The sequence below is a fragment of the Myxine glutinosa genome, chromosome 5 (genome assembly GCF_964187855.1).
Source record: "Myxine glutinosa chromosome 5, kmMyxGlut1.1, whole genome shotgun sequence".
NCBI classification, from domain to species: domain Eukaryota; kingdom Metazoa; phylum Chordata; class Myxini; order Myxiniformes; family Myxinidae; genus Myxine; species Myxine glutinosa.
In genome coordinates, this window is record NC_136265.1 from 126,793,706 (window position 1) to 126,937,884 (window position 144,179).

The 144,179-nt window shown below is 45.7% G+C and overlaps 2 protein-coding genes across 3 annotated transcripts in view; both read left to right on the plus strand.

Moving 5' to 3' along the window:
* Nucleotides 1-5,456: 5,456 nt before the first annotated feature.
* On the plus strand, nucleotides 5,457-64,635 carry LOC137427121 (terminal nucleotidyltransferase 4B). Of its 2 annotated transcripts, none has more exons than XM_068116305.2 (13): nucleotides 5,457-5,880; nucleotides 21,645-21,768; nucleotides 23,532-23,578; nucleotides 23,734-23,854; nucleotides 23,963-24,070; nucleotides 39,083-39,211; nucleotides 48,412-48,622; nucleotides 48,852-48,978; nucleotides 49,841-49,941; nucleotides 50,158-50,351; nucleotides 52,647-52,784; nucleotides 54,499-54,681; nucleotides 62,078-64,635. In XM_068116305.2, exons 1-13 carry the CDS (start codon nucleotides 5,570-5,572, stop codon nucleotides 62,321-62,323), a joined length of 2,040 nt encoding a protein of 679 aa, XP_067972406.1. In that variant the 5' UTR covers nucleotides 5,457-5,569; the 3' UTR covers nucleotides 62,324-64,635. The 2 variants fall into 2 exon arrangements, with proteins under 2 accessions (XP_067972406.1, XP_067972407.1); XM_068116306.2 differs by having other exon boundaries at nucleotides 5,480-5,880; nucleotides 54,502-54,681.
* Nucleotides 64,636-83,812: 19,177 nt separating this feature from the next.
* Nucleotides 83,813-144,179, plus strand: part of LOC137427127 (solute carrier family 12 member 5-like) — a 369,173-nt gene continuing 308,806 nt past the window's right edge. The window contains exon 1 of the mRNA XM_068116316.2: nucleotides 83,813-83,925. Coding sequence (XP_067972417.2) covers nucleotides 83,823-83,925 — 103 coding nt within the window. The 5' untranslated portion in view covers nucleotides 83,813-83,822. The remainder of the gene's footprint in view (nucleotides 83,926-144,179) is intronic.

The window sequence follows — 144,179 nt, forward strand, 5'->3', positions numbered from 1 at the left end:
GGTGGCGTCTGGTCAAATCTGTTTCTGGTGTTTGTTCCCCCTCCATCCCCTCCCTCACCTCAAACGGCTTAACGGCTGACTCCGCACGTGAAAAAGCTGAATGCCTCAACTCTGTGTTTGCCTCTAAATCTTGTGTCCCAAACCCATCCCTCTCTGCACCCACCATACCCAGTCATACCCAGCTGCTCCTGGACTCTGTGTCCTTTCCTCCTGACAAGGTGGAAAAGTTTTTGTCAACCCTCGACTCTGATTCTGCAACTGGTCCTGACGGCATCAGCCCACGGGTCCTAAAATCCTGTTCTTCCGCTCTTTCACTCCCTCTTTCTGTTCTCTTCACCCTCTCTTTTGCTCAAGGTCATCTGCCATCTGCTTGGAGATCAGCCAACATCACCGCTTTGCACAAAAAGGTGCAAAAACAGATCCTAGCAACTACAGACCAATCAGCCTTCTCCAAATTATCAGCAAAGTCATGGAATCCATCATTGCTTCAGATATGAAATCTTTCCTCTTCTCCAATGGCTTGATCTCTGATCATCAATTTGGTTTCAGACCTGGTCACTCTACTCTGGACATGCTGCTTCTGCTTTCTCAACAATGGATGGAGGTCCTCAACGCCAAACAGGAAATTAGAGCTGTCTCCCTTGACATTTCACGTGCCTTCGATACGGTCTGGCACCCTGCTCTGCTCACCAAACCCTCCTCCTTTGGTATCCATGGAAATCTCCACGCATGGCTGGCAGACTTCCTCTCTGGTCGTAGTCAACGTGTGGCCCTGAATGGGTTTCTCTCATCTCCTCTTCCTGTTCAGGCTGGAGTTCCCCAAGGTAGTGTTCTGGGCCCTGTGCTTTTTCTGGTCTTCATCAATGATCTCTCTGACTCTCTTGAAAATCCTCTCTATCTCTTTGCTGACGACTCTACTCTCTGTCGCTCCATTCCTCATCCCTCAGATCGGCAGTCTGCAGCCTCCTCACTCTCTGCAGACCTGGACAAAATCACAGACTGGGCAAACAAATGGAACATGTCTTTCAATCCTGATAAATCTCACACTCTTACGATGTCTCTCCGAAAAGACCGACTGGACAACCCTCCCATCCACTTTCTGAATAATCCTCTCCAAGAAGTTCTGTCACTCAAGCTTTTGGGTCTCACTATTTGCCATGATCTTTCCTGGGAAAACCACATTTCAAATCTGGCCTCCAAAGCCAGTCGCTGACTGGGCATCCTCCGTCGTGCGAAGTCCTTCCTTGGCACACCTGAGCTCCTCACCACATACAAGGCTTTCATCCGCAGCTCGATGGAATACTGCTCTCCCCTCTGGTCTGGTGCTCCTGCTTCACACCTCGCTCGTCTTCACGCTGTTGAAACCAAAGCGTTCAGAATCATTGGAATCTCCCGCGATGAAGCTAACTCCAAGGGCCTTTCACTCACTCACCGCAGGCAGGTTGGTGGTCTTTCCATCTTCTATCGACTCCTCTCTGGCCTTTCCCCCCCAGCTCTCTCTGGGCTCTGCCCCCCAAATATTCCTACAGGTCGCACAAGATCTGCCTGTAACCCTCTTATGGTTAAACTGCCAAAATCAAGACTTTCTGCTCACCTTCACTCCTTCATTCCTCTTTTCTCCCGCCTCTGGAACAAACTCCCTCACTCTCTTCAATCCCACTCCACCCTCCAGGTCTTTAAAACAGCTGTTCACCACCATCTCTTATCCTCCCCCATCCAAAACCTTGATCTTTTCTGCCCCCGCTAATTTCGGTCCCCTTGTGTTTTATACCTCTCCCCCCCCCCCCCCCCCTCCCCCCTTCACACGCCTCCTCCCCCCAAGCCCTCTCCCTCCCACACTTCTCCCTGCTCTCAAATGTTGTGGTTGTGTGCTTCCCCTTCTCTCCCCATCTTGTCTTCCGCTCCCTCTTTTTGTATATTTTGTTTGGTTGATTTGTTTGTGAAATAAATGTTAGCTCTTTCACGAGCCTCGATTCAGTATACAAAAAAAAAAAGAAAAAAAAGATGAGGATGAGCAGAATGAGGATGAACCAGAATGAGGATGAACCAGAATGAGGATGAACCAGAATGCACCAGAACACCACAATCACCACCAGAAACCAGTAGAGGATGACCAGAATGAGGATGAACCAGAATGCACCAGATCACCACAATCACCACCAGAAACCAGATGAGGATGAGGATGACCAGAATGAGGATGAACCACCAGAAACGCACCAGAACACCACAATCACCACCAGAAACCAGATGAGGATGACCAGAATGAGGATGAACCAGAATGCACCAGATCACCACAATCACCACCAGAAACCAGATGAGGATGAGGATGATGACTAGAATGAGGATGAACCAGAATGCACCAGATCACCACAATCACCACCAGAAACCAGATGAGGATGAGGATGACCATAATGAGGATGAACCACCAGAAACGCACCAGAACACCACAATCACCACCAGAAACCAGATGAGGATGACCAGAATGAGGATGAACCAGAATGCACCAGATCACCACAATCACCACCAGAAACCAGATGAGGATGAGGATGATGACCAGAATGAGGATGAACCAGAATGCACCAGATCACCACAATCACCACCAGAAACCAGATGAGGATGAGGATGATGACTAGAATGAGGATGAACCACCAGAAATGCACCAGAACACCACAATCACCACCAGAAACTAGATGAGGATGACCAGAATGAGGATGAACCAGAATGCACCAGATCACCACAATCACCACCAGAAACCAGATGAGGATGAGGATGATGACTAGAATGAGGATGAACCAGAATGCACCAGATCACCACAATCACCACCAGAAACCAGATGAGGATGAGGATGACCAGAATGAGGATGAACCACCAGAAACGCACCAGAACACCACAATCACCACCAGAAACCAGATGAGGATGACCAGAATGAGGATGAACCAGAATGCACCAGATCACCACAATCACCACCAGAAACCAGATGAGGATGAGGATGATGACCAGAATGAGGATGAACCAGAATGCACCAGATCACCACAATCACCACCAGAAACCAGATGAGGATGAGGATGATGACGAATGAGGATGAACCACCAGAAATGCACCAGAACACCACAATCACCACCAGAAACTAGATGAGGATGACCAGAATGAGGATGAACCAGAATGAGGATGAACCAGAACACACCAGAAACGCACCAGAACGCCTTTGAAAACGCACCAGATCACCACAATCATTGAGATCTCAATCACCCATCACTTCTTGAAGAAAACCGTTACATGTTCACAAATGGAGTGTCTAGAGGTGGCCTGTTTGGTGAGGACACTGAGCTAGTATCTTAGAGGTCAGGGTAGAGGTAAATCCAGGTAAAGGTGGTGCTATTAGGCATTTGGATTGTAATCTTTTTATCAGGAAGCTAAGCGCGTCTCAGGACAACTGTCATTCCGTTAGTGTATTGTGAGTAAAAGCCCAGCTGGCTCTATAATGACCTTCAGGGTAGAGTAACATACCTGCTATCCCCTGGTCTGGTCTACATGTGATCTTGGTCCACTCGTTGTGGTTGACCCTGATTCCCTTCCCTCCGACAGGAGTCTGTTCCGATACCTGTGGATCTGATCCTTCTCCTCTACTTTCCACTTCATAATGAGCAAACTCCTTAAATGTCCGAATGGTCTTCTCCTTGGAAAGGTCCATTGTGCACCATCCTCCCGACCATTGCGGAAAGGTCCATTGTGCACCATCCTCCCGACCATTGCGGAAAGGTCCATTGTGCACCATCCTCCCGACCATTGCGGAAAGGTCCATTGTGCACCATCCTCCCGACCAGTGCGGAAAGGTCCATTGTGCACCATCCTCCCGACCATTGCGGAAAGGTCCATTGTGCACCATCTTCCCCGACCATTGCTATTTGGTGATCTACTTTGTTAAATGACCATGAACCTACCCTCGGACGTCAGTTCAATATTGTTATAAACGGAGCTCGTCCATTGGTTCAAGTTCAGCACCTTTTTTCTTTCTCCATGGGTTGCTACATTTCCTTGACTTGGAATCCCCGTCAATTGGTGCTTGTGAAGCAGGTGCATACTTTACATTGTTCACATGTGTATACTTCACATTGTTCACAGGTGTATACTTTACATTGTTCACATGTGTTTACTTCACATTGTTCACAGGTGTATTAGTCACAGACGCATTCCTCACATTGTTCACAGGGGGATACTTCACATTGTTCACAGGTGTATACTTTACATTGTTCACAGATGTATAATTCACATTGTTCACAGGTGTATTCGTCACAGACCCATTCCTCACATTGTTCACAGGTGTATACTTTACATTGTTCACAGGTGTATACTTCACATTGTTCACAGATGTATACTTCACATTGTTCACAGGTGTATTCGTCACAGACGCATTCCTCACATTGTTCACAGGGGGATACTTCAAATTGTTCACAGGTGTATACTTTACATTGTTCACAGGTGTATACTTTACATTGTTCGCAGGTGTATACTTTACATTGTTCACAGGTGTATACTTCACATTGTTCACAGATGTATACTTCACATTGTTCACAGGTATATACTTCACATTGTTCACAGGTATAAACTTCACATTGTTCACAGGTATATGGTTGCATTATTCGAGCATTGCTCTCACCTACGAGTGGTCAGATCTGGTTCTCAGAGCCGTGCGCACCTTTCAAACTTGTATTAAACGATTCTTCTTCTTCCCTTCTTGACACGCCCGGACAATACACCACGCAAACTCGGTCTCATGACCCTGGTACAGTGGGTGACGTCCTTTGTTTGCAATACACCTTTGCAGGTGTGAGCTTGAAAGCTTCGGTGATGTTTGCGGTGCCCCATTACCTTCGTCTCCTCTCATACCGTAACAGGAGGTACCTTTGACGTCTCGTTTGTGCCTATCTATTTATTATGTACGTAAATATGGCAGAAATTGAACCTCCCAGCTCGATTGACAGGTAATTAATAGGTAGACTCCTCACCCAGTCCCTTACCTGTTATCTCGTTTACATGACCATGCTGACATTTACACCCATAGTTTGAAACAATGTTTAGTTATACAGGTAAACAATATTTTTTTTAACTGAAAAACGGTAAGAATAAGAGTGACGATCTTTTTACTCTGATGAAGCAATGAAGGGTGAATGGTCGAAACGTGAAGCGCTCACCTCTTCTCATGACTTTGTTGATTAATATCTACGAGTACGTATTTTATAGACGTTTACGGATACTGGAGTCAAAGGCATTTGTTTTCTGTTGAAGAGTTAATTTCGGTTTCGTGCTTACATTGGCCCCGCCCATTCCCTTCCTGCAAATCCGACGTCACGTTAAAGACGCGAAGTCGGGAAAGCGCGTCGGTTGGTGACGCAGGGACGCGGGCGGTTTCCTATTGGTCGGCGCCCCGTTCAAACGTACCGCGCATGCGCAGTACACGATTTTTCGCGCCGTGGGCGCCACCATTTTGGCTCGTCCCCGTCGGAACTCGGTGGAACGCTCGGCATTCGCGACCACGCTGGGTGCGGTCGAGCTCTACGGACCGCTTTGCATGGATCCTCGGCTCGCGTGGCTGCAGCCTGAGCAACTGGGCCCCGCGAACGCTCTGTGGATGCAAGTGTGGGAAACGACGCAGGGAGTCGGGGGTTTGAACCTGTACCTGCAGACGGGCGCCATGCGGCGACACGACGATTTCCTCGCTCTGCAGGCCGCCGCCTCGGAGGGCCCGGCCGAGGTCCGAGCAGGCCTGGGGAAGCGCAAGCGGGATACTCGGGCCTGTACGAACGGCGTGCACTTGGCTTTGCTCACCGTGGCTGGAGGGATGCCCTGGAAAGTGCGACGTTACGTGGATGGAGTGCTCGGGTGAGTGCATACGGTCAATGTGATTCCCGTCGGGTGGGGGGTGCGTGTGGGTGGGTGTTGGACCGAAGTATTTTGGGGTCTCGTTTTCCGTAGGCCCAGGTATAGAATGTCACCAATAAGGTGGATTCGTACATCGTTGGGTTGTTCCACGTGATGTTTTGGACCAATGAGCATCGTGCTTTGAGATCTTCTCAGGAAACTTTTCTTTTCCATGCGATTTAAGTGATCGGTTTTCCTTTTCCCGAGTTTGAGCGGGTTTGTCCGTCGGCGTTCCCATCTGAACCCTTGACTGGCGACGCCGGCAGCCCCGGTTCCGGTGCTCCACACGTGACGCCACATGTTTTATCCATCGTGTTACTCAAGTCCCGTGATTGATGTCCGTGTGGGAGCGTCTCCATGACACCGAGATCGCGAGCACAGGGTGCAGGAGGGACGCCATTGGGCTCATCGAAGCGTGCGCAATGGTTGCCAACCTATGGTTTTCGTCCGTGCTTTTTGTAAAATGCTCAGCGTCAAGGTACGACGCAGCACGTAGCATTTATTTATTTTAGTTGGTCGTTTTTGTTGTGACTCGTCCTGGATTCGAACCTCCGACATTCCCGCACTGAGCAGATGTCGAGGGCCAAAAAAAAGTAATTGAATTGCACAAAAACAAACAAACATTAATCGCTTCGGCGGAGATATCTGGAGTAACCAAATGGCGATTGTGTTTCTCGTGACGTAACAAGGCGGGAAACTGCTGATTGGCTGTGCGAGACGAGCTTCTCGTGACGTGGTGACAAGGCGGAAACTGCTGATTGGCTGTGCGAGACGAGCTTCTCGTGACGTGGAAACAAGGCGGGAAACTGCTGATTGGCTGTGCGAGACGAGCTTCTCGTGACGTGGTAACAAGGTGGGAAACTGCTGATTGGCTGTGCGAGACGAGCTTCTCGTGACGTGGTAACAAGGCGGGAAACTGCTGATTGGCTGTGCGAGACGAGCTTGTCGTGACGTGGTAACAAGGTGGGAAACTGCTGATTGGCTGTGCGAGACGAGCTTCTCGTGACGTGGTAACAAGGCGGGAAACTGCTAATTGGCTGTGCGAGACGAGCTTCTCGTGACGTGGTAACAAGGCGGGAAACTGCTAATTGGCTGTGCGAGACGAGCTTCTCGTGACGTGGTGACAAGGCGGGAAACTGCTGATTGGCTGTGCGAGACGAGCTTGTCGTGACGTGGTGACAAGGCGGGAAACTGCTGATTGGCTGTGCGAGACGAGCTTGTCGTGACGTGGTAACAAGGTGGGAAACTGCTGATTGGCTGTGCGAGACGAGCTTCTCGTGACGTGGTAACAAGGTGGGAAACTGCTGATTGGCTGTGCGAGATGAGCATGTTGTGACGTAACAAGGCGGGAAACTGCTGATTGGCTGTGCGAGACGAGCTTGTCGTGACGTGGTAACAAGGTGGGAAACTGCTGATTGGCTGTGCGAGACGAGCTTCTCGTGATGTGGTAACAAGGCGGGAAACTGCTGATTGGCTGTGCGAGATGAGCATGTTGTGACGTAACAAGGCGGAAAACTGCTGATTGGCTGTGCGAGACGAGCTTTATTACGTGTTTTATGGCTGTGAGGTGTTTTCAATTTTGTGATAGTGAGGTGTTTTTATTACGTGTTTTATGGTGGAGAGGTGTTTTCAATTTCGTGGTGGTGAGGTGTTTTTATTACGTGTTTTATGGTGGTGAGGTGTTTTGAATTATGTGGTGGTGAGGTGTAATCGTCCCAAACTTCCAGTCTGCACCTACCCATCGTGTGTGTGTGTGTGTGTGTGTGTGTGTGTGTGTGTGTGTGTGTGTGTGTGTGTGTGTGTGTGTGTGTGTGTGTGTGTGTGTGTGTGTGTGTGTGTGTGTGTGTGTGTGTGTGTGTGTGTGTGTGTGTGTGTGTGTGTGTGTGTGTGTGTGTGTGTGTGTGTGTGTGTGTGTGTGTGTGTGTGTGTGTGTGTGTGTGTTTAGTATATATATATTTAGTATATATATATTTAGTACTAGCTGAGGTGCCCGGGTTGAATAAGAATAATACAAATATATGATGAAAAGAACATGTATATTTTACAGCAATATCACAGTACATTTCCTACATGACGTTTTGTCAATTTTCAATTTCTCAAACCTCTTGGTATACAACATTTCTGGTTTTCTTACGTGGTGCCAAGACATAAAGATTGCTTGGTTTTCCAACCCTTGAGCAGCCCACGCACAGCTGGCCATGGAAGTACCCGGCACTGCCGGGCGGGGGAAGCGAGGGGAAGCGAGGGGAGGAGGAAGGGGGAAGGGGAGGGGAGGGAAACTGGGGGGGGGAGGGGAGCGGAGGGGAGGGGAGGGAGGAGAGGGGAACGGGGGGGGGGGGGAGGAGAGGGTGGGGAGGGGAGAAGAGGAGGGGGGAGAAGAGGAGGGAGGGAGGGGGAGGAGGAGGAGAGGGGAGGGGGGAGTGGAGGGGGAGTGAGAGGGGGAGGGGAGGGGGGAGGAGGAGTGGAGGTGGAGGGGGGGGGAGGTGAGGGGGAGTGGAGGGGGAGGAGGGAGGGGAAGGGGGGAGAGGAGAGTGAGGGAGGGGAGGGGGGAACGGCTAGCTTGGCAAGCGATAGCAGGCTTTTTATTTTTACCTCAATGAGGGCTATATATATAGTCCGTGCTTGGAGCCTTCAAGTTCAACATAGTTTTTTTAATGAAAAATAATGCAGATGTATAACAATCCACCAATGCAAGTTCAGAAATGAATGCAGATCCTTTACTTTGCGATACAAACGCAATTCCCGCCATTTCCACTCATGATCGAGGCCTCCACAGTGACCGCGCCTCTTCCTCCTCCTACAACTTCGTCTCACTTCTTTCATTCAAAATGCACGAAATTCTGCCGCATGAAATTATGTAGAGGCCTCGTCGGGGGGGGGGGGGGGATATAAGGTAGATAAGGAAGGCGTTGTAACAGAAGAATCAAAATAAAAGTGGAAGAACATAAGGAAATGGGAGCTATTCTGGACCCACAGCCAAACCCGACAAACCATTGCAATACACCCCGAACGTCTAGCGCCGCCACAAACTACACCATGGAATTGCAGCTGGCGCGGTTTTTTAAACCATTGATATTAAAATAAAACGTAGCCTAAAACCACCAGGATTTTATGCTGATTCCGAATCTGTGTCTAAAACTTTTCTCCGATGTGTAGTTCTTGAGTTATAAGCGGACATACAGACAGACAGACACACACACACACACACACACACACACAGACCTTTATATATAGAGATATATATATATATATTTAGTATATATATATATATTTAGTATATATATATATATTTAGTATATATATATATATTTAGTATATATATATATTTAGTATATATATATATATTTAGTATATATATATATTTAGTATATATATATTTAGTGTATATATATATATATATTTAGTATATATATATTTAGTATATATATATATATATATATATATTTAGTATATATATATATATATTTAGTATATATATATATATATTTAGTATATATATATATATATATATTTAGTATATATATATATATATATATTTAGTATATATTATATATATATATATATATTTAGTATATATATATATATATATATATATTTAGTATATATATATATATATATATATATTTAGTATATATATATATATATATATTTAGTATATATATATATATATATATTTAGTATATATATATATATATATATTTAGTATATATATATATATATATATTTAGTATATATATATATATATATATATTTAGTATATATATATATATATATATTTAGTATATATATATATATATATTTAGTATATATATATATATATTTAGTATATATATATATATTTAGTATATATATATATATATTTAGTATATATATATATATATATATATTTAGTATATATATATATTTAGTATATATATATATATATTTAGTATATATATATATATATTTAGTATATATATATATATATATTAGCATATATGTATACTAGCAGAAGTACCCGGCGTTGCCAGGCAGGGGAGGAGGGGGAGGGGAGGAGGGGAGGGAAGGGGGGGTGAGGTGTCGGAGGGAGGTGGGGAGGGGAGATGAGGAGGGGAGGGGGGAGGGGGGAGGCAGGGGAAGGGAGGGGGTTCATATATATGCTGGTGGGTGAATGTGGCGTTCATCACGTTTCCGAGGTAAGTGTGATGCTGATCAGGAAGAAGAAGAAGCCGTACCACCAACTTTGTACACTTCCAGAATTTTGATTTATTTGTATTCAAATGTCTGGTGATTTTTTGTTTTTTTATGCGAATGTGTACTTGTATATATCTTTCATTAATTAAAAAAGGCTTAGTCACTATCCAGCGATTTATTTATTTAAAAAAAGAAAAACTGCAAAAAGACTTTTTTTTTTTCTTTTTTTTTTTGGTGTAAAACACTCCCAGGCAATCACTGATGAACCTCTGAAAATTTGCCGACGATCCGTTTGGCCATCTCTGAGGAAAAATGGCGACACAGACACAGACAGACAATCTCTCTTATATAGTACAGCTTTCTTATATAGGGCTTCGCTGGGTCCTCCCGGACACAATGCCCCTCGGACAGGAACCAAGCCCTGCATAATAATTTAAGAAGGGCGATGTTTACATAAAATGATAGTTTCAAAAATGTATTAATGTACACATAACATCAGAATCTATATTCTCACAATCGCAACACACCAGACATGCAGTCTTCCATGTGTGAACTCGTAGACAAATTCAATTTTTTTAATGTTTATACATGGTAACCTGACTCGCTCGCTAGCCAGATGAAGATCCTGAACGACTCTGCAATCAAACAAACGACGTCTTGCTAATGCCACGGCGTGGGCATGGCCAACGTGGCCTCATCCTCCCAGGTGATTGGCTAACTTGCTCGCGAGCCTGACGAAGATCCTGAGCGAGCCATAAAAGGTAACCGATAACATTCAAATTGATGGCGCAGGCAGTGATGTGTATAGGTGGTTGGGGCCTAGTGCCCTCTTCCTTGCAAACTTGAAAATTGTCACGTGATCGCTCTGAGCTGTGGCAGAGGCAGCGGCTGTAATGTTCAGAACCCAATCGGAAATGCGCTAAGTTATGGCTAGCAATATGGATCTAAAGATGAAAGAAAAAAAAAACAAGGCCTCGGACAAACTTTGGACAGACCCCCCTCCCTCCCCCCCCCTCCCCCCCCCCACCCCCCCACACACAGGAGCCTCGACCCCCGTACATTCGCAGAGAGTGTAAACAGGCAGGGTATCGGGCAACTTGAACTTGGCAGCCTGGCCTGGCTCATACGTCCAAACTTCATTCTTCAGACGCTGGTGACCAGGCTGCCGCTGATAATCCCCACATAATCCCAATGCAGCCTGCGTGGAAGTGTAGCCACTGATCTATAGTTTAGCAGGCAGCGTGGAGTCTGGTGGCGAGGATGGAACATCACGTGATCGCTCTGAGCGAATCGGCGAGCTGCTCTGGCACAGGCTGAGATCAGTGTATAATTTTCTTCGCTGAAATGCGCTAAGTTAAATATGAATAAAAAATATGGATGTCGTCATCGGAGGTCATTTTTAGGTCGGCCATGTACTTCCCAGGCCCAATGGCCATGTCTATGCCAAAAATCAAGTACGTGAGCCTCTCCGTTTAGGAGTCTATAGGTAACACACACGCACACACACGCACACACACGCACACACACTCACTCACTCACTCACTCACACACTTTTATTTTTATAGATGTATATTAGCATATATGCATATATATAAGCATATATGTATATATAATTGTATATATATATAATAGCTCGATACATGTTTGTTTGTTTACATATTTTTAAGTGTTTTTTTTTTTTTTTACAGCTGAATCGTAGCATCTGGAGGTCCCAAGTTTTGGGTGCCGGTACTTCAGTATCTGTGAGAAATAATTATAAGCTACCACACGTTGGCCTTGATGTCCGTTTTGGCCACCAAAGGTCGCTATAATTGTGATGGGATGTGGGGCCAGGCGGTGCTGCTGTCGGCTCGCAGGCAAATTGGCCCTTGAGGCCAATAACCCCATAGCTTTTCAGTGTCCATAACCATATCTGAGGGTGGGAGAAGAACCCATTTATCTCTGTAAATGTGTGTTGTATCCGGCACGACAAATCATCATCTTTTGTCAGGAAAGATTGAAAAACTTGATAACATGCATTGCGTCGATGTTGAAATCTGAATCGGAATAATTCGAAATTTTCAAAATGTTTAATGTCGCTCATTTTAAGCGGCAGTTCAAACCAAAGACTCCAACACGGAGCTTCAAAGAGAAGCGGGAGTGTTTTTTATTTTATTTTAATTTTTCCTCGTGATGTGAATAAGCAGCAAGGATGGTTGATAAAGGTGATGTTAGCTACTTCCAAACATATGATGGAAGATGACCTCGGGCAAAGTATTGGGCGAATAGAGCAGAATGTTTGAAGTACAACATACTTTTGCTTTAGATTTAAATCAGTCAGTGAAGCGAAGGGGTCTTTTGCTTTAGATTAAGTCAGTCAGCGAAGCGAAGGGGACTTTTGCTTTGGATTAAATCAGTCGGTGAAGCGAAGGGGACTATTGCTTTAGCTTAAATCAGTCAGCGAAGCGAAGGGCACTTTTGCTTTAGCTTAAATCAGTCAGTGAAGCGAAGGGGACTTTTGCTTTAGATTAGATCAGTCAGCGAATCGAAGGGGTCTTTTGCTTTAGATTAAATCAGTCAGCGAAGTGAAGGGGACTTTTGTTTCAGCTTAAATCAGTCAGCGAATCGAAGGGGACTTTTGCTTTAGATTAAATCAGTCAGCAAATCGAAGGGGACTTTTGCTTTAGCTTAAATCAGTCAGCGAAGCGAAGGGGACTTTTGCTTTAGCTTAAATCAGTCAGCGAAGCGAAGGGGACTTTTGCTTTAGATTAAATCAGTCAGCGAATCGAAGGGGACTATTGCTTTAGCTTAAATCAGTCGGTGAAGCGAAGGGGACTTTTGCTTTAGCTTAAATCAGTCGGCGAAGCGAAGGGGACTTTTGCTCTAGATTAAACCCGTCAGCGAAATGAAGGGGACTTTTGCTCTGGATTAAATCAGTCAGCAAATCGAAGGGGACTTTTGCTTTAGCTTAAAGCAGTCAGCGAATCGAAGGGGACTTTTGCTCTAGATTAAACCCGTCAGCGAGACGAAGGGTACTTTTGCTCTGGATTAAATCAGTCAGCGAAGCGAAGGGGATTTTTGCTTTAGATTAAATGTAAGCGAAGCGAAGGGGACTTTTGCCTTAGATTAAATGAGTCGGCGAATCGAAGGGGACTTTTGCTTTAGATTAAATCATTCAGTGAAGCGAAGGGGACTTTTGCTTTAGATTAAATCATTCAGCGAAGCGATGGGACCTTTTGCTCGAGATTAAATGTCAGCGAAGCGAAGGGGACTTTTGCTGCTAATACTATAATTTTAGACGGGTATGTTTGTCTTTGCGACTTGACTGGTTTGCCCCACTCCTGGACTGAATGAGGTTAAAAACTGGTATTTGTACTCGAGGTGGTTAAAAAAAAAAAGCATCAATAGTATTGTGTGTTAATTGTGGAGGGTTTCTTTCTGTGTAAATACCTGTACAGTCATGGCCAAAAATATTGGCACCCTTGCACTTATTTCAAATAACTCGCAATTCTTTCTAAAAATAGGTTGAAATTGACGAAAGTATTTGGTCCCCACAATTCTTTATTTCACTGTTAATATTACAGAACCTTTGTTTTTCATTCAGAACTTAATGTATCCTTTTAAATCAGAAAATAAAAAAATGGCATTGACAAAATTATTGACACCCGAGAATTAATATTTGGTAGCACAGAATTTGGACAAAATAACTGCAGTCAAGCGCTTCCCATAGCCATGAATGAGATTCCTCCACCTTTCTACTTGCACTTTGGCCTACTCTTCTTGTGCAAACTGCTCTAGTTCTCCCAGATTTGAAGGGTGCGTTCTCCCAACTGCTATTTTCAGATCTCCCCACAGGTGTTCAATGGGATTTAGATCTGGACTCATTTCTGGCCACTTCAGAACAGTCTAACGTTTTGTCTTGAACCATTCCTGGTTGCTTCTTGAAGTGTTTGAGGTCATTGTCCTGCTGAAAGACCCAGGAACTTCGACTGAGACCCACCTTTTTGACACTGGGTTGAACATTGCGCTCCAAAATGCCTTTGTAATCTCCTTATTTCATTATACCATGCACACATTCAAGGCACCCAGTGCCAGAGGTAGCACAGCAACCCCAAAACATCACTGCACCTCCTCCATGTTTGACTGTAGGGAAGGTGTTCTTTTCTTTGAAGTCTTCATTTTGTTTTCTGTAAACATGGAGATGAAGTGCTTTCACAAAAAAACGCTAATTTGGTCTCATCTGTCCACATGACATTCTCTCAGAAGGATTTTGGCTTGTTCAGGTGTGTTTTGGCAAACTCCAGTCGGGCTTTCTTATGTTTTTCTCAGCAGTGGGGTCCTCCTGGGTCTCCTACCATAGAACCCCCTTTCATTGAGTTGGTGATGGATGGTGCAAGTTTAAACTGTCGTACCTTGTGTCTGAAGGTCAGCTTGAATCTGTCTGGGAGTTGATTGAGGTGCTTTCTCCACCATTCGAAACAATCCTTCGCTGCAATTTTCGATCAAGTTTTCTCTTTCGGCCACGTCCAGGGAGGTTGGCTATAGTGCAATGGGCCTTAAACTTCCGGATAACATTGCGTACCGTGGACACAGGAACATCAAGGTCTCTGGAGATGGACTTGTAGCCTTGAGATTGTCCATGCTTGGCTACAATCTTGTGTTTAACCTCCTCAGATAATTCTCTGGTTTTCTTTTCTCCATGCTCATTGCAGTACACACAGTGACACTAAACAGCAGAATGACTCCTTTTCTCCATTCAAACTGGTTGAATGAGTGATTTTTATATTGCAGGTGAGTTCAATTCCAAAGTGAAGGAGAATCACCTGCTTGAAATCTAATTATTTCGAACAACTTCTAAAAGGTGCCGAAAATATTATCCTGCCAATTTTCGGATTTCTATGTGGAATAAGCTAAGATTTAGTAATTTTTTCAGCTTTTTTTGTTTTGTTCCACTGCAAACCAAAGAAATACATATGTGGATACGAAAATATTGTTACGGTTCTCTCGCCGGCCTTCTCCCCTTATCAAGGGGGGATTAATCCCCTTGTCTTTACTGGGCCTAGCGGAACCGGGGCTTGCGACGTCCCTTCTGGACAGCGCAAAATAGGGTTTCGGGACCAAATTCTCGCTCGTACCTAAGTACTCGCTCTGCCCTGGAAGCAAGGAAACAAGCCTTGCACGAACCACGTGAGGTTGGAGTACGCCGAGCGGTTTGCGTACACGTGAGCCGCGCTGTCTTAATTAATGGAACCCGATTGGAGCGATCTTATTCGTGCCACGCTTAGCCAAATGGAGAAATCACGGGAATGATCGAATTCAGAAGAAAGGAAGAACAGATAGGTTTAATTACACGTATATACAGTTCAGGACGAAGAGACACAGAGCAATCCTTATACAGTCTTAATTACCCCAGAGACAACGGGCCCGTCTCACTCACACTCACATGGGGTATTGCAGACGGGCAGGTGTTCCCCAGCACGGCCAAGGATGGTCCTCGTCCAGCTCTCCACGGTCCCCGGCACGTCCGCGAAGATGATCAGCGAAGGCAGGGCCACGTGGCGTGTCTCTCGAGCAAAGGCGATATATCGGGGCGAACGGTAGGGAGGACTTTTACGGCAAAGGGCAGGACGGCTTTTACGGCGAAGGGCGGTTACTCAGCCTCGTTCACTCGCTTGGCTGAAATGCGCAAGTTCGTTATAAACGCGCCTGGCTGCGCCCGCGTATATCTAGCGACCGACTCTTCTTCCTCACTTCACTGGGTGTTGGCTAGCGCGCGCGTTCTTATGCGATGGTCAAGTTCATCAAGCGGTGCAATGCGAGTTCTCTCATCACAAGCTCCCCGATGCCAGTCCTCCGCTTTAGTCCTCTCTTCCCTCTGCAAGTCCTGTTGAGGGCTTTGCGCATCGGGTAAAATAGGCCCGCACCACGAACCTTCTGGAACTCACCAGACTCTTCTCACCACGCCCTCTGACGCAACCACCTCTGAGCTCTGATTGGTGGCTCATGCTTACCCTCATCGCCTCCGCCGCCCCCGCCCCCGACCTCAACGCCGCCCCCACCTTTTTAGGCTTACCTCGTGTTAACTCGACTAGTGAGCAAGCAAAGGGCAGCGAAATGGATCACGCCTGCAGAGGTAGAATGGTTTGCAGAAGTGGGGTCTATTCTCCTGTCTTTACACAACGCAGAATTAACACTGGAAAGGGCCTACTCTCACACATACTAAGAAATAACTATACTACAAATGAGGCTACATGTTGCTTGTGTGATTATTATATCTATGGGGGGCAACCTTTAACCTTTATTGAGCTCACTGTACACATCTCAAAACCGTAGCAATATTTTTTTATTTCAGCAATTTTCTGGAAGAAATGATGCATTATTTGAAAAAAGTGCAACGGTGCCAATTTTTTTGACCACGACTATGTATGTACTTTTGGCATAGCATCGCTCCCAGTGGGAGGAGGTATTTGTGTACATTTGTACTTTATGTGAGGTTAAGGTGTTTTCTCATGGTATTGACATCAATCCAAGGTGATCACTGTAAAAGGGAGGTAAGGAATGGACACCTTCACTCTTTCAGCTGTTTAGTCCATGGCAAAGGGAGAAACTGCTCCCAATTCATTATTACGATCTTTACAGACATTGATAGTTCACTTTTTCTCCTCTTTTCCGTGAGGTATTTGACGCTCGGCCTTTGGGTTTTGGCCAATGTACGGTCCAGGCCGAGGTTGTTGAGCATTTTGTTTGTCCACCCATGTCCATCGATTCTTCATATTTTCTTCCTTGTTGTCGCCGCCACTGAAGGTCGACCGTGTTTGTTTTCAAACCTGTTTGTCTCTGTTTGGCTGTGAACGGGATATCTCAAAAAGTTGTGGACTGATTCGGATAATATTTGGTGGGTGTGTTGGTTAGGTGACAAGAACAAGCCGGTTAGACTTTGGCTCAGGTGCGAATCCTGATCCGGCCTATCGGTGGGATACAAAATGTAAACTGTTCAGCCTGGCGGAGGGAGGTATGTGCTCTACGGAGCGCCGTTCTCATTCTGTATTGTAATTGTACAATTTCTGGATGTATCGATTGTTAATATAGTAATTCCATATTAAAATGAAGGATCTCCCAAGGCTACTGCTATTTGGTGATGCTACAATAACATCCCGACCCAATTATTCCCACCTCGTGGTGTCAGCCAAGGACTGGAACACTGCAACAAGTGTTTTGACAGATCTCAATTTTGCATTTTTACAAATTATTTTCAAATCCAGCACCAATGGTGACCAAGCTGATCATCCTTCATTTTGGCTCCACTGAGATTTAGCATTTATAATGAGCTTGCATGTTTGCATTGATGTAACTTAAGTGCGAAGTGCTCGATCTCTGGTGTCCTCATGTTGATCTCTTTACTTGTTTTGATCAAAATTATCTCATTTTTTTTATTTTTAAAAGTAAGTGCTTGTCCTTGTTGCATCGTTTGCCGAAAGTTGTTTGGTCGCTATGATGAAATTGTAAGGCCTGACCAGCTGGTTCGTGAAAGATTTGGGCCAACTTCCCCTGGCCATACCTACAAGTGGGAATCATAGTGGCCATTAAAGAAGAAGAATGTACTGTGCCGATTTGCGTGTCTTCAAACATTATAACCACCTTGTCATTCCTCTATGACTAAAAGGAGACGCATCCGTCTGTCTGTCACATTTTATTCTAACGGGTTCCTACTCTTTTAGAATAACAAAAATGCTGCCGTTGGAAAGCTAACGATTTATTTCCTTGTTTGGAAAAGTAGTAAACTATTTGGAGCAAAACTTTGTGTCCGTTTCGTCATACGAATGCCTGTTTTGAAATCTCTCCTTTCCGGGAGGGAAGAGGAAGAAGCAGGACCTTGAGCTTTAATGTTGTGATTCCAATCATACGACGGCAGGAACCCTTTAGAAATAGTTTGGCGGACGTGTAAGGAGCACGAAAAATTATAGATGGTTATACAAATCAAAACTATAGGGAAATATACAAACGACAACAGGCATTTTATGGCCATTTTCCCTGCCAGAGCGGGGGTTAGCCTTGTGGGCCCCATGACGATCTTCTCCATTTTGCCCTATTTTCTGCATTTTCCCTCGTTAACCCCTTTGCCCGCATTTCTTCTTCCACCACATTTAGCCAAGTCTTTCTCGGTCTTCCTCATCCTCTACTTCTACATTCATTTCCATCATTCTTCTCAACCAGACACTTTCATCCTTCCTCAACACATCACCAAACGATCTCAACCTGTTTCTCTTCACAGCATCCATCACAGGCCCTATTCCCATCATTTTTCACAATTCATCATTTGTCTTCCTCTCTCTCTCAACGATACTCCGCACATCCACCGCCGAACCATTTGCCTTTCCAGCCTTCGTTGCTGCTCTATGTTCATTACCCATGTCTCGCTCCCATAAATCATAACACTTCTCACACATGCAGCATACACCTTTCCCTTCAGCTTCAACGACACTCCCCTCCTCGTCAGCACGCCACTCAGTTCCCGAAACTTCTTCCATGCACATCTCACTCTAGCAACCGTTGCCGAGTCTGATCCACCTTCTTCATTCATCACGTCTCCGAGGGAGCAAAATGTTTTCACACCTTCCAGCTTCACGCCGTCTCCATGATCCAACTCAACATTTCCTCCATCTGCAGCTCCCTTTGTGCACACCTTACACCTGAATGTAGCTGCCACACTGGTTAATGACCCTCTCAGACCACTACATTTTTGATGAACCCACTCAGCGCACATTGTGCATTAAATGGAGTTCACTCCGACACCCGTCCTGCACACAGCACAGGGCCACTTCCCAGTTCTTTCCACCTTACCACATGCTTTACCACTTGCCATCACCTTCGTTTTTCCGATATTCACTTTCAGACCTTTTGTCTCCATACATTCCTTCCACTTGTTCATCTTCTCCTTCAGTCCATCCATACTTTCCGCAATCAACACCAGATCATCTGCATACAACAACTCCCACGGTAAACCCTCCTTTACATTCCGAGCCAGCACCTCAATCACAGCTACAAATAGTAGTGGACTTGGTACCGACCCCTGATGCACTTCCACCTTCACCTCAAACTCACCACTGTTCCCGTCCTTCGTCCTTACAGCTGTGCGCGCTCTCGTACATTGCCATCACTACTGTGATCAACCATTCCTCCACTCCTAACTTCCTCAATGCCCATGTCTCTACTTCGCATGGAACCCTATCAAATGCTTGCTCCATATCAACAAACCCAATAAACAACTTCTTCCTCTTCTTCATATACTTCTCCTGCAACTGCCTTACAATAAAAAGCGAGTTTGTCGTTCCTCTTCCTGGCATAATTCCAAACTGCATTTTGTCGATTTTCACTTTCTTCCTTATCCTCTTCTCCAACACCCTTGCCAATACCTTCATTCCATGCTCCAATAACTTTGTCGCTCGATACGAGCCGAAGTCCAGAGGGTCACCTTTCCCCTTGTATAGAGGGACGAGGGTACTCAGTTCCCAATCCACTGGAATGCGGCCTTCTTTCACCACCAGATTACAGATCTCTGGCATTCTCTTCATACCCCAACTTCCCGCTGCCTTCAACATATCTCCCACAACTCCCTTCGGCCCTCCCGCTTTTATACTCTTCATTGCTTTTATCGCTTCCTCAAATTCATTCTCGGTTATCTTCTCTGCCGGTCCTAACACTGGGTTACTCTCGATGTTGCCGTCACATTAATTCTCTGCATTCAACAGCATTTCCATATCTCTTCCATCTTCCTTTAATTCCATCTAGGCCCACAACGATTTGTCCCAATTCATCCTTCATGCAACTCACCCCCATCACATCACACCTCTCTTTTGCTATCTGCTTTGCAATCCTGAATACCGCTCTCTGACCCTCTTCCGATCCAAGCGTTCTCCGAACATCTTCCTGCATGCATCCTGTGCCTTTGCTACGTCTTTCTTAGCTGCCTTATAACTTTCATGCTATGCCTCTTCTGCCCCCGTACCATTCACCTTCTGCCACTCCTTGAACTTCTTCCTCTTCTCGCCAATCCTCTTTCCAACTTCATCATCCCACCACCATGTTTCTGAGTGCCACGGTGGTCCTTTTGTCCATCCACATACCTCACCAACGTCTCCCAACAGAACTATCTTTCATTGACATCCAACCACTTTCAAGCTCAACCACATCATCCTCTGCCATACTCAGCCTCTCTTTTAATGCCTCCCTCACTGTCACCTCTTTCAACCTCCACACCTTCATTCTCGGTTGGTACTTCACCCGCCGAGCTCTCCTCGCACCTTTAACCCTTATGTTGCAGACAACCAAGTGGTGCTGTGAAACAGCCTCCTCCCCCGGGATCACCTTTGTGTCCCGGAGGTACCCCCTATCTCGCCTACACACCATCAGGTAGTCGACGGTTGTCGTCGCCCCACCTGACGTGTATGTAACAAGCTTATTATCCTCTTTCTGGAACTGAGTATTACAAATCAACAAATCAGCTCCATCAGCAAACTCCAAAATCCTTTCACCTTCTCCATTTCTCACACCATATCCGTCACCCCCATGAACTCCCTCAAAACCATCTATAATCCTTCCCACATGTCCATTTAGGTCTTCTCCTACCACAACATGCATTTTAAGCCATTTTTCCTGCTAGAGCGGGGGTTATCCTTGCGGTCCCCATGACAATCTTCTCCATTTTGCCCTATTTTCTGCATCTCTCCTTGTTAACCCCCTTGCCCGCATTTCTTCTTCCACCATCTTTAGCCAAGTCTTTCTCGGTCTTCCCCGTCCTCGACTTCCTTCTACATTCATTTCCATCACTCTTCTCAACCAGTCACTTTCATCCTTCCTCAACACATGACCAAACCATCTCAACCTGTTTCTCTTCACAGCATCCATCACAGGCTCTATTCCCATCATTTTTCGCAATTCATCATTTGTCTTCCTCTCTCTCAACGATACTCCGCACATCCACCGAACCATTCGCATTTCCACCCTTTCCAACCTTCATTGCTCTCATTACCCACACAGCGATACGGTGTACCTATTCTAAACCGGGGTGCACACCCGATGGAAATATAATGGAAATGGAATAGATGGAAATAACAGGAAAAACGATGGAGCACAACGATGGTGACGGTAACAGCTGCAACAACTACGTGTTGTAAAAGATACATTTTCCGTGTTTCACTTCATTTTTCCTCCTCATTGAGAATCTCGGATAAATATGCAATGTGTTTTGATTAAAGCCGTCGGCGAAGTGATGGGTCAGCACGGCTGGTTAATGTGAAATGAAAAGTACATTAACGTCTCCGAATGTCCTTGTCCTGCATCTGTTGCATACTAACTGCGCCATGACCCTTGTTCTCAGTTTGTATGAACCTGAACCTCTTGGTTTTGTGAATAGAAAGCTATGCAGTGGTTGTTTCCACAACACATTTGTTGCCACCACTATGAGAAATCATGGATATAGCCTTCCACCAATCACACCAATGGTACTTATTGTGCACGGTGGCATACGACCCCTCAACTCATTTAACTCCCCGCTATTTCTCTTTCCCACGCAGCCTGCACGACGAGATGATAGATTTTTACAAGTACATGTCTCCGAGGCCCGCCGAGCACGCCATGCGTACGGAGGTGGTGGATCGCATCCGACAGGTCATCAAGGAGCTGTGGCCAAGTGCGGATGTGAGTGCCCGTTGTGGAATCGTTGCCAGTGGCTCTGGTCACGTGTTTTGACCGCTGTCCCCCGCATTATACTACTGTGTTCAAAAAGTATCCGACCTTTATTTTTCGTGCGTAAAAAAAAAGAAGCTAGGGAGGCGTTGATTGGTGCACGTATGTAGGCGATCCTAATGCACACGCGTGAATTTTTTCACACCTGCAGAAGCTGTCATTCGACGGCAGACCGCCGATGAGTGAGGACATGTAAGTGAGCGCCGTCGGTTTTTCGTTTTTGACAAAATGACGGAAAAACTTGAACAACGCTACTGCATCAAATTTTGTGTAAAGCTTGGCGATTCCCAAGTGGAAACGATCCGCAAGATTCAACACCGTTCATTCCATTATGAAGGAGGATTTGGGCTTCAGGAGAATCTCAGCGAAGTTCGTACCAAAGCTGCTAACGATTGAGCAGAAGCAACTCCGTTTGGAGATCGCACAGGACATGCTGGAGACTGTGAACAGCGATCCCAGCTTACTCAACACAGTGATCACTGGCGAGGAGTCCTGGGTTTATGGGTACGACCCAGAAACCAAGTTGTAGTTTTGGTGCAAGTTTGATGAAACACAAAATTTGATGCAGTAGCGTTGTTCAAGTTTTTCCGTCATTTTGTCAAAAACGAAAATCTGACGGCGCTCACTTACACTTCCTCATTCATCGGCGGTCTGCTGTTGAATGACAGCTTCTGCAGGTGTGAAAAAATTCACGCGTGTGGATTAGGATCGCCTACATCCATGCACCAATCAACGCCTCCCTAGCTTCTTTTTTTTTTACGCACGAAAAATAAAGGTCGGATACTTTTTGAACACACTACGTACGTTGATCTTGTTTTGTGCACTGACTTATAGGTTCTCAGAAGTTTTTGAAGTCAATTTTATTTTGTTTTAAACGTTCACACGATTATTCCGGCTTGGAGACAGTTGATTTGTTGCACCGGTGCATATGTGGAATTTTTCATCCTCCCCATACCTCATTCCACCCCAACCCCTCCCCATCCAGACTGATCATTGCAGCTTCACTTCCTTCACTTTTATTCCAAACCCATTCCTTCCACACCTCCAACCACCTTTTCTTCCTCCTGTCATCAGCCATTCTCTTCCCTTTCCTCATTTTGATTTTCTCCCTGTGCATCTACATACTCTTTAATACTTCTGTTTTCACATCGTCCATGAAAGAATCTTTGCAGGGATTTTTTTTTTCATGCATCCGCAGTCAAAGGCCGAATGCATTGTGTTTTCGGGTTGGACTTCCAGCTGTTCGTGCATCCGTCCGTTATCGGAGGGGGTGGGGAGCGATTGTTACCACGGAAGGGATTTCATCCAGATGCGGTGCACATGTGGACTAATAGGAAGACGAACTGATATGTTAGGTCGAAAGAGTCATAGGTTGAAGGTCATGTGACCAATTTAAAATATTTGTTGCCATGATAACTTGTGAACCACAGGAGGAATTTCAACCAAACTTGGCACCATGTGAGGAATCGAATACAGAGAGAATTTGATTAAATTTTTGTTTCGTAAGAGCAAACCACAACTCCAGTCAGAAGCGTCTTTCGTGGTCTCTTGTTCTCTCTCGTGTGACGTTTAATTGAGATCACACAACTGTGGGTTAACGTCCAATGTGGGTGGACGCATATCCATTGGCGCGTTCGCATGGCATCATCTTTTCTCATTTATGACCTGATATATTCTGGTGGTGTATGTGAGAAAGATCCCCTTTTGTCTTGCAGGTTCAGGTATTTGGAAGCTTTCGTACTGGTCTATACCTTCCTACCAGGTATGTTCCATCCACCTCTGTACCTATTACCTACTTGTTAGTTCCTGCTTTGCTTTGTACTTTTGAGAGGTTGGACGGTCGGGGTTGTGACCGTTTTGGCGGAGGACATCATCTACTCACCTACACAATTTCTCATGCAACGATCGTGTTTTCAGTGATATTGACTTGGTGGTATTTGGAAAGTGGGATTCATTACCACTGTGGACCCTCGAAGAGGCACTGCGTCGGCGTGGCATCGCCGCTCCAAACTCCATCAAAGTCTTGGACAAGGCCACGGTGAGTTAGATTGGCAAACGCTAAGCTTGCCAAGGTAGTTTTGTTCGCTCAGATTGGTCGTTACCAGCATCGTGTCTTCACTCGTGCGCTGTGCTCGTTGATGCGCAGGTACCCATCATCAAACTGACTGACGCAGAGTCGGATGTCAAGGTGGACATCAGCTTCAACGTGGAAAACGGAGTGAAATCGGCAGAACTCATCCGGGAGTTTGTCCAGGTGATACTTTTGTTGTCTCTTCCTTATTTGTTTGAGAGCTTGCGGTTTGCCAGCTTCGTGGAGGAGCTCGAAGGGTGTTGTCTCTGTTTGGTGAGGACATCAATTGGAGTTGCATTTTTGGGGTTACATGAGGTTTCTGGAAAGTGAATTGGAAATTAGACTGCTTGTGTTGAAAGATTGGGTGTCTAAATGACCCAAATGTGGAATTGACACCTCCTCCAAAACATATTTGTTTGTTTCTATTATACATGACATGAAAAAGGTGGCCTTCTGAGTCCAAAGAAGCCCTTCCAAAAAAGTTTCCCGAGTTGTCTTTAAAAACTTTTCGCCAATCTGTCAATCATTGCAGTGATTCTTGGTCCTCGGAGAGCACCTGAAAGAAAAAAGAACCACCTTTTGAGGCCATCCTCGGATAGCACCTAGTCTCGTTATAATTTGTTTAATCTTCCTTGGTCCTCAGCAGCTGGTTGAGTTATAATTGGTTTCAGCTTCCTTGGTGTTCAGGTAGTTCCTGGTTGAGTTATAATTGGTTTAACCCTCTGGTCCTCGAGTAGTAGCTGGTTGAGTTATAATTGGTTTAACCTTCCTTGGTCCTCGACTCGTACTTGGTTGAGTTATAATTGGTTTAATCTTCCTTGGTCCTCGACTCATACTTGGTTGAGTTGTAATTGGTTTCAGCTTCCTTGGTGTTCAGGTAGTTCCTGGTTGAGTTATAATTGGTTTAACCTTCCTTGGTCTTTGACTAGTTCCTGGTTGAGTTATAATTGGTTTAATCCTCCTTGGTCCTCGAGTAGTAGCTGGTTGAGTTATAATTGGTTTAACCTTCCTTGGTCCTCGACTCGTACTTGGTTGAGTTATAATTGGTTTAATCTTCCTTGGTCCTCGACTCGTACTTGGTTGAGTTATAATTGGTTTAACCTTCCTTGGCCCTTTGTTGGTACTTTGTTGAGTTATTATTTGTAAGACTAGTTAAACGCACGATTTTGGCTCTTCTTTGCGCCTCTGTTTTAGTATTACTTATCTTTAATTGCATCGATAATTTAACAAGGGTCCAGAGTAGCTTGTACATTACTTGCTGATGTGGTTAAAATGTTTCTTAAAGGTAGGTGCGTGTGATGACTCGGGGAGCACAATATTATTTATTTAAACATTTACTCGTCAATTTTTGTTGCTTTAAACTCATCTGAACTTTATTTCAAAAACTGATTTGAATCCTCTAAGTACTGGTCCGTCGGACAGCCGGCTTCTTAACCACCCGAAATCTGCAGTTGAAATTCCTTATTTTGGTGTCGGATGGTGCTGAGGTGCTATACACACTGAGGTTAATCGAGTGTGATGGTGGAGGAAGGGGAAGTATGACTGTGAAGAATAATGTTGGTTGTATCGTACTGGAATAATTTCCCTCGGTCGAGACGGGGTGTTCAAGACTGTCGAAAAAGGTTCTAGCAAACGTGGACCCCATGAAAAGGAAGTGTGTTTCCAGCATTGACAATGGGGTGTGAAGCATTGAGAGTTAAAGGATCAACATTGGAAATATGGTCCTGGCTTTGCCAATCCCTCTCCTCCTCTCCTCCTCTCCTCCTCTCCTCCTCTCCTCTCCTCCTCTCTTCCTGTCCTCTCCTCTCTTCCTGTCCTCTCCTCGCTTCCTTTCCTATCCTCCCTTCCTTTCTTCCTATCCTCCTCTCCTCTCTTCCTATCCTCTCTTCCTATCCTCTCTTCCTATCCTCCTCTCCTCTCTTCCTATCCTCCTATCCTCTCTTCCTATCCTCCTCTCCTCTCTTCCTATCCTCCTCTCCTCTCTTCCTATCCTCCTCTCCTCTCTTCCTATCCTCCTCTCCTCTCTTCCTATCCTCTCATCCTATCCTCCTCTCCTCTCTTCCTATACTCTCTTCCTATCGTCCTCTCATCTCTTCCTCTCCTCTTCCTATCCTCTCTTCCTATCTTCTCTTCCTATCCTCTCCTCCTCTTCCTATCCTCCTCTTCCTATCCTCCTCTCTTCCTACCCTCACTCTCCTCTTTCCTCCTCTCCCTTCCCTCTTTCCTGCGTCCTTGCTCCCCCATCCCTGCTTCCTGACTCCCCTGTCCCTCCATTCTTACTCATCTATCTCTTTCTCCTCTTTCTCTCTCTCCTGTCTCTCATCCTCTGTCTCTCCCTTCTTCCTCCCCCTGTCTCTCCCTTCTTCCTCTCCAGTTCTGTTAAGGCTAAGAGTTTGTTTTCAACGATACCTCCCGTCTTTACTTTCAAGGCAGACTATAAAATTGCTCTCTGGTACAGAGGTATTAATTTTTCTTTTTTTTTGAGAAATGTATGTGGTTTGGTACCGGTGTGTACTCTGGTTTAGAATAGGTACACCGTATCCCTGCGTGTCGTAAGACGACTAAAAGGATTGGCGTCAGAAAGGGCATCCGGCTAGAAAAACATTGCCTCAAAAAGGGAACCATGACAATTACAATTATTCAGGATTGCAAAGCAGATAGCGGAAGAGAGGTGCGATGTGATGGGGGTGAGTTGCTTGAAGGATGAAGTGGGACAAATCGTTGTGGACCCAGATGGAATTAAAGGAAGATGGAAAAGATATATGGAAATGCTGTTGAATGCAGAGAATGAATAGGATGGCAACATAAAGAGTAACCCAGTTTTCGGACCGGCAGAGAAGATAACTGAGAAGGAAGTTGAGGAAGCGATAAAAGCAATGAAGAGTAGAAAAGCGGGAGGGCCGACGGGAGTTGTGGGAGATATGTTGAAGGTAGTAGGAAGTTGGGGTGTGAAGAGAATGACAGAGATCTGTAATCTGGTGGTGAAAGAAGGCCGCATTCCAGTGGATTGGGAACTGAGTACCCTTGTCCCTCTATACAAGGGGAAAGGTCCGGAAAGGTTCTCTATACAAGGAGCTTCCGGTCCGGTCTGGAGAGGACGCTGGCGTTACTTGATCGCCGCTTTTCCGACTGGGTCATTGTATATAGTCTGCTTTTCTGGTGGTCGTGGCGGCTTTTTGGCCGTTGGGTTTGCCCTCTGCTCGGTCCCGGCTCTGCTCCTCGCTTCGCCTGCCCGGCTCTTCCACTGTTTCCTCAGGCCCGCTCCCGTTGTTTGTGGCCGTTGTTTGCGGCTGTGGCTGTTTGCCGCTGTGGTCTTGGTTTGCGGCTGTGGCTGTTTGCCGCTGCGGTCTTGGTTTGCGGCTGTGGCTGTTTGCCGCTGCGGTCTTCGTTTGCTTGATTAGCGGCTGCGGGCGTTTGCCGCTGCGGCCTTTGCTGTCTTGAATAGCCGCTGCGGCAAGGCCTACTCGGCCTCCTCAACCTTGGCCTCTTACTCGTCCCTTCGCTCCTGCCTGGCATGGCTCTAAGGTACTCCGCCGCAAGGCTTCTTCTGCTCAATACTCACTCCACCCCATCATGCATCTCTGCAATCAAATCCCACGGACTCCTGCGACGACCCAGATACATTCATAGAGGCTCGGGTCGTAAGTTTGTTTATTTACAAACAGGTCACTTCATTCCCGTACTCTGGTCGGCTCAGCGCACTCCCACTCATCGTCCAAGCGCACCTGGTCACAGCAACGCACACGATCGCACCTCCTGTCTGCAAACCCTGGCTAAATCACCTGAGTTCATCCCCACCGTACAAAGCAACATCAAGCTCACCCTGTTCAATACCCGGTCCCTCAACAACAAAAGCCTCATCCTGAATGACTACATTCTGGAAAATAAACTGGACTTTCTCTGTCTCACTGAAACCTGGCAACAACCTCTGGACTACTTCTCACTCAACCTCACTACACCCAATGGATATTCTTACATCAATAAACCACGCTCGGAGGGCCGAGGTGGTGGAATTGCCGTAATTCACCGACAGGACATCAAGACCAGCCTCATCTCCATCGCATCTGCTCCATCATTTGAACACCTGGCTTTTAAACTCTCTGGTCACACACAGTCATGGCTGTCATCTACCGCCCTCCCAAACCACACCCATCATTCCTGTCTGACTTCTCCTACTTTCTGACCCAGCTCTGTTCCCTCTCCCCCTCAATCCTCCTCCTCGGTGATTTCAATATCCACATGGACTCCACTGACTCCACAATAACCACCGACTTCACTGATTTACTCACCTGCCTTAACCTCACTCAACATGTCAACTTTCCTACCCATAACCGTGGCCACATTCTGGACCTTGTCTGCTCCACTGGATTAATTTTGCACCATCTCTCTGGCTCCAACCTCACCCTCTCTGACCACTTAGCCATCACTATGACCATCAACATCCCCACCCCAGCACCAAGGCATGATTGCACTATCAACTTCCGTAAGCTAAACGCTCTTTCACCTACCTCATTCTCATCCACCCTCTCTGAAAAAATGTCCACTTCTCCCTTCGTTGACCTCCACACCCCTTCTGACCTCACTGACTACTACAACCACACTCTCTCCTGCCTTGACCAGCTTGCGCCTATAAAAACCAAAACGGTTGCTTTCACCCATTCTGCTCCCTGGTTTACCCCTGAACTCTGCCTGATGAAAACTCGTGCTCGCCAACTTGAAAGACTCCGCAATAAAACAGGTCTCACAAATCACTCCCAAGCCTACAAGGACCACCTACAACACAACAAAGATGCCCTCTCCCGTGCCCGCTCCGCCTACTACTCTCAAATTATCCACTCTGGCTCTGGAAACCCAAAAGCACTCTTCTCTACAATAAACAAACTCCTCAGCCCCCTGGGCACCACCACCCAGTCATTCACAGTAGACAACTGCATCTCCTTCCTTTCATTCTTCCAAAGCAAAATTGACAACATCTACAGCAGCTTAACCACCACCGCACCTGCTCCCCCTCAAACCTCCCTTATCCTGCCAACCCCTGTCTCAGTTCTCCCCAGTCTCCCCTACTGACCTCTCTGAACTCATAGGAATGAAAACTGCCACCTGCACTCTTGACCCCATCCCCTCCAGCTTTGTCAAGGCCTCCCTGCTCTCTCTCCACTTATCACTGCAACAATAAACTCCTCCCTGTCTACAGGCATCGTCCCACCATCCCTCAAAATTTCTGCTGTTACCCCCATTCTGAAAAAACCTGGACTCAACCCTGACACCCTAAACAACTTCAGACCCATCTCCAACCTACCCTTTCTGTCAAAAGTTTTGGAACGCGCTGTAGCCACTCAACTTAAACATCACCTCTCTGCCAATAACCTGTATGAAACATTCCAATCCGGATTCCGCTCCAACCACAGTACTGAAACTCCTCTCCTCAAAATCACCAACGACCTTCTCCTCTCCTCTGACGCTGGCAACCTCAACATTCTCATCCTCCTCGACCTCAGCCCCACCTTTGACACCATCGATCACACCATCCTCCTCACCCGACTTGAAACCACCTTTAACATTACCGGCACTGCCCTCTCTTGAATCAAATCATACCTCTCCGACAGACGCCAGTTCATCTCCATCAATAACTGCAAATCCCCCACTGCTCCCCTCCCCCAAGGTGTCCCCGAAGGTTCAGTTCTTGGCCCCCTCCTCTTCATCCTGTACCTGTCCCCCCTTGGTCACTTGATCCGCCGTCATGGTCTCCAATTCCACTGCTTCACCGATGACATCCAGCTTTTCATCTCCACCAAGTCCATCTCCACCGCCACCCACTCTATCCTGACAAACTGCATCACTGAAATAAAATCCTGGCTTCAAATCAACTTCCTCAAACTTAACTATGATAAATCTGAAATAATCATCATTGGCCCAAAAACGCTCACCAAATCCACCCATAACTTTGCCCTCAACATCGACGGTTTCCCAGTATCCACCTCCCCTCACATCCGGAATCTTGGCGTCATCTTTGACCAAACCCTCTCCTTCGACAAATACACCAAACAGATCACAAAGACAGCCTTCTTTCACCTGAAAAACATCGCCCGTCTCCGTCAATCCCTCTCCTCCACGGCTGCAGAAACCCTCATCCACGCCTTCATCACCTCCCGTCTGGACTACTGCAACAGCCTCCTCTCTGGTTCACCCTCAATAATCATCAATAAACTCCAATACATTCAGAACTCCGCTGCCCGTCTACTCACCCATTCCCGGACCCGTGACCACATCACCCCCGTCCTTTACAAGCTTCACTGGCTCCCCATCCCCCAGAGAATCCAGTACAAAATCCTCCTCTTGACCTACAAAGCCCTCCATAAACTGGCCCCATCCTACCTGACTGACCTCCTCTCCAGACACACTCCCACCCGCAACCTCCGCTCTGCTGGTACCAACCTCCTGACCCCCCCCCCCCCTCCATGCGGACCAAATTCAGATCCTGGGGGGACAGGGCCTTCTCCATCGCTGCTCCCACCCTCTGGAACTCTCTACCTCACACCATCAGAGACTCCTCACTCACCACATTCATAACATCACTCAAGACCCACCTGTTCAACACTGCATTCAACATTTAACCCACAGCATTTAACCCCTGACTATCTCTTCTTCTCCTCCTTCCTCTTGCTTTGATTATTTACCTGTTGATTTTTGTCTTTTTGCACTTGTTTTTTTGTACTGTGTCAAAGCGTCTTTGGGCTTCTTGAAAAGCGCTATATAAAATAAATGTATTATTATTATTATTATTATTATTAAAGGTGACTCTCTGGACTGTGGCTCGTATCGAGCGATAAAGTTATTGGAGCATGGAATGATGGTATTGGAAAGGGTGTTGGAGAGGAGGATAAGGAAGAAGGTGAAGATCGACGAAATGCTGTTTGGATTTATGCCAGGAAGAGGAACGACAGACACTTTTTATTGTAAGGCAGTTGCAGGAGAAGTACATGGAGAAGAGGAAGAAGTTGTTTCTTGGGTTTGTTGATCTGGCGAAAGCATTTGATAGGGTTCCACGCGAAGTAGTGACATGAGCATTGAGGAAGTTAGGAGTGGAGGAATGGTTGATCAGAGTAGTGATGGCAATGTACGAAAGAGCGCGCACCGCTGGAAGGACGAAGGACGGGAACAGTGGTGAGTTTGAGGTGAAGGTGGGAGTGCATCAGGGGTCGGTACTAAGTCCACTACTATTTGTAGCTGTGATGGAGGTGCTGGCTCGGAACATAAAGGAGAGTTTACCGTGGGAGTTGTATGCAGATGATCTGGTGTTGATTGCGGAAAGTATGGATGGACTGAAGGAGAAGATAAACAAGTGGAAGGAATGTATGGAGATAAAAGGTCTGAAGGTGAATATCGGAAAAACGAAGGTGATGGCAAGTGGTAAAGCATGTGGTGAGGTGGAAAGACCTGGGAAGTGGCCATGTGCTGTGTGCAGGAAGGGTGTTGGAGTGAACTCCATTCGATGTACAATGTGCGCTGAGTGGGTTCATCAAAAATGTAGTCGTTTGAGAGGGTCATTAACCAGTGTGGCAGCTACATTCAAGTGTAAGGTGTGTACAGAGGGAGGTGCCGTTGGAGGAAATGTTGAGTTGGATGTTGGAGACGGTGTGAAGCTGGAAGGTGTGAAAACATTTTGCTACCTCGGAGACGTGTTGAATGGAGAAGGAGGATCAGACTCAGCAACGGTTGCTCGAGTGAGATGTGCATGGAAGAAGTTTCGGGAACTGAGTGGCGTGCTGATGAGGAGGGGAGTGTCGTTGAAGCTGTAGGGAAAGGTGCATGCTGCATGTGTGAGAAGTGTTATGATTTATGGGAGCGAGACATGGGTAATGAACGTAGAGCAGCAACGAAGGCTGGAAAGGGTTGAAATGCGAATGGTTCGGTGGATGTGCGGAGTATCGTTGAGAGAGAGGACGAATTGCGAAAGAATTGCGAAAATGATGAATTGCGAAAGATGATGGGAATAGAGCCTGTGATTGATGCTGTGAAGAGAAACAGGGTGAGATGGTTTGGTCATGTGTTGAGGAAGGATGAAAGTGACTGGTTGAGAAGAGTGATGGAAATTAATGTCGAAGGAAGTAGAGGACGGGGAAGACAGAGAAAGACTTGGCTAAAGGTGGTGGAAGAAGAAGTGCGGATAAGGGGGTTAACAAGGGGAGATACAGAAAATAGAGCAAAATGGAGAAGATTGTCAAGGCTAACCCCCGCTATAGCAGGGAAAATTGCCTTTAAAATGCATGTTGTTGTTGTTGTTGTTGTTGTTGTTGTTGTTGTATGTATGTGGATTGGTAGTTCTTTTCATGCAGTTCTGAGTCTGTTTACTTCCGCTGCTGTACTTTCAGCTGCTTTTCGGTTGGTTTTTATTTCCATAAAAGTCCATTCCACCAGCTGACGAACAGGCATGGATCTCTCTCCCTTTAAACAACCCTAACCCTCCCTTTTCCCCTCCACTCTTCGTTCCGGCTGGATTTGCATTCCAGAGCTGCTTGCTTGCATTGGGTTGAGGATTTTGGATTTTCCTTTTTCTTTTCATTGGAATGGACTCCTAACATTTTAAAGGCCTGTATGTGCATTAGTGCTGCACTTTGTTGTATTATTTGTTTTTCTCTGCACCTCTTAAGAGTAGAGCAGCATCCACAAGATTGGTTTTCTTGTTAACCCACCATAAACAGATGCTTTGCTTATGAGCTTGGTAAAGTAGTGCTGCGGATTCTGGATGCCACCCAGATGCTGCTTCCTCGCTCGGATGCTGCACGTGCACATTGCTGGATTGGAACCTCGTCTGCTTTGGTGCAATGTCGCTGCATATCATGGTGGAGTGAGGAGGCTCCCTGGTTGGAATATGAATTTGATTCCATCGTGACTGTCGGGGTGTGCTCTTGTCTTGTGCTGCCCATTTCCTCTTGCTGAATGCAAATGTATTGGAGATGTTGGCATTGGGTGTGCTTTTTGGTGTGGGTGCATGTGATGCCAATGGAAAATCAAGGTGGCCTTCCCTAAAAGGCACAGGGTCGCGATGGAGATGGGTGCACGCGGCACGTGCATTTCTGCCGTACCTTTGCACTGTTGGTTGAGTGCTCCGCTGTTTTGTTGTCGTACAACTCTAGTCTGTCTTGTGTGGTGACCCGATGCTACACCTCACGTAAAAAAGCGTACAAATGTATGAGCGTGTCGACTCTGCTGCCACGGCATCATCTGCTTTGGGGCTTTGTTCACCAAGAGGCAATTCGTATAACTATTTGGTGCATGACCAAGTGCTTTTTTTATTTTATTTTTCGGAGCCTCGACAGCTCAAAGTAGTCATTAGGCAGGGAATATCAGTGTTTGTGACTGCTCTTCATCGTGGCGGTTGGGGATGGAGTTTGGTCAAGTTTCCGGCACATTATGTGATCTTAAGCGTCCACGGGTCAATGTGTTATTTTTAAGAACAGATGGGACTTCTGGCTTAACGTTCCAACGGAGGATGGTTTACTCGATAATGCAACGCCCTGCCTCTGAGACACCAGTGTGACAGTATGAAGTCGGGATAGGACTTTAACCCTTTTGAGACAGGCCAAGGTGAATGCACTACCTTTTGAGCTTTCGGTTAACAAAAATGGCTTCAAACTCTTTCTTTTAAAAAAATCTCCTAATTGGATGGAATTATTAACCATTATCAAAATATATTGACCTTGCCCAATGATGCTCAACCCCCCAGCCACATTAAGGGGGGAGCACCCCATGAGAGCCATCAAATGCAAGATATACCACATTTGGTGTCTCTAATTTTCACGGAGCCAACAAGACAGCTTCATTGTTCTACGTGAAGGGCCGCACAAGCTCTGATTCTTGGCACAGCACAAAACGTTGGTTTAATGTCAATTTGAGCAGAACCAAACACTTTGTAGTGATGTCCGACACCATGTATCAGTGCAGTGGTATCACGTTAAAGCTACTAGCTTGCTTTCCCAGACATTTAGGGTTCAAATCCAACTGAAAACGTCACATTTTGACTCGGAAGCGTCAGGTTACTTAAAACATTATTTTTTGTTTCTGATCAACCTGATCAATCAACCCCGATTTCGAATAGGTACACCATATCCCTGCGCATTGTAAGAGGCGACTCAGGGTTGGCGTCAGGAAGGGCATCAGGCCATAAAAACATTGCCTCAAACAGGGAACCATGATTGTCAAGGGGCCCGCAAGGCTAACCCCCGCTCTAGCGGGGAAAATGGCCTTAAAACGATCATTCATTCATTCATTCATCAACCTCCATTTGGCCAGGTTTAACGCGTCAAGAAAAACCGAGCCGGTTTACTTACTTTTGGGGAAGTGGTGTTGTGCGATGCTCGGCAATTAACTCGTAAATGGCCTCAAGGCAACGAAACTGGTGCTGGGTTCTCACTTCTCGGAAAATATCTCACTAATGTCGTCATTTTTTAAAACTTGTTTCATTTTGAAATGGACATTGAGCTCTGCATCGCATCCGTTTGCAATTCGGCGTGCTTGTGCATCTACACACCCTGCCACGACATTCTTCAGCTTAAAATGTTAAATTCCTGGCAATTTTGAAATAGCTGCCATCGCACGGTCTTTGGAGCATCATGTCCCCTGGATTTTACCTGCTCGGAGGTCGGCTTTTGTTTTATTTTGAACTCTTTGAGACTTTAAGTGAAACATAAATTGTTCTTCCTTGCAAGCAAATCCCTTTGTGCTTTTGGACGGTAAAAAAAAAAAAAAAACAAACAAAAAAAACGTATATATATATATATACTGTATATATATATATATATCGACTTTTTTTATGACCACAGGGTTGAAGGTAAACCTTTATCAACCTTATAAGTTATTGCTTGTTTCATTTTCTTGGAATGATCATCAGCAGCACCGTTTCCTCCCTGCGGCTTTGCACCGTTTTGAACTTCCGGTTCCTCGGGCGAGTGAAGCGTACTTCGAGCTCTCCACGGCATCGAAGTTTAAGTGTTTTCCCATTCTTGTCTTTGTCAAATTTCCACTGGTTATTTTGCTGTGTACGTGTTATTGTGTGTTTCTGGTTGGTATTGGTTTGTAATTCGTACAAACTTGTGTGTAACTGTAATTAATCGTTTTCTGGGTCGAACCTCGTGTGCGGCCTGGTAACTTGGGGCTTTCCTCCCCCCGTCGGTGTTTTGTCGATTTGGGTTCTTTCCTTCGCTGTATTGCTTGTTTCTTTTATTTTGTTTTCTCCCCCTCACCTCACCTCCCTAGACAAATAATTATATATTGATTCTTTCTCTCCTCCCGGACACGTGCTTGTACGCTCTCCTCCTCGTCTCGACTTGTGCCCCGCTCCCTGTATCTCGTTTTTCTTCCGCCTCTGCTCCTTCTTTCTCAAATCCACGTTCTCGCTTGGAGACTTTTCCCAGATTGTTTTTCATGGTTGTCATGGTTCTGTTTGGATATTGTTGGAATATGTTTAAACCGCAGCCGTGATGCTGACGCCGCCCCTCCCCCCCCCCCCCCTCCCCCGAATTTCCATGTTTTAAACGTTTCCCAGTGTGTACCCTGGTAAGAATAGGTACACCGTATCCCTACGTGTCGTAAGAGACGACAAAGAGGGTTGGCGTCAGGAAGGGCATCCGGCCATAAAAACATTGCCTCAAAAAGAGAACCATGACAATTACAAGTACATATGGGCAGGGTGCAGCCCGAAGTGGAGATCGGTTTCTGAGGTTTGGGACATGGAATGTAGGGACAATGACAGGGAGATCAGGAGAAGTGGTGGAAGTATTGGTCAGAAGAAGAGTGGACATATGTTGTGTGCAAGAGACGAGATGGAAGGGAAGTGGTGTGAGAATGGTGAAGGGTAGGCAGGAACAGAAATACAAGTTTGTGTGGCAAGGGTGCCCGGAGGGCGTGAATGGTGTTGGTGTCCTGTTTTCTGAGGAGTTTGTCGACAGTGTGGTGAGTGTGACTAGAGTGAGTGATAGGTTGATGATGGTGAAAATGATGATTGGAATACTCTTGGTGAACGTCATCTCGGGATATGCTCCGCAGGTTGGTCGAAGCAATGAAGAGAAGGACAAGTTCTCGTGTGCGATAGAGAAGCTGATGGAAAACGTGAAAGATGAGGAAGTTGTTGTGGTGGGAGGAGACCTGAATGGACATGTGGGAAGGAGTATGGACGGTTTTGAGGGAGTTCATGGGGGTTACGGATATGGTGTGAGAAATGGAGAAGGTGAAAGGATTTTGGAGTTTGCTGATGGAGCTGATTTGTTGATTTCTAATATTCGGTTCCAGAAAGAGGATAATAAGCTTGTTACATACACGTCAGGTGGGTCGACGACAACCGTTGACTACCTGATGGTGCGTAGGCGAGATCGGGGGCACCTCCGGGACACAAAGGTGATCCCGGGGGAGGAGGCTGTTTCACAGCACCACTTGGTTGTCTGCGACATAAGGGTGAAAGGTGCGAGGAGAGCTCGGCGGGTGAAGTACCAACCAAGAATGAAGGTGTGGAGGTTGAAAGAGGTGACATTAAGGGAGGCATTAAAAGAGAGGCTGAGTAGGTTAGAGGATGATGTGGTTGAGCTTGAAAGTGGTTGGATGTCAATGAAAGCTAGTCTGTTGGGAGCCGTTGGTGAGGTATGTGGATGGACAAAAGGACCACCGAGGCACTCGGAAACATGGTGGTGGGATGATGAAGTTGGAAAGAGGATTGACGAGAAGAGGAAGAAGTTCAAGGAGTTGCAGAAGGCGAAGGGTACGGGAGCAGAAACGGCAGAGCATGAAAGTTATAAGGCAGCCAGGAAGACTGCAAAGAAAGAGGTAGCAAAGGCGCAGGAGGCATGTAGGAAAATGTTCTGAGAACGCTTGGATTCGGAAGAGGGTCAGAAAGCAGTATTCAGGATTGGAAAGCACATAGCGAAAGAGGTGTGATGTGATGGGGGTGAGTTGCTTGAAGGATGAAGTGGGACAAATCGTTGTCGACCCAGATGGAATTAAAGGAAGATTGAAAAGATATATGGAAATGCTGTTTAATACAGAGAATGAATGGGATGGCAACATCGAGAGTAACCCAGTTTTAGGACCGGCAGAGAAGATAACTGAGAAGGAAGTTGAGGAAGCGATAAAAGCAATGAAGAGTAGAAAAGCGGGAGGGCCGACGGGAGTTGTGGGAGATATGTTGAAGGCAGCAGGAAGTTGGGGTGTGAAGAGAATGACAGAGATCTGTAATCTGGTGGTGAAAGAAGGCCGCATTCCAGTGGATTGGGAACTGAGTTCCCTCGTCCCTCTTTTCAAGGGGAAAGGTGACCCTCTGGAGTGTGGCTCGTACCGAGCGATAAAGTTATTGGAGCATGGAATGAAGGTATTTGAAAGGGTGTTGGAGAGGAGGATAAGGAAGAAAGTGAAGATCGACGAAATGCAGTTTGGATTTATGCCAGGAAGAGGAACGACAGATGTGCTTTTCATTGTGAGGCAGTTGCAGGAGAAGTACATGGAGAAGAGGAAGAAGTTGTTTTTTGTGTTTGTTGATCTGGAGAAAGCATTCAATAGGGTTCCACGCAAAGTATTGACATGGGCATTGAGGAAGTTAGGAGTGGAGGAATGGTTGATCAGAGTTGTGATGGCAATGTACAAAAGAGCGCACACAGCTGTAAGGACGAAGGATGGGAACAGTGGTGAGTTTGAGGTGAAGGTGGGAGTGCATCAGGGGTCGGTACTAAGTCCACTACTATTTGTAGCTGTGATGGAGGTGCTGGCTCAGAACGTAAAGGAGGGTTTACCGTGGGAGTTGTTGTATGCAGATGATCTGGTGTTGATTGCGGAAAGTATGGATGGACTGAAGGAAAAGATGAACAAGTGGAAGGAATGTATGGAGACAAAAGGTCTGAAGGTGAATATCGGAAAGACGAGGGTGATGGCAAGTGGTAAAGCATGTGGTGAGGTGGAAAGAACTGGGAAGTGGCCGTGTGCTGTGTGCAGGAAGGGTGTTGGAGTGAACTCCATTCAATGTACTATGTGTGCTGAGTGGGTTCATCAAAAATGTAGTGGTCTGAGAGGGTCATTTACCAGTGTGGCAGCTACATTCAAATGTAAGGTGTGCACAGAGGGAGCTGCAGATGGAGTAAATGTTGAGTTGGATCTTGGAGACGGTGTGAAGCTGGAAGGTGTGAAAACATTTTGCTACCTCGGAGACATGCTGAATGGAGAAGGTGGATCAGACTCGGCAACGGTTGCTCGAGTGAGATGTGCATGGAAGAAGTTTCGGGAACTGAGTGGCGTGCTGATGAGGAGAGTGTCGCTGAAGCTGAAGGGAAAGGTGTATGCTGCATGTGTGAGAAGTGCTATGATTTATGGGAGCGAGACATGGGTAATGAACGTAGAGCAGCAACGAAGGCTGGAAAGGGTGGAAATGCGAATGGTTCGATGGATGTGCGGAGTATCGTTGAGAGAGAGGAAGACAAATGATGAATTGCGAAAGATGATGGGAATATTGCCTGTGATTGATGCTGTGAAGAGGAACAGGTTGAGATGGTTTGGTCATGTGTTGAGGAAGGATGAAGTGACTGGTTGAGAAGAGTGATGGAAATTAATGTAGAAGGAAGTAGAGGACGGGGAAGACCGAGAAAGACTTGGTTGAAGATGGTGGAAGAAGAAATGTGGGCAAGGGGGTTAACAAGGAGAGATGCAGAAAATAGGGCAAAATGGAGAAGATTGTCATGGGGACCGCAAGGCTAACCCCCGCTCTAGCAGGGAAAATGGCCTTAAAATGCATGTTGTTGTTTGCACCGTTTATTATTCCATTAAGTGTTGGCTTGGAAATGCAAATTTTGACTGCCTTTCAAAATCTACTTTTCAGAAATTTGTTTCTGGTTGCCCAGTGGGGATGCCAGCTCAGGTTTTGTTTTGTCGTCTCGACAAAGTATGGCTGAATCTCTCAAGCTCGTGGGATTTCCACTATCTCGCTCCTTTATGCCAAGGAAATGCCAAGATTATTTGATATCCTCCATTTTGGACCGTGTGGGTTTATTTTGGCTTTGATAACTGCACCTTTGCAAGTGTTAGTTTTGTTTGTTTCGATCACAGAGCATCGGTGTTGGCCTTTGGGTTGCGGAGAGTGTTATGGAGTCGACGAGTGGGCGTGTGGTGTGTGGTCGGTGTGTCGTTTGCTTTATTGAAAGGTGCCATCCTTTTCTTCTGCAGATGTATCCGTTGCTGCCTCACCTGGTGCTCGTCTTGAAACAGTTCCTGCTGCAACGAGATCTCAACGAGGTGTTTACCGGTGGCATAAGTTCCTACAGCCTTATCCTGATGATCGTGAGCTTCCTACAGGTATGGGGTTGGTGTAGATGGTTACTGATAAGCCTCCCCACTGTGTACGGCATCCTTTTTGTGAGTTAAAAACTTCAGATGGCTCTGCGTCACATTTGAGGCCATTTCATTTGATTGCCATGCATCTCTGATCATCTTTCATAAAAAATCCATATTGGATCATCCTCCATCCAAAACCACCATCTCAGATCATCCCACATTCAAAACCACCATCTCGGATCATCCTCCATCCAAAACCACCATCTCAGATCATCCCACATTCAAAACCACCATCTCAGATCATCCTCCATCCAAAACCACCATCTCAGATCATCCCGCATCCACAACCACCATCTCGGATCATCCCGCATCCACAACCACCATCTCGGATCATCCACCCAAAACCACCATCTCAGATCATCCTCCACCCAAAACCACCATCTCAGATCATCCTCCTCCCAAAACCACCATCTCGGATCATCCACCCAAAACCACCATCTCAGATCATCCTCCATCCAAAACCACCATCTCAGATCATCCTCCTCCCAAAACCACCATCTCAGATCATCCTCCATCCAAAACCACCATCTCAGATCATCCCGCATCCACAACCACCATCTCGGATCATCCACCCAAAACCACCATCTCAGATCATCCTCCACCCAAAACCACCATCTCAGATCATCCTCCTCCCAAAACCACCACCTCAGATTATCTTTCACTAAAAACTGCCATCGTTTCTACCTAAGTAAATCTCCTCAAAAACCCCTCTTTCCAAATTTCCAGTTTTCTTCCCTGAGAGTTTGCTTCTGTGTCCATATTTTCCACCCTTTATATCCTCCCCTTCGTCTTCATTATTTCCACATCCCTTATCTTCAAACTTTCCCTCTTTTATATCTTATTTCATTTTTTTTTTTGTCACTGTTGTATGTTTCCCCCTGTACTTCTGCTATTTGCTTTGTTTTGTTACGTCCTGATCTGTTAGATGTTCTCGCTCTTCCATGAGCCTTGACTTTTTGTGTGTATAAATAAATAAGCTAAGGAAAGGGTATCTATCGATCCAATCTACCAAGATCTGACTTTGTGCGAGTTTCTGTTGGCAATAAAAACTGTCTTGCTCGTGTACGTCTGCTTGCAAACAAGGTGGTTTTGTACGCAGGCGGAGTTTTTGGCCTGCGTGCGGACGGAAAACTAATCGAGTAGCGAGCTTGCTGGTCACGTTTCCTTCATGCACTTGTTGCTTTGGCAGCGGTCCAACCTCTGTAGGCTTGTCGTTTGTTGATTCCTACGATTGTTCCACCACATGGGCTTTCCCCAGGGAAGTGTTTATGCATCTTTAGAACTGTTTTAAATGGTATATTGTGGTGCATAGTGTTCGCTCACCATGAGACTTTCCTTCCCAGACGTTGTAAATCGAGCCATTTATGGTGACTGCAGAATTTTTTTGGATGTTTATTTATTTAACATCAAGTACATGAGAAGGGGAACACCCATAGTCATTAAATTAAGAATATAAGGGAAGGGAAGGGAATCTGAATTAGAGTTGACTGTAATGAGTGGGCACGTGGACCAGACTGGGTGTGGCAGGCATATCATCCCCACCCTAAAGTTTATCAATGAGCCAGTTTGGTTTTTTTACGCGTAATTCAATCATGCCATGGCAGTTGTCCTTAAAATATCCCTAACTGAAGCTGCAAATCCAAATCCACTCATGCTGCTGCATCCGGTAGATTTTAAACCCACGACCTTTGGGATGTTACACCGGTGTCCTCCCCACAAGCAATCGTTATACCCACAAAAGGTGTGCCAAATTATTTTTGTATACAGTTGAGGCTCATGGAAGAGCTCGACCTGGAATTGATCAGGACGTAACAAAACAAAGGAACATTTACATTCAAATACGAGCAGATGTTGAAAGGAAGTTAAATTGCATTGTCCGAACGAGCAGAGTACCCGCCCTATGGGCACTCCTGTTCCAAGCGTGCAACGCGTTCTTCTGACGCATCCCTTTAATCGGAAGTTGTATCGGCAACTGATAGCTGCCCCAATCACGTCCAAAAAAACATGGGTTACATGCATGAAGCATAAACGTGCTTGCTGTTTATAATTCAAAACACCTCCCTGGACTGGAATGGAAAGCGTGGGAACAGGAATACTGGACTGTAAAGGGTGTAGACTTGTAATGCCCTCTCACACTTTGAAGCGGAGCTTCACGATACACATTTACATCGATAATTCCCTCCCCCACTCCCTCTAAGACCTCCGGCAAAGATAAAAACACTCCTATGCATGCACTAATTGGTGTCATGCTGATCCTATGTTGCAGGTCTGGATGTAATCGGGCCAGAACTGTAGGGGGAGAAACGTGACAAGCAAACACATACCGATCCGTGAATTATAGTAAGGATAGTTTTCCTCGTTTTCCCTTTATAAGGGGGTGAGGTCCGATGGCACCAAGCTTTGCCCTGCCTTGATCCCGATACGCCTCCTCCCCCCTCTGTTCTCAGCCTACGCCCTCCACTCTCCAACTACGTTCACCTGACTGATATCCCTCTTCACACAATCTTCCAATCTCGACCGTGGTCTTCTTCTTTTCCTCCTACCTTGTTCCTTCAACTTGTCCGCTCTTTGCCATTCTCTCTTCTCCCATCCGCCCCAAATGTCCAGCCCATCTCTGCCGGCATGTCATCAATCTCCTCGTCAAGCTCACCTGCACACCAATCTCCTCCCTCAGTTCATCCATTCTCCTTCTATCCACCCTCTTCACTCCCGCAATCCTCCTGACCCAGTTGTTCTCGCAAACCTGCAGCCTCTGTTGTCTGTCAGTGCCACTGTCAAAAGTAGGATGCACGAACCACCTTTAGAGGCCATTTTTACCCACAGAGCAGGGGTTGGCCTTTTTTGGGTACCATGGCCCCTTTTTGAAGCAATGTTTTATGGCCGGATGCCCTTCCTGCTGCCAACCCTGTTAGTCGCCCCTTGCGACACACAGGGAATTACCAGTGAACTGGTCCTCAATTTGCCGACCTCGGAAGGATGACAGGCTGAGTCAACCCCCCTGGCGTTAATTCAGCGATCGACCGGGATTCGAACCCAGGATCCTAGGATCCCAAGCCGGCAGCCTAACCACTAAGCTAACACCAGGCTGTATTGGGAGGGAGAGGTGAAGAATAATTAATTGATTAATTAATTGCATAATTAAAATCAAGAAACAATAATGATGAATTTTTTAAAAATCAATTGGCTAATAGCACACCTAAACCACCACTGCTTCATCCGAAGCTGTAACTTTTTGAAAATTAATTAAATAAGTCATTATCGTAAAAGTTAAAGAATTAATTGATTGGAGTAAAAATATTCATCTTGTGCGCAAGCCTACATGCTCCTACTTTTAGCTCCGACATGCGCCTCAATCTTGTATATTAAAAAAAAAATAAAAAGCTGAAGATTCTCACAGACCTTTTGTATGGTTTGTTGCTTTATTGTGTTTTTTGTTTGTTTGTGTATTTGCTTGTTGTTTTTTTTTGCTGGTAAGCTCGTCAAGAAAATGTGCTTTGTGTACGTTATGCGTTATTTTTGTAAGGGAGGAGGGGGTTAGAGATTACCTTGGAACAGATAGAACTGCATGGAGAAGTATGATCCGTGTAAGAGCGTTAGCCAGTCTCATGTCATAAGCAGGGACACATCAGCTTGAGGATTGTCTGTTGAAATGTGCACCATATGAAGGGTGGTGCATTGTATTAAATAGCGATGGTTTAAAGTTAAGAAAACGTACATCTCGCCATTACACTTGCCACGGCCGAGCTATTGATCCCTTCCCCCCCCCCCCCCCCCACCCTTCCACGTAACAATATCCATGTACAGTAGTGGCCAAAAATATTGGCACCCTTGCACTTTTTTCAAATAATTCACCATTTCTTCCAGAAAATTGTTGAAATTAAAAAATCTTTTGGTATCCACATTTGTATTTCTTTGGTTTGCAGTGGAACAAAACAAAAAAAGCTGAAAAAAATCACTAAATCTTAGCATATTCCACAAAGAAATCCTAAAATGGCTTGGACAATATTATTGGCACCTTTTAGAAGTTGTTAGAAATAATTAGATTTCAAGCAGGTGATTCTCCTTTACCTTGGAATTGAACTCACCTGTGGTGAGTTGCAGGTGCCTGCAATATAAAAATCACTCATTCAACCTGTTTGAATAGAGAAAATAAGTCATTCCGCTGTTTTGTGTCACTGTGTGTACTGCAATGAGCATGGAGAAAAAGAAAACCAGAGAATTGTCTGAAGAGTTTAGACACAAGATTTTACCCACACATAGACAATCTCAAGGCTACAAGTCCATCTCCAGAGACCTTTATGTTCCTGTGTCCATCGTACGCAATGTTATCAGGAAGTTTATGGCACTGTGGCCAACCTCCCTGCTCACTGCTTGGAGAAGACTGCTTTGTGCATGGCTGGTGAAAGATGGGTTTTATATATGTGTCAAGCGCGTGGTTCATGAAAAAAACAAAAGCATTTTGCACCCACGAAAAACCACGAATACATGGAACATAGGGCCACGAATAGAGAAGCAGGTCGCAAATTTAGCAACTGCAAATAGCGGAACTGTGAATAGCGCTGTCAGACTAGTGCTAAGATGCTCCAGTACCACCAGTGGAGTCTACACTTGTGGTCCATGATGGGAATGCTTACTTACACTACATGAAGGAGATACGATACCAGAAAATTCCAGTATGATTTGCTGCAAGATTTTAAAAACATGATATCAAAGACAACAGATGCGTTGTTCAATCTCCTCTGTGAAGTATGGAGTCGTCCGTCTTCCGTCATATGTCAACAAGCTCCTGGGAGGAAATGTCGTCCTGATCTGTGTAGGGGTTGCATATCGTTGCATTCCAGTTGACATTTGGAGATGGGATGACCACGAAGAAGATGGAAATTGGAACTGATCAACATCACTGAGCTCGCAGAGGGCTACACACAGCAGCACTGCACAGCACTCATGTCTCCACGTGTACACTGGATGTGACACGAGCAGTGCCTTAAAGGGACTCGGGAAGTTCAGGTTTGGTGGAGTTGGTGGAGACAGCGCTGATGGTGATCAAGATTGACAATGTTCACCAGTGAATGAACTCGGCCTGTTCATTATATTGAATACATCACCCAGTATATCTTTCTTGGTGGTAGCTTGTTCATTTGTTTATGTGCATACATTGTCAGTCTAGTTTCACCCTTCATCATATTCGTAATCTTTATGATCATGTTACATCAGACACATAAAATATAGACTTGGTACATGAGTTGCTGTATTGAATCCCATGAATGTATTGCTCGCTGCTTTGCTTTCTTCGATTAATGAGTGCCATTTGTGAACTTGTTATAACTTTGCCAGTTTCTGTCATCGAATCATAGTTGTGGTATCAAATTTTAGGTATATGGACACAGTTTATTTTAATTGTTTTGACTTGGATGAATAAATTCTCACACATTCACTACAAACAAAAAGTAAACGTTGAAATTTGATCATTTTTGTGACGCGCTGGATATGTACGCACGGTGCGGGCATATGTCGTCCAATAACACATGAAGTATTTCTGAAATATGATAATATTGATTTCAGAAGGACCTGCAGATGTCTAGCTGCATTGATTCAAACTCCATTCGGATTTTTTCATTGCCTTCAGCTCAACAACGTCATCTTTCATTATATCACTATCCATGGAATACAGGTTCAAAATAAATGGATCCCGTATCCATCTCTGTGCAATAGAAACCTTTCCATGGTGAAAGTATCCTTGAAATGACTGCATCAGCACCTGCAAATGTTCTTTCACTTCAGTCACGATGGATAGTTATTTTTTCCGCATTAGCAGCCTCATCAAGTTCAGGAAAGTTTGCAAAATTTCCATTCTCAATGCGCTGCATCCAAATTAGAAGTTTTTGGGTGAAGGCAGACACCTTTTCCCTGGCAGTGATCATGTTCATCCCTGTTCCTTGGATGTAGATGCTCAAATCGTTGAGGTGTGTAAATATATCTGCCAGGTATGCCAGGGACAAAATTAACTCCCTATTTTCAAAGTGGTCAGCAACGTCACCGTCTTGCTTTCTAAGAAACTGCTTGATTTCTTCGTGCAGTTAGAAGACACGAGTAAGCACCTGACCACGGCAAAGCCATCTCACTTCCGTGTAGAAAAGAAGAACACGATGTTCAGCTCCAATTTCTTCACAAAAAAAACTTTGAAGAGACGGTGATTCAGGGCTCGTCCTCTGATTAAAATTTACTGCACGCACATCAATTGACAAAACATTATTCAGTTGTTCTGGCAGCCTCTTCGTGGCACGTGCATGACTATGCAACACAGTGCCCTCGTTAAGAACCTACGCTCTCGGGCATCAGAAAAAGTGTCAGAGGTTTGTGGTGTAGGTGGGGTTGGGGTGGAGGGCCAGTTCCACCAGCAGCTATACTAGCCCGTGGCATGTTTATTCCAGCATACGTGCTCCCCTGGGAAACAGCAAAAACGGAGGCCTGGCTTATCTAAATGGCATTTACTGCAACCATATGCACAATAAGTCTCGGACATCGTAAATAATAGTTTTGTGCAAACAAAAGAAGAAAAATAATGATTTAAAAAACCTGCACCACGAAAGAGAGGATGAGTATGGTAGAGGATGATGTGGTTGAGCTTCAAAGTGGTTGGATGTCAATGAAAGTCTGTTGGGAGCCGTTGGTGAGGTATGTGGATGGACAAAAGGACCACCGAGGCACTCAAACATGGTGGTGGGATGATGAAGTTGGAAAGAGGATTGACGAGAAGAGGAAGAAGTTCAAGGAGTGGCTGAAGGCAAATGGTACGGAGGCAGAAGAGGCAGAGCAAGAAAGTTAGAAGGCTGCAAAGAAAGTGTTAGCAAAGGTGCAGGAGGCATATAGGAAAATGTTTGGAGAACGCTTGGATTCATAAGAGGGTCAGAGAGCGGTATTCAGGATTGCAAAGCAGATAGCGGAAGAGAGGTGCGATGTGATGGGGGTGAGTTGCTTGAAGGATGAAGTGGGACAAATCGTTGTGGACCCAGATGGAATTAAAGGAAGATGGAAGAGATATATGGAAATGCTGTTGAATGCAGAGAATGAATGGGATGGCAACTTCGAGAGTAACCCAGTTTTAGGACCGGCAGAGAAGATAACTGAGAAGGAAGTTGAGAAAGTGATAAAAGTAATGAAGAGTAGAAGAGCGGGAGGGCCGACGGGAGTTGTGGGAGATATGTTGAAGGCAGCAGGAAGTTGGGGTGTGAAGAGAATGACAGAGATCTGTAATCTGGTGGTGAAAGAAGGCCGCATTTCAGTGGATTGGGAACTGAGTACCCTCGTCCCTCTATTCAAGGGGAAAGGTGACCCTCTGGACTGTGGCTCTTATCGAGCGATAAAGTTATTGGAGCATGGAATGAAGGTATTGGAAAGGGTGTTGGAGAAGAGGATAAGGAAGAAAGTGAAGATCGATGAAATGCTGTTTGGATTTATGCCAGGAAGAGGAACGACAAACTCGCTTTTTATTGTAAGGCAGTTGCAGGAGAAGTACATGGAGAAGAGGAAGAAGTTGTTTCTTGGGTTTGTTGATCTGGAGAAAGCATTCAATAGGGTTCCATGCGAAGTAGTGACATGGGCATTGAGGAGGTTTGGAGTGGAGGAATGGTTGATCAGAGTTGTGATGGCAATGTACGAGAGAGCTCTTTTGTTGCTTTTGTTGCACAGCTGTAAGGACGAATGATGGGAATCGTTGTGAGTTTGAGGTCAAGGTGGGAGTGCATCAGGGGCCGGTACTAAGTCCACTACTATTTGTTGCTGTGATGGAGGTGCTGGCTCAGAATGTAAAGGAGGGTTTACCGTGGGAGTTGTTGTATGCAGATGATCTGGTGTTGTTTGTGGAAAGTATGGATGGACTGAAGGAGAAGATGAGCAAGTGGAAGGAATGCATGGAGGCAAAAGGACTGAAGGTGAATATCGGAAAGACGAAGGTGATGGCAAGTGGTAAAGCATGTGGTGAGGTGGAAATAACTGGGAAGTGGCCGTGTGCTGTGTGCAGGAAGGGTGTCGGAGTGAACTCCATTCAATGTACAATGTGTGCTGAGTGGGTTCATCAAAAATGTAGTGGTCTGAGAGGGTCATTAACCAGTGTGGCAGCTACATTCAAGTGTAAGGTGTGCACAGAGGGAGCTGCAGATGGAGGAAATGTTGAGTTGGATCTTGGAGACGGCGTGAAGCTGGAAGGTGTGAAAACATTTTGCTGCCTTGGAGACATGTTGAATGAAGGTGGATCAGACTCGACAACGGTTGCTGGAGTGAGATGTGCATGGAAGGAGTTTTGGGAACTGAGTGGCGTGCTGATGAGGAGGGGAGTGTCGTTGCAGCTGAAGGGAAAGGTGTATGCTGCATGTGTGATAAGTGTTATGATTTATGGGAACGAGACATGGGTAATGAACCTAGAGCAGCAACGAAGGCTGGAAAGGGTGGAAATGCTAATGGTTCGGGGGATGTGCGAAGTATCGTTGAGAGAGAGAGAGAGAGAGAGGAAGACAAATGATAAATTGCGAAAGATGATGGGAATAGAGCCTGTGATGGATGCTGTGAAGAGAAAGAGGTTGAGATGGTTTGGTCATGTGTTGAGGAAGGATGAAAGTGACTGGTTGAGAAGAGTGATGGAAATGAATGTAGAAGGAATTGGAGGACGGGGAAGACCGAGAAAAACTTGGTTAAAGGTGGTGGAAGAAGAAATGCGGGCAAGGGGGTTAACAAGCGGAGATGTAGAAAATGGGGCCCGCAAGGCTAACCCCCGCTCTTGCAGGGAAAATGGCCTTAAACTGCCTGTTGTTGCGTGTTGTTGCTCCACGAAAGTCAACCTCACCTGAAACATTGTAGATTAGGAATGCATAGCTCACATGGTTTTTGAGCTATTATGAAAGACTCCTTCCTGCTCTCAAATGCTTAAGTGAAAGTGATGGTAAAATATTTGGGAAGATAAATTGTTTGGTTTTATTACAAGCTTGAACTTTGTGGCTTAACTTATTTGGAACTTCGATGTTTCATCCCCCAACCACAATATGTCTCACTCCTTTCATCCCTTCCTTCCTTCCTGCCTCTCTCTCCCTCCCTTTCTTCCTTCCCCCCTCTTTTCCCTGTCTCTTTTTCTCCTTACCTCCCCTCTCTCTTCCTCTGTCGTGTTGTAGCTGCATCCTCGCTCTGATGCCAAGAGCCCACGAGCGAACTTGGGCGTCCTGCTTATCGAGTTCTTCGAACTTTATGGTCGGCACTTCAACTATCTGAAGACTGGGATCCGAATAAAAGATGGCGGCTGTTACATTGCCAAGGATGACATGCAAAAGGAGATGGATGGTTACCGGCCCTCTATGCTTTACATTGAAGATCCCTTGATGCCCAGTGAGTCGGACCCTCTGTCGTGTGGATATCCATTTTAAAATAGCTGTTTATCGTGGCTACATGGTTTACCACTGCGAGAAAATCGTTCCACTTCTTGAAATCGTCTTGGGGCATTTAAACTGATTCGCAATTTAATTTGGAAATATGGAAATGCTTGGGAATTTAAAAATGAACTTTATCAAAACTTTGTTTTTCCCTTTCTCATTCTAACCCCTTCCCCAAAATCAAGGCAATGATGTTGGTCGAAGCTCTTATGGGGCGATGCAGGTCAAGCTGGCTTTTGACTCTGCATACCTCATTCTTAGCCACGCTGTCTCCCCACTCACACGATTTTATCCACACCGTGAACAAATCACGTGAGTGAAGCGATCAAGTGATGAACTGGGGGTGTAGAATGTGATTTCTGGTGTTTTGTTCTCCATTTCCCCCACCCCTTCCCCTCCCATATTGCTCCTCCCAACCCTGTTAATGCTTCTCCTGATGCAATATTTTTCGGGAAAGGTGGGATGGGATGTTTTGCTGGCTAATTTATCTTGCTATAATGGAGCAAACGTGAATGTCACCGTAACTCCAAAATTGATGCGGCAGAAATAGCGCCACCTATGGTGGTCGTCATTACTACAAATCATATTAGTTTATCGTATAACATGTTGTGATAAATAACATTTCTTTTAAAAAGGACAAAAATTATTAAGTGCATTTCCAAGACTGTGCTGCAGCACATTGCCCACCAAAGGTGAGATGTGGTTTCAGAGTGTGGCGTTCGCAAGATAGCTTGTCGGCATGTACGTGCCCAGTCCCTTGAGCTGTCTAACCTGGGTTTGAATGTCGACTCTGCTATAAACTGCCATCCTGGTGTTTTGTATAGCAATGCACCATCCATTTGATGGACATTAAGTTGGACATCCCATTAGCCAGCACTGGTCGTTTATGGATGTCAGATTTCGTGGTGTCTTTCATGAAGAGTAGTCATCACCGGCACTGAAACAAATTCAAATTTCCCGCTACCTCCAGCTGAATGTCAGGGCAGGCCAGCTGTTTTGTGAAAGACTTGGACTCGACTTTTCCCAGCCTATCCGACAAAGGATGGGACTAACTGAGGCTGGTGTGTGTGCGTGTGCGCGTGCGCTAACCTTTATATGACCTGTGCAAGATCGTTTGTGGATAAGCCGGTGTTGATGATCCACGTCCACGACGTGTGTGTTGCCCTTCCTGCAGCACGCTGGGCCGTGTGTTGAAGGTGATTCCTGAAGTGGTGGAGTACCGTGCATTCATCCAATGCCGATGGGGTGCGAAGATCCACCGAGTGATTGATAACAGTAAGGAATTTTTCTCCTTACCTTCAAAGCATTTAGCCACACGTTCTCCATATTTTGGGTTGACTGACTTTTTTTTTGGACATCAATCAATTCCTGTTTGTCACCATGTTTTACTATCATGCTTCCTTTCTGTAAAGGGTTTTCCAATCTTTCTTGCACCATAAAACTCATTCGGCCGTCTACCATCACTGTTGCTGTGCGTGTCTGTCTGGATAGGGCATGGTGATAACGACTGCTCAGACAGCAATGGAAACCTGGACAAGCACCCACCATCGGGCCTTGACTATTCTGCTCGTGGCTCTGAATCTTCTGGAAGTGGGTCTTCGTCTGGGTTTGGGCGTAGCTTGCACCGGGGATCCAGCTCAAGCCGCTCATCCAGCGTGTCTTCCCAGGGAAGCTCCAGTGACTCGGTAAGGTGGTTGGGCTTGTGTGAACCGTCGATTATGATGAGATTGTGGATTCAAAAATGGTAGCATTTTTCATTTGTAATATGTCGATGGCCGAAGGAAAGTTTTTGAAATCCTGGTTTTCATTTGCGTATATATACAGTGCCTATAGAAAGTCTACACCCCGTTTCAAAATTTTCACCTTTTGTTACCTTATAGCCTGGAATAAAATTGCATTAAATCAGACGTTTTCCACCTTTATTTACACATCGTATGTCACAACTTCCAAGCGAAAAACAAATTCCACAAATTTCAGAAAATTAATTAAAAATATAGAACTAGAATATCTTAGTTGGACAAGTGTCCACCCCCCTGAGTTGATCCGTGGTGGAAGCACCTTTTACAGCAATTATAGCTGTGACTCTGTTGGGATACATCTCTACCAACTTTGCACACCTTGATTGGGCAATATTTGCCCCATTCTTCTGCACAAAACTGTTCAAGCAGTTGTGTGGGGAGCGTTGATGTCAAGTTGTGTGGGGAGCGTTGATGGACAGAAAGCAATCTTCATGTCATGCCACAGATTTTCGATTTGATTGAGGTCTGGGCTCTGACTGGGCCACTCAAGGATTTAGGTTGGGGATTTAGATTGGATTTAGGTTGGGGCTCTGACTGGGCCACTCAAGGATTTAGGTTGGGGATTTAGATTGGATTTAGGTTGGGGCTCTGACTGGGCCACTCAAGGATTTAGGTTGGGGATTTAGATTGGATTTAGGTTGGGGCTCTGACTGGGCCACTCAAGGATTTAGGTTGGGGATTTAGATTAGATTTAGGTTGGGGCTCTGACTGGGCCACTCAAGGATTTAGGTTGGGGATTTAGGTTGGGGCTCTGACTGGGCCACTCAAGGACATTTATCTTTTTGTTCCTCAGCCACTCCAGTGTTGCGTTGGCTGTGTGCTTTGGGTCATTGTCATGCTGAAAGGTGAACTTCCGTCCCAATTTCCAGCTTTCTTGCAGAGGGCAGCAGGTTTTCCTCTCGGATTTTTCTGTATTTTGCTCCATCCATTTTCCCTTCTATCCTGACAAGTGCCCCCGTCCCTGCTGATGAGAAACATCCCCATACCATGATGCTGCAGGCTCCATGCTTCACAGTAGGGATGGTGGTCGTTGGGTGATGTGATGTGTTGTGTTGGGTTTGCGCCAAACGTGACATTTTACATTTATGCCAAAAAGTTCCATCTTGGTTTCGTCAGACCACAAAACGTTTTGCCACATTGCTTCAGAATCGCCAGAGTGATTTTTTGCATTCCTCAAATGGGACTCAAGATAGGCTTTTTTGAGTAATGGCTTCCTTCTTGCCACCCTACCATACAGGCCAGACTTGTGGAGTGCTTGGGATATTGTTGTCACATGCACACAGTGACCAGTCTTTGTCATAAAGGCCTGTAGCTCTTTCAAAGTTGCCATTGGTCTCTCGGTGGCCTCTCTGATCAGTCTGCTCATTGCTTGGTCACCTGGTTTGGAGGGACAGCCTGATCTAAACATGGTTTTGGTGGTGCCATACGGATTCCACTTCTTGATTGTCTTGACTGTGCCCTAAGGTATATTCTCGGCCTTTAATATATTTTTTTATACCCATACCCTTATCTGTACTTTCCGCAACTTTATCCCAGAGGTCTTATGAAAGCTCCTTGGTGCTCATGGTTGAATCTTTGCTGTGAAATGCACTGCACAGCAGAGGAAACCTACAGGAACAGCTGATTTTATTCTTAAATAATCAGAATCACTACAATTTAACACAGGTGGAGGCCATTTGACAATTAACAATGGCAATTGTGTCAATGGAGGCAATTAACTTGGTGTCATTTTGAAGGTGATTGGTTACACCTGAGCTTAATTACAATTGCTATTATAAGGTGGGTGGACACTTATCCAACCAAGATATTCTAGTTTTGTAATTTTAATTGACTTTGTCATTTGTTTTTCACTCGGAAGTTGTGAGTTGCAATGTGTAAATAAAGGTGGAAAAAGTCTGATTTAATGCATTTTCATTCCAGGCTACAAGGCAACCAAAGGTGAACATTTTGAAATGGGGTGTAGACTTTCTATAGACGCTGCATTTTTGTTTTGAATCGTGTGGTCTGGCTTGTTGGCCATCATTAGTGAAGTCGATTTGTAGCAGTAACAGCTAAACGTTTTTTCCATTCGTTTTTTAAAATGTTTTTTGTTTATTTAAAAAAAAAAAATTCAGCCAAAGTGTGTTTGCAACTTTATGAGTTTCGGCTCCTTTGCGATGACTTGTCTTGTGGGTGGTACAGGAGCCTGATACAACCCGAACTCACTCGGCTGCCTGCTTGAGGCCCACAAACTGCATCCAGTTTGGCCTGCTACCCTCTGCTACCCCCACCATGCCTCCTCGGAGCTATACCGTCCACCAAGGACCAGTTCCTGCCAAGGTGGCCATGCAGCCATTTCCATTACAATTCTATCCTCATTTATTGAATCCCTGTTTTGAACGATTGGATTAACGAGATTCAAAGGGCAAAACGGGCGTGATTGTTTTAGTCGCTTTCAAATGCTTTATCGTGTGAGATTTTTCTTTGCTTTCCATTGATGCTGATACATGCGTGGGAATATTGTGGTATCTTGTCAACATGTGCGCTGGCCTTTTTCTATCGATTATCTTCTTTGTGGTTTCTTATCTTCAATTGATGTACAACAAAGTACTAGCAGAAGCCCGTGGTAAAAATACCACATTATAAAAAGGAGGCCTTTTATTCTTATGCTAGTTGAAAGTCTTCAAAACTTGAGGTTGTATGCATTTCTTAACAGCAAGAATATTTTTTTCCCAGGAGTGATAGAGGCAGCAGTCTGTTGCTTATACACTGCCCACGTTCAAATTCTATCTGATTGAAAAAAATTACAATTTTCCCGTACGTTTGGATTAATTAAATAAAATAAATTTATCCAAAGAGTTTCTGTGTTTCAAGGTGAGGCAGACAGGCAGGCAGCATTAATCGTGTTTAATCGGTTTCCATGAAGAAGCCTGGCGTTGGCTTAGCGGTCAGGGTGCCGGCTTGGGATCCTAGGATCCTGGGTTTGAATCCCGGTCGATCGCTGAATTAACGCCAGGGGGGTTGACTCAGCCTGTCATCCTTCCGAGGTCGGCAAATTGAGTACCAGCTTGCTGGGATGAATGATCACGGTGTGTACCCCGATTCAGAATAGGTACACCGTATCCCTGCGCATCGTAAGAGCGTGACCAAGGGTTGGCGTTAGGAAGGGCATCCGGCCATAAAAACATTGCCTCAAACAGGGAACCATGATTGTCATGGGGCCCGCAAGGCTAACCCTCGCTATAGCGGGGAAAATGGCCTTAAAACGATCATTCATTCAATCGGTTTCTATGAGGACATTTTCTCTCAGCCTGTGACAGAAGAACTGGTGACTTTGTCCTAGGAATTTGGCAAACGCTGTCTCTCTGTGGTCATTGTCCCAAACAAAATCAGACCAGGAAGAGGTGAAAGCAAGGGGTGTGGCTACACTGACGAAGTGTGAAATAAAACTGAAGGCTTATTGCTGACAATAATATGGCCTCTGAAAAAAACCCCCCCAAAAAACCGAATCTATACAATGAAGTAGGAATGGTCTATTTGCACATTTGCCATCTGCTCTGGTTTTTAGCCGATCTCGACAAGACTCACTTACCTGCTCATTTGCATTGAGGGATGTCCTACGTTTGTCGGCTTCTTGGGAGTACCCACGATGAAATGCCAAACTGTCACTGAAAGTCCCTAGAGTGTAATTCATAGCTGTAGAAAAGCTGTCTGAATAGAAAGGAGATGATATGACATCTCGTGGAGGAAATTTGTCAAGCGTGGAAATCATCATTATTCCGGCAAGGAACAACTCCATTGAAAGGGATAAATTTTAGAGCGAGAGAAAATGGGCCTGGTAACATGGTGAAATTCTTTTTTCTTTTTGAGAATAGCTAACCCAACCATGAAGGATACTTTAAGATATGTAACCCTCATCACTCTCCTTTTATCGGATCAAAATCTCTTGCATGGTGTGTCGGTGCATTTGCTTGTGCAAATAACAGAGACCTTTCTCTTCCACTTTGTTCATTGACTTTTCATTTCCGTGTCCTGATCTCCCCACTTACCTCAGAAGCCGGTTTCCCAAGCTCCTGGGTTTCAGTCAGGCCCCCCTCTACGACCAACTACAGGAACGGACGCGGGTCCCAGCACCTCTTGCCAGCCGCAAGAGCATGGCACGGCGCAGCCTCTTCGTGTCACCATGGACCCATCACCTGGAAACAGCCCTTTGCACAGTCCTCGTATCCAGCCCAGGGTATGAGCCCCATGATTGTTTCTACCTGTGGATTGTACATGCCCCCTCTTGTATTGATACATCGGTACACTTTTTTGTATCCAAATGTGAGGCTGATGGAGGAGCTGAAAGATGCTGCACTGTATCGAGACTTAGTGGAGCAAAATGAACAGTAGAAAAAGAATGGGCGGGGGGGGGGGGGGGGGGGGCGACACCAACAGCAGGTATGAGGGATAAAATGGAGGGAGACTTCGACCAATAAGCGATGTGGTGGACAAGATGGATACAGCCGCAAACTGTCAGGAAGGACAAACTGGAAACTTGGAAGGAGGTGGGATTGGGGGAGGGTAAACAGGTGTAGAAAAGGGTGAAAATCTTCTTCTTCTTTTTGCCATCGTGCTTTTCTGGCATTCATGTTGTAGTCCGTGTTGTGCGGGATATGTATGCATGCATACATGCGCTCATGTACTCTCTTGCCATCTCGTCTCAAATTAGGGCTGGAAGATATCTTGATATTTCTGGCTCTATATAAACACCTTTAGAGGCCATTTTTCCCCGCAAAGCAGGGGTTGGCCTTTTTCGGGCACCGTGGTTGTTGTTGTTTTTCGGTCCCCTTTTTGAAGCAATGTTTTACGGCCGGATGCCCTTCCTGACACCAACCCTTTTTGCCGCCTTTAACGACAAACAGGGAATTACCAGTGAACTGGTACTCAATTTGCCGACCTCGGAAGGATGACAGGCTGAGTCAACCCCCCTGGCCTTAATTCAGCGATCGACCGGGATTCGAACCCAGGCCTAAGCCGGCACCCTAGCTGCTAGCCCAACACCAGGGATCTATAAGATAAGATAAGCTCTATAAGATATTGAAAAAATATCGTCAACATGATGATGCTTTTTTCGAACTGTCAATATATCGGCACATTCCATAATGGAAAGAGTGGTGTGCGGTATCGCAAACTGAAGAGTTTTAGTCGCATTTTGTTTTATTTAGTAAGAATATCGACATGAAGGACTCGTTTTATCATAACATGAGGCCCAGGAAAAAAAAACAAGATGTACGCAACATGATTCTCTCTCCCCTTTCACGCGCATGCTGAGAAATCTTTGTCTCATCTCAGTTGCATGTTTACCTGCCTCATCAGCAGGGTCTTCCGTTAAGGATCCCGAGTCTGCGCCTCCAACTCTGAACTCCAACTCAAACCCCATGCAGGAGAGCTTTTATCCAGATGGTGAACTGGGCATAAAAAAAAGTGTTGACCCCAGGGCAGCTCACAAATGTAAATAGGCTTGATATGCGTTTACATCTGTGCAGTCCTTAGGATAGGAGAAGTGAGGGTTTGCAAGAGAATGTGGCTGGATCGGATGATTATCGGAGCCAGTAGATCGTTTTGTGTGATTTGGGCACAGGACGTCACATTCTTAGAAATGGTGAATGCGAAAGGCGGCACTTGTCCTGTGCCGGCCTCACTTTATTGCACAGATCAGGATTGTGTTGAATAAACCTGTTTACAAGCCACTCTTCCTGGCAAACACATCCATCTTGCTTTCCCTTTAAGGTTCACAGCTCGAAGCGACTTCTTTTGGCACGGTAACTGCTTGAATTAAAAGGCATGCAATTTAAAACAGATTCAGTCGTGAACCCAAAAGTTTCTACCATTGTTGGCCCTTCTTCTGTAGCACGAGTTCCATTTATTTATTTATTTATCTGAGGACTACAATCCATGACCGAATGACAGCATAGCGTTTGCCGTTGCCACCTGCGCTCATGTGTGGCCCTGTTGTAAACTGGAATTCCATGACCCAACACTCGGAAGACCTTTGCTTTGCTGACTGTTTCGTCCGGTCAGGTGGAAGTTTTCACTGAAGTTGAAAATTTCATGTTTTGAAGGGCTAACTTTCTGGAGGACTGATGGACGCAGCTTTTAGAAGGATTTAGCGTTGTTTTCTTGTTCTGATCCTCTGTGTAGGGGGAGAGGGGGGAGCAGAAAAGGCTGACAAAGGAGGGAATGCAGTTGGATCATTTGACACGAATGGAGAGAATGTGATTAGACCCAAGCTGTTGTGTTTTATATAGTAGATATATATATTTTTCCCTTTGCATACCTTCTGACATCCCCAAGAACAATTTTTAAGTATTTTTATTTTTTCAATTAAAGCAATGTATTGCTCTTGAATGAGTTGTTACGGTGCATGAATCAAAGGGGTTTAACTGTGATTTGGTCATAAAATCAAACGAGCTTCACAGACCATTTTGTTTTAAGTTTACACGTTTGTTTTTTTTAATTTTTTTTTTTGGTTTGTGTAGAGTCTAGGCTCGTGGAAGAGCTAGTACACTGAATGGATCAGGAAGTAATAGGACAAAATGAACGAGAGAGATAGATAGATAGATAGTGGTGGGAGAAACCCCAACAATGCAGTTGAAGGACAAGATAGAAGGAGACCTGGGCAAGCAATTTGTGTGGGAAGTAATGGGGGGCAGAAAAGGATGCACGAGGTGGACAAGATGGATATAGAAGGAAACACTCGGAATTTGGAAGGAGGAGGGCTTTGGGTTGGGGGTTCCCGAGGGTAGAAAAGATCATGGTTTTGGATTGGAGACGATATGAGATGGTGGGGAACAGCTGTCACAAAGATGAGGAGGGAAGAATGAAATCGTAGAGTTTGTGGAAGTTTGTTCCACAGGCGGGGAAAAAAGAGGAATAAGTGGAGGTGAGCAGTGATCCTGGACTTTGGTAGTTTCGCCAGAAGGGGTTTGATGGTGGACCTTGTGTTCTGCAAAAACCTGGGGGGTGACGAAGCACAGGGAGTGCAGTGGGTGCGAGACCAGAAAGGAGGTGGTAGAAGACAGACCACTGACCTGTCTGCGATGTGGAAGTGATTGGACCATCGACTCACCTTCATTGTGGGAGATTCCAATGATCTTGTAGGCCTTGGTTCTTTCCACGGCATCAAGCTGAGCTAGGTTTGAGGCTGGTGAGCCAGCCCGGAGGGGAGAGCAGTAAACCAAGCTGTGGATGAAATCCTTGGAGGTAGATCGGAGTTCAGATGCACTAAGGAAAGACATTTTACGATGGAGGATTCCCAGTCACTTGTAGGGCTTTGGCCTTATTCAGCATATTTCTGTTTAATATAGACATTAACAGACATTTGAAGGATATTTCCATAAGAGGATTAAAAAGAACCACCAAGCTTTTCATTGTGTACTCCTCAGGTGAAATTTGCACTCAGTGAATGAGACATGGAAGAACCTGTATCGGCCACTGTGCAACAAGACAAATTCTGATTGGATGCTCTCTTCTGACATAATCACTTCCCAATACTCTAGGTTTTTTTTTTTTGGTTTTTTTTCTTACAAGATCGAGGCTCGTGAAAGAACTAACATTCATCACACAAAAAGTCAAAACCGACACAGAAAACACAAAATAATGGGAGCGGTAAACAAGATAAGATGGGGAGAGAGGGGGAAGGACGCAAACACAACATTTGAGAGCAGGGACATCAAGAGAAATGTGGGAGGAAGAGGGCTTGGGGGGGGGGGGGGGGGGTCGAGGTGGGAGAGGTATAAAACATATGGACACTGCAAGGACTTCCAGGAAAGAAGTTGGAATTTCAAAAAAGTGGATCTGGGGTGAATTAGCGGGGGTAGAAAAGATCAAGGTTTTGGATGGGGGAAGATAAGAGATGGTGGTGAACAGTTGTTTTAAATACCTGGAGGGAGGAGTGGGATTGAAGGGAGTGGAGGAGTTTGTTTCAGAGGCGGGAGAAAATGGGAATGAAAGAGTGAAGGTGAGCAGAGAGCCTAGATTTTGGCAGTTTAACCATAAGAGGGTTGCTGTCAGATCTTGTGCGACCTGTAGGAATATTTGGGGGATAGAGCACAGAGAGAGCTGGGGGAGCAAGCCCGGAGAGGAGTCAGTAAAAGACAGAAAGACCACCAACCTGCCTGCGGTGAGTGAGTGAAAGGCCCTCGGACTTAGCTTCATTGCAGGAGATTCCAATGATTCTGAAAGCTTTGGTTTCAACAGCGTGAAGCCGAGCTCGGTGTGAGGTAGGAGCACCGGCCCATAGGGGAGAACAGTATTCCATTGAGCTGCAGATGAAAGCCTTGTATGTGATGAGCTCAGGTGTGCCAAGGAAGGACTTCGCTCGACGGAGTATGCCCAATCGGCGACTGGCTTTGGAGGCCAGCTTGGAAATGTGTTTTTCCCAAGAAAGATCATGGCAGATAGTGAGACCCAAAAGCTTGAGCGACAGAACTTCTTGGAGAGGATTGTTGAGAAAGTAGATGGGAGGGTTGTCCAGTCGGTCTTTTCGGAGAGACATAGAGTGTGAGATTTGTCAGGATTGAAAGACATGTTACACTTGTTTGACCAGTCTGTGATTTTGTCCAGGTCTGCAGAGAGTGAGGAGGCTGCAGAATGCCAATTTGAGGGATGAGGAATGGAGCGGCAGAGAGTGGAGTCATCAGCAAAGAGATAGAGATGTTTTTACCAAAGAGTCGGAGAGATCATTGATGAAGACAAGAAAAAAGCACAGGGCGCAGAACACTGCCTTGGGGAATTCCAGCCTGAACAGAAAGGGGAGATGAGAGAAATCCATTCAGGGCCACACGTTGCCTACGACCTGAGGGGAAGTCCGCAAGCCATGCGTGGAGATTTCCATGGATACCATAGGAGGAGAGTTTGGTGAGCAGACCTGGGTGCCAGACCGTATCGAAGGCACGTGATATGTCAAGGGAGAAGGCTCTGATTTCCTGTTTGGCATTGAGGACCTCCATCCATTGTTGAGACAGCAGAAGCAGCATGTCCAGAGTAGAATGACCTGGTCTGAATCCAAATTGATGATCGGAGATCAAGCCATTGGAGAAGAGGAAGGATCTGATATCTGAAGCAATGATGGATTCCATGTCCTTGCTGATAATTGGGAGCAGGCTGATTGGTCTGTAGTTGCAAGGATCTGTTTTTGCACATTTTTTTGTGTAAAGCGGTGATGTTTGCTGATTTCCAAGATGTTGACAGATGACCTTGAGCAAAGGAGAGGGTGAAGAGAACAGAGAGGGTAAGATGGAGCAGCAGAGCAGGATTTCAGGACCCGTGGGCTGATGCCGTCTGGTCCAGTTGCAGAATCAGAGTCGAGGTTGGACAAAAACTTCTCCACCTTGTCAGGAGAGAAGGACACAGAGTCCAGGAACAGTTGGGTTTGACTGGGTAAGGTGGGAACAGAGAGATGGGTTTGGGACACAAGATTTTGAGGCAAACACAGAGTTGAGGCATTCGGCTTTGTCACTGCAGTGTCAACTGTGTAGCCATTTGAGGTAAGGAAAGGGATGGAGGGGGAACAAACACCAGAAATGGATTTGACCAGACGCCACCAGGATTTGGAGGAAGGAGACAGGTTTGAGAGTTCTTTCTTGAGTGTGGAGAGATAGTGCTTCCTGGCTCTCCTGAGGGTAGACACACACTTGTTCCGAGCTTGGTGGAAGGAACTGAGATTGCCTTCAGTTGGATTAGCCTTCCAAGAGGCAAAGGCAAGTTGTTTCAGGGCAACTGCCTCACCACAAGATTCAGTGTACCATGGCTGGGAGGAAGGGATAAATGAGGAGGAGCATGTGTTCAGTGTTCAGTGCTCCAATTGGAGGTTGCAGATTCTGGGGCGTTCCACTTGGGCTACTGCAGAATCTTCTTCATCAGCATCTGTGATTGGGAGATGAATTTTCATTCCTCCTCTTCTTTGCACAAGTAAGCATTGTGAATGGGCAAATTATTTTTGCAGCATAACATAGGATCCAAGTAATAGATCTATATGTCGCTTCTAGTTGTCGCAGATGTGTTGTACTTCGTCTTCTACTCAATGTCTTGAATGTATCCACTACACTGTTTGGCATAGTTTGCGTTCTCAGATGCTGTCCAATAGCAGATGCCCACGACATTTTGATCGAAGCTCGGATCTTCCTATAAGCACACACCGGCTGTATTCTTGTACCATAAGTGTTGGTCCTGATGGACAAAGGGACGTGCTGCTTGATTCTGTTTGTCAAGGTCTGGGTAGTTCTGCCTACATACCGAGCATCACCCTGGCACTTGATGTTGATGAAGAGGATTCTGCAGTGGCCCTAGTTGCCACACCCCAGACTCAACAAAATCCAATTGGTACACTGAACACTGTACAGGCTCCTCCCACTGAGAGCATTGGGAGGTGATTATGTCAGCAGAGAGCATCCAATCAGAATTTGTTTTGTTGATAGGTGGCCTATATTGGTTCTTCTTCCTCCATGTCTTGTTCACTTTGTTGCGAATGTCACCTGAGGAGTGCATTTCGAAAAGCTTTGTGGTGTGTTTTAAATTCTGTTTCGTGAAAATGTCCTCAAATGTCTGTTTGTCTATCAAATTTTTGTCGCAGTAAACATCTTTTTTATTTCTGTTTATGGAATTTGAACCTGGAATCCCAGCATCAAGTGCTAATTTATCTGGGAACGTCAAACAGGCTAATCTGCATGCAGTACTTGTTAGTTTTCACTTCTTTCCCTTTTTGTGCACACACACCACTTGCATGTCTGATGATCTTTGCCTCCTCTCGAGCCCAATTGTACGTTATTGCGGGTGTCATGTCCCAAAATATCAGTTTGTGGTTATTCGGGGAAGGAGGGGAATTGTTGTCGTCTTTCTTCAGTTTTATATATTTATTTTTACTTTAGCAGTGCGTTATGATATTCCAGATTATTTTGTTAATCAATGGGATTAAGATAGTGGGGCATATCCATGATGTGAACTGCAGTATGAGAGTATTGTTTTTAAAATGGTACACAACCTCGGTTTGTAGAAGAGCGATGTTAAGACTGTGGAAGAAGGAAGGAAACAGTGGCCTGCTTGTGAGAAGGTTGGGTTGAGGTGATTGAGGGGGAAGGGGAGGTTTCGAAAATATCATGGATGAAGGTAGAGATGGTGAGACAGTGGTGTACTGCTAACCTGTTGCCCAGGAGGGCAGACTGGGATTAAACAGACTCAGGAAGGTGAATCCAAAAACTGGAAAAAAGAGGAACAAGGGACAGGTCTGGGGATTTTTGGAGTTTCCTTTGGAGGGTTTAATTGGATGAACGTGTGAACCGGATGGACTTGGAGCATCAGGGGATTGAAAGAGAAAAGGGAGCAAGACCGGAATAGAGGCGGAAATAAAACACAGGTTCGCATACTGTCCACGATTGCAGGCACCTGTCATCCACTTATCTGTGTGACTACAACAGGAGCTGATTACTCCAAATCAGCATGGAAAATTGTTGGAACGGATGGTGTTTTGATCGATTTATCCTGACACTTGTAGGAAAAGTTCTTCCATAGTTTTGCATTTTGTCGAATGACAATATTGCCATAAGCGTTTTCAATTTGTTAATCGGTGCCACTTGTTGTCTCGTCTCCCCCAGGCAAATGTTTGCACACAAATGGCAGCTCCTGAGCCTTTCCCGCAAAACAACCAAGTCCCACACCACCATCAACTGCAGCAGTCACTGCCACAGTTCTCCAGCAAACCGCCGGCCGAGAGGTTACCTCCACCTTTGCCGGCACCGGGTCGTGTCTCGGCTCATCGCGGAGGGCAGCACTTTGGATACGGTCTCGGCAAGCGGAGAAGATATCGCCGGGACGGCACAATGAACGGTCTCGGTCGCTGAGCACTTGTGCCGCATCTCGCCCGTGAAGCCCTTTTGCGAAACTTTTCTTGCGAGACTGTTGGGTGATTGGACAGCAAGCATTGAGCTGGAGAGGAGATAACTCTCACTACCCAATGGTTAAATCTTCATCCCTTCCCCACTACCCCAAGGTGGGATTTGCACTTTTCACTTGTGGGGTTAAAAAATAAAAAAAATCTTAAAAGGTAGAAGAAAACAAGAGGGGGGGGTTAAAAAAAAAAAACTTAAAAGAAGAAAAAAAAAATCAAAAAAGTTGCCGACGTTTTATTTTGACCCTTTTTTTTTCTCTCGTTTTTTGGGGAGGAAAGCTCTGCTGTTGTTCGTCATGAGAATGCCTTCGTTCTTTGTTGCCATCGCCCACTTTGCAACAATGGTTGTCCATTTTTCTCTACAAAAGCCCAGGACGTCCATCCATCCCACTGTGCAGTCCTTCCAGAATTTATATTCCAAATTCCACTCTCCAGCCCCTACTCCTCCCCCTCCCCCCACCCCTTCCCGTATCACCATTGGCGTTGCAGCATTCAATAATTGCCCCCGACCCCGAACCCAACCCCACATTTCCACCTGTCGCTTTTATGCTCGTCTCTTGCCATACGTCTGAGTGGACCTACTGTCCTGAAGCTCTGCGGCATGAATTGGTGCTATGGACGATCACTTGTGACCTCGGGGTCTGGATGCTCAACCTTTTTTTGGGTGGCTTTGCCGGGGTGGTGGTGAGCGGTTTTGGGCCCACCCTGGTCATGGCGGTCTGTGACGGCTTCAACAACTCGAGATGAGGTCACGTCAATCGACGGGCAGCTTTTCCTTTTTTTTTCTTTCTTTTTTTTTTCCTCTTTCTTTCTTTCCTTCCTTTTTTTCTTCCTTAAACGTTTGCCAACTATTGAGCCTCCTTTATATATATTTTTTGTTTTAAATGCCAGTTTTACTACTGTAACGGGGCCTCATGAATTTGGCTGAAGTACTTGTTCACTCCAGGTACTTGAGACTCTTGGCAGCGGACTATGCAAAAAAAAAAAAAAAGAAACACAAGGAAATGTACATAAATCTAACGCTATGCAGGTCTCGCCAATGGCTCATCTGTTACGTCACCACCGCCTTGTTTTCCAGAGCATGTGTAAATGATGACCTCTGCACTTTTACAGAGTCCGTTAACTTTTCCACAAAAACGCATTTCTTAACTCCATGAGGTTTGTCGGTTTATTTTGTTATTTTAATTATTCATTTATTTTTTTCTCCATCAGGTGTTCTTCCCACACTGCAAATGTTTGTTTGTTTGTGTTTGTTCATTTGGGGCTCTGTCAAGTTGAGCTTGTGTAAAAACCGATGTCGTGGCCCTGGCCTTTTTATTATTTTGTTGTTTTCAGGCTGTTTTATCCTCACTTTTAATCTAACGAAACGATGTATCTGTGGTGGTGCTCGCAATGAACTGCATCTTAATTGGATGTGGGGCCTTTTTTTTCTGGACCTCGTGGGGTCTGTCATCGTCGTCGAGAGAATGTGCCACAAAAGGTTTCTTACATCCTGAGGTCATTTGCAGTTTTTGGGTCTTGTCTCCCATTTTTTTTTTCTGCCTCTTCCTTCTCCCTCTCCACTGTTCACTCTCGACCACGCGTGTACTTGGCGAGAGAGAGAGAGACAGACAGCCATGGGGAGAGAGGCAGAGTCGAGTGTTCTACTGCTGTCGTAAACGTCTCGACATGCTTTCCCCCTAACTTATTTTGTTCCCCAGAATGCATCAGCACTGTCTTGGCCGTCTCATCGAACGGTATCTGTGCCAAGTCAACGGACGGTTTGCTGATCTGCTGTAGGTCGATGGCATTGAAGCGTCAACGTGGGATGACGATCCTGACCGGCCTTTCTTCAAAGGCCTACCTCTGCTGTATGGAAGTCTACCCCTTTGAGTCCCACCCATTCTCCTCGATTTGAATTCTGAGCAAGAAGACGGTTGTTATTCTCTTTCATTCCCAGACTGCTGATTTAGTGTGAATGAGCTCATTCACCTCTTCCACATCAAGAAGGTTTTGAAGTCTGCTGTGGGCAGTATCGGACTTCAAGATCGTTTGGATTTGGAATTTGTCATGTTGCAGTTGGTCTAGAGTACTGAGCCATTTGTACCGAAGGCTGTAGGGTTGGCCTTTCCTTGGGGTTCAGTCGTGGGAGTGTAACATGGACACGCTTGTTCGGTATGTTGGCTTTCCTTTTCTTCTTTTTTTTCCCCTCTCCCGCAAATGTACCCTGTTGTATCATAAATTGTTTTGTATAATCGCTAATAAAGATTTTATGGAAACTTTTAATCCCTATTGCTTTAATTTCTTCTGGCCCTTCATAGAATCTTGTTGCCACCTTTGGTTATTTCTGTTGCTTTCATGCAATATTGATCATGCTGTACTATTTCTCAGCTAACTTTCTTCTTCTTCTTCTGCTTCTGCTTCTGCTTCTGCTTCTGCTTCTGCATCTTCTTCTTCTTCATCTTTTACGACCGCAATTATTCCCACGTTCTTATGGCAAAAAAAAAAAAAAATTTATTTCACCAACCAGCTGGTCAGGCCTGACGCTAAGTAGTTGTGGCAGGAATTTGTGTATTTTTAATGGTGGGAGTATAGCTCGCCTTCACGAAGGACACCATAGGATCTTTAACGTCCATCAAGGAGAAGTACTGGCAGGCGGGCACTCTGGCATAACGTTTTTCTGATGGACGACACACCGATATGCCTCTCCCTGCATGCGAAACACCAGGGTGACTGTTTATAGCTGGGTGTGGATTCAAACCTTGGATAGTGCGTACCTCTCGGCAATCTTGTCAGTCAGGGCTCACTTGCTGATCAATAATAATTCATAAGGGTTTTAGTTTGTTGTTTTGGGGGTGGGAGGGGGGGGGGAGGGGGGTAACCTTGTGGAATAGTCTTTGTCTTTATACTGCGTTCCGATAATGTATTTTGACCTTTCTTGGGGCAGTCACTGTGTGGGCATCCGAAGAATGAATAAGACAAGTGTGTGTTTGTATGTCTGAAAATCATAGTAAAGAACGGGGCTACACGGATTTCCACCAAATTTTGCATTCAGAAAGTATTCAGACCCCTTCACTTTTTCACATTTTGTTATGTTGCAGCCTTATGCTGAAATCGTTTAAATTCATTTTTTCCCTCATCAATCTACACTCAATACCCCATAATGACAAAGAGAAAACAGGATTTTAGAAAGTTTTGCAAATTTATTAAAAATAAAAAACTGAAATATCACATTGACATAAGTATTCACACCCTTTGCTATGACACTTGCAATTTAGCTCAGGTCCCTCCCATTTCTCTTGATCATTTTTGAGATGTTTCTCCACCTTGATTGGAGTCCACCTGTGGTAAATTCAATTGATTGGACATGATTTGGAAAGGCACACACCTGTCTATATAAGGTCTCATAGCTGACGATGCATATCAGAGCAAAAACCAAGCCATGAGGTCGAAGGAACCCGCAGAGCTCAGAGACAGGATTGTGTCGAGGCACAGATCTGGGGAAGCCTACAAAAAAAAAATTCTGCTGCATTGAAGGTTCCCAAGAGCACAGTGGCCTCCAGAATTCTTAAAGGGAAGAAGTTTGGAACAACCAGGACTCTTCCGAGAGCTGGGGCCGCCCGGCCAAACTGAGCAATCGGGGGAGAAGGGCCTTGGTAAGAGGTGACCAAGAACCCGATGGTCACTCTGGCTGAGCTCCAGAGATCCTGTGTGGAGATGGGAGAAACTTCCAGAAGGACAACAATCACTGCAACACTCCACCGATCTGGGCTTTAGCGACCATCGGGTTCTTGGTCACCTCTCACCAAGGCCCTTCTCCCCCGATTGCTCAGTTTGGCCGGGCGGCCCCAGCTCTCGGAAGAGTCCTGGTTGTTCCAAACTTCTTCCCTTTAAGAATTCTGGAGGCCACTGTGCTCTTGGGAACCTTCAATGCAGCAGAAATGCTTTTGTAGGATTCCTCAGATCTGTGCCTCGACATAATCCTGTCTCTGAGTTCCTTCGACCTCATGGCTTGGTTTTTGCTCTGATATGCATTGTCAGCTGTGAGACCTTATATAGACAGGTGTGTACTTTTCCAAATCATGTCCAATCAATTGAATTTACCACAGGTGGACTCCAATCAAGGTGTAGAAACATCTCAAAGATGATCAAGAGAAATGGGAGCCACCTGAGCTAAATTTCAAGTGTCATAGCAAAGGATATGAATACTTGCAGTCATGTGAAAAAGTAAGTACACCCCATGTAAAGTTTTGACTTTTTCAACATATTTCAACATACAGCTATTTGATCTTCATTTCAACAATATTGAAAGATAAAGGTGATATAATATAACAAATATGAAACATTTACATTTTGTAGTCCATTGTATAATTTAAATAAACATAAATGCAAATTTCGCATGTGGAAAAAGTAAGTACACCCCTACATTTATCACGACTTCAAATACCTAAAATTAGAATCAGGTGCACCAGCTCAGGTGCAAATGATTAGAACATCGTTAGAGAGAATCTTAGAGGAACCTGTCGTCTTTAAACCTCAGACATTTAGTTTGGTTTGCTCTTTGTTGTTGAAGTGTGCGGCGTCACCATGCCTAGACCAAAAGAGCTCTCTGAGGCCTTCAGAAAGAAGGTTATAGATGCCTGCGGGTCTGGGAAGGGATTTAAAAAGATCTCCAAACAATTTGAAATCAATCATTCGACTGTCCGGAAGATCATTTCCAAGTGGAGAAGATTCCAAACAACGGCCAACTTGTTCAGGCCAGGCCGCCCCAGCAAGTTCAGCCTGAGAGCAGACCGCAAGATGCTGAAAGAAGTCTCTAAGAATCCCAGGATGTCATCACGGGACCTACAGGTAGCTCTTGCCACTGTTGATGTCAAAGTGCACGAGTCTACCATTATAAAGAGGCTGCACAAATTTGATCTACATGGGAGGTGTGCCAGGAGGAAACCTTTGCTGTCCTGAAAGAACATCAGGGCAAGACTAAAGTTTGCCAATGAACACCTAGGCAAAGACCAGCACTTCTGGAACAATATGCTCTGGACAGATGAGTCAAAGGTAGAGCTATTTGGCCACAGTACCAGAAGACATGTTTGGCGAAAACCAAAGACAGCATTTGACCACAAGAACCTGATACCAACTGTAAAGCATGGTGGTGGAAATATTATGGATTGGGGCAGCTTTGCTGCATCAGGGCCTGGGCAGTTCACCATCATATAATCCACTATGAATTCTTCATTGTCCCAGAGGGTGCTTGAGGATAAAGTGAGGCCATCTGTCGGAAAGTTGAAACTCAACCGAAGGTGGACCTTGCAACATGACAATGACCCTAAACATACCAGTAAATCCACCAAGGAATGGCTGAAAAGAAAGAAATGGAGGGTTCTGGAATGGCCAAGTCAAAGCCCGGATCTAAATCCCATCGAGATGTTGTGGGGGGATTTGAAACGAGCTGTGCATGCAAGAAACCCCTCAAACATCGCACAACTGAAAGAATTCTGCATGGAGGAGTGGGCAAAAATTTCTCCCAGTCGATGTCAGAGACTCGTAGACAGTTATAAGAAACGCCTACTTGAGGTTGTTTCTGCCAAAGGGGGCAATACCACCGATTAGAGCCAAGGGTGTACTTACTTTTTCCACATGCGAAATTTGCATTTATGTTTATTTAAATTATACAATGGACTACAAAATGTAAATGTTTCATGATATTTGTTATATTATATCACCTTTATCTATCAATATTGTTGAAATGAAGATCAAATAGCTGTATGTTGAAATATGTTGGAAAAGTCAAAACTTTGCATGGGGTGTACTTACTTTTTCACGTGACTGTATGTCAGTGATATTTCAGTCTTTTATTTTTAATAAATTTGCAAAACTTTCTAAAATCCTGTTTTCTCTTTGTCATTACGGGGTATTGAGTGCAGATTGATGAGGGAAAAAATGAATTTAAACGATTTCAGCATAAGGCTGCAACATAACAAAATGTGAAAAAAGTGAAGGGGTCTGAATACTTTCAAATGCACTGAAGGTGTTGGTAGTTTTGTTGACGTGTTTTTTATTTTTTTGTTTTGTTGGCAGCTGTGAGAGGGGAGGGGGCGTGGGTGCATACGATATTCGTCACCACACATGCCACAGTGCAACTGGTTTTCTAATCCCTGCTGCAGACAGGAGGATGGTTATCTTTGGCACAATGTCCATTTGCCTCAACTCTCCCACTATCTCCACTAACCCCCCCAGACAGCTCCCAAAGGGAGCGGGTGTTTTTAGTTGGACAAAATGAAGCATTCTGACTTTGCTCATTGCAGGAAATAATGAATCTCGAAGGTCTATCGGTGTGCCCATTATGCATTCACGTTCCAGGAAGCCCTTTCATGGATGAGATGTGCCCGAGAACCTTCGGGTCGTCACAAGATGAGGTGTGTGTTGTTAAATTCACGAGCCTCGATTCAGTATACGAATTTTTTTTTTTTTTTTAACTGTTTTTGAATTAATATTGTTTTGCACATTGCATCTGACATCTCTCCAGTTCAGTATTTCGTTTGAAAGGTGCTTCCAAACGTTTACCAGCGAAAAACAAATTCGTAATTTGCCTCGAACGATAACTCTGCTCGAGAAAAGTCCCTCAATGGTCTTGACCTCCTTCGTTGCTAATTGGAGTAGGAGAGGAAATGAGTACCTTAGGCATAGAAACGAGTACTTTTCAAGCATATTGGTCGGTTTCGTTTGTTCTGTCTGTCACCGGCCTGCAGGTCACGATTATTCGAAACCGATCGTCACGAAACTTCACCAAGTTGTATAGGCCGTCCCAACTGAGAAGCCTATTGATTTTGATTCGATTTTGAGGTCTTTGAGAAGATATTGAGGCTATTGATTTTGAGGTCAAAGGTCAAATCTGGAGGTCGAATTTCTAAAATCGCCATTTTAAATCTGATTGCCTTGAAAATAGAACAGCATTTGAATATTACCTCACTGAATTGGGAAACTTACTATTTTTGAGGTCTAAAGGTCAACTGAAGGTGAAACTTCCAAAATAAATTTTCATCTGAAAAACTGTCAATTTTCATCCGATTGACTTGAGAAGAGAACAGCATTTGCATATCGAGTCACTGAATATGGAAACCAACTATTTTTGAGGTCAAAGGTCAACTCAAGGTAAAACTTCCAAAATCAATTTTCAGCTGAAAAATCCTTAATTTTCATCCGATTGACTTGAAAAGTTAACAGCATTTGCATAGCGCCTCACTGAATTGGGAGACCAATTATTTTTGAGGTCAAAGGTCAACTCAAGGTGAAACTTCGAAAATCATCCATTTTCATTTGAAAAAAAACCCATCAATTTTCATCCGATTGACTTGAAAAGTTAACAGCATTTGCATAGCGCCTCACTGAATTGGGAGACCAATTATTTTTGAGGTCAAAGGTCAACTCAAGGCGAAACTTCCAAAATCATAAATTCTCAGCTGAAAAATCAATTTTTATCCGATTGAATTGAAAATTGAACAGTATTTGCAAAATAGACCATTGCAAAATCATCAATTTTCATCCGATTGACAAAACTAATATTGATATGATTTAATCAATTGCAATGGTCTTTTTCTTGTTCGGAGTGCAAAGTGCATTGTCCGTACGCGTGCAGCTTTTTTACTGCGGTTGTGTTTGTCGGGAGAGGTTGGCGTGGGGCCGCCCATGCTGTTGTCCCCATTTATTGTATCATCGAATATACATGTCAAAAAAAAACCCATTTAAAAAAATGAAACGATGGTATTTATAGAGTACTTATCCTGCGCAGTCTTGAGAAGGACTTGGTGCAAGCTCTTCTGTTCAGGTTTTTTTTTTTTTTATCCAATATGGCTGCCAGACCAGTGACTGATGTCACTTTTATCAAACTATATTTCCGATGGGTAGTTGATCAATTTGTTAAAGATTAACATTTATCGGATTTATGTGTGGCTCCATAATGGTCTGTGGCTCCATTATGACGTGGCTCCATATTCAACAAGTACAGAACTTCATCCGATCAAGGTGAAATTTATTAAGCGTCATGTGGGGATAAATTGGTGGAGCAAAAAAAAAAAATGATGACCATCGGTCACGTGTTTTGACCGCCATATTTGTTTTGACACAAAGGCCTTAAACAAACATCCTGGCGAGGGTCTGCGATCTCTGATTGCTCTTTCCTGTTTTCCATGTAGAGGTTTCGGAGATATAGAGGTGCAAAGTTTTTCGTTTTTTCCAAGATGGCACCTGTACTATGTGACCTATGATGTCATAGATTCTCTTAAAAAAAAGAATCTGTGACGTCATAGGTCATGTAGTACAGGCGCCATCTTGGAAAAAAAATGATAGGTTTTATTAAATTAATAATTTTTTTGTTGATAATTATGACATCATAGTGACCTATGATGTCATAATTATCATTAAAAAATTATACGGGAGGAGGTGCTCCTATGGTGAAGATTTAGTATCCATTGGACCAAGTTTCTAAGAAAAAAAAAATTCATTACTTATCGAATCAAGCTTTGTACTTGTCGAATTATGACGTCATAATGAAGGTACCGATGACATCATCATTAACATATCTTATTCCCCATGGGGAGTCCTTGATAATGAGCCATATTTCAATTTTTTCCATGGAGTGGTTTTGGAGATATGGAGGTGCAACTTTTTTCGGTTTTTCCAAGATGGTGCCTGTACCATGTGACCAATGACGTCAAAATTATCATCAGAACAATTCTACAGGAGGAGCCGCTCATCTTACTATTAATTCACCAAATGTCCGTCCGTCCGTTCGAATGTACCGCAAAAACGGCTCAATCGATCGCAACGATATTTTGGGTGGGTATTCCTGGGACCCCTGGGAGTAAAATAGGCTATATTGTTTTTTTTCCAAGTTTTCCAATTTTCCAGTTTTTCCAAACACGATGGAATAATATTTACCGATATGAACAGTGATGTGGCTTTTGTTGAAATTCCACAAATAGTTTATTCTACGTCCCAGGAGAGAGTAGATCGACTCCTGATGAACTCTTCCTATATAAACGTGTGGCTCCGATGTAACATGGCAGCGTGTGCAAAGCGACTGAGAAACAGGTGTAGCTGCCGCTTCCGTGTTACAGATTCGGCGCGCACTCTTCACACATAAACGTGTGACAGAAAGACGTGCAGCGGCCGCTTCCGTTTTGCCGAATTCAATCTTTTTTCAAAATGGGCGCCATGTACTGTTTAGATTTTGATGATTTGCGTGTGATATGATTCAACGGATGTTTATATGAATTGTTTAAAACAAAAAAAGCCTTCAATTTCTGATATTTTGCCTTTTCATTTGGGCCTCCCAATTGAAGCCACGTCCATAGGGTGGGTACCGTTGCTAGTATTCTGAAATTTCCTGTTCATCGGACTAACAGTAGCAGAGGGGAAAAAAAATTCATACTGATCAGATGAAGCGTTGTACTTGTCGAATTATGACGTCATAATGGAGGCACCTATGACATCATTAACATATCTTATTCCCCAAAGGGAGTACTTGACAATGAGCCATGTTTCCATTTTTTCCATTAAGCGGCTTGGGAGATATAGAGGTGTAACGTCTTTCCAAGATAGCATTCTATCACGTGACCTATGACGTCAAATTATCAGAATAAAATTCTCCAGGAGGAGGCGCTCCAGTGGTGAAAATTTTGTGTCAATCGGACCAATGGTTGCAGAGAAAACGAATGTTTTAAAGGGAATAAGCTCGCAAAATGCCGGCGGAAGCGACACAGCATGACTTTTCAAAACATGGTAGACTGATTATGACAACTTGGTGGACTGATTATGACAAAACATGGTGGACTGATTATGACAACACTTGGTGGACTGATTATGACAACTTGGTGGACTGATTATGACAAAACTTGGTGGACTGATTATGACAACTTGGTGGACTGATTATGACAAAACTTGGTGGACTGATTATGACAACTTGGTGGACTGATTATGACAAAACATGGTGGACTGATTATGACAACACTTGGTGGACTGATTATGACAAAACTTGGTGGACTGATTATGACAAAACCTGGTGGACTGATTATGACAAAACTTGGTGGACTGATTATGACAAAACCTGGTGGACTGATTATGACAAAACTTGGTGGACTGATTATGACAAAACCTGGTGGACTGATTATGACAAAACTTGGTGGACTGATTATGACAAAACCTGGTGGACTGATTATGACAACACTTGGTGGACTGATTATGACAAAACTTGGTGGACTGATTATGACAAAACTTGATGGACTGATTATGACAAAACTTGGTGGACTGATTATGACAAAACTTGGTGGACTGATTATGACAACTTGGTGGACTGATTATGACAAAACCTGGTGGACTGATTATGACAAAACTTGGTGGACTGATTATGACAAAACTTGGTGGACTGATTATGACAAAACTTGGTGGACTGATTATGACAAAACTTGGTGGACTGATTATGACAAAACCTGGTGGACTGATTATGACAAAACTTGGTGGACTGATTATGACAAAACTTGGTGGACTGATTATGACAAAACTTGGTGGACTGATTATGACAAAACTTGGTGGACTGATTATGACAAAACTTGGTGGACTGATTATGACAAAACCTGGTGGACTGATTATGACAAAACTTGGTGGTCTGATTATGACAAAACTTGGTGGACTGATTATGACAAAACTTGGTGGACTGATTATGACAAAACTTGGTGGACTGATTATGACAAAACTTGGTGGACTGATTATGACAAAACTTGGTGGATGAGTTGGGTCGGTGGCAAGAAAAACTGTTCAGATGTGAAAATTGTCTATGGCATGACGGTGGAACTTTGGCGTGGCGGGAAAAGTGTGAGCGCGTGTAACAGTTTAAAAAGTCGTTCAAAAACAAACGTTATTAAAAAAACAATTAATCCTCGAGCGGCGCTTTAAAAGGCACTTCCATGAAACGCTTCGATCGTCTCGATTTATTAAAACCATCGTGATCCTGGATTACCCGGAGGAATGTGTATTTATTTATAATTTCCCGCCCGTGTACATAACACGTGCACGCGCAGTGCATGGCGGGAAGTCGTGTGGCGGCGGATCTCTGTGAAGCGGCGCTCGGCGCGGTTTTTTGCTCGTCAGGGGAAAGATTTAAAAAAAAACAGCACACGATATAAATCTGCGGTCGTAGCGAGAGGAAAAAGGTGAGGACGCGATTTTTCATTCGCTAATTTTGAATTGCGTTTAATTATGATAACAATGTCTGACGTGTTTAAATCGAACGCGATGTTTCTTCACGTCCGAGTGACTGAGGGAATGAAAAATGAAAGGAACATTTTCTACACGTTGTAGTTTGGTGACGTCAGTTTGATTAACGTAATATATTTATGATTGTATCAATCAGGATATTTGTTCTTATGTTCGTCTTTTGTTTGTTTAAGTTTAACTGGTTATTGATCCTCATCCTCGACCCATATCCTGGTCCTAGCCCCCTTTAATTTACCCACCCGTCACCTCTCCCTCACCCCCGCCCACTCACTTCATCCCTCCCACCGCCTCACCCTTCAACCATCCCCACACCTTTCCCCCAACCCCACTTCGTCACCTCTTACCCTCCCGACACTTCACCTCTCCCCCACCGGCTCACCTTTCACCCATACCCACACCTCCTCCCCGCATCCACCCTAGTCCTAGCCCCCTTAATCTACCCACGCTTCACCTCACCCCCCACCGCCTCACCTCATCCCCCCCACCGCCTCACCTCATCCCCCCACCGCCTCACCTCATCCCCCCACCGCCTCACCTCATCTCTCCCACCGCCTTACCTCATCCATCCCACACCTCACCCACCATCTCACCTCTCCCCCACCCCAACCACCTCACCCTCCTCCACTGGCCCATCTCCCGCTCTCCGAACCGCCTCGACTCGTCCTCTTCCAACCACCTCACCTCGTCACTCCTCCAACCACATCACTTCTGTCCCTCAACGCCTCATCTTTCTCCCCTCCTCTGATCTCACCACTGTCCCTCCCACACCCGATCTCACCTCTCCCCCTCCCATGCCTCATCTTCCCCCCTCCCCCGATCTCACCTGTCACACCTCACCTGTCTTTCCCCCCACACCTCATCTGCCCGCCTCCCCCGATCTCACCTCTCTCCCTTCCCCGCATCCTCTTTCTCCTCTCCCCCGATCTCACCTCTCTCCCTCCCATGCTTCATATTCTCCCCTCCCCTCCCCTCGCCTCCCACAGCCTCACCTCGCCCTCCACCCATGGCCCCATCTCATCCCCATGCCCACCTCTTCACCTCTCTCCCAGTCCCACCCTGACCACCTCACCTTCCCACCCCTCTTTCCACCTCATCCTCACCACCACCTCCCTCTCCCCCAACACCGTATCGCCTGGTCCCCACACCGTATCGCCTGGCCCCAACACCGTATCGCCTGGCCCCAACACCGTATCGCCTGGCCCCAACACCGTATCGCCTGGCCCCAACACCGTATCGCCTGGCCCCAACACCGTATCGCCTGGCCCCAACACCGTATCGCCTGGCCCCAACACCGTATCGCCTGGCCCCAACACCGTATCGCCTGGCCCCAACACCGTATCGCCTGGCCCCAACACCGTATCGCCTGGCCCCAACACCGTATCGCCTGGCCCCAACACCGTATCGCCTGGCCCCAACACCGTATCGCCTCGTCTCGCAACACCGTCTCGCCTCGTCTCGCAACACCGTCTCGCCTCGTCTCGCAACACCGTCTCGCCTCGTCTCGCAACACCGTCTCGCCTCGTCTCGCAACACCGTCTCGCCTCGTCTCGCAACACCGTCTCGCCTCGTCTCGCAACACCGTCTCGCCTCGTCTCGCAACACCGTCTCGCCTCGTCTCGCAACACCGTCTCGCCTCGTCTCGCAACACCGTCTCGCCTCGTCTCGCAACACCGTCTCGCCTCGTCTCGCAACACCGTCTCGCCTCGTCTGGCAACACCGTCTTGCCTCGTCTCGCAACACCGTCTCGCCTCGTCTGGCAACACCGTCTCGCCTCGTCTCACAACACCTCGCCACCTCTCACAACACCGTCTCGCCGCCTCTCACAACACCGTCTCGCCGCCTCTCACAACACCGTCTCGCCGCCTCTCACAACACCGTCTCGCCGCCTCTCACAACACCGTCTCGCCGCCTCTCACAACACCGTCTCGCCGCCTCTCACAACACCGTCTCGCCGCCTCTCACAACACCGTCTCGCCGCCTCTCACAACACCGTCTCGCCGCCTCTCACAACACCGTCTCGCCGCCTCTCACAACACCGTCTCGCCGCCTCTCACAACACCGTCTCGCCGCCTCTCACAACACCGTCTCGCCGCCTCTCACAACACCGTCTCGCCGCCTCTCACAACACCGTCTCGCCGCCTCTCACAACACCGTCTCGCCGCCTCTCACAACACCGTCTCGCCGCCTCTCACAACACCGTCTCGCCGCCTCTCACAACACCGTCTCGCCGCCTCTCACAACACCGCCTCGCCGCCTCTCACAACACCGCCTCGCCGCCTCTCACAACACCGCCTCGCCGCCTCTCACAACACCGTCTCGCCGCCTCTCACAACACCGTCTCGCCGCCTCTCACAACACCGTCTCGCCGCCTCTCACAACACCGTCTCGCCGCCTCTCACAACACCGTCTCGCCGCCTCTCACAACACCGTCTCGCCGCCTCTCACAACACCGTCTCGCCGCCTCTCACAACACCGTCTCGCCGCCTCTCACAACACCGTCTCGCCGCCTCTCACAACACCGTCTCGCCGCCTCTCACAACACCGTCTCACCTTGTCCTCACCACCTGTCTATACTATAAAAGTGGTGTGTGTGTGTGTGTGTGTGTGTGTGTGTGTGTGTGTGTGTGTGTGTGTGTGTGTGTGTGTGTGTGTGTGTGTGTGTGTGTGTGTGTGTGTGTGTGTGTGTGTGCGTGCGCGTGCGCGCATGAGTGTGTCCATCTGTGCATCGCCATTTTTCTCAACGTATCTTCGTCAAATTTTCAGAGGGTTCATCAGTGAGTGGCGTGGAGTGTTTTAGGAAAAACAATTTTTTGTAAAAAAAAAAAAAAAAAGTTTAATTTTTGAAAGATCGCTCTCTCGTGCCTAATCTTTTGTCCCTTTGTGAAAGGTAATATTAAATGATCCCCAACCCCATTGGGTGTACGTGGGTGTACGGAAGTGTTTGAGGCCCCCACAAAAAAAACCAATTGATTTATTCAAAATGGCAACAGGATTAGAGCAGCCCCTGGAAACACAGGGTACACCTGCAAGCCACAGATCTTTAAATATACAGTCTTTAAATATACACCAAGTCTTTCCTTTAAAACATACGCTAGAGGACACTGTTTCTCTTGGATTATTACAACTGTTCTTTGTACAAGGTTGTGCTTCACATTTTAACGTATGAGTGATCTCATTACTTTTCATGAGGACCTCAAGGTAGGTGGTTGTATATCTCGCGAGGTGAGTTCGTCCACCCAATAACCCCTTTCGCAAATATTCCATGAAATTCCCATTGGAATTTTGTGTGGGTTTTGGCCAAGTATGTGATCCTCTGCATGTGAACCACACAAAATGATACTTGATGTTTGGGTATATTCTGTAGTGTTGGTCCTATGTCCACCTCTTAAGTCCCTCGTCAAAAAGCATAACATTCCACCAATGCGTTGTTGCAGTGTCCGGGTTACTTTTCAGTGGGCCCAGAATCGACACCTCCCCACCACTCCCCCCCAAATGTAATGTCATTTTGTGCAATTCCAAAGGTCTGCTCCATGCTGGGAGTTGTGCCAGTTGAACTGATCCAAAGGTCGAGTCTTTCTGAATGATCCAATGGGCAGTGTCTCAAACTATATGCCTTGGCATTGACCATTTGGAGGACCCCCTTCACAGGTGTAAGCACAAAGGGATCTGGAGCAATATGGCCGATTATGCAGTACGAGACGTTCTTGTACGTCGTTTTTTTTTTATAAACTGTTTTTCTGAACACCTTCCGAGCGTTTTGATTTGCGATCGGGGTATGGCAGGACTCCATTGAAGTCCTTATTCCACTCCATAGAATATACAGGGTGCTTCAAAAAAAGTCAACATATGGGATACCCCGGTTTAGGTTTAGGCTAACCCCCGCTTTTGCAGGGAAAATGGCCTTAAAATGCCTGTTGTTGTTGTGTTGTATATGGGACTATTGTTTTTATGGAAAAGAATGGATAATACACTGTGACATGACGACAAGTGTATGCTAATAGCTTCAAAAAGTCAGTGGAGTGGAGTTCGAAGTAAAGTGGGTTGGAGCACTGTTACGGATTCGTCACTTCCGCCTTTGTTGTTATTATATACTTGTAGGATTTTTAGTTTCAAGTGATATTGTTGTTAAGATTTCTGTGTGAAATGGAGATGACTTTAGTAAAAGGTAAAAAGAAATGTTTGTGGAGGAAAAAGAAAAATGCGGCAAAGAAACCGGAAGAGGGAGGAGGAAAATCGGCGGGGAAAAGACAGCCGTGAGTCGCATAGCCAGCGAGCGGACTTCCTCTATTGGTCGCAAATGAATTGAGGCTTCCCAGGAAAGGGATTGCCCGCAACATCGTCCCATATTGCGATTAAACCTGCGTCTCAGGTTTTGGTACCGAGCGTGAACTATTGTTAGCGGGAAAGCAAACGCCTTCATTACAGGCCGATCCGCCATTTTGCCTCGAAGAGGCCGTCCTCCTGGTCCATCTTGTTTTGTCGTTGGGGATTCCCATATCGACTTCATCATTGATCGCCATTGGTTTCCATATCGGCTTGATCGTTGGGTGATGTGGGGCATGGATTGCACTCACGTTTTGGGGGATTGTTACCCCGCGCCACCATCTGCCCGACCTCTCACCTCGTAACTCCTTGTCCGCAGCCGCGCTGACACCTGCCTATTGCTCTTGCCTTTCTGCACGACTTTGACCTTCGCCCAGCGTGGGGATTCGTGCATGGACTTTGGGATTGTTACATTCCACTCACGTTTGGCATATCGTGAGTTTGTTTGCCTTGAGAGCATTGGGGAATGATGGTACCATCATATATATTGTTCATGAGATGCAAGTGATATTTTCATGGTACTTTCTTTTCGGGTGTTATTATTGTGTATGTGAGAGTTCTTATTGCAATTACTTATTTTGTTCTACACAATTGCATTGGGGTGGTTTTACCATGGTTTATTAGAACAGACTGCTCAAAGGGACAAAATAATCGAGACTCTGAGGGGTACTGAAACAGGAATTCATTGGGGAGGGGAGGTAACACATTGGGGAGGTAACACATAAGGGCACCATCCAACTGAAAGTATCCGGTAGGCTGGATCTGTAGTGGCACCGGTTGTCCTCTGCGTAATTCTCCATCATGTGCCAGAAGTCACCACTGTTGATTGTGGTGTTTTCAAAGCAAAATACGGCCCTACCACTCCTGTTCCAGTGACTGTACACCAGACATTCACCTCGGGACTGTCTCGTTCATGCTCACGCATAACACGATGATTCTCAGTACTCCAGAAGACGGTTGTGTTTGTTGACGCGTCCGCTTATGTGAAAGGTTTCCTCGTCGCTGAATGCCACTAGCCTGTGAATGTCAGGTTCCAAATTCGTCATATCTAAGAAAACTTTGCAAGTTGCAGGACGTAAGGCTTGCACAATCTGCAAATGATATGGCCGCATTCCCAGGTCCTTGTTTGAGATTCTCCACACCGTTGCCCGGGGAAGACCACATTCTACGCTGAATCCGTCTGGTTGATTTCCCTGGGCTAAGCAAGAAAGCTTCATGTGTAACAGCTATGTTTACAGGGGATCAGCCTGTTTATGGTCGACCGCTGTTCCCTTTGTAATTATCAGCAACTGAGCCGGTTTCAAGGAACTTTTAAACGTGATAGATGGTCAATCTTGAGGGTGGATCGCAGTTGAAATTGTCTGTATTTGTTGCGAACCACCGTGGGTGACTGAAAGACATCTGTCCATGCAGCAACCTTTCTTCTTTGCTCCAAAGTCAATCTCGTTTGCCATTTCAGTCAACTGCAAAGGAAAGAAAAAAAAATTCTCAGAAGTGTTAACATTTTCTTGAATCACCTACCCTGTATCTACTATATCTACTATATACTGTAAAGATATTGAAATCCCAGTATTAAACACTGTTTTGAGTTGGCTGTGTTGTAAAAGTCTGACGGGATGGTGTTGAGGTCGCCCACTTACCTTTGAGCTGTCTTGTCTGGGTTTGATTGACTGGTGTTCCATACTCTGTTTTATAGAGCGTTGGTTCCACCGAAGCAGTTTCTTGGCAGGGGTCATGCTGAGAGGTTTGCCATTGCCTTCCCAGCAGTAGTTGGGGCAGGAATTTGTAATTTATTCAGGGTGCCGGTGATCGCTCGCCTACCCTTTGCGAAGGACACCGTGGGATATTTTACGTCGTCCAACTAATGCCGGCATGGGTAGACTGCCATAGCGGAGCTTCGCAGGTAGGGCCTTGCATAAATTAATTCCGGTTTTACTGCCATTTTGCCCAGCTCCTTTTACACCACTTTATTTAACACATTACATTCGTTCTTCATGCCTGTTGTTTGTGTCCCTTATGACATCCTTAAAAAACAGCGTTTCCTGTTTGGAATGATTTTCAATTTTGTTTCACTGCGACAAACATATAAATAAATAAATTTTAAAAATCTCCTCTGCACATTTGCGATCGCGACGAATTCGGAGCCAAAGTACTGTAAAACTACAGGTTCGTTTTCCGATTCATGTTACAATTTGTGCTCAAAATATAACATTCAATTGAAACGGTTGGTGGTCGTTCTGTCTTCTACCGACTCCTCTCCGGCCTTGCTCCCCCAGTTCTCGCTGTGCCCTGTCCCCCAAATATTCCTACAGGTCGCACAAGATCTGCCAGCAACCCTCTTGTGGTTAAACTGCCAAAATCTAGGCTCTCTGCTGACCTTCACTCTTTCATTCCCCTTTTCTCCCACCTCTGGAACAAACTCCCTCACTCCCTCACTCCCTTCAATCCCACTCCTCCCTCCAGGTCTTTAAAACAGCTGTTCACCACCATCTCTTATCTTCCCCCATCCAAAACCTTGATCTTTTCTACGCCCGCTAATTTTCACCCCAGATGCACTTTTTGAAATTTCAACTTCTTTCCTGGAAGTCCTTGCAGTGTCCATATGGTTTATACCTCTCCCACCTCCCCCAAACCCTCTCCCTCCCACAGTTCTCTCGATGTCCCTGCTCTCAAATGTTGCGTTTGTGTCCTTCCCCCTCTCTCCCCATCTTGTCTACCGCTCCCCTTATTTTGTGTTTTGTGTGTCGGTTTGGCTTTTTGTGTGATTATTGTTAGCTCTTTCACGAGCCTCGATCTTGTATACAAAAAAAAAAAAAAAAAAATTAAGTTGTTCCTCGATTGTAAACTGATGTTTACAGACAGACGGACGGACATGAACCAATTGCTTAACTCTGCTTTTCATTTCGCGTGTGTGGTGTATTCGTAATAAAATGAGCAGATGGTTCACATGTTTCACGTGAACGGCCTGCTCGGATACGAAGGGGTAACCGACAACAGTAATGTACTTAGGCAGTTAAGACCGAAAAATAGGGCGTATCGTTCATTTTTTCAGGAAAGCACCAAATTTGGCACAGATGTAGTATGGACCTACACAATTGTTTTCCTGAGGGGCGCCCAAAAATTCAGAACCCCTGGTGGCCGCCATATTGAATTTCAACATGACTGCCCTCTGTGACCTATTTCCCTCAATAACTTCTATACTATGAGCGATAACACCACAGTTCCAGTGTCTTACCCCATGTTTTCATGGTCTCTGAATCCAATGGGATCAATTGCATACAGATTGGCATCCATCATCTTTAATTTCAAGATGGCCACCATGGTCTTTCCATTTTCCTTGAATCTCATCGTATTTTAGGTAAAATTTCAATTCCAAGTGATACACATTGTTTTATTGGTCTCTGATAACAATGGAATGGTATTAATTAATCAGTTACACACAGTTGCAGTTTTAACTTAAAATATTGTGGGCACTTGAAAGGTGGAGGCTCTCGCACAGACGCGTAGTACTACAAGCACTGTCCATCGCAGTCACACAGTGATGTGCAGGGCAGATTTGCCCTGGAGCATTTACAGTTGCCTTTGCAGGCCGACTTACATTGGCAGCTTGTAAGCTCTGAACATGCCTCCTGTATCAGTGGTATTGTGGTCCAAATTGGTGTCCAAGAAGTCCCTGTTTTCATCCAGCCCCAATCAGCTGGTGATGGAAGTTCTGGGTAGGGCACAAGTGCCTGACTCCATACGTGTCCAGCCTGAAAACATGCACGTTTTAGGTGTTGTTCGAAGGCGTCTGCTGTTGGGGGAATGTGATCAATTGTTCTTGCCTTCTTCATGAACAAGTGTCGACGCATGTCATTCACTGTCTTTATCTCGGTAGTCCGGTCATAGAGGATGGCAACATATTGTTACAGACGCGGTTTTGGATGTTAGTTTACCGAGCGGTTTGGTATGACCGCGTCTGCACAGTTTACCCGATTCCACTCGAACGTTGGCCAAATCGCGCTATGCTAAATCAATTAAGGAAAGGACACAACGGCTGGGTTATATGACACGACACCAGGGGTACAGTTCTCAAGACCTCCGGAGGAGGTTATAATATTTGTATGCAGAACGTTTAGATTACAAGGACAAGAGGGACAGCATAGGAAGGTGGGCACTTAATCACGGTCTTATAGTAGTCCCGACAGACCACAGATAAACAGGACAAGACTGACTCACACAGGGATTGATGGCAAGGAAGGGCAGGTAGTCGATGGATAGCACAAGGTGCACCTTGGCTCAGGGACAGGATAAAGCGCGGTCCAAAAGATGCAGGGAGGTCTCTCAGCGCTCGGAGGCGGCGACTTCTCTCTTCAAGCTGGGGGCGCATCTGACGTCACGTCCGGTAAGTGGCTGCGTATATCCAGCGGGGAGTGACACGCCCTCGGCTCGTTAGCTCCGCCCCAGATGGAATCGGCCCGCCGCTTCTTATTGGGTGCGGGGGGGTTACCGGGCTCCGCCCTTGACGAGGAGCTGACAGCCAGCCCCTTCGTGGTAACCCCGTAACCTGGAGGTAACCTGGAGCACATGGGCAATGGCGGCTAACCGAGCCGGAGTGAGGACGCACACTCCCCGCGCGCTGTTGTTGTAGTTGTTGTTGTTGTTGTAGTTTCATGAGGAAGATGGGAGGAGGTATGGGGAGGTCCTAAACTCACTACTGGTGCCATACAATCACATTCTGGTGCAACGAAGAGTCAGAATTAATGGAAACGAGTCCTTAACTGACATAGACTAAGAATAACTAGCAAGATGTCCTATAGTTGTCTACGTGAGATGCGGTGAACCTGGGCACGACATTTAATGGGGGAAAAAGGGGAAGGTCGGTTCTACAGAGTGTTGTTTACAGACAATGGGACTAGGGAATGGGGGATTGGGGATAGTTGGGGAGTATTGGGGAAATAGGGGAATATTTACAAGCGGATATGGATGGAGGCCAAATCCCATATCCGCAACAATATCTTTCTATGCTCTGTAGTTCCATAGTAATAGCGTCCACAGATGGCCTATAAGCGAGAGCATGAAAGGTCTGCTTGATGCTGGGGTATGCCTCCCATGCCTTCCAGGCTGTCGTTTTCCCAATTTGGGCAAAAAATGACTGTCGCAGCCAGTGAAGGCATGAAATAATGGCAAAGACTCGGACTTCCTGCGGCCAAGGCCGGTGGCAATTTTATGGATGGCAAGGTAGCGGTAGCTTTTACCAGTGCCAATGGCAATCCAGAGTTCCTCCACACCGTGTGACTGGTAGGTAAAGTAGTGTGCTATTGCCAAGACCACAATATCAAAATCTACAGTTCGAATCGATACCCGTTTTCTCCCCTTTTTCACGGCATCCAGGACATTTTTTTGGATTTTTTTTAATTTTCTGAAATGTTGGGCGCCCCTCAGGAAAACAATTGTATAGGTCCATACTACATCTGTGCCAAATTTGGTGCTTTCCTGAAAAAAATGAACGATACTTCCTCTTAACTGCCTAACTAACAATGGTGTCCTTGCAACCAAAAAAGACCATGTTTGGTGAACACGTCTTTCATTAATTATTGAGACATTTGTTGTTCCTACTCATCGAAATAACCTGTGCAACCTCGGCGAGGCATTTCCAGCACCCTGGCTAGGTTCCACATCTTCCTGCGGAGAGCAAGTGCTCTGGTCTTCCTGGATGTTCCTTGACACCAGGTTGTACCACTTGCTTTTTGAGTGAGTTTGTGGTTGCTGTAGCTCACACCATACACAAATTAATGCTCCTAGATGTTCACATGTTATGTCTGAACGTCCATCTTCCTCTATGAAAACCAAACATGGCATACAATTCCTCCCTTCCTCATTCAGGCCCTGCCGGCGACATGTCTGTGCGTTTCACCGTGCTTCCTACCGCCGATGTGCCGTGCACCGGGTTCGACGTGCTGCCCGGCTTGCAGAAGATGCAGGGACACAAAGACTTGGCAGGTAAATTGCACTACCTTTTGGCACAATGTTCTGGCCAATATTGTGATGAAACTGTATTGTTATGTGGGTCTATGAGGGTCTGTTTGAATCTTGTGTTTTCTTGAAACCAAAGTGCCAGCACCTTAAATGATATTTTCAGGATATTGCCGGTTCATCGATAAGGTTATTTTGTCTTATTTATTCGCATGTCACACAAATGGTGACTCGTGAAAAATGCCATGGGAAGCTGTATCTCCACGTGATTGTAAAAAGGACGTGATTGTAAAAAGGATGGCCAGCTTTTGAAAGATGGCGTGCACTACGGTGTGTGTCTCATGTCGGTGACGCAGATGGGAGAATTCCTCAGAACTCATGCTAACATTTCTGCCGACTGCCTTATTGTGTGTTTTGCAATACGACAACTTCAGGAATGATGCTGGGAATATCATCAGCCCCTTTTCATGGTCTTCATCGACCTAACATTTGGGTTTGACTTGGTAAACCAGACTATGTGGTGTGATGTTTAGAGTGTCCGCTCCGAGTCTGGGAGGTCGGCAGTTCTAACCCCGGCTGAGTCATAACAAAGACTTCATAAAAATGGCACGTGTTGCTTCCTTGCTTAATGTTCAACATTTAAAAGGATAAAAGCATGGACAATCCCGATAGTTTGGAATCCATGGGGAGGATGAAGTTCCTCATGAGGGAATGGCCCGCTCTGTGCGGTGAGAAAGGTGGTGGCATTGTTGTGACGTTACTGGTACCCAGAGCATCCCGGGAAATGACCACTTCCAGCAAGCTCAGTGGCTGTTGTATGTCGAGTATTCCATTATTTGTTATGATATATTTGTGCGTGTGCATGTTCCACTATGAGCCTTAGATCTGGAAAAAGAGCAAAAACGGAATGCTCTGTTGAGCAGTTTGTATATTCCCTCCAAATTAATTTCTGTCATCAAGCCTTTTCATGACGACATGTCTGTAACCATTCTCATCAAGAAACCGGACCCCTTTCTTACCAGGACCAATGTCAAACAAAGCTGCTCCATCGCCCCCCCCCCCCCCCCCCAGTTCACCTATCTTGGCTATTACCTGTCACAAATGCTGTTATCTCTCACAAAGACCATTTATGAAGCAATCCAACATCGCATCTAATGTGTTGGTACTACATTTGGAGTTTGTTTGTTTTTTAGTCTAAACTCTTCGATGAACGTTTTGTTTTTCAATCCAAACAAACTCTTAATCTACCAGGCTGCTATAATCACTACACTTCGGTTTTGGATGCGAGACATGGGTAATCTCCAGAAAACATCTTTATATTTTAGAACATTACTTTGACCAACGAATCCTTCCCATCACCTGAGAAGGTTGATGCACCAATGCAAGTGTACTTCCAGTGCGATAAACCACTTGAATTGAAACAATCTTCGTTCGTATGCAGCACAAGGCTGTGGGTAGCATCATTGGTGAGGGCGCAGCTGTGCCACCCATGCAGTCCCCTGTACTAGTTAGGGCAGGAATTTGCAATTTGTTCAAGGTGCCAGCGATAGTTCACCTATTCTTCGCGAAGGACACCATGGGATCTTTAACATCCACCAACAAATGCTGGCAGACGGGACACCCAGTTTTCACGTCCATCTGAGGGATGGTGCACACATTGATGAATCGCTCTGCCTGTGAAACCCAAGCTAGACAGCTTAGAGGCAAGTGTGCTTACCTCTAGGCTACCCTGGCAGCCCACATTCAAGCCATTGTGTCGGTATCCTTTTTTTTTCCAACTGAGCCCTTTCCAGAGACCTCGTGAAGGTCAGAAATTGAGATTAAAAGACGTCCTCGAAGCCAACATCAACATGAAAACACAATAACTGCAGGCGAGAAATCGTCCCCAAATGCCTCGGGATCTCAAGATGAGGATTTCCATACCTTGACCGACAAGCTGAGAAAGGTGCAAAAGCTTTGATTCTGGGGAATTCTCGAAAAAAGTCCATAATTCTGGGGGAATTCTTCCGTCTGTAATTCTGGTGGAATCAACCCGTCCGCAATTCTGGGGGAAATAACCTGTCCGCAATTCTGGGGGAAATAACCTGTCCGCAATTCTGGGGGAAATAACCTGTCCGCAATTCTGGGGGAAATAACACGTCCGCAATTCTGGGGGAAATAACACGTCCACAATTCTGGGGGAAATAACCTGTCCGTAATTCTGGGGGAATTAATCCGTCCGTAATTCTGGGGGAATTAATCCGTCCGTAATTCTGGGGGAATTAATCCGTCCGTAATTCTGGGGGAATTAATCCGTCCGTAATTCTGGGGGAATTAATCCGTCCGTAATTCTGGGGGAATTAATCCGTCCGTAATTCTGGGGGAATTAATCCGTCCGTAATTCTGGGGGAATTAATCTGTTTGCAATTCTGGGGGAAATAACCTTCCCACAATTCTAGGGTAAATAACCCGCCTACAATTCTTGATGAATTAATCCATCCGCAATTCTGGGGGAATTAACCCATCCGCTATTCTGGGGGAATTAACCAGTCCACAATTTTGGGACAATTGACCTGTCCGCTATTCTGGGGAAATTGACCAGTCCGCAATTCTGGGGGGAATAACCTGTCCGCAGTTCCTGGGGAATTAACCCGTCTGTAATTTTTGGAGAATTAACCAGTCCGCTATTCTGGGGGAATTAACCCATCTGCAATTCTGGAGGAACTAACCCATCCACAATTCTGGGGGAATTAACCCCTCCGCAATTCTGGGGGAATGAAACTGTCTTCTATTCTTGGGGAATTAACTAGTCCGCTATTTTGGGAGAATTAACCCGTGCGCTGTTCTTGGGGAATTAAACAGTCCGCAATTCTGGGGGGAATAACCCGTCCTCAGTTTTGGGGGAATTAACCATTTTGCAATTCTAGTGGGAATTAACCAGTCCGCAATTTTGGGAGAATTCACCGAACCTTTTTTTTTTTTTTTGGATACAAGATCGATTCTCGTGAAAGAGCTAACATTAATCACACAACAAGTCAAACCGACACATGAAACACAAAATAAGGGGAGCGGTAGACAAGATGGAGAGAGAGAGGGGGAAGGACACAAACAACATTTGAGAGAAGGGACATCGAGAGAAATGTGGGAGGGAGAGGGCTTGGGGGGGGAGGCTGGAGAGGTATGAAACATATGGACACTGGAAGGACTTCCAGGAAAAGTTGGAATTTCAAAAAAGTGTATCTGGGGTGAATTAGCGGCGGTAGAAAAGGTCAAGGTTTTGGATGGGGGAAGATAAGAGATGGTGGTGAACAGCTGTTTTAAAGACCTGGAGGGAGGAGTGGGATTGAAGGGAGTGGGGGAGTTTGTTCCAGAGGCAGGAGAAAAGGGGAATGAAAGAGTGAAGGTGAGCAGAGAGCCTAGATTTTGGCAGTTTAACCATAAGAGGGTTCGCTGGCAGATCTTGTGCGACCTGTAGGAATATTTGGGGGACAGAGCACAGAGAGAGTTGGGGGAGCAAGGCCGGAGAGGAGTCGGTTGAGGACAGGAAGACCACCAACCTGCTTGCGGTGAGTGAGTTAAAGGCCCTCCGAGTTAGCTTCATCGCAGGAGATTCCAAATATTCTGAAAGCTTTGGTTTCAACAGCGTGAAGCCGAGCTAGGTGTGAGTCAGGAGCACCGGCCCAGAGGGGGGAACGGTATTCCATTGAGCTGTGGATGAAAGCCTTGTATGTGGTGAGGAGCTCAGGTGTGCCAAGGAAGGACTTCACACGACGGAGGATGCCCAGTCGGCGACTGGCTTTGGAGGCCAGCTTGGAAATGTGGTTTTCCCAAGAAAGATCATGGCAGATAGTGAGGCCCAAAAGCTTGACCGACAGAACTTCTTGGAGAGCATTGTTGAGAAAGTATATGGGAGGGTTTTCCAGTCGGTCTTTTCGGAGAGACATAGTAAGAGTGTGAGATTTGTCAGGATTGAAAGACATGTTCCACTTGTTTGACCAGTCTCATTTTGTCCAGGTCTGCAGAGAGTGAGAAGACTGCAGACTGCCGATCTGAGGGATGAGGAATGGAGCGGCAGAGAGTGGAGTCATCAGCAAAGAGATGGAGAGGACTTTCCAGAGAGTCTGAGAGATCATTGATTAAGACCAGAAATAGCACAGGGCCCAGAACACTACCTTGGGGAACTCCAGCCAGAACAGAAAGGGGAGATGAGAGAAATCCATTCAGGGCCACAAGTTGACTACGACCAGAGAGGAAGTCCGTAAGCCATGCGTGGAGATTTCCATGGATACCATAGGAGGAGAGTTTGGTGAGCAGAGCTGGGTGCCAGACCGTATCGAAGGCACGTGATATGTCAAGGGAGACGGCTCTGATTTCCTGTTTGGCATTTAGGACCTCCATCCATTGTTGAGACAGCAGAAGCAACATGTCCAGAGTAGAATGACCTGGTCTGAATCCAAATTGATGATCAGGGATCAAGCCATTGGAGAAGAGGAAGGATTTGATATCCGAAGCAATGATGGATTCCATGACTTTGCTGATAATTGGGAGCAGGCTGATTGGTCTGTAGTTGCAAGGATCTGTTTTTGCACCTTTTTTGTGTAAAGCGGTAATGTTTGCTGATTTCCAAGATGCTGGCAGATGACCATGAGCAAAAGAGAGGGTGAAAAGAACAGAGAGAGGGTGAGATATAGCGGCAGAGCAGGATTTTAGGACCCGTGGGCTGATGCCGTTTGGTTCATTTGCAGAATCAGAGTCTAGGTTTGACAAAAACTTCTCCACCTTGTCAGGAGAGAAGGACACAGAGTCCAGTAGTAGTTGGGTTCGACTGGGTAAGGTGGGAACAGAGAGAGATGGGTTTGGGACATAAGATTTTGAGGCAAACACAGAGTTGAGGCATTCGGCTTTGTCACACGGTGTCAACTGTGTAGCCATTTGAGGTAAGGGAGGGGATGGAGGGGGAACAAACACCAGAAACGGATTTGACCAGACGCCACCAGGATTTGGAGGAAGGAGAGGTTTGAGAGCTCATTCTTGAGTGTGGAGAGATGGTGCTTCCTGTCACTCCTGAGGGTAGACCCACACTTGTTCCGAGCTTGCTGGAAGGAACTGAGATTGCCTTCAGTTGGATTTGCCTTCCAATAGTCAAAGGCAAGTTGTTTCAGGGCAACTGCCTCAAGATTCAGTGTACCATGGATGGGAGGAAGGGTAAGACACCTGAAGATGAGATGGGATAAATCTGTGCATGAGAGAGAGAGCAGTTTGCTTTGGAAGAATTCCCAGGAAGAATTGATGTCAGAGGCAGTCGATATGGGAGACCAGTCCAGATGATTGATGGCTGCTTGCAGACCGTGCCAGTCAGCCTGAGTGAAATGCCAGACTCGTCGGTGCTGAGGAGGCTCTCTGCGAATGGCCAGAGATATGTCCACTTTAACAAGCACATGATCAGAAGAACCGATTGGAGCAGAAGAAGAGCAGCAGACATTTGCAGGGAAGTTTGTCATAACCAAGTCTGGAATCATTGACCGAGATCCGGGTCGCGAAATTGACAGATTGTGTCAGTCCCAATGAGTCGCAGAAGTCCTTTGCTGAGGTGCCATGGCTGGTGAGAGAGGAACCCACACCCAACCAGCTGGCATGATGACAGTTGAAGTCGCCACATATGAGGAAGAGAGAGTTTGGATGAGTTGATAGAAGTTGGTCCATGTCAGACAGCGAAATGTAAATGGAGTCATCACTGTTTGGAGCACGGTACAGAACGCATATGCACAAAAGGTGGGAGCGGAGAGGAATCCGTAGCCAGAGGTACTCCTGGGGGTGGGGTGGAGAGAGGGCAGTGCAAGGAGAGTGAGGATAGCAACCCCACCACCAGGACGAGGCTCAGGTCTATCATACCAGAGGAGGGAGTAACCAGGAAGAGATATTAAGGAATCGGAGACATCTTGAAGGAGGAAAGTTTCTGTTAAACAGATCAAGTCTGAATTGTCAGAAGCAACCTGAATGGAGAGATCAATCAGGTTTGAGCGAAACCCCGGATGTTTGAGGTCCATACCGTTAATGAGGAGAGAGGGGGAGCATCGGGTGCAGGACGGGGGAGGGAAAGGGTAGGATCAGATGAAGGATGAGAGGGGGAGGTAGGGAGAGCAGTTGATGGTGTGTCAGAGATTACAGAAGAGTTACAAGAAAGGGAAGGATGAGGAGGATGAAAGGTTTGATGGTGATGGGATGAGGCACAGTAAGGGGTTGTTTGAGGGTGGGCAGAGGAAAGTAGAAGGTTGGGGGAGGTGGAGGTATGAGATAGAAGGGAGACGAAGTGGGGAGGAGGCGGCTTTGAGGAGGAGGGGGGAGGGGGGCGAATTGGAGAGGGATGGTAGGGGGGGGAGATTTGAAGGGGAGGGGTTGGGGGGAGTTTTGAAGGGGAGGGGTTGGGGGGAGTTTCGAAGGGGAGGGGCAAAGGGGGAGTTTCGGAGGGGAGGGGCAAGGGGGGACTTTCGGAGGGGAGGGGCAAGGGGGGAGATTTGGATGGGAGGGGCAAGGGGGGAGATTTGGATGGGAGGGGCAAGGGGGGAGATTTGGAGGGGAGGGGCAAGGGGGGAGTTTCGGAGGGGAGGGGCAAGGGGGGAGTTTAGGAGGGGAGGGGCAAGGGGGGAGTTTAGGAGGGGAGGGGCAAGGGGGGGAGTTTAGGAGGGGAGGGGCAAGGGGGGAGTTTAGGAGGGGAGGGGCAAGGGGGGAGTTTAGGAGGGGAGGGGCAAGGGGGGAGTTTAGAAAGTGGATGATTAATGAAAGACGAACATTTATAACAAATTGGGTTTGTTGTGATTTTCAAGTTAGCGATCCATTTAAGAACGATGGAGGAGGGGTGGAATGAATGTGAATTTAGAGCATGTCGTGAGGAAGAGTTGTATGGGATTGAATTTTTTTTTTGGGAGTGGAATGAATTTAAGAGGAAATTGAAAAAAGCCTTTTAAATAGGAAGAAAAACTGTGTTGTAATATACCACTGAATAAAACACTGCAGGGGAAAGTTTAAACATATTTAAACAGAACCGTGAACAACAATCTTCTATTCACAAAAATACCAACGGGGAGAGGGAGCCTAGAGGGACAACCACGAGTCACTTGAGCAGGGCAAAAGGTGGAAGGCAAGGTGATAATGGGGGTGGGGTGACAGCGCACGTGGACAGAAGCACACGATTAGACAATGGCACACGTGGAGAAAAGGAAATAAATGTTGTTGTTTTTTTTTTGTTTTTTTTGGGGGGGGGGGGGGGGGGTTTAAAACGTTAGACAAAGAGTAGATTTTCGGGGGAGAAGGGAAATATCTAAGAACCAAGCAAAAACAGCGAAGGAAGGAACTTCAGTGGACAAACTTTGACTGGGGAAGCCTAAGGCTACAAGGCCGCACATGCGGGGCAAATGGAAACGATTAATTTATGAAAGATTAACACCGAGAATCTTCCTCGGGACACACTATAGGTTCACACACCGAAAGATAAATACAGTTTCGACAAATATAATTGTGAACAATTGCTTAACTTCAAAAACGTGGAGAACGTGTACAGCTTCGAAAAACCGTGCCATCGCCGGCAAGATCTCTCGAGATCCCAACCTGCCCGCAATTCTGGGGGAATTAATCCATCCACTATTCTGGGAGAACTAATCGGTCTGCAATTCTGGAGGAATTAACCAGCCCTAAATTATAGGGGGAATTAACTCGTCAGCAATTCTGGGGAAATTCACCTGTCCGCAATTCTGGGGGAATAACCCGTCCGCTATTTTGGGGGAATTAACCCATTCACAATTCCAGGGAATTAACCTGTCCTGTCGGGGAGAATTAACTTGGCTGCAATTCAGGGGGAATTAACCAGTCCGTAATTCTCGGGGAAATTAACCTGTCCGCAAATTTGGGAGAATTAACCTGTCCGCTCTTCTGGGGGAATTAACCCATCCGCTCTTCTGGGGGAATTAACACGTCCGCTCTTCTGGGGGGAATTAACCAGTCTGCCATTCTGGGGGAATTAACCAGTCTGCCATTCTGGGGGAATTAACCAGTCTGCCATTCTGGGGGAATTAACCAGTCTGCCATTCTGGGGGAATTAACCAGTCTGCCATTCTGGGGGAATTAACCAGTCTGCCATTCTGGGGGAATTAACCAGTCTGCCATTCTGGGGGAATTAACCAGTCTGCCATTCTGGGGGAATTAACCTGTTTTGCAATTCTGGGGGAATTAACCCATCCGCTTTTCTGGGGGAATTAACTAGTCTACTATTCTGGGGGAATTAACCCATCCACAATTTTGGTATAATTAACCCATCCACAATTTTGGTATAATTAACCCGTCCGCTATTCTGGGGGAATTAACCCATCCGCACATCTCGGGGAATTAACCCATCTGCACATCTGGGGGAATTAACACGTCGTCTGTTCTGGGAGAATTAACCCGTCCACAATTTTGGGGGAATTACCAGGACCACAATTTTGGGGGAATTAACAAGTCCGCAATTTTGGGGGATTTAACCGGTCCTCAATTTTTGGGGATTTAACCGGTCCTCAATTTTTGGGGAATTAAGCGGTCCACAATTTTGGGAGAATTAAGCGGTTCACAATTTTGGGGGAATTGAGCGGTCCACAATTTTGGGGGAATTGAGCGGTTCACAATTTTGGGGGAATTGAGCGGTCCACAATTTTGGGGGAATAAAGCGGTCCACAATTTTGGGGGAATTGAGCGGTCCACAATTTTGGGGGAATTAAGCGGTCCACAATTTTGGGAGAATTAAGCGGTTCACAATTTTGGGGGAATTGAGCGGTCCACAATTTTGGGGGAATTGAGCGGTTCACAATTTTGGGGGAATTAAGCGGTCCACAATTTTTGGGGAATTAACCGGTCCGCCATTTTTGGGGAATTAAGCGGTCCACAATTTTGGGAGAATTAAGCGGTCCACAATTTTGGGGGAATTGAGCGGTTCACAATTTTGGGGGAATTGAGCGGTCCACAATTTTGGGGGAATTGAGCGGTCCACAATTTTGGGGGAATCAAGCGGTCCACAATTTTGGGGGAATTAAGCGGTCCACAATTTTGGGGGAATGAACCGGTGCACAATTTTGGGGGAATTAAGCGGTGCACAATTTTGGGGGAATTATCCCACCCGCAATTTGGGGGTAATGTTTTTTTTTTCGCTAGTGGAGGTTAAAAATGCAACGGACTGACAGCATGACCAGCGTTGAACACCACCGAAAAAGAGAAGGTGAGGAAATACACCTGCAAGCTCGAGGGATGGGCTGGGTATGGCTAATGGGGGTTGATTTGTTTCATCTTTTTATACCTGTATGTTTACCTGTCATCGTATTTTAGTTTATCTTCTTGTCTGCACCTCATTCAATCCCTCATTGTCAGTAAAGATAGATGACATTTTTATTGTCTTCGCAACAACTCATTTGGCTGATTGCATTTGTGTTTTTTTTATCAACCACGTCAATCTTGCTGATGATACAACTTGTCTTTTTTCTCACCGTACAACGGATTCAATGCACATGCACTGTTGTACATGAACCTTCCATCATACTTTACATAAACTTCTCATGCATTTACTGTAAATACTTCACGTAAACTTGTGCTTTGCTTGAAGGTTGTAATCAAGATAAGCTAGCTGCCTTTTTGCCTGAATGTTCCAGGACGGTGCGAGGCCGTTTTGCAAATTGCCAATCGATAGGTCTCGGCATGAAGGTGTTAGCGGCTGTAATGGCGGTGGGTATCCTGCCAAGCTGGCAGCGGGTGACACTTTAATCCGATGGACAGCAACGCAGGGCATGAGTCGTGGCTGGTTCGAGATTGAATCCTGAAGCACCCGAAGCACCCTTCATTGCTGAGTATATCGGCAGTTGTCCCAGTTGCCACTACCTCCACTGCCTCGCATTGTTGCTGAGCGTGATGTATGGTACATCTGCTCATGTTTCGAACAAACATCTACGAATAATTGGATTCCAAACGTTCTGAAAGAAAGCTGATTCTTCCGGAGTGACCAGTGGAAATTTTTGCAAATGCAAAGGCGGTGTTTCAGCTCGGTGTTGCACATCTGAATAGTGGGCGCAAGACGGTGTGAAGGTGTAAATTAGTTTCTGAAGGGCCCGGTCCCATGGACGGTGAATCAGTATGGTTGGCCTGGGAAGCGTTTCGGGGCTTCGCCAAAGTTCTTTTTCTCTACTCTCGCTACCCACCCGTTTCTCTTTCTCTACTCTCTCTACTCTCGCTACTCTCGCTACCCAACCTGCCCCATTTTCATTTGCACTGCAAAGTGGTCGCAATGTTGCCTCAAAGGTTGCCATGAGATTATGCAGCTTTTCCTAGGGTAACGATGGCAGTATAAATAATGTCATTCCCAGAATGCCCAAAAATTTATGTTCCAGGTATTGAGGTATTTCAATGACTCCCTCCTGAGCACTTTCCTCAATATCTTGTGCAAGCAATGTTTTACCACTTGTTATTTTTCAACACCTGAAAATCCCCGCTTTTACTGCAAATTGGGGGTGGTACTCGTCATACTCATCACTGCTGGCTCAACAGATGGTTTATTCTTGGGTGAAATGCCAGGGGCATACAGAAAGGCCCCTTTACATAAGAGTATGTGTCATGTGGCAAAGTGCAGAACAAAAAGGTTCTCAAACGCATTACCTCAACGAACAAAGCATTTACTTCTGAAATTTGCAGCCAATTTCGTCCAGTAGAAGCCGAGAAACGCATTTTCAGTCCCCATGTTAAAGCTGCATCCAGAGAAACGATCCCATATAAAGGGAGGGGAGCTTTGCTCCTCCCTTTGATAAAAGGACGTAGGATATTTGAGCGATTAAGCATTGATTTGTGTGTGTGTGTGTGTGTGTGTGTGTGTGTGTGTGTGTGTGTGTGTGTGTGTGTGTGTGTGTGTGTGTGTGTGTGTGTGTGTGTGTGTGTGTGTGTGTGTGTGTGTGTGTGTGTGTGTGTGTGTGTGTGTGTGTGTGTGTGTGTGTGTGTGTCTGTCTCTGTGTGGGTGTCTCTGTCTCTGTGTGGGTGTGGGTGTCTCTGTCTCTGTGTGGGTGTCTCTGTCTCTGTGTGGGTGTGGGTGTCTCTGTCTCTGTGTGGGTGTCTCTGTCTCTGTGTGGGTGTGTGTGTCTCTGTCTCTGTGGGTGTGTGTGTCTCTGTCTCTGTCTCTGTGGGTGTGTGTGTCTCTGTCTCTGTCTCTGTGGGTGTGTGTGTCTCTGTGTGTGTGTGTGTGTGTGTGTGTGTGGTCTCTCTGTGTGTGTGTGTGGTCTCTCTGTGTGTGTGTGTGGTCTCTCTGTGTGTGTGTGTGGTCTCTCTGTGTGTGTGTGTGGTCTCTCTGTGTGTGTGTGTGGTCTCTCTGTGTGTGTGTGTGGTCTCTCTGTGTGTGTGTGTGGTCTCTCTGTGTATGTGTGTGGTCTCTCTGTGTGTGTGTGTGGTCTCTCTGTGTGTGTGTGTGGTCTCTCTGTGTGTGTGTGTGGTCTCTCTGTGTGTGTGTGTGGTCTCTCTGTGTGTGTGTGGTCTCTCTGTGTGTGTGTGGTCTCTCTGTGTGTGTGTGGTCTCTCTGTGTGTGTGTGGTCTCTCTCTGTGTGTGTGTGGTCTCTCTCTGTGTGTGTGTGGTCTCTGTGTGTGTGTGTGTGTGTGTGTGTGTGTGTGTGTGTGTGTGTGTGTGTGTGTGTGTGTGTGTGTGTGTGTGTGTGTGTGTGTGTGTGGTCTCTGTGTGTGGTCTCTCTGTGTGTGTGGTCTCTGTGTGTGTGTGGTCTCTGTGTGTGTGTGTGTGTGTGTGTGTGGTCTCTGTGTGTGTGTGTGGTCTCTGTGTGTGTGTGTGGTCTCTGTGTGTGTGTGTGGTCTCTGTGTGTGTGTGTGTGTGTGTGTGTGTGTGTGTGTGTGTGTGTGTGTGTGTGTGTGTGGTCTCTGTGTGTGTGTGTGGTCTCTGTGTGTGTGTGTGGTCTCTGTGTGTGTGTGTGGTCTCTGTGTGTGTGTGTGGTCTCTGTGTGTGTGTGTGGTCTCTGTGTGTGTGTGTGGTCTCTGTGTGTGTGTGTGGTCTCTGTGTGTGTGTGTGGTCTCTGTGTGTGTGTGTGGTCTCTGTGTGTGTGTGTGGTCTCTGTGTGTGTGTGTGGTCTCTGTGTGTGTGTGTGGTCTCTGTGTGTGTGTGTGGTCTCTGTGTGTGTGTGTGGTCTCTGTGTGTGTGTGTGGTCTCTGTGTGTGTGTGTGGTCTCTGTGTGTGTGGTCTCTCTGTCTGTGTGTGTGGTCTCTCTGTCTGTGTGTGTGGTCTCTCTGTCTGTGTGTGTGGTCTCTGTGTGTGTGTGTGTGGTCTCTGTGTGTGTGTGTGTGGTCTCTCTGTGTGTGTGGTCTCTCTCTGTCGTTGTGTGTGGTCTCTCTCTGTCGTTGTGTGTGGTCTCTCTCTGTCGTTGTGTGTGGTCTCTCTCTGTCGTTGTGTGTGGTCTCTCTCTGTCGTTGTGTGTGGTCTCTCTCTGTCGTTGTGTGTGGTCTCTCTCTGTCGTTGTGTGTGGTCTCTCTCTGTCGTTGTGTGTGGTCTCTCTCTGTCGTTGTGTGTGGTCTCTCTCTGTCGTTGTGTGTGGTCTCTCTCTGTCGTTGTGTGTGGTCTCTCTCTGTCGTTGTGTGTGGTCTCTCTCTGTCGTTGTGTGTGGTCTCTCTCTGTCGTTGTGTGTGGTCTCTCTCTGTCGTTGTGTGTGGTCTCTCTCTGTCGTTGTGTGTGGTCTCTCTCTGTCGTTGTGTGTGGTCTCTCTCTGTCGTTGTGTGTGGTCTCTCTCTGTCTGTGTGTGTGGTCTCTCTCTGTCTCTGTGTGTGGTCTCTCTCTGCCTGTGTGTGTGGTCTCTCTCTCTCTGTCTGTGTGTGTGTGGTCTCTCTCTCTCTGTCTGTGTGTGTGTGGTCTCTCTCTCTGTCTCTGTGTGTGTGGTCTCTCTCTGTCTGTGTGTGTGTGTGTGTGGTCTCTCTCTCTCTGTCTGTGTGTGTGTGTGGTCTCTCTCTCTCTGTCTGTGTGTGTGTGGTCTCTCTCTCTCTGTCTGTGTGTGTGTGGTCTCTCTCTCTCTCTCTCTCTCTCTCTCTCTCTCTGTCTGTGTGTGTGTGTGGTCTCTCTGTGTGTGTGTGTGTGTGGTCTCTCTCTGTGTGTGTGTGGTCTCTCTCTGTGTGTGTGTGGTCTCTCTCTGTGTGTGTGTGGTCTCTCTCTGTGTGTGTGGTCTCTGTGTGTGTGTGTGTGTGTGTGTGTGTGTGTGTGTGTGTGTGTGTGTGTGTGGTCTCTCTGTGTGTGTGTGTGGTCTCTGTGTGTGTGTGTGTGTGTGGTCTCTCTGTGTGTGTGTGTGGTCTCTCTGTGTGTGTGTGTGGTCTCTCTGTGTGTGTGTGTGGTCTCTCTGTGTGTGTGTGTGGTCTCTCTGTGTGTGTGTGTGGTCTCTCTGTGTGTGTGTGTGGTCTCTCTGTGTGTGTGTGTGGTCTCTCTCTGTGTGTGTGTGTGGTCTCTCTGTGTGTGTGTGTGGTCTCTCTGTGTGTGTGTGTGGTCTCTCTCTGTGTGTGTGTGGTCTCTCTCTGTGTGTGTGTGGTCTCTGTGTGTGTGTGGTCTCTGTGTGTGTGTGGTCTCTGTGTGTGTGTGGTCTCTGTGTGTGTGTGGTCTCTGTGTGTGGTCTCTCTCTCTGTGTGTGTGTGGTCTCTCTCTCTGTGTGTGTGTGTGGTCTCTCTCTCTCTGTCTGTGTGTGTGTGGTCTCTCTCTCTCTGTCTGTGTGTGTGTGGTCTCTCTCTCTCTGTCTGTGTGTGTGTGGTCTCTCTCTCTCTCTGTCTGTGTGTGTGTGGTCTCTCTGTGTGTGTGTGTGTGTGGTCTCTCTGTGTGTGTGTGTGGTCTCTCTCTGTGTGTGTGTGGTCTCTCTCTGTGTGTGTGGTCTCTCTGTGTGTGTGTGTGTGGTCTCTCTGTGTGTGTGTGTGGTCTCTGTGTGTGTGTGTGTGGTCTCTCTGTGTGTGTGTGTGGTCTCTCTGTGTGTGTGTGTGGTCTCTCTGTGTGTGTGTGTGGTCTCTCTGTGTGTGTGTGTGGTCTCTCTGTGTGTGTGTGTGGTCTCTCTGTGTGTGTGTGTGGTCTCTCTGTGTGTGTGTGTGGTCTCTCTGTGTGTGTGTGTGGTCTCTGTGTGTGTGTGTGGTCTCTGTGTGTGTGTGGTCTCTGTGTGTGGTCTCTCTCTCTCTGTGTGTGTGTGGTCTCTCTCTCTGTGTGTGTGTGGTCTCTCTCTCTGTGTGTGTGTGTGGTCTCTCTCTCTGTGTGTGTGTGTGGTCTCTCTCTCTGTGTGTGTGTGTGGTCTCTGTGTGTGTGTGTGTGTGGTCTCTGTGTGTGTGTGTGGTCTCTCTGTGTGTGTGTGTGGTCTCTCTGTGTGTGTGTGTGGTCTCTCTGTGTGTGTGTGTGGTCTCTCTGTGTGTGTGTGTGGTCTCTCTGTGTGTGTGTGTGGTCTCTCTGTGTGTGTGTGTGGTCTCTCTGTGTGTGTGTGTGGTCTCTCTGTGTGTGTGTGTGTGGTCTCTCTGTGTGTGTGTGTGTGGTCTCTCTGTGTGTGTGTGTGGTCTCTCTGTGTGTGTGTGTGTGGTCTCTCTGTGTGTGTGTGTGGTCTCTCTGTGTGTGTGTGTGGTCTCTCTGTGTGTGTGTGTGTGGTCTCTGTGTGTGTGTGTGTGTGTGGTCTCTCTGTGTGTGTGTGTGGTCTCTCTGTGTGTGTGTGTGGTCTCTCTGTGTGTGTGTGTGGTCTCTCTGTGTGTGTGTGTGGTCTCTCTGTGTGTGTGTGGTCTCTCTGTGTGTGTGTGGTCTCTCTGTGTGTGTGTGTGGTCTCTCTGTGTGTGTGTGGTCTCTCTGTGTGTGTGTGTGTGGTCTCTCTGTGTGTGTGTGTGTGGTCTCTGTGTGTGTGGTCTCTCTGTCTGTGTGTGTGGTCTCTCTGTCTGTGTGTGTGGTCTCTCTGTCTGTGTGTGTGGTCTCTCTGTCTGTGTGTGTGGTCTCTCTGTCTGTGTGTGTGGTCTCTCTGTCTGTGTGTGTGGTCTCTCTGTCTGTGTGTGTGGTCTCTCTGTCTCTGTGTGTGTGGTCTCTCTGTCTGTGTGTGTGGTCTCTCTCTGTCGTTGTGTGTGGTCTCTCTCTCTCTGTCTGTGTGTGTGTGCTCTCTCTCTGTCTGTGTGTGTGTGCTCTCTCTCTGTCTGTGTGTGTGTGGTCTCTCTCTCTCTGTCTGTGTGTGTGTGGTCTCTCTCTCTCTGTCTGTGTGTGTGTGGTCTCTCTCTCTCTCTCTCTCTCTCTCTCTCTCTGTCTGTGTGTGTGTGTGGTCTCTCTCTCTGTCTGTGTGTGTGGTCTCTCTCTCTCTCTCTCTCTGTCTGTGTGTGTGGTCTCTCTCTCTCTCTGTCTGTGTGTGTGGTCTCTCTCTCTCTCTCTGTCTGTGTGTGTGGTCTCTCTCTCTCTCTGTCTGTGTGTGTGGTCTCTCTCTCTCTCTCTGTCTGTGTGTGTGTGGTCTCTCTCTCTGTCTGTGTGTGTGTTCTCTCTCTCTCTGTCTGTGTGTGTGGTCTCTCTCTCTCTGTCTGTGTGTGTGTGTGTGGTCTCTCTCTCTCTGTCTGTGTGTGTGGCCTCTCTCTCTCTCTGTCTGTGTGTGGTCTCTCTCTGTCTGTGTGTGTGGTCTCTCTCTATCTGTCTGTGTGTGTGGTCTCTCTCTCTCTGTCTGTGTGTGTGGTCTCTCTCTCTCTGTCTATGTGTGTGGTCTCTCTCTCTCTGTCTATGTGTGTTTTCTCTCTCTGTGTGTGTGTGTGTGTGTGTGTGTGTGTGTGTGTGTGTGTGTGTGTATGTGTGTGTGTGTACGTACAACAATGAAACGACATCGAAAATTATTCCAAATCGGAAACTCACTGTTTTAAGGATGCCATAAAGGACACAAACAGGCACAAATAACTTATGCAACATGTTTGATGGGGTGATATAATCGACACTGTGTAAAACTGCGGTTGAACACAGAATTAATTAAATTATTGTTCTAATTCTAATTTGTATCGAATTCTAATTTGGTGTGTGGGTGCAACCCACGTCAAAATCCAAGATGGCCGCCACCATGTATGTCTGACGCCATGTATGTCTGAACCTTGAGTGGAATATCTTGAAAAATAAGTGAAGTACCAACTTCTAATCTGGTGTGTGGGTGTATCTAGGCATAAGGAAGAACGCCATTGAAAATTGGGTCGCCACGTCAAAATCCAAGATGGCCGCCACCATATATATGTCTGAACCTTGTGAGCGAAATATCTTGAAAAATAAACGAACTACTAACTTATAATCTGGTGTGTGGGTGTATCGACGCATAAGGGAGAACGCTATTGAAAATTGGGTCGCCACGTCAAAATCCAAGATGGCCGCCTTGCATCTTCCACTTTGTCAACTCCGCCTCACTTCACCGACGGGGGACCTAGGCGTGTAACGCTTGTGCACCTATATATCTTGTTAAACCTTTATTTTATTTGAATTATGTACTTGAATATTGTAGAATGTACAAAATGCCTGCATAATTCTTCCAAGAACCTCCAGTTTAGCTGTACATTACTTTACTGTATAAATAAGGGTGGTGAATAAGACTGCTTCAATCTCGCTAAACTTCCAGATTTTTTTTTTTTAATGATCTTTAAAATCATTATTTTATTATGTCTCCGCCAACAGCGTCACCGGAGGCATTTTGTTTTTGGGTTGTGCGTCCGTGATAGGTTTTTGTTGGCGTGATAACCTAAGAACAACTGAAGGGAACCAAGTCAAACTTGGTGCATGTATGTATGATTGTGTAAAGATGAAATGATTATATTTTGGGGCCAGGAGGTCAAAGGTCCTGTTAGGCAGTGTTCTGGGCCCTGTGCTTTTTCTGATCTTCATCAATGATATATTCGACTCTGGAAAATCCTCTATCTCTTTGCTGATGACTCCACTCTCTGCCACTCCATATGTCAACCCTCAGATCGGCAGTCTGCAGCCTCCTCACTCTCTGCAGACCTGGACAAAATCAAAGACTTCTCAAACAAGTGGAACATGTCTTTCAATCCTGACAAATCTCATATTCTCCTGATGTCTCTCCGTAAAGACCATCTGGAAAACCCTGCTATCTACTTTCTGAACAATCCTCTCCAAGAAGTTCTGCCACTCAAGCTTTTGGGTCTCACTATCTGCCATGATCTTTCCTGAGAAAACCACATTTCCAAGCTGGCCTCCAAAGCCACTCGCCATCTGGGCGACAAGCTGGCCTCCAAAGCCACTCGCCGTCTGGGCGACAAGCTGGCCTCCGTCGTGCGAAGTACTTTCTGGACACTTCTCAGCTCCTTACCACATACAAAGCTTTCATCCGCAGCTTGATGGAATACTGTTCTCCCCGCTGGACTGGTGCTCCCGCCTCACACCTGGCCCGGCTTCACGCTGTTGAAACCAAAGCTTTCCGAATCATTGGTATCTCCTGCGATGAAGCTGATTCTTAGGACCTTTCACTCGCTCACCACAGGCAGGTTGGTGGTCTTTCTGTCTTCTACCGACTCCTCTCCGGCCTAGCTCCCCCAGCTCTGTGTGTGCTCTGTCCTCCAAATATTCCTTCAGGACCAACAAGATCTGCAGGCAACCCTCTTCTGGTGAAACTGCTAAAATCAAGACTGTCTGCTCAGCTTAACTCTTTCATTCCTCTTTTCTCCCGCCTCTGGAACAAACTCCCACACTCTCTTCAATCCCTCTCCTCTCTCCAGGTCTTTAAAACAGCTGTTCACCACCATGTCTTATCTTCCCCTATCCAAAACCTTGATCTCTTCTACCCCCGCTTATTTCACCCCAGAGTCCTTGCAGTGTTCATGTGTTTTATTCCTCTTCCACCTCCCCCCAAGTCCCAAACTCCCCAAATTCCATTTCCAAACGCCCATGCCGACGGAGAAAATCATGTCCCAGCAACACTTCTGCGCATAATGCTGGCATTATGGGGTTCCACGCGAAGTAGTGACATGGGCATTGAGGAAGTTGGGAGTGGAGGAATGGTTGATCAGAGTAGTGATGGCAATGTACAAAAGAGCGCGCACAGCTGTAAGGACGAAGGATGGGAACAGTGGTGAGTTTGAGGTGAAGGTGGGAGTGCATCAGGGGTCGGTACTAAGTCCACTACTATTTGTAGCTGTGATGGAGGTGCTGGCTCAGAACGTAAAGGAGGGTTTACCGTGGGAGTTGTTGTATGCAGATGATCTGGTGTTGATTGCGAAAAGTATGGATGGACTGAAGGAAAAGATGAACACGTGGAAGGAATGTATGGAGACAAAAGGTCTGAAGGTGAATATCGGAAAGACGAAGGTGATGGCAAGTGGTAAAGCATGTGGTGAGGTGGAATGAACTGGGAAGTGGCCCTGTGCTGTGTGTAGGAAGGGTGTCAGAGTGAACTCCATTCAATGTACAATGGGCACTGAGTGGGTTCATCAAAAATGTAGTGGTCTGTGAGGGTCATTAACCAGTGTGGCAGCTTCATTCAAATGTAAGGTGTGCACAGATGGAGCTGCAGATGGAGGAAATGTTGAGTTGGATCTTGGAGACGGTGTGAAGCTGGAAGGTGGGAAAACATTTTGCTACCTCGGAGACATGCTGAATGGAGAAGGTGGATCAGCCTCGGCAACGGTTGCTCGAGTGAGATGTGCATGGAAGAAGTTTCGGGAACTGAGTTTTTTTTTTTTTTTTTTTTTTTTTTTTTTTTGTATACAAGATCGAGGCTCGTGAAAGAGCGAACATTAATCACACAGAAAGACAAACCGACACCAGGGACCGAGAGACATGGAGACATCGAGAGATCTGAGAGAGGGCGAGGGCTTTGGGGGGGGGGGGCATGGGAAGGGGGCGGTGGGAGAGGTATAAAACATATGGACACTGCCAGGACTTCCAGGAAAGAGGTTGGAATTTCAAACAAGGTGGATCTGGGGTGAATTAGCGGGGGTAGAAAAGATCAAGGTTTTGGATGGGGGAAGATAAGAGATGGTGGTGAACAGCTGTTTTAAAGACCTGGAGGGAGGAGTGGGATTGAAGGGAGTGAGGGAGTTTGTTCCAGAGGCGGGAGAAAAGAGGAATGAAAGAGTGAAGGTGAGCAGAGAGCCGAGATTTCGGCAGTTTAACCATCAGAGGGTTGCTGGCAGATCTTGTGCGACCTGTAGGAATATTTGGGGGACAGAGCACAGAGAGAGCTGGGGGTGCAAGGCCGGAGAGGAGTCGGTAGAAGACAGAAAGACCACCTACCTGCCTGCGGTGAGTGAGTGAAAGGCCCTCAGAGATAGCTTCATCGCGGGAGATTCCAATAATTCTGAAAGCTTTGGTTTCAACAGCGTGAAGCCGAGCTAGGTGTGAGGCAGGAGCACCGGCCCATAGGGGAGAACAGTATTCCATTGAGCTGCGGATGAAAGCCTTGTATGTGGTGAGGAGCTCAGGTGTGCCGAGGAAGGACTTGGCACGACGGAGGATGCCCAGTCGGCGACTGGCTTTGGAGGCCAGCTTGGAAATGTGGTTTTCCCAAGAAAGATCATGGCAGATAGTGAGACCCAAAATCTTGAGCGACAGAACTTCTTGGAGAGGATTGTTGAGAAAGTAGATGGGAGGGTTGTCCAGTCGATCTTTTCGGAGAGACATAGTAAGAGTGTGAGATTTGTCAGGATTGAAAGACATGTTCCACTTGTTTGACCAGTCTATGATTTTGTCCAGGTCTTCAGAGAGTGAGGAGGCAGCAGACTGCCGATCTGAGGGAAGAGGAATGGAGCGGCAGAGAGTGGAGTCATCAGCAAAGAGATAGAGAGGATTTTCGAGAGAGTCAGAGAGATCATTGATGAAGACCAGAAAAAGCACGGGGCCCAGAACACTGCCTTGGGGAACTCCAGCCTGAACAGGAAGAGGAGATGAGAGAAACCCATTCAGGGCCACACGTTGACGACGACTAGAGAGGAAGTCCGCCAGCCATGCGTGGAGATTTCCATGGATACCAAAGGAGGAGAGTTTGGTGAGCAGAGCGGGGTGCCAGACCGTGTCGAAGGCACGTGATATGTCGAGGGAGACAGCTCTAATTTCCTGTTTGGCATTGAGGACCTCCATCCATTGTTGAGACAGCAGAAGCAGCATGTCCAGAGTAGAGTGACCTGGTCTGAAACCAAATTGATGATCAGAGATCAAGCCATTGGAGAAGAGGAAAGATTTCATATCCGAAGCAATGATGGATTCCATGACTTTGCTGATAATTGGGAGAAGGCTGATTGGTCTGTAGTTGCTAGGATCTGTTTTTGCACCTTTTTTGTGCAAAGCGGTGATGTTGGCTGATTTCCAAGCAGATGGCAGTTGACCTTGAGCAAAAGAGAGGGTGAAGAGAACAGAGAGAGGGTGAGATAGAGCAGCAGAGCAGGATTTTAGGACCCGTGGGCTGATGCCGTCGGGTCCAGTTGCAGAATCAGAGTCGAGGGTTGACAGAAACTTTTCCACCTTGTCAGGAGAAAAGGACACGGAGTCCAGGAGCAGCAGGGTACGACTGGGTATGGTGGGTACAGAGAGGGATGGGTTTGGGACACAAGATTTAGAGGCAAACACAGAGTTGAGGCATTCAGCTTTTTCACGTGCGGAGTCAGCTGTGTAGCCGTTTGAGGTAAGGGAGGGGATGGAGGGGGAACAAACACCAGAAACGGATTTGACCAGACGCCACCAGGATGGCGTGCTGATGATGAGGGGAGTGTCGTTGAAGCTGAAGGGAAAGGTGTATGCTGCATGTGTGAGAAGTGTTATGATTTATGGGAGCGAGACATGGGTAATGAACGTAGAGCAGCAACGAAGGTTGGAAAGGGTGGAAATGTGAATGGTTCGACGGATGTGCGGAGTATCGTTAGAGAGGAAGACAAATGATGAATTGCGAAAGATGATGGGAATAGAGCCTGTGATCGATGCTGTGAAGAGGAACAGGTTGAGATGGTTTGGTCATGTGTTGAGGAAGGATGAAAGTGACTGGTTGAGAAGTGATGGAAATGAATGTAGAAGGAAGTAGAGGACGGGGAAGACTGAGAAAGACTTGGCTAAAGATGGTGGAAGAAGAAATGCGGGCAAGGGGGTTAACAAGGAGAGATGCAGAAAATAGGGCAAAATGGAGAAGATTGTCATGGGGACAGCGAAGGCTAACCCCCGATCTGGCAGGGAAAATGGCCTTTAAAATGCATGTTGTTGTTGTTTTATTGATATACACAAAATACCCCAAAATGACAAAGTGAAAACGTGTTTTTAGAAATATTTGCAAATTTATTTATTTAAATGCAGAAATATCTGATTTTCACAAGTATTCAACCCCCTGAATCAATACTCCCAGTGTTGCTTTGGCCATTCCAGTGTTGCTTTGGGTGTATACTTGGTCGTCCTGTGGGAACGTAAATCTTCACTGGAGTCGAAGGTCTTTTGCACTCTGAAGCAGGTTCTTCTCAAGGATTTGCTTGTATTTGGCTCCATTCATTGTTCCCTCTATCCTTAAAAGTCTCTCTGTCCCTGTCACTGAAAAGCATCTCCATAGCATGATGCTGCCATCACCATGCTTCATGGTAGGGATGGCATTAGATGGGTGATGAGCTGTGATTGGTTTCCACTAGACATAGTGCTCTGTATTCAGGCCAAAGAGTTAACTTTTCCTCATCAGAAGCACTTCGAAGCATTTAAAAAGGACTCGCCGAAAGCACCCGGCGTTGCCCGGGTTCTTTTTGAATGAATTTACTACTATAATTCAGCTTTTACTCGTGGCCGTAGAAGATTGACTACTATAATTAAGCTCAGCTTTGAATTGCGAAATGGGCCCAGCCCAGCCGAGGTGGGCCTCAACCGGCCTCTCCACCTAGCTTATAACCTTCCTGGGACCCGTCCCGACATTTTCAGTTCTTTTTTTAATGAATTTACTACTATAATTCAGCTTTTACTCGCGGTCGTAGAAGATTGACTACTATAATTCAGCTTTTACTCGCGGCCGTAGAAGATTGACTACTACAATTCAGCTTTTACTCACAGCCGTAGAAGATTGACTACTATAATTCAGCTTTTACTCGCGGCCGAAGAAGATTGACTACTATAATTCAGCTTTTACTCATGGCCGTAGAAGATTGACTACTACAATTCAGCTTTTACTCACAGCCGTAGAAGATTGACTACTATAATTCAGCTTTTACTCGCGGCCGTAGAAGATTGACTACTATAATTCAGCTTTTACTCGCGGCCGTAGAAGATTGACTACTATAATTCAGCTTATGCTCGCGGCCGTAGAAGATTCACTTCTATAATTTAGCTCAGCTTTTAATTGTGAAATGGGCCCAGCCCAGCCGAAGCGGCCTCGACCGGCCTCACCACCTAGCCTATAACCTTCCCGGGGCCCGTCGCGACATTTTTAGTTCTTTTTGAATGAATTTACTACTATAAATTCAGCTTTTACTTGCGGCCGTAGAAGATTGACTACTATAATTCAGCTCAGCTCTTAATTGCGAAATGGGCCCAGCCCGGCCGAGGTGGGCCTCGACTGGCCTCGCCACCTCGCCTAAAACCTTCCCGTGGCCCGTCCCGACATTCTTTGTTTTAGAGGTTTCCTCCTATCTTTCACCGTTCAGGAGATTAGCGCGTGCAGACAAACAAACAAACAAACAAACAAACAAAAACTTTCTTTTATATATATCGATAGAGCTTGGACAAACAACCATAGGTTGGCAATCACAGCACATGCTTTGATGAGGCCTAATGACCTCCTCCTGCATTGAACCTCCTTGTGAGGGAACTGATAATGTTTGCAGTTTCCTTCATGTCATGTCAACAGACATTTAATGTTTGAAATCGGGGGGGGGGGGGGGGGGGGCGGGAAATTATCGAGTTATTCATAATTTTGAATGCAATGATCAGTAGGTAGTCAGGCATGTTAATGAGGGCTCATGTCTGCATAGCACATGTCATCCCTGCGGCCACCACTCAATGATGAAAAGGTTCAAGCGTTGAAATCCAAAGCACAGCGAGAAACAGGGAGAACAGCAGGCATGTTGTTTGTTGACCTTGAAACGGCGCCAATCGTGAACTGTGCAAAACATTCCCCTCTTGCTCTGCACAGATTTGCTGATTGCGCCGCATAATGTATGCAGAGCCTGCGGTCTAGTGTCTTAATGAGCAGTACTCCCGCTGGTGTCTTCTGTTGGCTATTACGTTTTTTAAAGTAAGATCTTCCAGGAGGTATTCTATGACCTCACTGGTATCTGTGAGGTACTTTTCTGAGTACCCTTGTGTTCTTTATTGCTGAAGAAGACACCTCAGCATTGGTTCGTTAGTCATGGTTCATATCGCTGTCTTACCATAAATTGCTTGATTTATCCCTGCAAGCTGAGCTCCCATAGTTTTTCTCCACCTATATCGTAAAAAGCGGATTTTTGTGGGAGAGAAACTTATTTGAAGTACATTTATGAAGAAGTTTCTCAGTCAGCAACATTCGGCGAAAAATCCAGGGAAGTGAGAAATTGGTTCACAGATTATTTGGTTGGCCGCTATCGAGCAAGTTCATTCCAACGTCAAGCGCTCCTCGGCTGGCTTTTAGAGCCATTCATCTAATTCATGCCGTGAAATCTGCACCGCGGATCACCATCGTGCCAAAATGGAAGAGGTTGCCTTTCAACGGCGACGTATTTGGTAGACGGGAAGCCATATTGGGCCGGTCCCTCAGCGCAGCGCTCGCTCCAAATCCGTCGCTTTGTGCTTCGGTCCGCGAACTTGTGCTGCTCTGCCGACGTCCCCAGTGGCTTGTGCCAAATCCAGCACATGGAAATGTAAGAGAATGTCACATATGAGATGGAAATTGAGTGAAATCCACTATTAGACGACGACATCCATATCTCGCTTATCTAGAAAGGCATATCTAGTTTGCTTTCCTCAATTTATGTTGTATTTTTTTTTTTAATTCAATAAATTTTGTAATTCTGTTTTAATAATCAGAATGGAGTCGAGGATGTGTTATTTTGGGAGGGCTGCGCTGGTTTATGTTGGATTTGGCACTAAACCCCGAAATAAGACCAAGTTTTATTTTCGAATATTTTTTCTTTGCTGCCAGGCTGTAATATCGAGTGTGTCGGCTTTCATTTTCCACACAGTGAAATGGAATTAAAATCCGCACAGAGGGAGTTGGTGGAGGCAGAACCTCGGGCTGAATCGATGGAGTCTCGTGTTTGAATAAGTTTTCTGTATTAATGTGCACGAAAGTGTTAGATTGCCCCCGACCCCCATCTCTTTTGCAAGGACAAGCTCTGAAAGAGGACACATACTCTAAGCTTGGCCTACAAGGTGAGTTGTTGAATTTCCATCCTATAAAATTATCGGATTTGATATGACGTAGGAATTTGCTTCTTCGGAATGCAATTTCAACCAAATTTTCCATCGATAAGTTGAAATTTACAACGTGTTTGATTTTCTGACATTATCAACATTCTGCTCATGTACTGTGCACCTACAAGCTAATTCGTATTCATCCTTCATTTTAGCTAGACTTTGGTTCAAAAAAATAAATAGAGATTAGGATCGTGGTTCAACATCTCCATTCAAAAATAGTTTTTGCCTTAAAAACCAAGACCGTGTTGTGTGCCAAACACCAATGTTTACTCGTTATGTGTATACGGGCTGCTTTCATGTGAAGATGTGGACGTAACTGCACTTCACTATCTGAACTACCTAGTTGCCAAACACCGAGTTGTTTTTAATCTACGAGTTTAGTTCAAGGACAACGTTGACTTTTCATTCCAGAAAATATAATTTTGGTCGTGTTGATGAAACCTCACCTATTTCTCAAGGTATTCCTCTGCTATGGGTAAACACTTGTACTCTTGGTGGTACCCTTGCATATCAGGAAACATCCTTTGATGTAAGTGCTTCTTAAACATAATGCCACTCGTAGGTTCTTTGAATGTACCAATGAGATTTTTTTTTAAACCCACAAAATGACAAAATTCTCTACTGATTTAGAACTTCTTAACCCATTTCTGCTGGATTAGTCATGGTGAGCATTATCATACAGTAAAGTCATGCCACAAAATGGCACATGTGGTCTGTCCCTTGCTAGTTTCACTTAATTTTATGAGTCACTGTAGGACTGAGAATTGATTGTTCTCTCACATTCGAGAATTTCCACATTAAATAAACCTGAAGGCCCTTTTTGTCAACCGCCCGTCCGACAAGGTCAGAGATGGTGGACATTAAAATAAAATGAGCATCCTGCCTGCCGGCCGACCCACCGACCGATCATCTGTCCATGTACTTTTGTGTATGTGATATATATATATATATTTAAATGTTGAAAATTTAGCTTTCATGTTGCAGATATCTATTCCTCATGACATTATCGCAACCTCATTAGATCATTGCTGTAATTAGCTGAATTGTGTTGCCATGGAAACCATCTCGATAACTTGGGTTGTTCACATGATATTTCAAAAACTGTTCAAGCTTTAGCTTTCATATTCCACAGTTATATTCCTCATACTACCAAAATGGTGTGGGACCTAGATTATCATCTCTTTGTTATAGACAATATAGCCTGGTGTTGGGCTAGCGGCTAGGGTGCCAGCTTAGGATCCTAGGATCCTGGGTTCGAATCCCGGTCGATCGCTGAATTAGCGCCAGGGGGGTTGACAGCCTGTCATCCTTCCGAGGTCGGCTAATTGAGTACCAGTTCACTGGTAATTCCCTGTTTGGCGTAAAAAGGCGACAAAAAGGGTTGGCGGCAGGAAGGGCATCCGGCCGTAAAACATTGCTTCAAAAAGGGGACCAAAAAAAACAACAACAACCACGGTCCCCGAAAAAGGCCAACCCCCGCTTGCAGGGAAAAATGGCCTCTAAAGGTTTTTTTTTTTTTTTTTTTTTTTTTTTTTGGTTATAGACGATATCTTGCCTCATGGAGGAGAGAGGTGCCACGAGGGTTAAAAAGACTCACTACTGAAAGTGGAACAATGAGTGGGGCAAAAGCTGGACAAAACTAACAATGGAATTTGAATGAAGAGGAGGGGATGGGAGGAAGCACAGTAATCTGCAAATAAGAGGGTTGGATTTGGCAGGGTTGTGGGTAGAGATTGTGGATGACATTTAAGATGATTGCACACAGCCTGATTTTGAAGCCATGGAGGGAAGAGTGTGATTGCACCATGTGTAGAAGGTGGTTCCACGAACAGGAGAAAGGAAAAAAAGAGTGGGAGATGTTTGGTAAGCATAAACTTTGCGAGTGTAACTTTGGGTGAGTTGATGGAAGAATCGTGTATCCCTGAGGATCTGGGGACGTAATACCAGATTGAGATGTGTTAAATAACAGAGGCCACCCACCTCTAAGATGTGAGAGCAACAGGCCTTGTGCTGCGGCTTCTTCACACAATATGCTATTAATGTTGACAGCATTAGGCCTCAGGACAAAGGCCTTGTTGGCTTCAAGCAGTTCTGATTTGTTAAGATGGTATATATTTATGGAATCCATCATTGCTTCTGCCATCAAATCCTTCCTCTTCTCCAATGGCTTGATCATCAATTTGGATTCAGACCAGGTCATTCTACTCTGGACCTTAAACCTGCTTCTACTGTCAACAATGGATGGAAGTCCTCAATGCCAAACAGGAAATCAGAGCTGTATCCCTTGACATGCAGTCGTGGCCAAAAATATTGACACCCTTGCACTTTTTTCAAATAATGCACCATATCATCCAGAAAATTGTTGAAATTAAATAAATATTTTGGTATCCACAGATGTATTTCTTTCGTTTGCAGTGGAACCAAAACAAAAAAAGCTGAAATAATTACTAAATCTCAGCTTATTCCACACAAAAATCCTAAAATGGCCTGGCCAATATTAATTGACACCTTTTAGAAGTTGTTAGAAATAATTAGATTTCAAGCAGGTGATTCTCCTTTACTTTGAAATTGAACTCACCTGTTTTGAGTTGCAGGTGCCTGCAATATAAAAAATATTCATTCAACCAGTTTGAATCGAGAAAAGGAGTCATTTTGTTATTTTGTGTCACTGTGTGTATCACAATGTGCAAGGAGAAAAGAAAGAAAACCAGAGAATTGTCTGAGAAGGTCTGACACAAGATTGTAGCCAAGCATGGACAATCTCAAGGGTGCAAGTCCATCTTCAGAGACCTTGATGTTCCTGTGTCCACCGTACGCAATGTTATCAGGAAGTTTAAGGCCCATGGCACTGCAGGCGACCTCCATGGACGTGGCCACAAGAGAAAACTTGATTGAAGATTGCAGTGAAGGATTGTTCGAATGGTGGAGAAAGCACATCGATAAACTGCCAAACAGACTCAAGCTGACCTTCAGACACAAGGTACGACAGTTTCAACTCGCACCATCTGTTGCCAACTCGGTGAAAGGGGGTTCTATGGTACGAGACCCAGGAGGACCCCACTACTGATCGAGAGACATAAGAAAGCCCACCTGGAGTTTGCCAAAACACACCTGAACAAGCCCAAATCCTTCTGGGAGAATGTCCAGTGGACAGATGAGACCAAATTAGAGCTTTTTGGTAAAGCACATCATCTCTATGTTTACAGAAAACAAAATGAAGCCTTCAAATAAAAGAACACCTTCCCTACAGTCAACCATGGAGGAGGTTCAGTGATTATTTGGGGCTGCTGTGCTGCCTCTGTCACTGGGTGCCTTGAATGTGTGCACAGCATCATGAAATCAGGAGATTACCAAGACATTTTGGAGCGCAATGTTCAACCTAGTGTCAGAAAGCTGGGTCTCCGTCGAAGGTCATGGGTCTTGCAGCAGGACAATGACCCCAACACACATCAAAAAGCACCCAGGAATGGTTCAAGACAAAATGTTGAACTGTTCTGAAGTGGCCGGCAATTTGTCCAGATCTAAATACCATTGAACACTTGTAGGGAGATCTGAAAACAGCAGTTGGGGGAAGACACCCATAAAATCTGGGAGAACTGGAGCAGTTTGCACAATAATAGTGGGCCAACCTGCCAGTAGAGAGGTGTAGGAAGCTCATTCATGGCTATAGGAAGCGCTTGACTGCAGTTATTTTGTCCAAAGGCTGGGGTGTCAATTCAGTTCACTACCAAATATTCAGTCTGGGGTGTCAATAAATTTGCCAAAGCCATTTCTTTTTATTTTCCGATTTAAAAGGATATATTAAATTATGAATCAAACACAAAGGTTCTGTGATATTAACAGTGAAATAAAGAATTGTGGAGACCAAATACTTTTGTCAATTTCAACTTATTTTTAGAGAAAATTGTGAGATTTTTAAAATTTCAACAATTTTCTGGAAGGAATGGTGCGTTATTTGGAAAAAGTGTAAGGGTGCCAATATTTTTGGCCACGACTGTATTTCGTGCCTTCGATACTGTCTGGCACCCTGCCCTGCTCACCAAACTCTCCTCCTATGGTATCCACGGAAACTTCCACGCATGCCTTGCAGACTTCCTCTCTGGTCACAGTTAACGTGTGGCCCTGAATGGAATTCTCTCATCTCCCCTTCCTGTTCAGGCTGGAGTTCCTCAGGGCAGTGTTCTGGGCCCTGTGCTTTTTCTGCTCTTCATTAATCATCTCTCCAACTCTCTGGAAAATCCTCTCTATCTCTTTGCTGATGACTCCACTCTCTGCTGCTCCATATCTCAACCTTCAGATCGGCAGTCTGCAGCCTCTTCACTCTCTGCAGACCTGGATAAAATCACAAACTGGCTTTCATCCGCAGCTGAATGGAATACTGCTCTCTTCTCTGGGCTGGTGCTCCTGCCTCACACCTAGCTCGGCTTCATGCGGTTGAAACCAAAGCATTCAGAATCGTTGGTATCTCCCACGATGAAGCTGATTCTGAGGGCCTTTCACTCACTCACTGCAGACAGGTAGGTGGTCTTTCTGTCTTCTACCGACTCCTCTCCGGCCTTGCTCCCCCAGCTCTCTCTGTGCTTTGTCCCCCAAATATTCCTTCAGGATGCACTAGATCTGCCAGCAACCCTCTTCTGGTGAAACTGCCAAAATCAAGACTTTGCTCACCTTCACTCTTTCATTCCTCTTTTTTCCCGCCTCTGGAACAAACTCCCACACTCTCTTCAATCCCACTCCTCCCTCCAGGTCTTTAAAACAGCTGTTCACCACCACCTCTAATCTTCCCTCATCCAAAACCTTGATCTTTTCTTCTTTCCTTTTCTTCTTTCCTTTTCTTCTTTCCTTTTCTTCTTTCCTCGTAGTGTTCATTTGCTTTATACCGTGTACCCCTCCACCCCAGCCCTCCCCCTTCCACAGATCTACCGACGCCCCTGTTCTCTATTGTTGTTGTGCTTGTGTGCTTCCCTCTCTCTCCCCCTCTGTCTTCCGCTGCCTTCATTGCATGTTTTATGTGTCTGTGCCTGTTTTCATGTTCAATGTGTTAGCTCTTACACGAGCCTCGATTCTGTATAGAATTTAAAAAAAGAAAAAAAAAAAGGTCTCCACTCATTGCTGCGTCACTTCGACTCCGGTGTGAAATGATGGATGCAGGTTTTGTCACATGTCACAATGTTCTTAAATAAATCGTCTCCCTCTCTCCCTCCCTCTGGTCGTGTTCCAGTAGCACTGTCGCAGTTGCCAGACAAGTTTCCTTTTGATCACAGGTGAAGCCCTTTGATCCCCACCTTGCACATACCTTATCAAATTAAAGCGAGAGTGAGTGATTGTTTATCTGCTTCCGTCACAGACATCCATTCCTTCTTCAATTCAATGTCTTGCAATCTGATGATTCTCCATGATTGTTCAAACAAAATGTTCAACACGTTTCATGTTGGCCTGAGTGATAGCGGTTAGGTGCACGTGAGAGTGATCAGGATTTTTCACCAATTCAGAGCAATGTTTGAATTTGATCCACCATTTCATAACAAAACTGGAATGGAACTCGGTGGTGCGCATACTTCCGCCGGGCTGAATAATTTACGTTTTGTGTTCCACTGATAGGCCGGTTGTGAATCCGGACGTGAACCAAAATCGAATCCGCTTGTTCTTGTCACCTATTCAACTCACCCACCTTGTTTCGTCTGAATTTGTCCACAACTTTTTGAAATATCATGCTATTTGTATAATTTATGCCCTCCTCACTCAATGCTGAAGAAGCATTTGCAAAATAAATAAATAAATTCAAGGATCCGCATCCATATTCAGATCTTCACCAAAATTTAATAAATCTTTCCTTGTCCCACACCCAACCTGTTCACCAAGTTTGGTTCAAATCCATCAGCAACGTTTTGACATACCCTGCTCACAGACAAACAGACATGGATAAACACCTAACGTCCGTCCACCTTTTGTGGTGCAGGTAACTACTCTCCATAGACTTGTGCAGATAATGTCCTATGAGTTTTACTTGTTTTGATGTTTTCCTTCACAATAAGCGTGACTATAAAATCTCTATTCCACAGCACATATGACTATATGGGCTACCACCTTGGTTTTACCCAGAATGCTTTCATCAGCATTGATGTCATTTCCTGTATCATTTTCTCTGGGTAAGCCATATCATTGCACAAGATTTCAGCTTTTAATTTGTCAACAATTAAGTCCAAGTCAACCTTGAACCACCCCTCATAATATGGACTATGTTTCCTGTTGTTTTGGTGTTGATATCATTCCATGAATCCAGTGCTCTCCCACACTTAATGTGTTTGTGAAAGGCGGTCAGGATGGTGGAGGCCTTAACCATAATTGGTCAACGTGTGGGAAGCGAAATATTCCTCCGGTGCTTCGGCGCTCCTTGAGCCGGTCTGCTCGAGCGGTGCTGCAGCTCTGTGACTGACTGCGCACCTGCACGGAATATCAATCGTTCCCTCCCTCATCCGTGAATGCAACCGGAGCATCTCATGGTTTCTATGTCCTAAAAGCTGCTTTTCATTAAAATTCATGTTACGAACATCGATTGTACACGATGGCTCATCATGGCTGCCACATTGTCATATACTATGTTTGATAAAATGCATGCATTTTCTATTTTTGACTTGATCTATCACACGTGGAGATGATGATGATGATGATGATGATGATGATGATGATGATGGTGGTGATGACCTGCACACGAGTTGTATTTGACTATGCACTCTTGCTATGGTCACTGTGAAGGAGTAATTACCGGGGTTCCCATTAACAAGAAGACTGCTCAATTGACCGGTTGATTTGCACCGCTGGGAATTCTGCAATTTAAAAAAAAAAAAAATTTGGGAGATTATTTTGTCATTTTTATCGGTCTTTGGAGAACTAACTCCCTATGTACTGCTCATTGGTAGAATTTTATTTTTAAATTATTTGATGGTTATTTTTTTTAATTTGTGGACTTTGGAGGGCTGGGGTTGCATGAGGTTTTTATTTTTCCTCAGGATCAAGTGAGGTTTTTAAGGTTGTTTTGACATTTACATTAAAATAAAATATAATTTTTCACAAGCTAATTTTTGCCAGTGAACAATGAAGGAATCTTTTTTATTATTATTATTACTAGAATAGAAGACCCGTTGCTTCGCTGACAGAAATACCAATCTTTGCTGTGATGGTTAATCTATGGGGGAAGAAAAAAAAAAAAAAAACATTCCTGGGAGAACCTGCTCTCCGTGCAGGGATAACCAATGTCACGTGTTGGCATTTGCAGTTTTCACACGCGTGTCAATGTACCCATACAAAAATATATACATTTTTTTTTTTTGGATCACAAACATTCCCATGAGTTACCCGAATCCACCATAGTTAGATTTATTGAAATCCGTTAATCCGTTCTCAAATTATAACACGACAAACAAACAAACAGACACGGCTCCTTTTATAATAGTTTATAATTTTTTTAAATTTAATTTTCTCCATTGCACTTCAATTTACAATCAGAACTGATACATTTTACATCAAGGTTCTTCTTTAAGGGTTGCAATATTATTCCCTTGAAGTTCTTGTGGGGTTAGCCAGGGGAAGCTTGACCTAAGTCTTTCACGAACCGGCTGGCCAGTCCTGCCACTTGACTAAGGTTGGGGATGGTCGCATGCCTACTCTTCGCGAAAGACACTGAGGGGATCTTTAACGTTCACCAACGAATGCCAGCAGATGGATCGCCCAGTTTAATGTCCATCGGAGGGATGGCACACACATTGATGAATCACCCTGCACACCGGGATGACATTTTATAACTGGGATGAGATTCAAACCTAGGCTAGATGGTTTAGAGGCGAATGTGCGTAACTCGAGGCTATCACGCCAGCCAAGTTTACATCAAGGTTCTACGTACAAATCATACGCAGAAACATGAGCAACAGTCTCTCCCTTTCTGCCTATTTCCCTGCATGGTCACCTGCTGATGGACTTTGTGTGTTTCATACATGTTAGACTCCCATTCTAATTTCCTGTCCTTGTTTTCTTGCATCGCAAAAATGTACTTTGGGCTTTCGCTGCTCACCCTCACCCTAACCTCGTGGAATAAGTATCAGCTATGTTGGAGTACCTTTCACACTCGATTGGCCTGGAGCAGAGTGAAAGTTTGTGGTAGAAACTTGTGGTTTCATGTTTGCGTTGAAAGTTGTAACAAGTCAGATTGTGCATGAGGCCAAAGCAATTTTCACACCAAAATGCCGCAATTTAAAATACTGGCATTGTCCAATCGCATTCCGTGCCAGTGTTGGTTTCAGCTTCCATTCCGTGCCGGCGTTGGTTTCAGCTTCCATTCCGTGCCAGTGTTGGTTTCAGCTTCCATTCCGTGCCGGCGTTGGTTTCAGCTTCCATTCCGTGCCAGTGTTGGTTTCAGCTTCCATTCCGTGCCGGCGTTGGTTTCAGCTTCCATTCCGTGCCGGTGTTGGTTTCAGCTTCCATTCCGTGCCGGCGTTGGTTTCAGCTTCCATTCCGTGCCGGCGTTGGTTTCAGCTTCCATTCCGTGCCAGCGTTGGTTTCAGCTTCCATTCCGTGCCGGCGTTGGTTTCACCTTCCATTCCGTGCCAGCGTTGGTTTCAGCTTCCATTCCGTGCCAGTGTTGGTTTCAGCTTCCATTCCGTGCCGGTGTTGGTTTCAGCTTCCATTCCGTGCCAGTGTTGGTTTCAGCTTCCATTCCGTGCCGGCGTTGGTTTCAGCTTCCATTCCGTGCCGGCGTTGGTTTCAGCTTCCATTCCGTGCCAGTGTTGGTTTCAGCTTCCATTCCGTGCCAGTGTTGGTTTCAGCTTTCATTCCGTGCCGGTGTTGTTTTCAGCTTCCATTCCGTGCCGGCGTTGGTTTCGGCTTCCATTCCGTGCCGGCGTTGGTTTCAGCTTCCATTCCGTGCCAGTGTTGGTTTCAGCTTCCATTCCGTGCCAGTGTTGGTTTCAGCTTCCATTCCGTGCCGGCGTTGGTTTCAGCTTCCATTCCGTGCCAGTGTTGGTTTCAGCTTCCATTCCGTGCCGGCGTTGGTTTCACCTTCCATTCCGTGCCAGTGTTGGTTTCAGCTTCCATTCCGTGCCAGTGTTGGTTTCAGCTTCCATTCCGTGCCGGCGTTGGTTTCAGCTTCCATTCCGTGCCGGCGTTGGTTTCAGCTTCCATTCCGTGCCAGTGTTGGTTTCAGCTTCCATTCCGTGCCAGTGTTGGTTTCGGCTTCCATTCCGTGCCGGTGTTGGTTTCACCTTCCATTCCGTGCCAGTGTTGGTTTCAGCTTCCATTCCGTGCCGGTGTTGGTTTCAGCTTCCATTCCGTGCCGGTGTTGGTTTCAGCTTCCATTCCGTGCCGGCGTTGGTTTCACCTTCCATTCCGTGCCAGTGTTGGTTTCAGCTTCCATTCCGTGCCAGTGTTGGTTTCAGCTTCCATTCCGTGCCGGCGTTGGTTTCACCTTCCATTCCGTGCCAGTGTTGGTTTCAGCTTCCATTCCGTGCCAGTGTTGGTTTCAGCTTCCATTCCGTGCCGGTGTTGGTTTCAGCTTCCATTCCGTGCCGGCGTTGGTTTCACCTTCCATTCCGTGCCGGCGTTGTTTTCAGCTTGCATTCACATCAAAGCGATGCCAGCAAATTGGTGGATAAATGGCGGAATTTTGCTGGAAGCCAGTGCGATGTGCATGGGCCCCAATTGTTAATCTTTATTAGTGACTACGTTTGAAGACTAAATAGTTTTCTGATTTATTTGTGACGAATAAAGGGAGGTATTAAATGCAAATGGAATGAGAGAGTGTGACTAGATTGAAATATTTTTTTGGTTTTGTTAATAAGATGCAAGATCAGCGAAGAGCGAGGTGACGGGGGTCAAAAAGGCATTTAATTGCTCGTGAGCTGGGTCCAGTTTCACAAGGTAATAGATTAACATGCAGAAGAGGAGGAGGAGGAGGAGGAGGGGAGGAAGCACACCCACCTGCAAGTAAGGGAATTGGGTTAATGAGGGGGGTAGGGGAGGGGGGGGGGGGGAGAAAAGATTGTGGAGGGAGATGGGGGATGACATGAGGTGGTGGTGCACAACCTGCTTGAATCCCTGAAAGGAAGGGTGGATGGCAATCGCAGAAACAGGAGAAAAGAGGAACAAAAGAGTGGATGTGTGTGGTAAGCTTGGATTGTGGAAATTTAACCAAAAAGCGGTTAATGGAACAAGATGCGAGTATTGGGGGAGCTGGGGAGGGTCGGCAGGTGGACAGAGCAGAGGGACTTAGCCTGGAGCAGAGATGGTTAAAAAATAATAATAATAAAAAATACAGCGTTCATGCTGACCTGTCTGTGATTGGAGCAAGAAGCCTTGTGATTCAACCTCATCATGGAAAATTCCAATAATTTTGAGAGCTTTGGATTCCAAATAATCCATGGGAGACATATGGGATGCTGGGTGGCAAGGCAGCTCATAGGGGAAAGCAGCACTCTGTTGATCTGCAGCCAAAGATCTCTTCGGCCGTGAGTATTTATTTTACAAAGTGACGGTTTTGAATTTCAAGTGAACAGGCCGTGTAGCAAATGAGATGTGATATTGCTGGCATTTCATCATAAAATGAGATTTTTAAAATCGATATTCATCTAAAAAGTCGTGTTTGCCTGTGAAAAGTGTTGTTGGATATTAGAATGGAAAAAGACTTTGTAATAATTAAATTGTGACAAGTCACTTAAACAAGTTGAGCTACATTCAAAGTACACCACCCCCATGCCAAATAAATAAATAACATATCCTCCAGCACATGGCGACGACACTGCCATGCAGCGCATCGAGACTGTATTGGGATGGAGAGGTGTATAATAATCGATTGATTAATTAATTGTGTATTTCAAACATAAATGATGATCGTAAAATAATGAATTTCTTAATTGGCTAAAAGCATACCAAAACCACCAGTGTTTCATCCGAAGCTGTATTTTGAAAAGTAATTAAATAAATAATGAATCGATAAAACAAACAAATTAATCGATTAATTGATGAATAAATACATCAAAATATCCTTTATAGCCAAATCACTTGGTCATTGTATTATCCAAATATCAGCTTCCTAGCATCAAAAGTGCCTGAGGTATTGCCCAGGTGAGATAGAAAATAAATGAGTACATAATATATCAATAATAATAAAGTAATTCATCAATTAATTGGTTAATCAAAAAATCAAAAAGTATCATTTTTTGCCAAAGCACATACTCACAATTGTACCCAAATTTCAGCTTCCTTGCACAAGGGATGGCTTGGATATCGCCCAGATAAACAAACAAATGAAAAATCACTCGTCGAGCGACACTTGGCAAAAGTGAACAAAGCAGAATGGCACTCAGGAGAGCATCCTTTTGACCTCATAAATAATTGGTGGTTGAATTTAGTTAGCTGATATGAAAATCCAATTCAAATTTCAAGTCGATCGGATGAAAATTGAGGCTTTTCGTAATTTGAAAAAAGTGCTCGACCTTTTGACCTATGCTGATCTCAAAAATAGTTGTTGGTTGAATTCAGTTCACTGATATGTAAATCCTATTCAAATTTCAAGTCGATCGGATTAAAATTGAGGATTTTAGAAATTTGAAAAAAGTAGTTGACCTTTGGCCTGTGACCTTTTGACCTCAAAAATATAAAGGATTTTGTCGAACCACGAACTTTCTCTGCCATTTGGTGAAGTTTCATGAAGATCGGTTTCAAATTGCGACCTGTAGGCAAGTATAAGTTTCCCGGTGTGTACCCCGATTTAGAATAGGTACACCGTTTCCCTGCGCATAGTATTAAGAGGCGACTAATGGTTGGCGTCAGGAAGGGCATCCGGCCATAAAAACATTGCCTCAAACAGGGAACCATAATTGTCATGGGGCCCGCAAGGCTAACCCCCACTCTAGTGGGGAAAATGGCCTTAAAACGATCATTCATTCATATTCATAGGCAAGTATAAGTGAGCGGACAGACAGACAAACAAACACACATACAAACACACACAGAAACCAGAGTGATCAACATACTTGCAAAGAAAAAAAAATAAATTTTTTGGGCCAAGTAACAAACGGAGTGAAAACTGAATACTCCCTTATGGCGCGTCATCGCCGGGCCGCCTTCAGTGTCTGGCGATGATGTCATGCAGCGCCTGGAGATAGAATAGGGAGGGGCAGAGTACACCATGCAGTACAATGTGAGGTTGTGTTCATTGCTCCAGATGCTTATACATTGCCATGTACGTTGAGAAGTTGAAACCTGTTTCTTTGGCCACTGATGGTACCAGATAAACCTGTGGAAGATAAACCTGTGCTGGAGATTATTGTGGAAACTGTTTTTTTGTAATAGGCCTCAAGCTGACACCGTGTATTGTTCAATCCCGTTCCGAGGTCAGAGAGACTAAAAAATAATCACTGGTAATCTGAGTACGTGCCGAGTTGCAGCACATACAAAAAGTTTAACTAACAGATCCTGCCAGTTTGAAAGTTTTCCACGCGTTTATGTCGCACTACTTTGTCTTGCATCGAAGGCACTGATGTTGAATCTAGGCCTATCAGAACACTTGCTTGGGTCAAATGACATACAAAATGGCGGCGCCCATGTCGCGCTGAATGTTTAGTCATGGCCTCGGGAAAATCGCGTTTAAAGTGCTTCATGCACTTTGAACACGTCGTGAATGACATAACTTCGCCGCTTACGCCTCTTAGATGGAGTAAATATCGTGAATGCCTGCAGACGTGGCTGCAATTGGACGGTGAGTGTCACAATCTTGCCAACAGACACCAGCATCTGGTCAACGTCGAGTTCACCAACACCTCCACGAGTCTAGGATACACCACCACGAGTCTAGGATCTACCTCCACGAGTCTAGGATCTACCTCCACGAGTCTAGGATCTACCTCCACGAGTCTAGGATCTACCTCCACGAGTCTAGGATCTACCTCCACGAGTCTAGGATCTACCTCCACGAGTCTAGGATCTACCTCCACGAGTCTAGGATCTACCTCCACGAGTCTAGGATCTACCTCCACGAGTCTAGGATCTACCTCCACGAGTCTAGGATCTACCTCCACGAGTCTAGGATCTACCTCCACGAGTCTAGGATCTACCTCCACGAGTCTAGGATCTACCTCCACGAGTCTAGGATCTACCTCCACGAGTCTAGGATCTACCTCCACGAGTCTAGGATCTACCTCCACGAGTCTAGGATCTACCTCCACGAGTCTAGGATCTACCTCCACGAGTCTAGGATCTACCTCCACGAGTCTAGGATCTACCTCCACGAGTCTAGGATCTACCTCCACGAGTCTAGGATCTACCTCCACGAGTCTAGGATCTACCTCCTCGAGTCTATGATACACCTCCACGAGTCTAGGATCTACCTCCACGAGTCTATGATACACCTCCACGAGTCTATGATACACCTCCACGAGTCTAGGATCTACCTCCACGAGTCTAGGATCTACCTCCACGAGTCTAGGATCTACCTCCACGAGTCTAGGATCTACCTCCACGAGTCTAGGATCTACCTCCACGAGTCTAGGATCTACCTCCACGAGTCTAGGATCTACCTCCACGAGTCTAGGATCTACCTCCACGAGTCTAGGATCTACCTCCACGAGTCTAGGATCTACCTCCACGAGTCTAGGATCTACCTCCACGAGTCTATGATACACCTCCACGAGTCTAGGATCTACCTCCACGAGTCTATGATACACCTCCACGAGTCTATGATACACCTCCACGAGTCTAGGATCTACCTCCACGAGTCTACGATCTACCTCCACGAGTCTACGATCTACCTCCACGAGTCTAGGATCTACCTCCACGGGTCTAGGATCTACTTCCACGAGTCTACGATCTACCTCCACGAGTCTACGATCTACCTCCACGAGTCTACGATCTACCTCCACGAGTCTACGATCTACCTCCACGAGTCTACGATCTACCTCCACGAGTTTAGGATCTACCTCCACGAGTCTAGGATCTACCTCCACGAGTCTAGGATCTACCTCCACGAGTCTAGGATCTACCTCCACGAGTCTAGGATCTACCTCCACGAGTCTAGGATCTACCTCCACGGGTCTAGGATCTACCTCCACGAGTCTAGCATCTACCTCCACGAGTCTAGGATCTACCTCCACGAGTCTAGGATCTACCTCCACGAGTCTAGGATCTACCTCCACGGGTCTAGGATCTACCTCCACGAGTCTAGAATCTACCTCCACGAGTCTAGGATACACCTCCACGAGTCTAGGATCTACCTACACTGCTAATTATACCCCATGTTATTGTGCAGGGTGGGACGAAACGAGCTCTGTTGTACAATGTCTGCATCGGTGGGTGATATTGGATATGCGTCTGCCTGCGTTCGATGTCAACCCACTGTTTACGTTTGATCTTGATTAAAGGTCACATGACAGATAAAACCTCAGATGCTTCAAACTCGAGTTATGATCTGCAAAAATATTTTCAAAGGGCACATGTCCTGTTACACCCAAAAATTTAATCTGTCCATCTTTGCACAGCAGGCCATTGTGGTGTCAAATTTGGTTGTTGTTGTATCACTTCGGACAGTTCTCTCGAACAAGCCCGTGACACAAAGACAGCGGATCGATCTCCCAGAAACGACCCAGAGATCCTTCACGACACCTTCACGAAGTCAGGGCCACGTCGGAGTTGGAGAAAGAGAGAAGCAGGGACAAGAGGGAAAGTGACGGTCCATGGGGACCAATCGGCACTCCGACCCTAATAATGCGCTGACCTGACGAATCCAGGCAGCAGGACAGAATGGGGAAGATTTTGTCCCCGAATTGCATTGGGGGGAGGAGGGGGAAGGGTTCGACCACCATGAAGAAGCATCCGCGATATTGACTGTCAAGTTTGATTGAAATCCCTTCTCTCGTCCACAAGTTGTGGTAACCAAGATTTTAAATTAAAGGTCACATGACCATGGTCCCTTTGACCTTTTCAACCCAAAATCGAACCAGTTCATCTTTGCATTACAGTTCATACCAATTTTGTTATCATACCAATTATTACAGTTCATACCAATAAGCCAATCCCATAAGCGGTTATTCTGGAAACGAAAGTCTGGTACGGACGGACAACCGTCCTGCGGAGGCATAAAAACGTGCACTGTACACTAATTTTAATAATAAAATGCTCACGATCACCTTGCTGTTCTACCTGAGCTAAATAATTGCTGATTAATTCTACCTGAGATTTTTCAAGTATATTGCTTGATCTTGTGCGTTATTCTGTCTGTTTGGCTGTCTGTCTGTTTTTCTGTGTCTGTCTGTCAGTCAGGCACCTACAGGTCACAATTTTCAGCCGATCTTCACGAAATTTCACCAAATGGTAGAGTTGATCATAAGCAAGAAGCTTATCGTTTTTGGGATCAAAAGGTCAATAGGTCAACATAGGCCAAAGTTCACCAACTTTGTCGAATTTCTAAAATCCTCAATTTCCATCCGATTGCCTTGAAATTTTAAGAAGATTTGTGCTACTTGATCCCGTGGACATTCAGAATTTTCGCATACATCGAAGCCTGTATCTTTGCGTATTGACACGACGGTGAATAAACTATCATGCGATTTACTTCAGTGTGTGCCTTATTATTATCTATGGATTCATACTTATTGTATCAATGGATTATCATGTATTCATCGGATTCATACCGCCGACCATAATACCAAGCTTCCCTACTCTACATCCACTATGGTATCCCTGGTCATCAGGCCGTCCCCATATGCATCTGGAGGCATTTTAGTGTCGCCCCCTTCATCCGTTGTTTTCCAGACAACCACGAAACGTCGTCAATAAGCAGTATCCCTTCCATGTGCCAAGCTTACACATTTTCGAGAGGATATCTCTGATGGTTTCGAAAATATTTTGGGTTAATTTCGGAGAAATTCATTGAATTTTACAGTAAGTATGTACGACAAAAGTACATTTTTTACATTTCTGCTGTATGATGCGTGCGTAAGTAAGAGCCTTCAAAACTGACAGGGCCACAGAACCATGGGAGGTCTGTGCCGAGCATAAATTCCTAGGCTGAATTATATGTACTGACGGAGATACCACGCCGCAAAGTCGGCACCGGAGCTAAAAACGCTCCTTTTTGACTCTACATGACCTAGTTTGACGTGGTCGTTCACGGAAACTGGCAGGATTTCAGAGTTAAACTTTTAACACAAGGTCAGGCATGTTGTATACAATAAAAAAATGCATAGAAATCGTAGTCCCACGCGTTCGGAACGAAACTCATTTTTTTGGCACTATTTCAGGCCTCAGCTTGAGGCCTATAAGGCAGTACTGTCTGTGGACGTTGTAGATCTCACTGTGGCTTTCGCAAAGAGTCGCTGACTTCTCACCAGTACGCTAAACAAATTACAAATCCCTATCATAGTTGAACGTCAGGCTTGGCCAGCCGTTTCGTGACAGACTTTGGCCAAAAAAATATATATATATATTTACATATATACAAAGTCGAGGCTCGTTGAAGAGATACAACTCAAAAGAGCGTACCCAACTGACATCACAGGATTGTGGGAATTACTTGGGGCCTTTGAACCGGGACAAATCGACACATGGCACCATGCGGACATTTTCTCTGTGGAGGAACATCAAGATGATGTTTAGGGCACGGTGCTTCTGCAATCTGTCACAAAGGGCACTGTTGTAAGCCCCAGGACCTCTTTGATGTATCTACCATTGGGCTTTTCCTGTAGCCTTGTAATCTGGATGTACAACTGACAGAGCATCCATACCCTGCGATACCAGGTGTTGGGCCATTACTGCATCGCCAGATGATTCAGGCTGCTCTTTCATTACAAAAACATGAGATAGATATACAGTGCCTATAGAAAGTCTACACCCCTTTTCAAAATTTTCACCTTTTGTTCCCTTATTGCCTGCAATTTAATTGCATTAAATCAGACATTTTCCACCTTTATTTACACATCCTAACCCACAACTTCCAAGTGAAAAACAAATTTTAGAAAATTAATTAAAATACAAAACTGGAATATCTTGGTTGGATAAGTGTCCACCCCCTGAGTTGATACGTGGTGGAAGCACCTTTGACAGCGATTACAGCTCTGAGTCTGTTGGGATAGGTCTCTACTAACTTTTTACACACCTTGATTGGTCAATATTTCTCATTCTTCTTGATGGACAGCAATCTTCAAGTCATGCCACAGATTTTCGATTGGATTTAGGTTGGGGCTCTGACTGGGCCACTCAAGGACATTTATCTTTTTGTTCCTCAGCCACTCCAGTGTTGCGTTGGCTGTGTGCTTTGGTCATTGTCATGCTGAAAGGTGAACTTCCATCCCAATTTCCAGCTTTCTTGCAGAGGGCAGCAGGTTTTCCTCTCGGATTTTTCTATATTTTGCTCCATCCATTTTCCCTTCTATCCTGACAAGTGGCCCAGTCCCTGCTGACGAGAAACATCCCCATAACATGATGCTTCAGGCACCATGCTTCACAGTAGGGACGGTGGTCTTTGGGTGATATGCTGTGTTGGGTTTGCACCAAATGTAACATTTTGCATTTAGGCCAAAAACTTCCATCCTGGTTTCATCAGACCACAAAACGTTTTGCCACATTGCTTCACAATCACCAGAGTGATTTTTGCATACCTCAAACATGTCTCAGGATGAGCTTTTGTGAGTGATTGCTTCCTTCTTGCCACCCTTACCATACAGGCCAGACTTGTGGAGTGCTTGGGATATTGTTGTCACACGCACACAGTGACCAGTCTTTGCCATAAAGGCCTGTAGCTCTTTCAAAGTTGCCATTGGTCTCTTGGTGGCCTCTGATCAGTCTCTTCCTTGCTTGGTCATCCAGTTTGGAGGGACGTCCCGATCTAGGCAAGGTCTTGGTGGTACCATACGCCTTTCACTTCTTAATTATTGTCTTGACTGTGCTCTAAGAGATATTCAAGGCCTTTGAAATATTTTTATACCCATCCCGTGACCTCTGCCTTTCCACAACTTTATCCCAGAGGTCTTATGAAAGCTCCTTGGTGCTCATGGTTGAATCTTTGCTGTGAAATGCACGATCCAGCAGAGAGAACCTACAGGAACAGCTGATTTTATTCTGAAATAATCAGAATCACTACAATTTAACACAGGTGGAGGCCATTTGACTTGGTGTGTGATTTTGAAGGTGATTGGTTACACCTGAGCTTATTTACAATTATTGGTATAAAAAGGGGGTGGACACATATCCAACAAAGATATTCTAGTTTTGTGTTTTTCATAAATTTTCTGAAACTTCTAGAATTTGTTTTTCGCTTGGAAGTTGTGGGTTACGATGTGGAAATAAAGGTGGAAAAAGTCTGATTTAATATAATTTAATTCCAGGTGTTACGTGCTCTTCCCCAAACCCCGGTCACGGTGTACCTCCGAGCCCCGAGAGGAGTCACGGCAGAAAGATGTGTTATTCTGTGTGTCAACGATCAATGGTGAAACCACACCAATTGTTACCAACAAACAAGTGTTGTATTAAGGTCACACAAGAATAACAGTACAATAACAATATTAATTGTACAACCAATATATCATTCCTATGATGGTACCATCATTTTCGTACAATATAACTCACTGTGCTCCAAGTGAGCGAAAAGAACATTCCCAATGTTGATCCACGCTCCAGTGATCGTCAGAACGATGTTGTATCGAGACCAGAATCCCGTTCGTTTGACAGTCACACTGCCAAAGATGGGCAAAGGTACCCTGAAGAGGCGACAGGGAAATCACACCTTCGGGTATGGACGTTCAACGGCTCCCAATCGATGAACCGCAAATTCCCACTCAAAATCCATGTTTCACACACACACCAGGTTAACAGCTGGATGCGTTGAAATGGTTGAAGCGATGTGAAAAACCTGGAGCGATGTGAAATGAGGCGCGAGACAAAATGGCCAACGGTCCGTTCTCGAGATGTAACGGCACTCCAATGATTCTCTTCGGTATCGATCCACAAAACCTGTCACGCAGGTTTATCTGTCACAGCGATAACAACTCTGTCGCAGGAATCCCTTTCCCAGGAAACCCAAAGTTCACTTGTGACCCCCATTCGCCGCCAGCGTTTGCTCAAAACCTCAACGCAGCTCGGCTCCTTCTCCGACCTCACTCGCTCCGCCTCCTTTTCCTCTTTTTCTTCCTCCTTTTCTTCCTCTGGTTCCCGATCCGGTTTCTGGTTTCTTTTTAAAACACTAACTTTTTTTTACCTTTTCAAAACAGTTATCTCCAATTCACTTAAACGATAACAATAACAGTACATGCAACCAAAAATGTTTACAGTGGATGAGAACCACAACAACGGAAGTGACGAATCCGTAACACTTCCCCCGCCTCAAGAAAGAAAGTTGGAACATAGTGAAAACTTTCTTTGCAGGCAAAAACTCTTTTAACAAACAAAAGTAAAACTCACCCAAAAATGATCAATTTACGTGAGCAACAATAATTAATATTTCCCAAAATAAAGCAACAAAACTTCCAAACAACCTGCAGGAATTTCCAAAGTTAGTTCACTCTGGATAAAGCATCAGCAATGACATTGTCCCTGCCCTTTACATGCTCAATTTCCAAGTTGAACTCCTGCAAAGCCAAACTCCATCTCATCAACCTCTGATTTTTATTTTTCATTTTTTGAATGAAGGTTAAGGGGTTGTGATCAGTGAAGACTTTTATAGGAAAGGTAGTAGTTCCGAGATACACCTCATAATGCTGAAGCGCTAGCAGGAGAGCAAGGGTCTCTTTTTTTTCCACGGTGGCATAATTTGCCTGGTGTTTGTTAAACCTTTTGGAATAGTAGCACACCGGGTGATCCACTCCATCCTCATCTTCCTGTAATAGAACTGCCCCAGCCCCCACATCACTTACATCAATGGCCAACTTGAAAGGTGCTTGAAAATCTGGGGCTGTTAGGACAGGAGAGCTCATTCATATTGCTTTGACGTGGGCAAAAGCAGCCTGACATTTGTCATCCCAAACAAAATTGGTCTCTTTCCTCAGCAAATTCGTTAAAGGGGCACCACATCAGAAAAATTCCTGCAGAACTGCCGGTACCAACCAGCCATATCCAAGAATCTCATAAGCTCCTTCTTCCCTTTTGGAACTTGGAAGCGATCAATGGCTTCTATCTTGGCTGTCACCGGTTGCACCTGACCCTGACCTACTACATGGCCTAGGAACACCACCTGTGCTTTTACAAACTCACTCTTAGATAAGTTGATGGTCAACCCTGACCTCGGTCAATTTCTTGAAAAATGCATGAATTTGTTTCATATGATCTTCCATGGTCATGGTGTGGATGATGACATCATCCAGATAAGCCTCCACCCCCTCAAGGTCTGCAATGAGCTTATTAATCAACCGTTGAAATGTAGCAGGCCCGTTTTTCAATCCAAAGGGAAGAACCTTGTACTGATACAACCCATTTGGTGTGACTAAAGCCGAGATTTCATTGGCTCTATCAGTAAGAGGAATCTGCCAATACCCTTTCAGCAAGTCAAATTTAGTTACAAATTTAGCTGGGCCTATTCTATCAATACAGTCATCAATCCTCGGGATGGGATACGAGTCGGTCTTGGTCACTGCATTAACCGGTTTTAAATCCGTACAACAGTGAAAACTGCCATCGGGTTTTGGAACCAACACACAGGGTGAGCTCCATTCACTGCTGCTTGGTTCGATGATGTCATTCTCCAACATATACTGAACCTCCTTCCGAAGATACTCAATCTTCACAGGGTTCATCCGATAGGGGTGTTGCTTCACAGGAGTGGCTTCCCCCACCTCAATATCATGATATACCAAGTCAGTACGACAAGGTACATCTGTGAACAAATGTGCAAACTCAAAAATTAGGCGGGATAGTTGTCCTTGCTATTCCCTCGTCAAATGACCTAATTTCTCATCTAAATGACAACACTTCCGTGTTCGTCAATCTGGGACAAGCCTGGTCATCAAAGTTATCAAACTTCACACCGGCCTCAACCTCTGGATTCTCTTGCACCCCGACTACCGGCACGACAGGTGACAGGAACCATTTTTTTCACAGGCTTCCTCTCATAATATTTCTTCAGTCGGTTGACATGACACAGCTGCCGCTTTTTCAGTCGGCCGGGAGTTGTCACCACGTAATCTGTTTCATTAACCCTCCTTTCGATTGCATAGGGACCAAAATATCTAGCCTGTTGTGGCTGACCTGGAACAGGAAGGAACACTAACACTCGGTCCTCAGGACTGAAATTTCTTATCTGAGATTTCTTGTCATGTCTCACTTTCATTTTATCCTGTCACTTTCAAGTTTCTTCTTGCAACTTCACAAGCCTTTGCCAATCTGTGCCTAACCGTTGACACATACTCTACCACTGTTGACTGTGACTCCTCCTGCAGCCACTGTTCTTTCACCAATTTCAACGGTCCTCGCACTGCGTGTCCAAACACAAGTTCAAAAGGACTGAATCCCAATGACTCCTGAACAGATTCCCTCGTAGCAAACAACAATAAGGGTATTCCTTCATCCCAATCCTTGTCACATTCAAAACAATACGTTCTGATCATATTCTTCAATGTCTGGTGAAACCTTTCCAAGGCCCCTTGGCTCTCGGGATGGTAAGTACTTGATCTTACTTGCTCCACTCCCAACAGGTGTACCACTTGCTGAAAAAGCGTCAACATGAAATTGGAACCCTGATCAGACTGGATGACCTTAGGTAGGCCAACCAAAGTGAAAAATTTAATCAAGGCCTTCGCAATAACTGCCGCAGTAATTTTTCTAAGAGGCACTGCCTCTGGGAACCTTGTGGAAGCGCACATTTTGGTCAGTAAATACTGATGTCCAGCCTTAGTTTTAAGTAAAGGGCCTACACAGTCAATAATGACATGGCTGAATGGCTCTTCAAAAGCTGGAATTGGTTTTTAAAGGTGCGGATGGGACTTTCTGATTAGGTTTTCCCACCAGCTGGCAAGAGTGGCAAGATTTACAGAACTCCGCCACATCATGTCGCAATCCTGGCCAGAGAAAATGTACCAATATTCTGTCACACGTCTTGTTCACTCCAAGGTGCCCGGCCATAGGTGTCTCATGTGCCAAACTCAATATCTCCTTCCGGTACGGCGGTGGCACCACCATTTGGTAATGAACTTTCCACTCATCGTTTGCTGGCACCTCTGGTGGTCTCCATTTTCTCATTAGTATTTCCCCTTTCATGAAGTAACCAACAGGTATCTTCATAGCCTCTTCCTCTGTAACGGCTTTACCAATTAAACTCCGGAGCTCCGAATCTCCGTGTTGTTCTTCAACAAGTCTTTTTCGGACCAGCACCGTTTGTTCAACCTCGTTCCCAGATGTCTCCGACGGTTACTCCATTTCCTCTTTTGAATTTTCCTCCAATACCTCTAAGGAACCCAAATCCACATCGCCTTCCTTCTCCTTCTCTTCAGAGCGCTTCCTACCCAAAGCACGAGTCACTGCACAGGATGGAAAGATACCCGGAATCTCCTGCTCTAACTGTGCGGTTATTTTCCATACTGGGCTTTTCAACCAACATTGGATTACCAGAAACTCGACCACCGACCAAATCATTCCCGATAATAAAAGATTCCCTGTACAGGAAGAGTGCCTTGTAAACCTACGGTGACCGGTCCTGACACCAAATCAGACTTCAAATGGATGACATGAAGAGGAGCTTTAACATAGCCACCAACCCCCTGTAAAAGAACACTTACACCAGTTGCTGTCTTCTCTGACAATGGCAAAATGCCTTCAAGCATCAAAGATTGATGTTCTCCTGTGTCCCTCAATACCCTAACAGGTCTCTGGTTCATTAAGTCCCCATCCAATGACACAAACCCCTCTGAAATAAAAGGTTTGTAACCCTCTTGGACAAGGTCGTTCTGTGATGCCGTAACTTTGGCATGGGAACCTTCACAAGGCACTGTCCTCAAAGGACGATTTCTCGCATTTGCCAATGCATTCGGAGTTGCACTGGTTTGACTCCGCTCCTGATTTTTCCTTTTCAGGGCGTAACATTGGGACATCAAATGCCCAGGTTTCTTGCAAAAAGCGCAAGTAGGCCCGGAGGAAAAACTCGTGGTCTGCCTCGGGCCCCTCGGAAGATAAGTCTGTCTTGGAACTGTAGTCTTCTGACCCCTAAAAGTCGCGGTATCAGATTTGTGCCCATAGTCCTCTCTAGGCTGCCTCCTTGAAAATCTGTTCTCCAAATCTGATATACCATAACTCCCCAGGCTAACTCTAGGTGGGAATTTAGGTTTGTGGAACCCCATCCTGTGTGTCAAGGCAGAGTCATCTGCCACAGTTGCTGCCTCATACAACTCTGGTACTTTCTTCTCATCCAGATGTACTTTAATGTCCACGTGGACACACTGTTTGAATTCCTCCACTAAAATCAATTGTCGTAACAGGTTGAAGTCTTTCCCAATCTCCTTCGAGTCACACCACCTATCAAACATGGTTTCCTTCAATCTGGCAAACTCCACATGGGTCTCACTCTCCCTATTCGTGGCATTCCTGAATTTTTGCCGATAAGCTTCAGGGACCAATTCATAGGCTTTGAGAATGGCTTTCTTCACTATCTCATAATCTGCACATTGGTCAATCGGTAAAGCCGAAAATATATATTGAGCTTTACCCACCAGAACACTTTGCACTAACATAGTCCAGGACCTCAGAGGCCATTTTAGCATTTGAGCCACCTTCTCAAAATGTAAAAAAAACTTGGCTACATCCTTTTCATTAAAGGGTGGAACCAGCCTCACATGCCTACCAACATCCCAAGAGTTCTCACTCGTTGTCGAACTAGCCGGCATGGATACTACTTCTCTCCGTTCTCCCAGTAATTCCAGCTCCTTGAGTTTAAGTTCCTTCTGATACTCCATGTCACGTTCCTTTAACTCCCTTTCGGCTCTCTTTTCCTCTGCTCTTCTCTCCTCGAGTTCCTTTTCAGCTCTCCTTTCCTCTGCTCCTTCCTCTGCTCTTCTTTCCTCGAGTTCTCATTCCTGTTCTGCTCTTTCCTTTGCTCTTCTTTCCTCGGCTTTCCATTCCAACTCTTTTAAACTTTCCTGGCTCTGCAGTTGCATCTCCATTTTCCGGAGCTCCACATTTCCTTTTTCCTCGGGTAACCAATCCAAGGCTACCTCTTCCCATGTTCCTTGTCCCACGAGAGACTCCACCACCAATGTCTGAATCTCTGCCTTCTTCATACTAACTCTGACCTCCAAGTTAAAATATTTGGCCAATATCATGAGTTCCGATCTTTTTAACGCCTGGAACTGTGCCTCATTAGGGGATGCCACAAACTTCTCTGCGTCAAACACCATGGTGACTATCAGTTAGCACCTGTTAACCTTCACACAAAAAAAATTCCAATTTTTGAAAAACAATTGGGAATGTTAGGAAATTCCAAATTTGGGAATTTTGGGAATGTTAGGGAATTCTATCCCGGACGAGCCCCCAATTTCTGTTACGTGTTCCTCCGCAAACCCCGGTCACGGTGTACCTCCAAGCCCCGAGAAGAGTCACGGCAGAAAGATGTGTTATTCTGTGTGTCAAAGATCAATGGTGAAACCACACCAATTGTTACCAACAAACAAGTATTGTATTAAGGTCACACCAGAATGACAGTACAATAACAATATTAATGAATTGTACAACCAATATATCACTCCTATGATGGTCCTATCAGTTTCGTACAATATAACTCACTGTGCTCCAAGTGAGCGAAAAGAACATTCCCAATGTCTCTGTCCCAGCTTCAAACCAAAGTCGATCCATGCTCCAGTGATCGTCAGAACGATGTTGTATCGAGACCAGAATCCCGTTCGGTTGACAGTCACACTGCCAAAGATGGGCAAAGGTACCCTCAAGAGGCGACTGGGAAATCACATCTTCGGGTATGGACGTTCAACGGCTCCCAATCGACGAACCGCAAATTCCAACTCAAAATCCACGTTTCACACACACAAGTCTGGGAAGGGATTAAAAAAGATCTCCAAACAATTTGAAATCAATCATTCGACTGTCCAGAAGATAATCTTCAAGTGGAGAAGATTCCAAACAAGATGATTCCAAGAAATGAAGATTCCAAGAAATGCTTTCTCCAAATCAACAAACCCAAGAAACAACTTCTTCCTCTTCTCCATGTACTTCTCCTACAGACGCGCTCTTTATTGTGAGGCAGTTGCAGGAGAAGTACATGGAGAAGAGGAAGAAGTTGTTTTTTGGGTTTGTTGATTTGTAGAAAGCATTCGATAGGGTTCCACGCGAAGTATTGACATGGGCATTGAGGAAGTTAGAAGTGGAGGAATGGTTTATCAGAGTTGTGATGGCAATGTACAAAAGAGCGCGCACAGCTGTAAGGACGAAGGACGGGAACAGTGGTGAGTTTGAGGTGAAGGTGGGAGTGAATCAGGGGTCGGTACTAAGTCCACTACTATTTGTAGCTGTGATGGAGGTGCTGGCTCAGAACGTAAAGGAGGGTTTACCGTGGGAGTTGTTGTATGCAGATGATCTGGTGTTGATTGCGGAAAGTATGGATGTACTGAAGGAAAAGATGAACAAGTGGAAGGAATGTCTGGAGACAAAAGGTCTGAAGGTGAATATCGGAAAGACGAAGGTGATGGCAAGTGGTAAAGCATGTGGTGAGGTGGAAAGAACTGGGAAGTGGCCATGTCCTGTGTGCAGGAAGAGTGTCGGAGTGAACTCCATTCAATGTACAATGTGCGCTGAGTGGGTTCATCAAAAATGTAGCGGTCTGAGAGGGTCATTAACCAGTGTGGCAGCTACATTCAAATGTAAGGTGTGCACAGAGGGAGCTGCAAATGGAGGAAATGTTGAGTTGGATCTTGGAGACGGCGTGAAGCTGGAAGGTGTGAAAACATTTTGCTACCTCGGAGACATGCTGAATGGAGAAGGTGGATCAGACTCGGCAACGGTTGCTCGAGTGAGATGTGCATGGAAGAAGTTTTGGGAACTGAGTGGCGTGCTGATGAGGAGGGGAGTGTCGTTGAAGCTGAAGGGAAAGGTGTATGCTGCATGTGTGTGAAGTGTCATGATTTATGGGAGCGAGACATGGGTCATGAATGTAGAGCAGCTACGAAGGCTGGAAAGGGTGGAAATGCGAATGGTTCAGTGGATGTGCGGAGTATCGTTGAGAGAGAGGAAGCCAAATGATGAATTGCGAAAGATGATGGGAATAGAGCCTGTGATTGATGCTGTGAAGAGGAACAGGTTGAGATGGTTTGGTCATGTGTTGAGGAAGGATGAAAGTGACTGGTTGAGAAGAGTGATGGAAATGAATGTAGAAGGAAGTAGAAAACGGGGAAGACCGAGAAAGACTTGGCTAAAAATGGTGGAAGAAGAAATGCGGGCAAGGGGGTTAACAAGGGGAGATGCAGAAAATAGGGCAAAATGGAGAAGATTGTCATGGGGACCGCAAGGCTAACCCCCGCTCTAGCAGGGAAAATGGCCTTAAAATGCATGTTGTTGTTGTTGTTTTGTTGTGCATGCAAGAAACCCCTCAAACATCGCACAGCTGAAAGAATTCTGCATTGAGGATTTTGCAAAAATTTCTCCCAGTCGATGTTAGAGACTGGTAGACAGTTATAAGAAACGCCTCCTTGAGGTTGTTTCTGCCAAAGGGGGCAATACCACCTATTAGAGCCAAGGGTGTACTTACTTTTTCCACATGCGAAATTTGCATTTATGTTTATTTAAATTATACAATGGACTACAAAATGTAAATGTTTCATGATATTTGTTATATTATATCACCTTTATCTATCAATATTGTTGAAAAGAAGATCAAATAGCTGTATGTTGAAATATGTTGAAAAAGTCAAAACTTTACATGGGGTGTACTTACTTTTTCACGTGACTGTGTCTAGCTCTTTAATTGCAGAGCAGAAAAAAACATTTTTTTCATATTGGATAGAAGTGTCATGGCCTAATTTGACTCCATTGGGCTTCATGGCAGACAGGAAGATATCTCGGAAGTTGACAAGGAAAGTCCTGACGTCGTGTGCAACGCTGGCATACCTATAATAATTTTGAGATTTGCTACTGACAGGACAGCAACAGAGGTTGCAGGTCAGCGGGAACAACTGGGTCAGGAGGATTACGGGAGTTAAGGGGGTGGGTAGAAGGAGGATGGATGAACTGAGGGAGGGGATCATGTGCAGACGAGCTTGAGAGAGAGAGAGAGAGAGAGAGAGAGAGAGAGAGAGAGAGAGAGAGAGAGAGAGAGAGAGAGAGAGAGAGAGAGAGAGAGAGAGAAGAGAGAGAGAGAGAGAGAGAGAGAGAGAGAGAGAGACAGAGACAGAGACAGAGACAGAGACAGAGACAGAGACAGACAGACAGACACAGAGAAAAAAAAAAAGAAATGTTGTGGGAATAGAAGAGCAGCAGATATTAGTCGACCTCACCCCATATAAAGGGATTTTGAGGAATAACGTGCATATCCATACAGCCTTTGCATCCCACACTATTTTGGGAGTGCAACATCCCACAGGGAAAGCCCTGCCTGTTTCCTCGTTTGAACTTTGATCAGCTGTTACGTGTAACATGCAAACACCCACAGCGCATATGTGGTATCCCATTAGTCAAGAATGTGAACCATACGCAGTCACCACCCATTTCAATCGTTTCGTGTCTTCACGTAGCCATTCCTATATTATAATTTTTTTCCATTACCTTTTATAAAAATAATTTATCGACCTAATTACTTCTGGAATCGGATGAAACTTTTATGAGAAGCTAAATGACCCTTTGTGTCAATTCCATTTGCTGTCTTTTCTTTGTATCCCTGGATTCTACGTTGCATCCTATGCTGTGGCACTCGAGGTGTTTTTTTGAGAAAATGGAGCAGAGGAACGATTGCGGAAATGCGTGTGAGTGACTAGAGCGAAGCAGATTGAGCAATTGAGAGGTGTTTGCTATCACATGACTCCGGCTGTGCCTCGCGAGATAGGCTGCCCAGGCCGGCTGGGAATCCGCCCCCGCACAACATGGCCGCAAGACCCAACTGAGAGTGCAGCGGAGTGATGAATGTGTTGAATTGGTTGGTCGCTTGTTTGAGAGCGGTTGAGAATTTGGGGCTTTGTGAAAGCATGCACGCACATTTGCAAATTCACTGAATGAAGTATAATATGTACTTTGCATATACTACCTCAGACTTGGTTTGGAGGGGTTCAGTATGCGAATGATACGTGCTGATGAGGTTTAACAGTGTCTGTTAAACTTCCTGTGCGACTAAGTGATTTGGCATGAAGAACAGATCCGTTTGTGAAATCATACCTCTGAAGCTGGAAGCTGAGCATTACCATATAATTCACAAATGAGATGTGAGTTTAGGGATCTGTTGGGGGAGTGGGGGGGGGGGGGGCAGGGGGGGTGTGGGTTGGCATTTTGCCGCTAATTTTTTTTTTATTGCATATTTTTACACCTGTGGAGCAAATCACTTCGGTTGATGTGATCAATTAACCAAGTCCTGAGTGACCAATCAGCAATTTGCATTCAACACCTAGACTTGTGTTCTGTACAGAGTGGGGGAAGATTGGCTGATGAGGTCCTTTTGGTAGAACCTCTCCTTCACATTGCCGACCTACCTCGGTTTTGGACATCTTATTGATCTTCCAAAGGATCTTACTTCAACTACATTGATGGAACAAACTGAGATATTCTGGTTAAAGTAAATTGGATGTTATTACACTGGTCTAATTGACCAAATGGCCTCTTCATGAAGCTATTCCTTGTATTTACCTCTGCCAACCAAGGTGGGCGGAGCTTGTGTTTTCACCCTTGTTCAGCTGTGTCTCTGTCTGTTTGTCTGTCTGTGAGTCGGTATCAAAAATTTGTGGATGTATCATGACAAAACTTGGTGGAGTTGGTTCGGTGACAAAAACAAGCCGATTAGATTTTGGTTCAGGTCCCGATGCAGAAGCCGGCCTTTCAGTGGGATACAAAACATAAACCGTTCAGCCTGGCGGAGGTATGCTCTTTACCTACCGAGTGCCGTTCTTGTTTTAACTTTAATTCCCTGCTATGAAGTTTTCTTTATCACAGTTCCTTAATATTTGGATAGTTGTCTTTGCTCATTTGCATGATGTGAATAATGCAGGATGCAAACTCGTGTTGAAGCTGTATGGTGTGGATGTGAGATGGAGACTTGTGGAAAAATCTTGTTTTTAATTGTATTGAAAGCATTTTTGTAAAATAAAAAAGAGAAAACTACTTGGGATTACAATCATGGTGGTGGAATAGTCCTTGTGACGCACCCAATCTGCCCACCAAGCTTCGTCCAAATCCGTCCATAACTTTTTGAGATATCCTGCTATACAGTCGTGCCCAAAATTATTGGCACCCTTGCACTTTTATCAAATAACTCACAATTTTCTCTAAAAATAAGTTCAAATTGACAGAAGTATTTGGTCTCCACAATTCTTTATTTGAATGTTAATAGGACAGAAGCTTTGTTTTTTGATTCAGAACTTAATATATCCTTTTAAATCAGAAAATATAAAGAAATTGCATTGCCAAAATTATTGACTCCCGAGACTTAATATTTGGTAGCACGGCCTTTGGACAAAATAACTGCAGTCAAGAGCTTCCTATAGCCGTGAATGAGCTTCCCACACCTCCACTGGCAGTTTGGCCCATTCTTCTTGTGCAAACTGCTCCAGTTATCCCAGATTTGAAGGGTGCCTTCTCCCAACAGCTGTTTTGAGATCTCCCAGGTGTTCAATGGGATTTAGATCTGGACTCATTGTTGGCCACTTCAGAACAGTCCAGTGCTTTGTCTTGAACAATTCCTGGGTGCTTTTTGAAGTGTGTTTGGAGTCATTGTCCTCCTGCAAGACCCTTGACCTTCAACGGAGACCCAGCTTTCTGACACTGGGTTGAACATTGCGCTCCAAAATGCCTTGGTAATCTCCAGATTTCATGATACCATGCACACATTCAAGGCACCCAGTTCCAGAGGCAGCACACCAACCCCAAAACATCACTGAACCTTCTCCATGTTTGACTGTAGGAAAGCCTTCGTTTTCTTTGAAGGCTTCATTTTGTTTTCTTTAAACATAGAGATGATGTGCTTTACCAAAAAGCTCTAATTTGGTCTCATTTGCCCACAGGACATTCTCCCAGAAGGATTTTTGCTTTTGCAGGTGTGTTTTGGAAAACTCCAGTTGGTCTTTCTCAGCAGTGGGGTCTTCCTGGGTCTCCTACCATAGAAACCCCTTTCATTGAGTTGGCAACGGATGGTGCGAGTTGAAACTGTCCTACCTTGTGTCTGAAGGTCAGCTTGAATCTGTTTAGGAGTTGATCGAGGTGCTTTCTCCACCATTTGAACAATCCTTCGCTGCAATATTCGATCAAGTTTTCTCTTGCGGTCACGTCCATGGAGGTTGGCTACAGTGCCATGGGCCTTAAACTTCCTGATAACATTGCGTACGGTGGACACAGGAACATCAAGGTATCTGGAGATGGACTTCTAGCCTTGAGATTATCCATGCTTGGCTACAATCTTGTGTCTGATCTCCTCAGACAATTCTCTGGTTTTCTTTCCTTTCTCCATGCTCATTGCGGTACACACAGTGACACAAAACAGGAGAATGACTCCTTTTCTCCATTAAAACTGGTTGAATGAGTGATTTTTATATTGCAGGCACCTGCAACTCACCACAGGTGAGTTCAATGCCAAAGTAAAGGAGAATCACCTGCTTGAAATCTAATTATTTCTAAACTTCTAAAAAGTGCCAATAATATTGTGCGGGCTATTTTAGGATTTCTGTGTGGAATAAGCTTAGATTTTGTAATTCTTTCAGCTTTTTGTTTTGTACACATGTGGATACGAAACGATTTTTTAAATTTCAACAATTTTCTGGAAGAAATGGTTCATTATTTGGAAAAAGTGGAAGGGTGCCAATATTTTTAGCCACAACTGTGTATCGTTTTTGGCCCTATCTCTCAATGGTGAAGAATCACTTTAAAAATTCTACTAGCCGGATGCAAATCCGGATCTTCACCAAAATCTCTATTTCTTCCATGTCATATATAATATATATATATATACTACCTCTCTGCCAAATGTGTACGAATCCGTCCACAGCTTTTTGAGATATCTTGTTCACAAACAGACAAGGGTGAGAACATAACCTCCATCCACCTTCAGTGGTGCAAGACCCTTTGAACGTATCAAAACATGTAATTAGCAAGCAGCAAAAATAACTGGCTCACAAATGAAATAGCTTGGGAGAAGTGGAACAAAATGTTACACATACACGAGAAGGAAAGTAGACTACTTACTCGATCACAAGAGATAGAAGACTAGGGATGGTAATGAGTGAGGCGGTCATCAAGGCCAAGGATGGCAAAGTTTTGATGGAAGAACAAGGCATCAACAAGAGATGGCACAAGTGCTTCTAGGAACTGTTAAATGAGAGACGTTTTGGTGGAAGTAACAACCTAAGGGGCCAGGGATGGATGCCCAGTGCCCACGGGAGAAGGGATGGAGACACTGGCATAAATTGGTTTAAGAAAGGCAGTTAGACCATCAGTTAGACCTTCCTCTACTCTCATAGCTAATGTGTGGCTCTCAACTGGATTCTTTCTTCTCCTCTCCCTGTCAAGGATGGAGTACCCAAGGCAGTGTTGTCAGGGTATTTTCCAGAAAATCAGGAAAATTGATATCTATTTGCTGATGACTCCACCCTCTCCCATGACATCCTTCATCCTTCAAACATGGAGGTTGCAGCCTCTTCCCTCTCTTCAGACCTTGACAAAAATCATAAGCTTGTCAAACACTTGGAATATGTCTTTCAATCCTGACGAATCTGACGCTCTGATTTTCTCTCTGAAAGGACCGTTTAGTGAACCTTCCCATCTATCTGATATGATATTTTCTACCCCCGTTTATCCCCATCAAATCCACCTCCTTGAAATTCAATTTTCTTTCTTGAAAGTCCTTGTCATGTCCATCTTGTTTATCTTGTATATACACCCACATACACCGTGTACCCCACATATTCTTTATTGCTGTTGTGCTTCCCCCTCTTATCGCCCGCTTACTTTTTTTTTTTTTTCTTTTCTTTTTAATACTGAATCGAGGCTCGTGAAAGAGCTAACATTTATTTCACAAACAAATCAACCAGACAAACAAAATATATAAAAAGAGGGAGCGGAAGACAAGATGGGGAGAGAAGGGGAAGCACACAAACACAACATTTGAGAGCAGGGAGAAGTGTGGGAGGGAGAGGGCTTGGGGGGAGGAGGCGTGGGAAGGGGGGGGGGTGGGAGAGGTATAAAACACAAGGAGGCCAAGGACTTCCAGGACAGAAGTTGGTATTTCAAAAAAGTGTAGGATTTGGGCTGAAATTAGTGGGGGTAGAAAAGATCAAGGTTTTGGATAGGGGAAGATAAGAGATGGTGGTGAAGAGCTGTTTTGAAGACCTGGAGGGTGGAGTGGGATTGAAGAGAGTGAGCGAGTTTGTTCCAGAGGCGGGAGAAAAGAGGAATGAAGGAGTGAAGGTGAGCAGAAAGTCTTGATTTTGGCAGTTTAACCGTAAGAGGGTTGCAGGCAGATCTTGTGCGACCTGTAGGAATATTTGGGGGACAGAGCCCAGAGAGAGCTGGGGGGCGGGGCAAGGCCAGAGAGGAGTCGGTAGAAGACGGAAAGACCACCAACCTGCCTGCGGTGAGTGAGTGAAAGGCCCTTGGAGTTAGCTTCATCGCGGGAGATTCCAATGATTCTGAACGCTTTGGTTTCAACAGCGTGAAGACGGGCTAGGTGTGAGGCAGGAGCACCAGACCAGAGGGGAGAGCAGTATTCCATAGAGCTGCAGATGAAAGCCTTGTAAGTGGTGAGGAGCTCAGGTGTGCCAAGGAAGGACTTCGCACGACGGAGGATGCCTAGTCGGCGACTGGCTTTGGAGGCCAGATTTGAAATGTGGTTTTCCCAGGAAAGATCATGGCAGATAGTGAGACCCAAAAGCTTGAGTGACAGAACTTCTTGGAGAGGATTATTCAGAAAGTGGATGGGAGGGTTGTCCAGTCGGTCTTTTCGGAGAGACATCGTAAGAGTGTGAGATTTGTCAGGATTGAAAGACATGTTCCACTTGTTTGACCAGTCTGTGATTTTGTCAAGGTCTGCAGAGAGTGAGGAGGCTGCAGACTGCCGATCTGAGGGATGAGGAATGGAGCGACAGAGAGTAGAGTCATCAGCAAAGAGATAGAGAGGATTTTCAAGAGAGTCAGAGAGATCATTGATGAAGACCAGAAAAAGCACAGGGCCCAGAACACTGCCTCGGGGAACTCCAGCCTGAACAGGAAGAGGAGCTGAGAGAAACCCATTCAGGGCCACACGTTGACTACGACTAGAGAGGAAGTCCGCCAGCCATGCGTGGAGATTTCCATGGATACCAAAGGAGGAGAGTTTGGTGAGCAGAGCGGGGTGCCAGACCGGATCGAAGGCACGTGAAATGTCAAGGGAGACAGCTCTAATTTCCTGTTTGGCGTTCGTTGAGGACCTCCATCCATTGTTGAGAAAGCAGAAGCAGCATGTCCAGAGTAGTGACCAGGTCTGAAACCAAATTGATGGTCAGAGATCAAGCCATTGGAGAAGAGGAAAGATTTCATATCTGAAGCAATGATGGATTCCATGACTTTGCTGATAATTGGGAGCAGGCTGATTGGTCTGTAGTTGCTAGGATCTGTTTTTGCACCTTTTTTGTGCAAAGCGGTGATGTTGGCTGATTTCCAAGCAGATGGCAGATGACCTTGAGCAAAAGAGAGGGTGAAGAGAACAGGGAGAGGGAGTGAAAGAGCGGAAGAACATGATTTTAGGACCTGTGGGCTGATGCCATCAGGACCAGTTGCAGAATCAGAGTCGAGGGTTGACAGAAACATTTCCACCTTGTCAGGAGGAAAGGACACAGAGTCCAGGAGCAGCTGGGTGCGACTGGGTACGGTGGGTACAGAGAGGGATGTGTTTGGGACACACGATTTAGAGGCAAACACAGAGTTGAGGCATTCAGCTTTTTCACGTGCGGAGTCAGCCGTGTAGCCGTTTGAGGTGAAGGAGGCGATGGATGGGGAACAAACACCAGAAACAGATTTGACCAGACGCCACCAGGATTTGGAAGAGGGAGACAGATAAGAGAGTTCGGTCTTGAGAACGGAGAGATATTGTTTCCTGGCTCTCCTGAGGGTGGACACACACTTGTTTCGGGCTTTGTGAAAGGAAATGAGATTTCCTTCCGTTGGATTTGCTTTCCAGGAGACGAAAGCAAGTTGTTTCTGGGCAACAGCCTCACCACAAGATTCCGTGTGCCATGGACGGGAGGAAGGGTATGACAACTGAAGACGAGATGGGATAAATCTGTGCATGAGAGAGAGCAATTTACTTTGGAAGAATTCCCAGGATGAGTTGATGTCAGAGGCGGTAGAGATGGGGAGACCAGTCCAGATGATTGATGGCTGCTTGAAGACCGTGCCAGTTGGCCTGAGTGAAATGCCAGACTTGTCGACGCTGAGGAGGCTCTCTGAGAATTGTCAGAGAGATGTCCACTTTAACAAGCACATGATCAGGTTAGCCGATTGGAGCAGAAGAAGAGCAGCAGACATTTTCAGGGAAGTTAGTCATAACCAAATCCAGAAGAGAAGATGCTCCGTTGACTGAGATCTGGGTCGGGAAATTGACAGATTGTGTCAGTCCCAGTGAGTCGCAGAAGTCCTTTGCTGAAGAGCCATGGCTGGTGAGAGAGGTACCCACGTCCCACACCCAGCCAACTGGCATGGTGACAATTGAAATCACCACATATGAGGAAGAGAGAGTTGGGATGGGTAGATAGAAGTTGGTCCATATTATCAGACAGCGAGATGTAGATGGAGTCACCACTGTTTGGTGGACGGTACAACACACATATGTACAAAAGGTGGGAGCGAAGGGGAAGCCGTAGCCAAAGGTATTCCTGGGGGTGAGGTGGAGAGAGGGCAGTGGAGGGCGAGTGAGGAAGAGAGTTTTTCATAAAGATAGCAACCCCACCTCCAGGACGAGGCTCAGGTCTATCATAACGGAGGAGGGAGTAACCTGGGAGAGATACCAAGGAATCAGAGACATCATGAAGGAGGAAAGTTTCTGTTAAGCAGATCACATCTGGTTTGTCAGAAGCAACCTGTCTGGAGAGATCAGTCAAGTTTGAGCGAAGGCCCCGGATGTTTGAGGTCCATACCGTTAATGAAGAGGAAGGGGGAGCATCGGATACAGAACAGGGGGGGGGGGGGGAGGAGGGGTTGGGTAAGATGTGGAAGAGGAGGAAGAGGTAGGGAGAGCTGTTGAAGGTGTGTCAGAGATTTCAGAATAGCTTCGAGAAAGGGAAGAATGGGGCGGACAAAAGGTTTGATGGAGATTGGGTGAGGCACAGTGAGGTGTTATTTGAGGAGGGGGAAGAGCGAGGCAGAAGGTTGGGGGAGATGAAGGTGAAAGTTGGAAGGGGGAAGAAGCGAGGAGGAGGGGTGAGAGGGGAGTCTAGGAGGGGAGGAGCGAGGGAGAGTCTCGGAGGGGAGGGGTGTGGGGGGAGTTTAGAAGGGAAGGGGCAAGGGGGGAGATTTGAAAGGGATGGGTGATGGGGAAGATTTGGAGGGGAGGGGCAAGGGGGTAGATTTGGAGGGGAGGGGTGATGGGGAAGTTTTGGAGGGGAGGGGTGATGGGGAAGTTTTGGAAGGAAGGGGTGATAGGGAAGATTTGGAGGGGAGGGGCAAGGTGGAAGATTTGAAAGGGATGGGTGATGGGGAAGATTTGGAGGGGAGGGGAACAGGGGAAGAATTGAAAGAGATGGGTGATGGGGAAGATTTGTAGGGGAGGGGCAAGGGGGTAGATTTGGAGGGGAGGGGAGATGGGGAAGTTTTGGAGGGGAGGGGTGAT

What these genes read in the sequence shown, in the direction of transcription:
- LOC137427121 (XM_068116305.2), top strand. Translation starts at nt 5,570, where the DNA reads ATGGATCCTCGGCTCGCGTGGCTGCAGCCTGAGCAACTGGGCCCCGCG. An exon ending in TGATCGTGAGCTTCCTACAG is followed by an intron (nt 39,212 to 48,411) that starts GTATGGGGTTGG and finishes GTCGTGTTGTAG; the next exon opens with CTGCATCCTCGCTCTGATGC. An exon ending in AAGGACCAGTTCCTGCCAAG is followed by an intron (nt 52,785 to 54,498) that starts GTGGCCATGCAG and finishes CACTTACCTCAG; the next exon opens with AAGCCGGTTTCCCAAGCTCC.